Genomic DNA, 144179 nt, shown 5'->3' with positions numbered 1-144179 from the left:
CCATTTATGAACCAATAGGTGGGGAGGGGGGAAATGGACCAAAAGACAGATCACAGGACCATCATTGGAAAAGTCCACCTGTGGCTTAAGATGTTGTGGGACTACAAGAACCTGCATACCCACATGGCCTATGGGCAGATCTTAGTCCCAGGGAAGCAGAAAGTTGCCCCAGTGTGGGGGAAGGAGGCCTGCTGCAGGAGAGCTGCATGGGCAGACAGGACTGGGAGTAGGTGTACCAGGGCAGAAGATAAACAGCCAGGAAGGAGTGCAGGCATTGCCCTGACACGCTGAGATAGTACTCACTGGTTAGTGGGGGGAGTGCGGAGTAGGATCTCCATCTCCTCTTCCTCATACTCCAATCTGTCCAGCAAGCCCGTGTCCTCTGCCAGGCCCAGCACCAGACCATCAAAGGAGAGCAGCGAGGGAGGGCCTCTGGAGTCTGGGACAGCATTGGAGCACGCGTGGCTAACAGCGCTGACTTCTGTCATTAGCCCGAGAGTACCAGGAGCTGTGGCCATCCAGGAGCACAGAGGCAGTTCGGGGAGGGTAACTGGAGTGCAGGCAACAAAATACTGTGGTGACTGTCTGACGGCCCCCTATTTGTGGGGACCCCCTATTTGTGGCGAATGCTCCTGCCACCCCTCTATAATACGTGCCTGTGCCTACCAGTCAGCCACAGGTATATATGTTTTTGTGCCAATTTGCTTGCAGCAAGAGAGACGAGACAGGAGTTGGGCGGGGCTTAGTACAGTCTTGGTGTGTTCACAAAATTGCAAACAGATGCAGGCCTGCACAGATGCATATATACTCCTGTCACATCCATATCAATTACCTGCGGGATGGTGCAAATATACGCTGATGATCATGGTGGTCAGCACTTGGGAGCAGCTTCCGATTAGCTGATTGATGAGTCAATGGGTGCAGCTGATATTGATTGTGTAAATATCACATGATTTTTTTAATATTGTAATTTAGCAATTTGCAGCCGGCCGGGAGACTTCCGTACACTCTTCCGTACAGCCGATTTTTGGGAGCCTCCCGACCGTTTCGAGAAAATAGGCAAGTATGGATGTGTGTCTGAAGTGAGCCTCAGGCATATGCTACTGGCGAAGACCTGCATGCACCCTTGGCAACTTTGCATAAATATTATTATTATTATCCTTTACAAAACATTGCAAGACATGAACAAGGTTTATAAACATTGCTGCATCAGAAAAAGAAGAGGGCACTGCATGTGAAAACATAGAATCTAAAGGGGAGTGGCAGACAGACGGGTGGCACGCAGGGGACAGCGAGTGAGGCGAATAAGCACACAATTGTGTGAGTTTTGTTTGCGAACACATTTTTTTGGGCTGATTCAGAATTTGAAGCAAAGCAAAAAAAAGCAAATAACTTTGTATCTAGAACAAACCATGGTGCAATGTAAGTGGTGCAGGGTAAATACTGGCTGCTTTTGCATGTAGCCCACAAATACTGGACAGATTTTTACGCTGCATTTTAAATTTGAGTTTTGACGCATCCCTCTCAAATCTACATTTTTCTGTGCATTTTAAATCTGCTTAATTTGTAGTTCAACATGGTTTTACCAAGATACAAAGTTACATGCTCTTTTTTTTTGCTTTGCTCCCAAACAGTTATGTAAGTAAGGTGGTAAAGGCCAATACAGCATACCATTAAGAATTGAGTAGCTGATATACTGTACTACCAAGACCACCTTATCACCGCCAATAGCTGCACGCCAGTTAGATGGACCCCGGCGCACAGGCCAGCCAGTGAGTTACCAGGGGCAGCCCAGCAGCTCCAGAAGTGCTGTGTATGCCCCAGACTGCTGAGAAATTGGAGGTGTGTCAAGCAGAAATGCCCCCATGCCGCATGGCCATGCCCCTCGTGACCCATTTTGCTTTCGTTTTGTGTTCAAACTCAGCATCAGCCCCATAACTCTTGTGGAGATATGGCAGATACTATTTTGCTTTAGAGAAAATTATAGATTTAGTTTTTTGCAGTATTACATAATTGAATAAGAGATGCTGCTTTTAATTGTTTCCATTCTCTTTATGAAAAATACAATAACTACAATATACTTGGTCATTGATTCTTAGGGGTAAATTTACTAAAGTGAGAGGTTTTAGAAGTGAGTTTTAAAAATGATGTTTCCCATAGCAACCAATCAGATTCTAGCTATTATCTTCTAGAAGGTGCTAGTTAAATGTTAAGTAGAATCTGATTGGTTGCTATGGGCAACATCACTTTTAAAACTCACTTCTAAAAACTCTCACTTTAGTAAATTTACCCCTTAGAATCATTTCCTATATATTTCCTATAAAACCTGACTGGCATTGGGGGCATTTTGTAAGATGGGGCTGGGTTGCTAGTCCTGCATGACCTATCTGAAACATCCTCCTCCCTGCTTACGTACCATTTCTTCCAGTACAGTTCTGTATATAAATATATACTGTGTAAAGATTTAAAATATTTCTTTAAATTGGTTCGACAATACTCAGAACAGCCCATGTACTGTAATTGTTAAGGTGGGCTGTGCCTAGAGTAAAATGTAAGCTCTAAGGGGTAAATTTACTAAAGTGAGAGTTTTTAGAAGTGGAGATGTTGCCCATAGCAACCAATCAGATTCTAGCTATTATCTTCTAGATGGTGCTACGGTAGTCAAATGTTAAGTAGAATCTTCTAAAAACTCTCAGTTTAGTAAATGTACCCCTAAGTCTGAATGAATATGGATTTATTCCGGTAGCCATAGTAAAAAGAGATGAGAAAAAAATTTATTTCCACGAAACAAAAAATATATAAATAAATAAATAAGAAAAAGGATAATAAAAAGTCTTCCGAGAGTACTGAGACAGTATCATAATGCAACTTGAACATTTTTGGTGAAAAATCATTTTTACATAACTAAAACAAGTTAAAGCAAATATTATGTCACTTTATCTACTATGGTCTTTATTTTTTCCCCTAAGTGATAAATGCCAGGATGCTAAATTCCTATGGGAACTTGAAAATCCTTAAGGGTCTGGGAGTATCTAATGCCAAATGTAAGGAGAAACATATTGTTATTAGTGAGTCTCCTGTCTCTTGTAGGAGTTTCCTAGACTTCCTTTGTGCTGAGTGAGGAATTGAGAGAAGTTTTTGAGGGACGTGACGCTCTTGGATCTTTGAAAAGTTTTTGTTTATAAAATCATTTCAATGTGTTATGTAAGTCTCTCACTCATAACTGAATGTACTATTTCTTATTTTTATTACATATTTAACAAAATATAACTGAATGCACTATATCTTATTTTTTAGTACATATTTAACAAAACAATTAAACAACTTATTTAGAATTTAAAGAAAATCAAGATTTGAGTTACCAGTTGAATTTTTTGTTTAAAGACTAATATTTTTGTAAAAATAATTCCATTCCCTCCATCTTTCACCTGAGAGAGAGAGAGCACCTCACGTGTGTATTGGTCATATTGGAAGAGGTCCGCCATGTTGACTCAGACTGTAGAACGAGATCACTTCCAGCTGTATTATATATCCTTTTGGAAAATTTAGCTTCCATGGTCGTTGATGTGCACTTTTGAAGTGGAAGTATGAAATTTTACAAACTGGTTTAGTGTAGTTGGATATATGAATGGTAGAAACTATGGCCTAAAGGGTCACATCCAGGAAATCAATGCAATTCCAATAAAAGGTGAATCTGGAGGATAAACTAAACATTTTGATGATAAGGGAAGAAACAAAAGATTGTGCTGTGGAAAGATCCCAGTCCAAACTAATAAATATATCTATAATGTAATGGTCTTCAAATTCCCTCTTTTATAGGGTGGCATAACTGGGCATGAACCTGGTCCCCGTGGCCATTCCCATCACCTGCAGATAAGATCTGTCAGAGAAAACAAAATAAATATGGTTCAAAATAAAGTAAATGCAGTGAAGACAGAAAGCCTATTGTTGCCTCATGAGGTTATTATCTTGATGAAGATGAGCAAATATGGAACAGAGTCCAAGATGATGTGTAACGTTGGTGTATAAAGACTTTACATCCAAGGTAAGGGAGGCATAAGTATCCATACATACAATTGATTGAATCTGGTTGAGAAGATGAGTGGTGTCTAAAATATAACATCTAAATGAGGCAACACAAGCTTGAAGATAATGGTCATGATAAAAACAAAGATTGGAGGTAAGATAATTAACACAAGATATAATGGGGTGACCAAGAGATGAGGTGAGTGATTTGTAGACCATGGGGAGATGATAATAGAATTGAACGGTGGTAATGGGGGTGAATAGGTATTGCCATATTTCCATGGAATTACCTTGTCAGCCAAGGCCTTATTTAGAAAGTCTTTAAGTTCAGTAAGGAAGTTGGGGGTGGGATTGTTCAGAACACAATAGAAGGTGGAATCATTTAGTTGGTTATAAGCCTCTGTCATATAGTATTTTCTGCCCTGTTTGAATTAATTTAGAAAAATGCTAACTGGGATATTTGTGACCAAGGAGTTGGAAATCAGATTAACATGTGAATATCACAATACTAAAATGTTATCCAATCTTTTCATTCAATTGTCACCAGGCCCTAATTAGGCATTTCAACAGTGATGATATCCTAGGTTATTAGTTTGGGTGTAGTAGGTATTACCGCCGGCCCAACAGCGACAGCCTGACAAGGGTGAAGATCCCGATCATCCCTAAGGTATCGCTAACCTAATTCCCCCCCTAACCCTCCCTTAGGGGTGCCTAACCCTAACCTTCCCCCTCTAAGTGCCTAAACCTAACCCCCCCTTCCCCGCAGCCTAAACCTAAGTCCCCCGCGGGGTGCCTAACCATAGCCACCACCCGAGGGTGCTTAACCCTAACCCCCCCTTCCCCTAGCCTAAACCTAACCCTCCCCCCCGCAGCTGTCTGCGACCTGCGCCCGGCTTACCTTCGTTCGGTATGCCGGACGTCAGTCTTCCGGCGTCTGGTTAATGACAGGTGTCTAGTTTTCGACGCCTGTCATTAGTACCATACCGGGATTAGAAAGTCTGGAAGCCGGCGGTCGGCATTTAGACAGTCGACTTCCAGACTACAACCCATTAGTTTAGATAGTCTGGAACTATAGGTATCCTTTCCTAACAGGGAGATGTTTCTCTGGGGGAACATGCTCAAAATAGTTATCAAAGATAATATGAATCTTCAATGCAGTGGTGTGATATATGGTTATCGGAGATGTAGTCCATCCTATAGAGTTCTTCATACTTGCCTCTTTCCTGCTTTTGTGTTCTATTGTTGGAAAGACATCCTGTACTATTTCTTAGTCATATTCCTTCTCTATGAATTACTGTTTACAGAACCCTTTGATTATAGTGTTTTCAATTGTCTAGCAGTTATTATTTTTCAGCCTATTGGTGTGATGTCTGCTAATGGATTGAATATAGCTGTTGATGTAATTTGTTTTGTGTTTTCATGTATATAGTGTTGTCATCAATGAAAATTTATTTATTAACAGTTTCTTATATAGCGCAGCATATTCCGTTGCGCTTTACTATTGTAAACATTAATAGAACAAAACTGGGTAATAATAGACAGATATATAGGTAGGAAGGCCCTGCTCACAAGCTTAGAATATTTGCAGAGCTAGGAAAACTATACTAGTTTTTCTGTAATTATTAATGAATTTGAGATTTCTGTTTTTTTTGTGGTGAGATGAATCCCTTCAGTGAGTTTTCCTTACCCTTCCATATGATATATATGAGGCGAAATGTAATAGGGTGAGAGTTTAGAAAATGTGAGAGTTTAGCAGTAACCTCTCACATTGGTCGAGTTTTATCTTCAAAATATGAAACATCTGGATGAGAGTTTAAATCGTGAGAGTTTTTTGAGTCTAAAAACATGCAAGTTTGCATGTTCTCTGACTCCATTACATTGGCAGAGTTTAAAAAGTGTGAGAGGTTACTGCTAAACTCTCACATTTTCTAAACTCTCACCCTATTACATTTGGCCCTTAGTGTATATTTACCTTTTCAATTAGGTCAACCTATTAATAAATAGTGTGGCAATGGGGGAAGTATACTGCAGAGGAACAAGGAGTATTTAGCTGTCAAGCCATGGGAAGCCATGCATTTGGAGAATAGAAAATGTATGTCTTACCTGTTTGAGTGATCTAGCCTGCTGCAGCTGAAAGCATATGATTAGGCAAACAGAGCAGCTATGAGGAACTCCCTTAAGAAGGCAAGGTTTTGTAATGGTCCATGGTGCTGTCTGTGTTGAAAGAGTGGCTTTGTAGGTCATGATCATGGTCAATTACCTTGTATAGTTATGCAACTGGTTAACTAGCCAGTGGTCGTCATCCCATGTGGTATCCTTGAGTATTTTAACCATCCATCTTGTAGGTGGGATTTTTGAGTCATGACACAGGGTTGTAGCTATGATTGAAAATGAAGAGAGTTTATACCTGACATGACCGGTCATTTTGGAGATTTGTTGAGATCTTTTTTTATGTCGGCTAGGTAGTAAAATAGTGGAATGACTGGGTGTTCTGTGTGGATGAAATCATATTTCTGTTTAGTGAGAATATCCATTTGTAGCCCCCATTGTACGACAGTGTTAAGTGTTTAATGGAATATCTTAGTCAGGTCCTGTTTGAGTCATTGGCATGTGTTGGAATAACCAGTGTCCCCTTCGATAAAGTCAGTTTTGTTAAGCTGGCTTAATAAGTTCCTTCTTTCCCTTAAGTTATATAAGTGCATTCTGTTAGCTATTTTGAAGTGATTACTATATTTCTTCCTTTGTGTTTTTATCAATATCATCCAGGTCTTGAAGGTGTTGATGAGGTGTCCCTTTAGGTAACTAGGGAAATTCTGTGATGACTGTTTCAGATTAGAATGTTCCTCTGTGTCTTACTTTTTTAAGGTAGGATTCCTTAGGAATAACTAAGTCTACACAGACTGTTGATAGAGGCTAAATTGGGGCCCTCGTTTAGTAATGTGATGTGAATTACCAGGGACGTGCGGTGAGGTCAATGGCTGGGGAGGCCCTGGCTAGTATCAGAGCCAGATTTACCCACACATATATAGCACACTTTTCTCCCACACACAGATCTCCCTGTTGCATAGATCCCCCCTCACACATATTTCCCACTAGCATAGAAGATCCATCCCCCCTAGCCCAAAAGATTTACCCCACAAACACACACAGATCTCCCTCTAGAAGAGAAGATCCCCCACCCCTTACACAGAAGGTGCCAGTCCCTGCATAGTGATGCGGTAGCAGCTACTGGAGTCTTCAGGGAAAACCCATATCCTGTTACACAGTGATTTACAAGCCCCCACTCTGAATACTTCCTGGATGAGCCCACTTCACTTTAGACCTAATCCTTCCTGGACTGGTCACCTGATCATCAGTGGTGTCCATCAGAGCTCACCTATCAGAGGTGAGGCTGAGCTCTCCCTGTATTTCCAGGGAGTGTTGCAATTTTGGTGAGGTTTGCCTATACAAACGATCAGAATAAAACAAAGAAGATATTTATAAGTTATAAATATCTTCTTTGCATTATTCTAATAATTTTTATAGTCAAACCTGTCCTGAGAGTCCTGGTTGTGGTAATTCCACTAGTAGCACAAAAATATTTTAAGAAGAAAAATATTCACTATATAAATTAGAAACATACAGTAGATACAACATATAAATTATACTATGTACACTTTCACCCCTTTTCTGGCAAATAATGTTTATTTAACAGAAAAGGCTCTGCAGAAGGCTGGAGCACTGGTGGAATTCCCGGAGACAATGGAGGAGGTTGCCGCCAGACACCGGCCCTGAAGGGGGCACCTCTCCTCCATTGTCGCAGCTCCCGAAGCTCAAGCTCCATTATCTATCTGACAGAGTAGACGAGCACCAATCAGCTTCAGTGGCACTCCATCTTTGTGTTAACAACTGCCGCCATGAAGCTGGATGTCATCTGGGGCCTGTAGCATAACAAGATGGCATAGTAGGAGTCGGGACATGTGCCCTGAGCACCGCCAGTGTGGTGGGGGTGCTGTGGCAGAGACTTGCAGCAGGGTCATGCTGGTCCACACCATTTGCCAACTTCTGTACAGGGGTGGCAGATTGAGCGGTTGTCCTGCCATAGGTGTCGCAGGATGCCAGACCAGTGCCAGATCTGAACAGGGACCAGGGTGACATCTTTGCCATTCACCTGGAATTCTCTTCCCCAATGCATCACCCAGCTGCCAGCAGCGTCGCAGGTATGATGTGTGATGAAGTGATGCTGCCTCACAGAGGAGCTAGGAGAATAGTGGCACTTAGGTAAGATGGGTTGGGAGTAGACATTATACTGTAGTTATTGCTGTCTGGAGGGGGTATCCGGAGCACCGTCCCTTCCACTGATGGACACATTGAGGAGGGGTGGAGGGGCACATTAGAGACCATACATAAGGAATGGTCGAGTAGCACAAGAACAATGGGAGGGGGGTGACAGGAGCTCATTTTCTTAAGCACTGATGGTGAGTAAGGAGTTTATTCTAATAATTACTAATGGAGGGGTGCCAACATCTATCTTGTTTCCGGGCGATTGGGATGAAATTTTTCCACTGGGGTGGATCACTTCTACCAGTTGTGTAAAACTAGAGCGGTGTCACTTGTTTTTATCCACATAGTAAACATCTCTTAAGTATATTGAGGAGAAGGCTTTGCTTGTAGGTCACTTTTGCAAATAAATTAACAATGGGTACCAGTTACTTTGATAAATCATAAGCGAGAATGGGGATGGGATTTAACTGTTGTCTTTCTACTCTCTTTCTCTATTAGGTCCAATACCGATACTACTCTCCAAGAAAGTCTGGGGGAATCACAACTTTTTAGTGAGTCCCACAAACCCACGGAAGAGTAGTAGGCTACAACCTAATGAAATGGTTGTAACAGGGGGTGCAATGCCCCTTTTCCCAGGGAATAGCTGGACCAGTGAATAATGGTATTGTGCCATGAGAGGCGCTAGACCCTGCTCTTCACAGCAATTATCTGCATCTCCCTTCCGGGAACTTTCCCTGAGTGGAAAGTGTAAAAGTTGGCAAGTATGGTTTTACCATCCTACAAGCTGACTAGGGAGAATAGTTCCTTCCTATTGGTTACTTCCACCAGCAAATGCAAAATCAACCAATCTGGGTCCTTTATCTTTCCCTATAAGGTTATTTTGTAGTGTGTTTTCAAGAATGACTCTTTATTTATCTTAGAGTCAAGCATTGGGTAAGCATTGACCTCTGGTCAGGACAGGTCGTTATTAGATTCTGTTTGTTTCTTTGCCATTTTGTTGCAATAAAACATATTCCATTACAAGCCTGTTTATAGCATGTGATACCCATTAAGTAAGTAAATGACTGCCAATCCCGAAAAGTAAATCTGAAATTTGAAGATAACTGCATCAGACATTCACCCGTTTCCTTCTTTTAAAGAATTTCCCTTCTGTTTGTGAAAACAAAATTGCAATAAATCTTACAGACTAGATCTTTTTATGAGCAGCAGATGAAGGAGATAAAAGTACAGCAGGGTATTAGGTTTAAAAAGATTTAAAAATAACTCAAGTAATAAATTAACCTCAAATCATAGACTATTATGCAGCTATATATATACTGATTCAAAAGTAGCCTTCAAATAAAATCAAAAGCACAAAAGGAGAATGACGCAGAATGAGAACTGTTTTTAATAGAGGCTAGAACAATCACGCTGAGCAAAGTAGATTCTGAAAGTTACTTTCATGTGGGTAGACGGGTGAATACTGGCAATTTGTCAGATTAATAATGAACTTATTTATTCTTGATGCTCACATTTTATTTCTTTGGATAAGGGGTTGCTTCCTATATACATTTTTCAGTCTGTTGTAAAAAATAACTGATCTACAGTATTTGAGATCAAGATTTCAAAGGGTAGGGATCCCAAATATAAAAGACACATTACAATGGAGTTATTTATGTCCATGACCCATTCTTTAACTTGTCAAATTCTATATATCATCACATATTCTTTTATATATGCATACTGCAGAGGTACCTTTTTATGGAGGTAATAAAAATTAAAAAGGTGGGTTTGCATTTTTTATGATTCATAAATTAACCTTCTTATCAGATGATTTATACAATAATGACTTACGTTACATATCTTGTAGTTTCTTTCTTTCCAAAAGCAACGATACTGGCAAAAAAGTTTTGAATTAACAGCTAAAGTAAATGAGTAGTTCTGGTGACAAGATAATTGTATTGATGTGTAAACAGCAACATCACGAACAATTCTCAGTCTTTATTTAGAATTCTCTAACCTTCCTGGGAAAACACAAAGTACTGTTTTTTGTCAAGTGCAATTTAGAGTCGCTAAGTTATGATTATATGTACACCAGGACAACTAATTTGTACCAGCAGGGGAATACCAAAAATGATGCTTCACTTATGCAGTGATATAAGAGAGAAATACACTGATAACGGTATTACAAAATGGGCTAATGGCAGTGTATTCTGAGAGTTGTAGGGCAGATTGAGACCCAAAAGTTGAATTTTCAAGAATATATTGCAGGTCGACGTTTCAAGGCCGCAGACCCGTCATCAGGAACCCATCAGGTCAAAAACAGACATACGGGGCCGCGGCCTTGAAATGTCGACCTGCAATATATTCTTGTTCAATTGCCTCTGAGGGCCAGTTTTTATTTGGATACATTGTTTATTTGTGCACGGGGCACCAGAGGGCATTATTGATATTATTGGAGTGCCGGCAGACTTTGGATTTGTGTATATATATATATATATATATATATATACACATATATATATATACATACATACATACACACACACACACACACGGCCTCATTCAGAGGCGGTCGGAGGATGCAGGCGGTCACTCAGAAACTGGGCGGCCGCTTGCATCCTGACCGCCCGCCTCTGTTGCGGTCGTTAGAGCTGTGGGTTTACACCCACAGCTCTAACGACCGCTCCGGTGATGGTCGTGATGGTCAGAGACCATCGTGGCTTACGACGAGACCCTAGGGTAGGGTCTCCCTTGTTGTAAGCCCCGGAGAGCTTCTGGCTCTGTCTGAGCTGGAAGCTCTCCACTGACATCACTAGTGATGTCAGTGGGGCCTCCCCCAAACAGCAGGTGTTCCCATGGGAACGCCTCCGTTTGGGCTGCCACCCCCCGGCTCGCCTTCCAAACGGGTCGAGCTGTCAATTAACATCGACAGCTCGCCCCCTTTGGATCGAGACCTGCTACGACCGGCGCTGTCGGTCGTAGCGGGCCTCACGCATGCGCACGCCGTCGCGCGCATGCTCTGTGGGGGGCCATCCACCCGGTCCGAGCGCATTGGCGCTAACGACCGGGTCTGAATGACCCCCATAGTGTGTAAATATATATATATATATATATATATGTGTGTGTGTGTGTGTGTGTTTTTTTGTTCGTTTTTTCTGACCGATGCCACTAGAGTGAGTACCAATATTGTGTAGTGTTTATTCCTGCAACCTAGGAGATTTAGGAACTTCCCAGATAGCTGCAAAAGTATAGCAAGAACCATGAGTTTCATCTCCAGCACTGGAACAAGACCCTAATATAGAGGACAATTGGTTTAACTCACAGTCCCTGGTGATTTTAAGTGCTCTGAGTTGGGGTTAACCAATCTAAGATTAAGATCTATTCCTTTACTGACTATAGTGAGCTACCAATGATAGAAAAGGATCATCCAGTGATATGGAAATAAGTGGGATGTAGTCAGCATCCCAACAGTCAGGATGCCGATGGTCACAATACACACAGCGGCATCCCAAATGTCAGAATCCCGACAGATTGCGGAGGTAAATATTAGGGTCAGGGGGAGACTTAGGGTCAGGGAGAGAGGGTTAGTGTTAGGCTGCGGGACGGGAGGGTTAGGGCTAGGCTGCTGGAGGGGAGGGTTGGGGTTAGGCTGCGGGAGGGGAGGGTGAGGGTTAGGCTGCTGGAGGGGAGGGTTGGGGTTAGGCTGCGGGAGGGGAGGGTGAGGGTTAGGCTGCAGGACAGGAGGGTTAGTGTTATGGTGCATACACACGGTCAGATGTGTCAGGTGAATGACTGAACAATTTGAACGATTTTTGCCTGTATTAAAATGAATGGAATCGTCCAAATCTGACCGCAAACACTTCAGATGTCAAATATCGTTATCTGACAAGTGGGAACGCGCATCGTTCATCGATCATCTGACAAACGTCAGATATGTCAGATTTTCCTTCAGATATAAACGATTTTTAAAATAGTTATTGTACAGATCTGAAGGAAAATCTGACAGTGTGTATGCACCATTAGGCTGCGGGAGGGGAGGGGTTACGGTTATAATGCTTACAAAAATCTGTTGGGATTCTGACTGTCGGGATGCTGCTGATGGTATTCTGACCATCGGGATCCCGTACCAAAATAAGTATTTTATTAAAAATATATTATATTTACATAATACACAATAACTGGGGTATTCATTCCATCACACCCAGATCACAGCTATTACATAGACCCCTATGTGCATATTAATGTTCTTCGCATAAGAAACTGTGCAGACCAGTCTGATTTGAATACATTGACCTGGATTGTTCATCCTCACGAAATTTTCTCTTTCCAATAATTCTTAAACTTGCTAATAACCACACAGTGGGCCTTGATTATACTCCCTTTTATTTAGCTATTTCCTCTAGATATTTTTCTTTCTGTCCTTTGTTCATTTTCAGAATCCTACATTCCCCACAAATATATAATTTTTTATTTCATATAACAATAAAACAAAGGAAGAGCACAAATATTCTACTGGAATCAGTAATATTTTTTTATTTTATTTTTTAAAACAATAAATGACTTATCTTATAAAATAAGTTCTAAACCAGTAAAATATCTAGCAGCAACATTTTTCACTAATAAAATAGCATAGACAATAAAAAAGATTTTATAAAAATCATAAAAAGAATAAAACAGAATTCTCACTTTGTCTGGTGTAGAGTACCATCCTAAGATTATCAGTTCATCCTTTCTACTAAATAACTATTTCTGTTTTCTTTTATACCTCACTGTCAATGTTGTCACACCTACACCTTGTCACTGGGCTACATTTCATCACACATTAATAACATTGGCCAGAGCTCAGAAAAACATGCAGGTATTATGAGAAGACAAGTCCATTAATATTACATTTAGACAAAAAAAAATATATAATTTTGCATTTAGAATAGTTTCAATGAAATCAGTAGTACCCATACCCTACCCTACAAACATAAGCACAAGGTTGTTGACATTGACACATTTTCAGTGGGTCTGTTTACAGAGTATGTCTTATATTAATGTACAGTTTGACAAACACTGTGGGGTTTACTAAGCCTTGGAGAGAAAAAAACAAGATCTAGATAAAGTACCAACCGATCAGCTTCTGTCAATTTTCAAATAAAGTCTGTACAGGAGCTGATTGGTTGGTGCTTTCTCTAGACCCCTATGTGCATATTAATGTTCTTTGCATAAGGACCTGTGCAGAACAGTCTGATTTGAATACAATGACCTGGATTGTTCATCCTCACAATATTGACTATTTTCTCTTTCCGATAATTCTTAAACTTGCTAATGACCACACAGTGGGCCTTGGTTATGCTCCCTTTTATTTAGTTATTTCCTCTAGATATTTTTCTTTCTGCCCTTTGTTCATTTTCAGAATCCTACATTCCTCACAAATATATATTTTTTTATTTCATACCATTAATCACAGTCTAAATTTGGATACAGATAAACGTGAGATGGCTTCTTGGAACCACTTCACATTTGTTGTGTTTAGTTACGATCCTCCAGGGAGATTGCAAGGGGATTTGTTACAAGCTGTAAGGAGGAGGAATCGTGAATGTCTCTGATGATGTAGTCCCAGGGACCAGTCTCATTCAAGTTATTTTAAACAACAATCCTCTTCAACATCAACACTAGTTACAGAGCATTATAAAACGAGGTCGGGTGTTATCTCCCACACAGGTCCTGGGAGGCCCATGCACTGTGCACAGAGAAGTGGCTTTAGGTCATACTCTGATGCAATTAATGTAATGAATATACCATATTGCATGCATACAGAATATCCAATTATCACGGCTGGTTCCATACAGAACTCAAAGCAATGGCAACTTTCAACAAATTATATACATATATTAAAGTGCTTTGTTGTCTGAGGAAATAAGCTGGAATGGTTCTCCTTCACTGTGAGGAATTCTCCCAGGATGTCATATTTACATAAATGTAAATGTATAAAAGCATTTTACACTGGACTCATATCTCTGATTATCAGGAGAAATACTCTTGACTGTCCATGCTGTTAGTTTTTAGCATGCATTTGTCTGTAGTCCAACTTGTCCAAGCAATCTGTTATTATTCTAATTCTACTGTTTGTTTGCATGTCTGTGTGTTCCCAGTATTCAGGGATACAACTATCTGTCAGATCTTTTATTTAAGGATCTGAATGTGCTGACATTGTGAGAGGCAGTGACCCGTGTACTCGTGTGAAAACTGCATATGACAAGCAAAGTGTTGTGATGTGCAGTGGGAAATGGAGTTGAGCAGGAAGTCACATACTGAGACAGTGCTGGAGCAGGACTCGCCAGCCCCGCTCCCAAACATGTGACATTATTATTTTGACATCACACCGAAGGGACAGGGCTGTTGCCACAAGGAAGTAGAGCGCTGCCTTGAGTGTCCTTAGGACGCCCCAGGCGGCTCTACATGGTGCATGCCTGGAGCGTCCATAAGGTACTGAGGGCAGTGCTCTACTTCCTAGTGCTGACACCACCCCATGTTGACATGGTCACTGTCGACATGCTAAGCATATTGACATGCTGCATGGCAACAGTTCTACCACGTGGACCTGATGCATGTCGACATGATAACTGTCGACCAATCATAGAACACCTATTAAAGTCTATTTTGGGGAAAACCAGTAAGGATAGAGCAATAATCAATGCAGGAGATAATGAAGTAGAGTTTTTGCTGTGTCTTGTGTGAGCTATGTGCAAATTCTGGATATGCTTCTTAGATGTATGTAACGTTATATATGGATGTCACAAAAGAAAAACACAAAAAGGGAGGCGCTATACTAATTAAGGAACAATGTGTGATTTATGAATTGATGCTAAGGTAGATAATAATGTGTGGGAACTTTAGAGATTGCTGCTACCAATGGAGGGGCTGAACCTCCTAGAAAAGCAAAAAACAAAGAAACACAGTTGAGGAGCGCTATCTCTAAAGAACACAATGTATCACAGATGATTGATATGCAATCAATCGTCCTAAATATTTTGCTGAGCAATGGAATGTAAAAATCATCAATTTAATATAGAACTAAAAAGGAACACTTGGAAAACAATTGAAGAATGACTTATAAAGGAAAGGATTGCAACCACAGGAATAAGATATGGGTGTTTGTATAAACACTGGTAGCGTTTAATTTCGGAGCTTGACTGCGGGAGCATTCGCCATCTTCAGCTGGCGAGTGCTCAGGCAACCAGTCCCAAGTTGCGAAGATGGATCCTTTAGGATCAGCCAGTGTGATTGCTAACCTCGTTGCACACAGTAAGTACTCAAGCTGCGTATGCAATTTCTAAATATGTTTATGGAGGTTTGCAAGGTATTACTGATGTGAGATAGCGGTAGTGGGAGGCAGTGGTCGCATCTATGCTGGCAGTGCAACAGCATTGCGATAGCATTCATTAGCATATTTATCACAGCATACCTGCGTGTGCGATTACCGAGCTGCGATCGCAATAGTGATCCTTAATGAATTAGGCCCTATGTATGCCCACCAAGTCCCCCTTCAGTGGTTTGGGAGTGAGAAAAGGTGATAAAATCTCCAGCCTCCTCTGAAAGAAGCATAAAAAACAGAATGGGTAGAGCGACAATAGAGGTCAAGTCCCCCACTTTCCCCATATCAAATTATGGGCCTGATTCAGTAGTGCATGCAAGTGCACGATTATCGAGACTCTTCGCTTGTGTAGGACCCATTCTGCGAGTGTGAAGAATGGGTCCTGCTAAGACGCACTCGAGCCCTTGAGTCATACAGAGCTCCCAGATGTTTCCACATTTTTTGCCCCTAAGGTTGGTACTGCCTTATGCTTACTTGTCATGGATAAAGACAGCAAATCAATTTGCTCGCTAGAATTATTTTCATACTTGACCAAACATTTAATAATATAACAAATATCTGAAGGGCCCATTAATTAGCAAACTAACAGGTCTAGCCCCTAGATCACTGAACATGCCCAATGTTGTAGATGCAAACCTCTTTGGCATACAGATCATTCTCAGACCTAAAAAGGAGGGGGTTGGACTTCGAAAGCCGGTGGTCTGGCCCAAGAATAAAAGGGTGCTCCAAGATCACACAGAGGAGTCTTCCCCAACAGGGCACAAGTGTCCTCCATCTGGAACTCCTCCATAAAAAAATAAAAACTTGTAAGTGTTCCTCTGTACATACCTGTCTCATGCTATCTATTCCCACATGGAAACACAGACAAGTGGATTCTAAAAATAATTCCCAATAGTCTGGCTCACTGAGACCTTACTCTATCTGTCTATATTTGGCAGGTTCAGTATGTCCATAAATGAGTCAAAATGAGTTTTGATGTTCTCCCAAATTATAAACTTTTTGTGATTCATAATTAATACCCTTTCTTTCTCCCTGACGGTTCCTCCAGAGAAATGTTCAGAAATGTAGAACTCCATATCACAGATACCCAAAGTTCTTTCATGTGCTTTTGCTTTGCAGACAATCACAGAACTTATTACGACATTTTCTCTAGAACCATTACACATAGTCAGAAAGGATCAATATGATCAAAGTCCAAGAAGAGAGTGCCTGTTGAACCGCTTCACCTTGACCTCTTCCCAGACATCTTGTAGACTCCCCACCAGTAATATTAATCTCCTTAGATGCATCTCTGTGAGGTTGGGAAGCCTTCACTTATTCGGTGAGAGGCAAATGGTCATACAAGAACAGAACTCAAATATCAATATCTGAGATCTATGGGCAGCAATTATGGCCCTCAGAGCACTGGTTCCCAATTACCTTGGTTCAGATATGTCTGGACAACAGAATGATAGGCACTAATTTTCTTTCCCTATGCAGTGAAGCCCTAGACATTTCAGAATGAGCTATTCAGGAGGCTTTTTGGGGGTTTGTTGCAAGAATATCTGCTGTGTCAGGACCTTAGGATGTGCTTCTGCCAATTGGTAGTAATCTTGAGTTTTGGTCCATAATTCCAAGTAGTGCTTTTGTACAATGGCCCATCTGGGGGTGCCGTCACCATAGAAACACAGGAAGGTTTGGAAAACTTGAATGTGCTATTCCTACCCAGTGGCGGTTTTGAAGCTGGGATAGCAGCGTAGCCCAAAACTAAAAGTGGGGGAGCCACACAAACTGCAACCCAAACGTTGCCCGGCCGCCCCAACATTGCTGACTAAAAGTCAGCGGGAAGCAACCAGGGACCAGCCAGGCACAGAACACACATGCAGCAGAGCAGCAACAGATCACCCTCCCCCCAGACTCTGTTGCCAGCCAGCTTCCATTGACTAGCTAACTATCTGCCCATCCCCCAGTGATGCGGAGTCTGTGTCACTGGGGGGCGGACAGATAGTTAGCTAGCCAATGGAAGCCGGCTGGCAACGGAGTTGGAGGATGGTCACAGGTAATCTGTTGCTGCTCTGTGTGCTGTCAGGGGTGCCGAGCTAGGGGCAGCGTGCACTGATTACCCGGGCTTGCTGGAGGGGCCCTGCAGGAAATAAAGGGAGGCTGCTGCTGGCGCTGAGCACAGCAGCAGAATCCTCTGTCTGCACCAGATAGGGAGAGAGCGATTGCACCCCTACATTGACACCCTCCTGTGGAGAGTGCAACGTGGCTTTGTGACGCCGCAGATTTTTTTTTTTTAAGGAGGCATTGTCACACCTCTTTACATTAGGCCATGCCCCCTTGCCATTACCCAGGCCCGCCAGGCTCTCTACAGCTCTGTTTGCTATACCCAGCTGAATCCTCACCCCTACAGCATCCTGGACCTCAGCCTCCTCCCCTCTGTATTCACCTGGACTCTAGACTCCTCCCCCGTTGATAGCAGGAGACGTCACTGGCACCACTGATTCCAGAAAATGGAAGAATTAGTGGTGCAGATGGAGTCTGCTGCCTACTGGCTGCTGCACGCATCCACTGCCAGATCAGTCAATGCCCGTTAAGTGTGCCTATTCCATTGATGATTGTAATGCACTTAAACTCTGCTTAAACACTAGTAATGGAGGGGGCCGTAGTTCCGGACGGCTAGGTCCCTGCGCCTGCGCATAAGCACAACACCAGCTTCTAGGGACTGCACCGGCGGGCTGCCCGAAAGGCGAGGAGTGTCTTCCCACTGGAAGCATGTTCCCTGCTAATCACAGCCTGGATTGGCAGTCCCAAAGGGAGAAAACACTTTCCCCTGAGACTGCTTGTCCAGTGTGTGATTGGCATGTAGTGCTTCCAATGGGAAGCCACTGCCAGTCACAGTGTAGCCATTGCAGTCACGGACTGCAACTGGCTCACTGAGGTGGCCAGTGGTGGATTTTAGCCCTTAAGTAAAATCCACCATTGGTTCTACCTGAGAACCACCCATCTGCACAGTTTACTCAAAACTTACATTTATGCTCTTTCTATAGACAAACAACCTTCTGATTCCCAAACCGATGCTGCTGTGTGAGTAAACCATATTGCCCTACTAAGCACTTTGCAAGATGGGTAGATCAATAAGCAACCTGTGCCATGTAACCTCGTGTATCAAGGCCCTCATTCAGAGCCGTACGCTCTGAGCAGAGCGCACGCTCTGCATGAGGGCCGGGCTCCTTTTTCATGGAGCGTCCTCCTGGACGCTCGTATAGCTGTGGGTCACCACCCACAGGCTATACGAGCGTGCATTTTGATGGCCGCGATGGTCGTGACCATCGCGACCATCGAAATTGCGAGCCGGAGCCTGCGGTTGAGGTTTTCAACCGCAAGCTCCGGAGTGATTTTGGCTCTATCAGAGCCAAAATCACTCCCACTGACATCACTAGTGATGTCAGTGGGCCGGCTTCTGACGGGAGGCGTTCCCGTGGGAACGCCCCCGTCAGGGAGGCACGCCCCCGGCACGCCCACCAAAGGGGGCGTGCTGTCAATCAACATTGACAGCACGCCCCCTTTGATCGGACACAACGAGCGAAGGAAAGTCCTTCGCTCGTCGTGTCTGGCGCATGCGCACGACGGAGCTCCCTCCGTCGTGCGCATGCTCAGTGCAGACCATCGACCCACTTGCGAGCGTACAGCCGCTCGCGAGTGGGTCTGAATCAGGCCCCAAGCTCCCATTTTCTTTAGGTACCCTAAGCTTTTCAGCATCACATTATTAGCTCCGTGTCTGTTTGTCAATATCCCATCTTATTCTTATTTTAGACTTATTATTTCTGTGTTTGTTCCCAATTATAAGTAGCCTACATAATTAAGCACCTTGTAAAGGTTATTGCATTAGGAAAATGAACGGAAGGATAAAGGCCCTCATTCAGAGCCGCTCGCTAGCGGCAGTACGCTAGTTCCGAGCGATGTTCGCACATCTGCGCATGCGTACGGTTTTTAGTACGCATGCGCGAACCAGTCAGTGCGGCCGCAAATCGTTTGTACGCTATATAGCGAGTGCCTGCTTTTTTGAGTGACAGAATGAGGCGTATGTGGATGGTAACAGGGGAAGGTGCTTGAAAACGGGGGAGTGGAATTCGAACGCAGGCGTGCTTAAAGGTCCAAACGGGCGTTTTAAGGGAGTGCATAATTAATACAGCAGCGTCATTGACCACGTCACTTGGTTTTTTTTAACTCAGAACTGCTCGCAAAATAGCGGTTGAAAACACCAACCACAAGAATAGCGAGCAGTTCATACGCTGTACGATGTACTCGATTAATCTAATAAATAGCGGACATGACGTATGGTGCGTGCGGCCAGGGGGCGTTTTTATCAAATAAACGAGCGTATGTTTTGCTCGCTCGTTCAGACTTAGAGGTGTGAACAGACTGCAATTTGCGAACGGATCATTTGAATAGCCACCCCTTGTTTTTGAACGAACGACCGCAAATAGCGAAAGGCTCTGAATCAGGCCCAAAGTGCAAATCATGTTGTACAAGTCATGCTGGAAGGTTAGAAGAAGTTGTTCACATATCTAGATAGTGATTGAGAATTTGAATGGATAACGTGAGCAAAGCTATAATGGTATGTAAGGTATTAGGGCAGCATAATCTCTAAAGACATAAAGTGGAGGTAGTGACCGTGGAATGTGGGACAAAAATGGGATTCACAGCAAATGGCTAATTGAGACCACGGACTGCCCACTTCACTGGCCAAAAGAGCGGGATGTGGGAGGCCGGTCTACTCTCCCAGGAAAGTCAGAGAGCTCCCAACGTTGGAGAGTCTCCCGGAAATGTTGAGAGAGAAGACAAGTATGATTGAACCAGCGTCTAAGCCAATGAGATACACTCTGCTTACTAACACTATAGGCTCACACGGGGCAGTAACTAGGGGTGTGTGACCAATGTGGCCGTACAGAGGGCCTGATTCAGAGCCGGATGCTCTGACCAGAGCGCTCGCTCTGAATCAGGGCCCTCCTACCTAAAAATGGAGCGGCCTCCTGGCCGCTCGCATAGCTGTGGGTGACCAACCACAGCTTATGCGAGCGGCCAAAAAGATGGTCGCGATGGTCAAGACTATCGCGACCATCGGGCTTGTGACGAGACCCTGCGGTAGGGTCTCGCTGCCGCAAGCCCAGGAGTGCTTTTGGCTCTATCAGAGCCAAAAGCACTCCCACTGACATCAGTAGTGATGTCAGTGGGGCCGGACCCAGACAGTAGGCGTTCTCATGGGAACGCCTCCGTCTGGGCAGCAACGCCCCTGGCACGCCCACCAAAGGGGGCGTGCTGTCACTCACCATCGACACCACGCCCCCTTTGGTGCGAGACCCATAGCGACAGCTTGGCTGTCGCTATGCGGGTCTCGCGCATGCGCACAACGGAGCTCCCTCCTGCATATGCATTAGGGCACCATCGACCCGCTTGCGAGCGGGTCTGAATTAGGCCCAGAGTGCATGGCTCTGTGGGCAGCACCATTGTCACCCCACGCACGGCCCTTGCTTATGGTTAGCAGGGTGTCTGGAATGGCACACTGCAGACAGGACCACTTGTGCAGTGCATTCCTGCGGACGCTCCAGAAGGGCACGCTACAATCTGTGCAGCCAACCAGGCATCCTTAGGATGCCTAGTCAGCGCAGAACTTACCGGTGCTGCTGGACATGCTCATCTTACACAATGTCATGACGTCAGGGGGTGGGGGTGGCACAGGGCGTATTTGTGCCCTATTACGGCCCTGGGTTCACCTAAGCATAAACAGACAGGTAAGTAAAAGTAAATGACCAGTTATACATGTTTAATCTTCATTTGTAATTGTACAATATATATGTAACAGAACAAATGCTGTAATACTAATGCGTATGTAATATATCTCCTGCAGCTCCTGAGACACCGGGGGAGATGTACTAAGCCTTAAGGGCCTATTCATTATTACTTAAATGACCTGTCACACATGTGAAAAAGCTGGCTGCGGGGGAGGTAACACTGCTACTTCTGTAGCAGTGCTACTAATCTCTATCCCTGCACCGGAGCAATGATGGATTGCTCCAGTGTTAAGTATCTCCCGTGGCGAGGTGAACAGTTCATCATCGGGGGCCTTACTCTCCCTGATGAGGAATAGACCCCTAAGAGAGAGAAAGTGGTGAGAGATAAAGTACCAACCAATTAACTCTTAACTGTCAGTTTACAGGCTGTGTTTGAAAATGACAGTTAGGAGCTGATTGGTTGGTACTTTATCTCCCTCCAAGCTTTGATACATCTCCCCCAAAGAGCAGGGCCGGCAACAGAAATTTTGGGGACCAGCACACTGAAGTCTATGGGTCCCCTTCCCGTTCAAAACCCCACTCCCCCACCTGCCTAATGGGTACTGCTAACAAATACACATGTAATTAATTGACAGGTACCTTTAAAAAAAAATTTAAAATCTAATTTATTATATAAAACTTTTGTAATTGTTCTCACTCCTCCTTAGTGTTGGACCTGGTTAATTTGCAGGTCAGCTGTAGGCTGATCAGTTACAGTCTCACACTATACTGCGGCACACTGTGGCTGTCCGGAATTCCAAGCTCCAGACAGTACAGGTGTGAATAATGCAGGCGTAAGTCAGTAGCTCTCAGTTGGATGGCTATTGCAGTGTGGTCCGCTGCATGATCATGCTTCTGCTTCCCAAGCGAAACACTGCACCGCACGTGACATCATCACGGCGAGTCTCACAGATGCACTGCATACTATGTATCCATTCCAGAGCTTGGCATATAATATTCTGACTGCTGGTACAATGTACCATGTTTTCTGTCTGTAAAGTGACTGAGTCCTATGGGAGAAAAGCGCTATATAGATAAAATTATTACTATTGTGATACCCCTAGAGGGTACAGTTATGTTAATGTATTTACATTGTTCTTATGTTACAGTCAAATGCCAATTTTCTTTATTTAATAGTGCCATTTGTAGTTCTATGTGTACACTGGGGAAGAGGCATGTATCGTATGGTTCCATAACAGTTTACGTAAATACCCCATGTTGAACAGTCAGAGATGCAGGTTAATGTATTTGAATTGTTTTAATGAAGGGGAGATGCCAGTTTATTTGCTCATGTGTTTACACAGCCACACGTTCAATGTCCAGTCTATCTGCTTATGACCTACCCCCCATGGGGAGACAATGGGACCTGCTGGCCACTCTGGACATTAGTGGAACCGGTGGGCACGGTGGGACAACCCAGTCACTATGAAGGGGAGTTCTTCCCCCCCCTTAGACTTATATAGGGGATCAGTGAGAGAAAGCGGCGCGAGCGGTGAGCGGGAAGCTGACCCGCACGCGACTGCTAGTACATAAAAAGAGCCACCCGCGGTGACTGCTGGTTAGTCCAGGTCTGAGGTAAGCCAGTGTGAGTGTCGCCAATGCGCTTACCCACGTGAAGGAGGAGAAAGCGGGACTTACCGGAGCTTGTGAAGTGGTCCCGCAAGCTTCGTGGAGCGGTAGCGTGGCCGGAGCTGCCAATCAGCCAGGAGCCCTTGCCGGAGGAGGTCGCGTCAGTCGGGCGCCGCCTCCAGGGCTGTCCCAGCTGGTTTTGACGGACAGTCGGGGAGCGGAGAGGCGGCTGCAGAGGCGTCGCTAGGAGGGAGCGGTCTAGTGATAGAGCCGCCCTGCATCCTTCCCCCCTGCATATTGAGTGCCAGCCGGGAGGAGCGGCTGTGGAGGAGGGGACTGTACTGCAGTGACAGCCGGAGGCAGTGGAGAGCCGGACGGGGAGTGCATAATAAAAGGAGGAGCAGTGAGTACCATTTACCACCCCTAATACACCCTCAGGCAGCCAGAATACGCCCCCCATCTCAGTAAAGCACTGCATCTGTAACCGCAGGGCTGACAGGTTATAAACAGCCTAAGTCCCCACTGACTTTGAGACATTTTAGACCTCCAGGAAAGTGAGTCAAAATCAAGTCAGAGACTCTAGTCACAGGGACAGACCTCTCTTCTTCAGGATAAACAATTTTAGATATCGCAGGAGGCAGCGCTTATTACAGTGACAGTCCCCCCCCCCCTCCCTCTTGTAACAAGGACATACAGTTCACATTGCTATATAACCAGCTGAGGGAAATTGCGAAAGACAGTGCATATAATAGGAAGCCAGCATCCATACCATCAGTCCGGACACAGAGAGTGTAGCCAGGATTAAACGCTGCAATTACTCCTCAGTTACACGCAGTTGAGTTTGAAGAGAAAGTGTTAGATCACCATTACTGTCACTAAACGGCTGTTTTATTGTTCTCTCATGGAAAGGCAGACTGGATTACATGGTAGCTACCCAGGTTTCATCAAACAGAGCTTCAAAGTATAAACTGACTGTGATAGTGCAGAATTCTTCTTACAGAAAAGACCACATCACAAACTTAAGTGTCTCTTAAGGGTAGGGATAATGCACAAAATAAACAGCAGTGCATGACTTTGTAGCAAACGAGGATTACGTAATTCCCTTTCTCATTAAATTAATCACCAACCCGGGCAACATTGAACTAAAATAATTACCTTTATCTTAGTCGGGTGCACCTGAGCAAACTTATTAGTGTGGTTTAGGACCAACCATTGCACAGGAATGTGATATTGCATGCTCAGTTGTGTATAACTCATTACTCCCTTAGGTGGGTCGAGTATCCTGTGTTCCAGAATTAATAAATACAACCCGGACCAGAGTGTATTCCATTCTTGAGTGTCAATTTTATGTTGATGTAATGTTGTAAATGTTTTAAATGTAAAGTTGCTAAATTGCACTTGTCTATATCTGCATATTCTCTTTTTGAAATAAATTCAATTTGTGTGCAATACAACCGCCTTTATTTAATACTTACCTTCTGGCGGCAGCTGGACCATCCAGAAACAGAGAAGTGGTAAGAAAGCTCTACATAGCACAATTCCTCAACACATCACCGTAATTGAGTGTATTACACTATTATTATTTTCTCTCACATCTCTTGTAGTTTGGTTTGTTCCCAGCAGGTGGCAGCATCCTCGTGATCAGCAGCCTGCATTCTGTGATATCTCCAGCAGATGGTGAGTACACTGGTTAAGCGGCCCATCCACTAGGCGATGCGGGAGACGACAGCACGATTACGACGCCGTCGTCTCCCGCAGGGTGAACTGCATACACTGAACGTTCAGACGTTCAGTGTATGCAGATCAATCATCCCCGAACACGGCGGTCGTCAGGTTGACCGTCATGTTCGGACGATGATTGATGTTAAAAACGATCAGTGGGCGCACGCATCGCTGGTCGTTTTTAACCTTTTACTGCCAGATTTGCGGGCGATTACCAAGCGATTGAGCAATAACGACTGTCGTTATCGCTCCATCGCTAGTGGATGGGCAGCATAACTTGGCCCGTGTGTGTGTGTGTGTGTGTGTGTGTGTGTGTGTGTGTGTGTGTGTGTGTGTGTGTGTATATATATATATTCCCAGTTTTTTAGGCACATAGCATAATCTTGAAAACACTAAGAGGTCTATTCACTAAGCAGTGTTAGGAGACAGAGGGCCTGATTCAGAGCCGGACGCTATTTGCGGTCGTTCGTCCAGAAAATAGGGGTGGCTATTCAAATGAACCGTTCACTTTTTGCGGTCTGTTCACGCCTCTATGTCTGAACGAGCGAACAAAACTTGCGGTCGTTTTTTGAAAAAATACGCCCCCTGGCCGCTCGCATCCTACGTCATGCCCGCTATTTATTAGATTAATCGAGTACATCGACCAGCGTATGAACTGCTCGCTATTCTTGTGGTTGGTTTTTGCTACCACAATCTTGCGAGCAGTTCTGACTATAAAATAACCCAGTGACGTGGTCAATGACGCTGCTGTATTAATTATGCACATCCTTAAAACGCCCGTTTTGACCTTTAAGCACGTCTGCGTTCGGATCTCCACTCCCCGTTTTCAAGCACCTTCCCCTGTTACCACCCACATACTCCTCATTCTGTCACTCAAAATAGCAGGCATTCGCTATTTAGCGAACAAACGATTTTCGGCCGCACTGACTGGTTCGCGCATGCGTATTACGATCCGTACGCATGCGCAGTTGGGCAAACATCGCTCGGAGCGAACGAGCGGCTGCTTACGAGCGGCTCTGAATCAGGCCCAGAGTCTCCTAACACTGCTTAGTAAATAGACCCCTCAAAACCCTATAATAACCAGTGCTTGCAATGCAATATTATGTATTAATAATTGTGGCAATAATCAGTTCATCATCACAGACTTTTTCACTTTTAAGTAAAGTATCCCGGCCATATACTAAATGTAACTCGCAGAGACAGCAGCCGCAAGAACCACATTTTCTATAGACTCCTCCAGAGAATCTGATACTGCGTATGCGCACAGTGGGCCTTAGTCATAACGGATCGCAACTGCAACAGCGTACACAGATCGCATACGTGAGTTAGCATCACGATCGCTCTACGTTCACCTATGCAGATACGGAACAGAGCCATCGAAGAGGGGACATCAGCATTGGGGGGTAGTGATGGGGGAGTAGTCGGAGAAACGCAGGGGTGCAAGTCCGTTTGAATGCCATTACATGGGAGTGCATAAATTAGCCACTGCGACGGCATATGCAGCTTGTGTACGATGAGGTTAGCAATTTCTGAGGAAGGTCAGACCTGTTGCAATTGTGCATGAGGGGTCGATGTTACTTGATGTTCCCAATGAATACGTAGGATTGCAAGGTATTACGGACGTGCAAAAGCGGCAGTGGGCGTCTCTATGCTGGCTTTGGGCGTCTCTACTGTATAAAAGCTTGCGATTGCAGTCATTAGCATATTTTCACAACAGACCCCCCCCCCCCCCCCCCAGGAGATGCTGGGGATAAAAGACAAGGAAACTACAATTGACAAACAGCACCTCCTACTCTGCGGTGCCCTGTACCATGCCCCTGGTCGCACTACCCTAGTTACGGCCCTGATGCCCCTTACACATTATGCAACGCAGTAATGATCCTCACAACCCATTATGCCACATAGTAATGCCCCTTACAACTAATCATGTGACAGTAACGCCCCTGACACATTAAGTCACCTTAATACCCCTTACACATTATGTCACAGTAATGCCCCTTAAACATATGTCCCCACCACCCGAAGCCTTTCACCTTGTTGTCTCCAGGATTTGAGCAGCACGCTCGATCCGCACTGGCAGGCAATCGGCCGCATGCAGCCCTTGAGAGACACCGCAATTAGGGCCAGACTCAGAGAGTGATAGTGTGCACCCCCAGCCCCCCCTCCATTTCTGCCCCCCCATCCCATTTGTAGCAGGCGGCTGGTACCTTACACTAAAGTACTCAAACACTGCAGGCAGGGCACAGCCTGGCACAACCACTGCACCAGAAACACAAACCTCAGGGCTCAGCAGATAGCGGCTCACACTCTCCACTTTCCTCTGCGCGCTTCCCAACTCCACTCACTGTGCACGTGATTTCATACGCACGTGCGTCATGACGGGAACAGAATGTGATAGGATGCAGGTATGCGCTGGAGCCAGCACCCGGAAGCTGTCTAATCACTGACAGCTTGCCGGGACTCAGCCAGCCCAGTGCTCGGACATTTTCAGCAGAGCTTGCCGTTCGCTGGAAATTAGAAAATGCCCTCCAATGCACCTTGGAACTACTGCGCTGCCTGGCGTGTCTAGCGGTAAATCCGCTACTGCCTGTGGGTCCCGGTGTGCAGCTCCAAAAAGCCACACTTGCAAGCGCCCCCCTCGGCAGCGCCCCCAAGCCACCCTAGGGTCTGCAGGGGCCAGTTACGCCCCTGGGGTCAGACCGTAGTCCCCATTGATAATAGGGACAGCGATCTGCAGTGCTAAATAGCCTTTTGCAGGAGACCTGTGAAATCTCCTACATTACTCTATTAGTATACAGCAACAATACATAAAGGTAAGCAGAAAAAAAGCTGGACAAATAGCCCCTAAATGTCCCTGGAATGGGATGTAGTTAGGAAGCCGGCGGTCGAAATGCGGTTTACTTACCTCCGTCGGGATCTTCTGCTGCCGGCCTTCCGGCGTCGGTATTTCACCTGCCGGGCTTCGGTCCGGCGGTATGACATACCGTTTCCCCTGGAATGAATGAACTAGAATATGAAGTTGTATAAATATACAATTATTTATGAAAGCTACATACATATAAAAAATCTTTATCTATTGATGCAAATAGGGGAGAGATATATAGGGAGAGAACCCCAGACAATACTTATATATAAATAATAAGAGCAGTGATTGTATACAATAAGGAATTATAGTCACAATAGAGCTGACAGGATAGGATGTGCTGCATTCCACTATAGACACAGTATATCGCTTGTACAGTATGGAGAAAATCCAATTGCCACAAAGTCTGGCCAGTATGAAAATCTAGCTGGAGGCAATGGGCCTGATTCTGTGTTGTATGCGAACCCAATGGTTAGCGTACAACTCCGATGTGTAAAGATCTGCGCATGCACAGTTTCTATCCTGTACATGTGCAGATTTCCTTCCGCGAGCTCGCAGTGCCCACGCACGCAACAGCCTGATTGACAGACTGTGGCTGCTTGAGGGCGGCATCAGGTAGCGTCCCCAGAAAACGGGAGCATGTCGGTCGCGTTTTCTGCAAGGCGTCTATTTATACAAGATGCCTCCTGTGGTATTAGCATATTATTGCACAGTAGCTGCCCAATGTCAGCTGCTAAATGTAATCAGATTTTTATATATACGTTTTTAAACAAGTAAGAGTTACCTTATTATTGGTTTCCTACGGTGTTTTTTTCTATGTGTAGGTTACACTGCAGGATCTTGTTCATCTGCATCAATGTGTGGCTGAAGCACCTGGGCATTATTTCTGCATTACAGTCACAGGGTCTGATTAATTCATTATGGATCGCAACCGCAATAGCGATTACGCAAGCAGTCTCACTGCGAAGATATGCTAATCCATTGCGATCGCTATACCGCTGCAGCACAACATAAGGACCCCCATTGATAACACTGAGTACCATCGCAGCCTCACGCACACTTGCACAAGCCCTAACCTTACACAGGAATTGCTAACCTCATCGCACGCTATGAGACTTCAGGCTGCGTATGGCATCGCAGTGGCTAATAAATGCACGCCCCTGCAAAGGCGTTCAAACGCCCTGGCACGCCTGCGTTTTGCTGACCACCTCCCCATCACACCTGCAAACGGCACTTCCTGTCAATCACTCTGTGATGGGTCTGCGTAGTCACTGCGATCGCACTGGCTGGTTCGCGCATGCGCACTGCAATGCATGCGAAGAACGCAACAATCAGCCGATTGCGTGCGCAAATCACAGTTGCAATCGGTAATGAATTAGGCCACAGTCTTAAGGGGCCCATACATCTTCCAACTGATTGTGTGATCGGATCGGAAACAGCGATCTGCCAGTTGGAAATGCCTACCAGTGGACATCGATGTTCACTGATCCATCGGAGGATCGTTTAAATTATACATGCTAAATTTCAGATTTGTAAATTACTATCATATTTTGATCGTGATGGGTAAAACAGTGAAATCAACATTTTGGATTTCTCCGACCCCCCCAACTCAGCATCTCTAGATCGCTGGATTGTGACAATCAGTCGCTGGTGTATTGGGGCCATTAGCTACATCACTGCTTGTTATTTGCTCTCCCGCAGATGGATTAGTTGTGACATTTTCTGTACTGTATGGTAGTGGTTAAAAATTGTTTTAGGGACTAGAGATGGAGGGGTGACAGGAGCTGGCAAGGTAACACATTAAGCATGCACATAAAGATTCAGGACCTCATTCAGAGTCGGTCGAAGCGGCCGCACGGTCGTACGCCACCGATGTTCGCTATACTGCGCATGCGTACAGTTCGCAATGCGCGTGCGCAAACTAGCCGCTACGATCAGAAATTTCTCTCTCCTTGAACACAGCTAGGTCGGTAGTTTGAGTGACAGATGGAGGCGTTTGTGGGTGGTAACAGGGGAAGGTGCTTGAAAACGGGGGAGTTAAGATCCGAACCCAGGCGTGCCTAATTATGCGGACAGCGTTTTGTGGGAGTGCATACGGTTTATGGGAGTGCATAATTAACAAAGTAGCGTCATGGCACATGTGATATGGGAGGTTTTTACACTGACATGATCGTAGAGCTTAAGAGAGGGTATGGTCAACCTTAAGCTCTACGACCAGTTTCGATGGTTCCCGATGGTCTCGATTAATCCTTATATGCACAGAGATGACGTGCAATGCGTACGAGAAGGGGGCGTATTTTTTTGTCTTCTGACCGGTTCCTCCCCTTGGTCGGCCAACTACCGATCCGAACTTAGTGACGCAACTTGCGAGGGAATCATTTGCATATACGGCCCCTTTTCGCGTACGACCGTGCGGCCGCATCGACAGACTCTGAATGAGGTCCTCAATGTGGTGGAGCATGACAATGTAAAGTAGAGCAAGTCCGAAGTCTTATTTCTTATGTGCAGGTCCATTACATATGATCCTGGTTCGGATCAACAGGAAACATTCTATTGCTGCTACAAAGGGGCACATGCCCCAAGTCTGTGGCAGGCCCGGCAGAGGTGGGCGCCACCAGCCAGGGCAGTAGCAACCGGAGTGTTCACTGTGCTGCAGTGCTGGACATCCCTTTCCCACCGGGCCAATTCACAGGCCCCCATCCTGCACTGGTGGCTAGTGCACTAAATTTTGTTCAGGTATTGCGGCGCATCAGACGTGAAGACATGATGTCATGCTGCACTGCTGAGAATCAGAGAAACCGCAGTGCGAAGAAGAGCAGCATCCAGAAGAGAATAAGCTAAGAGACTGAGCTGGAGTTGGAGGGATGTAAGGGGTTGGAGCATCACAGGGGGCCTGGAGAGACACAGAGGGGCCTGAATAGACACAGGGGAGCCTGGAGTGACACAGAGAAGTCTGGAGAGACTGGGGTGACATCGGGGGGCAGAGTGACACAAGGGAGCCTGTAGAGACACAGAGGGGTGACATGTGGGGTCCTGGAGAGACACAGGGGTGCCTGGGGAGACACAGGGGGTAGAGCCTGGAGAGACATTGGTGGGGAGGCTGCAGAAACACATGGGGCCTGTAGAGACACAAGGAAGCCTGGAAACACAGAAGGGTGACATGGAGGACCTTGAGTGACAGAGGGGGCCTGGAGTGACACAGGGGAGCCTGGAGTGACACAGAGGAGCTTTGAGACATAGGGGTGACATGGGGGGCATAGAGAGACATGGGGTGACATGCGAGGGCCAGGAGAGACATAGGGGAGCCTGAAGAGACAGGGGTGACATGCGAGGGCCTGGAGAGACACAAGGCAGCCTGGAAATACGCAGAAGGGTGACATGGGGGGATTGGAGACACAAGGGGCCTGGAGAGACACAGGATGGAGGGCTTTGAGAGACACAGGGTAGCCTGAGGACACATATGGGGGGCCTGGAGAGACACAGGGGGCCTGGAGATAAAGGGGTGCCTGAAAAGACAAAGAGGGATAAAGTGGGGGGCCTTGAGTAACACAGACGAGCTCTGGAGATACATAGGGGGGCCTGGATAGACATAGGAGGGTGGGGGCCCGAAGAGACACAGGTGGTCTACAGTTATACAGGGGAGCCAGGAGAGACACAGTGGGAGATATTGCTGGAGAGGCACATAGTGTGTAAGACTGGAGAGACATAGGGGGGTGGTGAGGCTGGAAAGGCACAGAGTTGGATGAGACTGGAGAGAACAGGGGGGAGTATCCATAAGTGGCAGGATAAAAAAGGCTTTGGCACACCAATTCAAAACAAAAAAAATATATTATGGATACAAGTGGTGTCAAAATAGCAAACAGTTTAATAATATACAATTATTTGATCATGGAAATTCCACATTTGTTTTGCAGAAAAACTTCTGTTATTATGTATTATCTGGTTGAACCGCAGTTACCAGTTATATGATGATGACATTGGTCATATTTCTATGCAAACAGGCATCCTCTAGACATTGTGATCTGTTACATGAGTAGTAAATACCAGCTGAAGTCATCATCTGTCCAGCGAGACTCAAATTATTCAGAGATTCGCCATTGCAGAGAAACCACCATATAGGCAAGAAAGACTTTCAAAATGACTGGCTTGTACCTGATGAAGAGGGGCAAAAAAAGAGAGTGTACCTGGCCCAAAATTAGTGGCTTGCCAGCCTGTGGCTCTCCCCCCCCTCCGGGTCAAATTCACACTGGCTGCTGGCCAGGGTCACGAAGGGGGAGAGCGGGTACTATTTACCTGGGATTGTTGGAGGGGCCTGGCGGGGGGCTGGGTCTGCCACCGCCCCCCCACTACCTGTCAGCAGCTTGTCTCCAGTCCTGCACACGCTGCTGTGTACTAGGCTGCAGTGGGGCCAGTCTCCTCTCCTGGTGCAGGGAAGGGAAGCGATCACACTGATCACGCCCCCCTTGATCTGCCCATCTGAGGGGCCAAACAGTGCCCCCCTCCTCAGCATGCAGAGCCATATTACTTTTTTCCTAAGGGGGCATGACCTCGCCTCCTGTGGTTAGGCCACGCCCCCGAGTACTCTGGTACGGGATGGTTCTCTGCGAGTTTGTTGCTGGCTGCCATGATTAGAGTTACAGCAGCATGTCGACGGGGATCTGTCTTCTAACATCGAGGAAGAAGCTGCCAGGTCCACATATAGGTGAGAGAGGTACCTCAGTTATGTATGTATGTGTGACCCCGCCTGTATGTATGTGTGGCTCTGCCTATATGTGTGTACATATGTATGTATGGGATGCAGTCAGGAAGCCGATGGTCGAAATGCCGACTGCTGGCTTCCCGACTGTCAAATCCCGCCAAGGTACTAATGACAGACAGGGAAATATAACTTTCCACCTGTGAATACAACGATAAGACCATGGTAAACATACCCATGGAAATACAGTGCATAATACAACGTGTAGTAGTGTAGCCCAGCATAATCATAAAATGAGTATAGAACGTGCATCATATAAAATACATACATATTGCATACTGGTAAACATTCAGACACATTTTGTTTTAAAGTGCATATGTGCAAATAAAAACAGCATCATATAGATAAAGTGCAAAAATATATATAAGAAATATATATAAGAACCCTGGAGCATATAATCTATATCAAAAACTGACATATAAAACTGAAAGGAGAAAATTACCTGTGTATCATCCCCATCTAGTGGATAAAGGATGAAATAACCAATCAATCATAAAGACCAACTATGAAGACTAAACTGTCACCATATTATCATAGAGACACATTAAATAAAATTAAATAGGTCCAGAGACTCAATCAAACCACGGGGAGCCAACAAATCCAAACGATAAATCCATCTGGACTCAAGTTGCAGCAACTTCTCAGCCCTGTCACCACCATGTATAGACACTGGTACGTGGTCTATAATTTTGTATTTTAAAGTCACCATGCTGTGCTGGAATAAAGCAAAATGTCGGGCTACCGGCTGTTCACTGGTTCCAGACTGTAATGCCGTCCTTATGGCCGAACAGTGCTGTGCCATCCTGATCTTAAATTGGCACTCCGTCTTACCAACGTAATACAAGTCGCAAGGGCGGAAAATCACATAAACAAAACTTGTTCTACATGTCAGTGGCCATTTCATTTGAAATCTCCTGCCCGAGTACGGGTGTAAAATAGTGTCACCAGTGTTTAAAGTATGAGCAGGTAGTATAGCCTAGACACTTATAGCAGCCATTTTTGCAGCTTAAGAAGTTTGCAGGTCTATTTATTTAAAAGCTCGTAAGATCAGTTTTGAGAACCAGGTCCTTGATATTTCTGCCTCTTGTATAACTTGGCATCAATCTAGTTTCCTGCAGACATTTAAGATCTGAATCGGAGGTAATGATATGCCATAGACCACAGGTTTTCAAATTCGGTCCTCAGGACCCCAAACAGTGCATGTTTTCCAGGTCTCCTCACAGAATCACAAGTGAAATAATAACTTCACCTGTGGATCTTTTAAAATGGGTCAGTGAGTAATGAATACATCTGTGCACCTGTTGGATTTTTTAGGAACTCTGGCCTGTTTAGCAGCTAATAACTGTTCTCTACCAGCCAGCAGCGCCTTCTCCCTGGCCTTTGCTAAATCCACCAAGGGATACCCTCTCTCAATGAATTTTGTCATCATTGTATCCAATTGCTTAATAGTCACTGTTACTCCTACACACCCATAAGAATTGTGAGTAGGGTAAACCTCTCACTGTGGATATTGGATGAAAACTATTAAAATGTAGCAGCATTTTGCGATCTGTGGGCTTAGAGTATAGTGTAGTACCTATCATCCCATCCTTATCATTGATCAAAATATCTAAAAAGCAAAACTTGCGTAGAATCATATGTCAAAGTTAATTTAATTGGGCTCTCAGATGCATTCTGCTTAGTAACCATCTCTGTTAGAACACGAATATCCTCTTGCCAGAAAATCAACAAATTGTCAATATAATGAAAGCAAAGAATAATGGCCTTTGTAATCATCGGGTTCTCAAAGATCAAGCCTTTCTCACCTTCCACATAAAACTATTGGCAAAGGAGGGGGCTACTGCTGAGCCCATGGCACATCCAGTAACTTGTTTATAAATTTTATCGTTAAACAAAAATAAATTAGGCATCAATGTAAATTCTAATAACCTTCAGAAAAAATCCACAGCTGGTCCATGATATTGCACATTACCCATTATAAGATGTTTCACTGCCATCAACCCTGCCTCATGGGGGATGCACGTGTAAAGACTCGTGACATCTAAAGTTGCTAAAGTCGTATTTGCGGGAATCTGACCCAAAGTGTGCAATTTTCACATTAAATAAAATTAATTAGTCTCTGGGACTAATTAATTTTATTTAATGTGTCCCTATGGTAATATGGTGATAGTTTAGTCTTCATAGTTGGTCTTTATGATTGATTGGTTATTTCATCCTTTAATTACTAGATGATACACAGGTAATTTTCTCCTATCAGTTTTATATGTCAGTTATTGATATAGATTATATGCTCCAGGGTTCTTTTATATATTTCTTATTTAAATTCGTTGTACTTTATCTATGTGATGCTGATTTTATTTGCACATATGCACTTTAAAACAACTTTGAATGTTTACCAGGATGCAATATGTATGTGTTTTATATGATGCACGTTCTATGCTCATTGCCTCTTATGATTATGCTGGGCTACACTAGTGCACGTTGTATTATGCACTGTATTTCCATGGGTATGTTTACCATGGTCTTATCGTTGTATTCACAGGCTGCTATGGTCCCGGGGCCGGACTGGATGATGTCATTTCCGATGCAACTAGATTGCCGCAACTGGATGTGCCTGTGCAGGACGGACAGCGAGCAAGACCTGGGCACCCTCAGGGAAATGGGGGTAAGTTTTGATTATTGCTTCAACTATTTATTTGCCTGTTTGTATCACATTTTGTTAGATTGCTGTCCTGAGGACGTGGATACATTCCCCGACACGTTGACCACCCAATAAACACCCTAACACAAGGTTCACCTTTTGCAAGTCTCTGAGTGCCGCTTCGTTAGGTTGGAGTATATTTAGGGGTGCATACCCCCGAGGAGGGCACCGGAGAAAGGTGCTTTAATGTTTAGGGTACTGGAGTGCTGGGGCTGAGCTTGGGATATATCTATCTTTATATATATATATATTGGCAGGGGAGGGCTAGTGTGGCAAGGGGCTAGTGAAACGGCTGGGTATAGAGCCCCCTCAATAAATGTACCGTGACATCATCAGTTATTATCCATGTGGACATTATTTGGAAATAGTAACTTGCCCATGCCCGAAGCAAGCCCACGAGGGTACAAGTTTCTAAAGTAACATCGCTTTAAGGGCACCACACTTCCACATCACATCCAGGTACATTAACTGAATGGGATCTATACACAACCCTGGTGTGACAGGGCTGAAGAGAAAGGGGGCTAGTGTGACAGGGGGCTGTTGTATGATGGTGACATTCCTTAACAAACAGGCATCTTCCGGACCATGTGAATTCCTACATGAAGAGTGAGTACCGACTGAAGACGAGGTCTGCCCAGGGATGATACATTTCTTTAGAGGTTCCCTATTGCAAAGAATTTTTTTTATTGAGTACACACAAAACTGGATTTTATTAGTGGAATTACTTAGTGGGTTGGAATATATCTAGCCCTCTATGCCCCAGTTTGATGCTGCCCCTAATGTTTATTTCCTTTAATTTATCCCCAAAGGCTGGACACACCTCCTCCCTGGCACACGTTGGGGAAGGGGGAGCGCCAGAGCACGCACATGCTCCAGGCGCCCTGCCCACATGCTACATATCTGAGTGTGAGATCACTATGAAACTGGAGCAGGAAAAAACGGAATCGGTATGTAATGCTGGCAGATCAAATACCGACAGCTAACCCCCCCCTCTCCCCCCCAACCCTCCTTTAGGGGTGCCTAACCCCCCCTCCCCGCACTCTGAGCCTAATCCTCCCGGGGGGGGGGGGGCTAACCCTAACCACCCCCCACTCTAAACCTAACCCTCCCAGAGGGGGGTGCCTGACCCTAATCTTCCCCAGGGGGGGTGCCTAACCCTAAGTCCCCCCCAGGGGTCCCTAACCCCCCCATCCCCGGGCTAAGTGTTATACTTACCTGTCAGAGGACAATTGGGATCGGTCTAACGGCGTCGGGATTAAGATAGGCGTTTTCGACGCCTATCTTAAGTCCCTTGTCGGGCAGGATGAGTCAGGATTTAGACCGGCGGCATCGCGTCCGCCGGTCTATTAACTACATACCAGAAAAAACTGTGGTGTCAAATGTAGCTATTAAAACCTCCCAACTTAGATTTTGTATGAGTTAGTGAATGTATTAAAAGCCCTAATATCACTGCATAGTATTCCTTTCATATTTAAGAAACCAGAAATGTAATTGAGCACTCTAAGCACAATATCTGATTTAAAAGGTAAGTCAGTGTACAGTGATTTCCTACTACAGAAAAAAACTGGGAGCAAGTTTGGAAAGTTCCCAATCTTTATAATGACAAATACATTTCAGATAACATAACCAACATTTTAAGGCAGTCACTTGAACCAGGTCTGGCAATAGTTGGGTGCTTTGGCCAATAAAAGGTAGTTGAATAGGCCAGCAGAACTTGCTCACTTTGGTGCTCGTGCAGACATGAAAGCAAACACAATTTGTATGTTTTTCTTACTAATGATATGCACTAAAAATTGTTACACATCAAATGAGATATATCGACTAGGGATGGGCAGATCGATTCACTGCACTGAGTTGAGCCTCATGGCTCAACTCAGTGAAGTGTCTCGAGACACGACTCTTTAGATAGAGCAGCGCTGTAGCCAGCAGGGGAGCCAGCGACTCAGAGTGAGTCGCTGACAGCTCCGCCCCCCCGCAGCTCAGCACTACAGCTCAGGGTCCTCACTAACTCTCCTCCTACTGACTCAGGAGGAGAGTTAGTGAGGACCCTAACTCTCCTCACTAACTCTCCTCCTGACTCAGGAGGAGAGTTAGTGAGGAGAGTTAGGGTCCTCACTAACTCTCCTCCTGAGTCAGTGAACTCCCCGAGCCCTGGCTGTAGCTGCGCAACTCAGTGAGTCACTGACAGCTCCGCCCCCCCGCAGCCCAGCACTACACCCCAGGGTTCTCACTGACTCTCCTGAGTCAGTGAACTCCCCGAGCCCTGGCTGTAGCTGCGCAACTCAGTCAGTCACTGACAGCTCCGCCCCCCTGCAGCCCAGCACTACACCTCAGGGTTCTCACTGACTCTCCTGAGTCAGTGAACTCCCCGAGCCCTGGCTGTAGCTGCGCAACTCAGTGAGTCGCTGACAGCTCCGCCCCCCCGCAGCCCAGCTCAAGCCTCTGCACTGACGCAGGAGAGTTAGTGCACTGCCCTGAGCCCTGGCAGTAGCTGCACGACTCAGAGTGAGTCGCTGACAGCTCCGCCCCCTACACTGCTGATCTGACACAGTGGAGAAGTATAATCAGGTTGGATCAGCAGTGTAGGGGGCGGAGCTGCCATTCACTAGCTACCACTGACAGAGGGGCTAGGGAGCTGGGTGTCTCGACTCACCAAACACTGAGTGACTCGAATCATTCACTCATCTGAATGATTCGAGTCAGTGTGTTGAGACACTCACTCACTAGCCATCTCTAATATCGACGGAGACACGCTTTGCCCTTATAACCCCTTACACAAAAGACCTCCCAACATTTGGGAATTCGGAATTGGAACAGGGTGTGGGGACATGCCCGCATCATAGAACACCCCCCCCCCCCACATATTGAGACTAGTGTCAAATTGGGACTGTCTTGCCGGTATCGAGGAGGTTGTGAGGTACGCTCTTAGGGGGATGGGATAGGGGTTGGAGGGGACATATAAGTGGCCCCTAAAAAAAGAGTGTTCACACAATAGGTGTCACATGCTGACCACACACCAAACACATATGCATCTGTTTGGTGGTGGATTTCTTGCGGGTGCTTGACCCCCGGTGCAAAATATGAACTTATGATGACTGTTGACAGCCACTTCTGAATGGATGATTCCGTTTGACTTTGTCTCTAATGCTAATACTATAGTAATGTTGGTGATGTGGTCTATCCACATTATTACAGTGATACTGGCAAATAAGCAGCAATAAAACCATCTTCATTTCATCATCTAAAAGGGGAAGGCATTGGGTGCGTATTGACGTGAACTTAATAAAAACTTTAATTTTAGCTTTGTGTCCTAAAGTTTTACATGATGAATGTATCAGTTATTAATAGCACTGTCTGGAAATCGATTACATACATAAAATATATATTGTAATTTTAGCATTTAGTACTACCACTGTGAAACTACATCTCCTGGCATAAAACAGGTGCATATACTACTGTTGTCTCCAGGAGTAAAACTGGCACATATGCTGCCCTTGCTGAGCTGGACACTTTTTGCACCTCCGTCCAACTGTGCAAGCTAAGCAATTTGCGCCAGCGACTTAGATGCAAAAACTCAGCACAAGCAGAATGAATTAGAAATAATGCTTTAATTTTTTTACCAAATTAAAAGTCCTTACGTTATCTAACATGTTATTTGTACAGTGATCTGACACCGCCCAGAGACCGTGGTTATTTACTTTGCTTCTGCCTAATGTGACCATGGTGTGTGTGTTGGGTTGCACGTAGTAGGAAAGCACTGGAGCACTGTGATTAAAGTTCTAGATTTGTACACCATGGTAGAATATACTGGTGCTATATAAACAAAAATACAACCAATTTACAGTATAATACATAAAGTGAAAACAAGTGTCAAAGCTGGATAATTGGCTGAGACAAGATCAATTTAAAATTGAAGCGTGCGCGACGCCATCTTGCGAATGGCAGCTAGACTCCATTTTAGAAACAAGAATCTGCAAGACGCCATTTTGCGACCAGCGTCACTTTAAGTTACAACTCACGAGCTAAGAACAGATGGCAATGTTTTTGATAATCTAAATAGAATAGACAATGCACCAGAAACTGTGAGGGTTTTACATACAAACTGGGAATCCCTGTTGGCAATTGTAATATAATCCAGGCATTGATATACACAATTGGATTTGTCTGAATCCAAACAGGTTTTAGTTTCATACCCAGACAGGATGGTTTAGGTTCACAGCTGGAGGTCACATTTGCATTGGAGTCTGAAACTGTGAGTGAGGAATGATATGTGTGTATATATATATATATATATATATATATATATAAATATGTTAATAAGTCCATCATAGATGGAATCTCATGCATAAACACCGCACATTACGCACAATTGAGCTGCTAACATGATGCCCAGTAGCGAATGCACAATTATTAGCATCATGCGATTGCATCTTTCACCATTTCACATACACACATTATGCTTAAGATCCCGAATGAAAATACAGTTTAGTAGCTAAATGCGCACGCATCTGTCCCCAGTTAACTAGCGTCTTCATATCAAACCCCATACACTCACACATTACATATTCACTTACAAGGTTCCATTAGCTTTAAGATATAAGTTTATTCAGTTAATATAAACGCTGTGAAATAAAGATATTTGATAACTAAGGTTTTATACAGGCTAAACAAGTCGTGCTTGGTTTTGTACTGATGCGTACTCTTTTTTTCAGTATTCCGGAGTTATCGGTGGGGAGGTCGCATCATGCATTCTCGAGTTATGGATCACAGAGGCTACAAGCAACAAAATGTACATTTCATGAACAACTGTTAGGATGTTACAGGGGGCGGGAAGGGAAAGACACCCAGCTGTTAGAGGCAGGGAGAGTCTATTTGAACCAGCCTGTTAAATGCTTTGTAACAGATGCTTCTCCCCTGGGAACCAATGACATCAGCAGCAAACTTCTCTATTGTCCTGTCTATTCTGGGGGGGTATAAATATGTGTGCTCCAACACTGGGTCTTTAGTCTTCTTGCTTAATGCTGACTGAGGGGTCTCTTGCTGATGCCTATCTTCGGGTCGGGAAGCACTGCGTATGTATACTGTACTTGGGTCTGTATAATTCCTTTTGCACCTAAATTGTGTCTTGATCAATTGCGTGTAACTGTCTGAACTTTTACTTGAATAACACTTGTGCTTTGGAACCACAGATTCCAGGTCTAAGTCTTTATTTACTGTATGACTGCGTACGCAAATTAGCATCATCCTTAGAGGTTTATAGGAAGGATTTTAGAAGGTACAGGCAGGGGTATATAGAGGTTCTTTTAAATATCATCAGATGGGGGCTCATCGAGTGAAGTCACTTACCTACTCACACGGCACATACGGCTATCGATATCTCAGCAAAGGGTGGAGTGGCCACATGCAGGGTTTTCCTGCAACCGCTTTGTGCTGAAAAATCGCTATCCGTTTTCGTGTGAGCAAAGGAAGCTGACTAGAATCCAGGGACAAGAAAGGAAAAAGTTTGTTTTCCTTTGTTGATAGAACCTAGCGTTTAAAGGGGTGCCGCAGTATTGAGTATGCGGCTGAGTCGCAGTTTTGCGCACAGAAGACGCACTTTTGCGTACGCAGTTAAAAAGTCATTATACGTTTGTGTGGTAGTCGCATTATTTTTTTTATGTGGCTGGTCGCACAATAGCGTATTCGCACTTCCGGTTCTGCTGCCACATGTTTTAACAAAGCCGTTGAGGTATACCTTTTTCAATTGTTACCAATATATGGGTTAACGTTTATTTTTCTGCGCAGGAAAAAAGTGTGTAACAGTGAATATTTGTTGAACAAAGTTAAGGGTACCGTATGACCTTTAAGGGCTAGGTGCAAGGGTTAGTCTAGCCGCTCGGTAAGTAGCTTTACCGTTCTATACACAGTAGCAAGTGTACATGTTGTCTTTGTTGTAGAGAGGTGCGTGAGACTAGCCGACATATAAACTCTCATAGGTGTGGAAGTTGCCTTACTAAATCTTATCTGGGTGTGGAAGTTGCCTTTTTCAAATCTTATCCAGGTGTGAAAGTTGCCTTACTAAACCTTATCCAGGTGTGTGGGCGCCGCCGACTTAAATTGTCCACAGGTAAGTGAAAGTATCTTGATTGTCTTTCACCAGTTTAAATCTTTATTGAAAAGCGTATGAGTTATCTCAGAATGGGAGCCGCGCAAACAGTAGAGATGTTAGACAATGATGTGCTGCTAATGGAGGCGCCGATCGGATCGGCCCGTCGTATCATGCATACTAAGTACGGTACTTATGCAATAAGGTATTGTGATTTATGGTTTAATATGACGAGGAAGAGTGTTAGACCGTTTCCCAGAATTGGTAGTTTTGATAAGGATGTATTAAATAATGTCCGGGATCACATCAGTTTGATGCGCTCCCGAGAGAAAAAGGTTAAATATTTTGAATGTTTAAAAGTGTGGCAGCATGAAGGGGATGCGTGGCTTAAGAATGTGCAAACGACGCAAACTAGCGTTGTGAGCACATTGCCAGAAAATACATCCGCGATGCTGAATTGCAATACGGCGAACCACAAAATGGCGCGCCCGTGCTGCAAGGTAGCGTCGTGGAGAGTATTGCCAGCAGTTCACGCTCACCTCCCCCACCTTATGTGGATGGAGGTGCAAGTACAGTTACCAAAAATACCTGTAAAAATGTAACAAGCAACTTGTACCCTCTCTTACGCAACTATAAAGAAAATGTGGATGATGAGCCTATTGTAATGTCTGCCATTTCCCATGCTGTACAAATGATAGATGCTGCATCACCACAATCACGAGTGGTACCGCCATCTCCATCGGTAACAGCAAGGGAAGTGTTAATGCCCTCTGCACCCGTAGAGGAAGTTGTTCATACCATACGCAGCAGCAGCAGACTAAACCCCCAGCCAGGTAACCAGGTCAAAGGTAGCAGTGCTACCGGTCTGCATCCCATTCGGACAATAACTGTTCCAAATGGAAATGCAGATGCGAACGGTATAGTACCCACGAGGGAAGTAGTAATGCATTGTCCTCGGACAAGAGCATAACTAAATTCCATCATAAATGATTTCCCCGATCCCAAAAAGGAATTGGCCAAATGTCAAAGATTTTTGAGAAATTTGGGTAGTTCACATGAACCCACTAATAAAGATTGGCGTGTGGTGTTAAGGGCCTGTCTACCACGCAATACCGACGTGACAAAATTTATCACGGATTGTGTATTGGATGGTGACAATCCCTTAACAGACCAAGTAAACCAAGGTAACATTTCCCGCATTGTAACTCAATTGGGTATATATTTTCCAGTAGTAGTTAACTGGAACAAAATTTTCACCATTAAGCAGAAGGAGAGTTTAAAAACCTGGGTTCAGACCTCACAACCTGGCTGGAGGGGAGTCACAATAGATACACTCATAGAATCTGCCATAGAGCATGATAAAAATATCACAAAGAAGAGAGAGAGACCCAGAGTGAAAAACGAATGGCTGTCAGTATCCAAGCTCTGGAGGGAATGACAATAACATCACAGCCAACAGACACCTGCACCTGAACAGTTACACATCCTCACCAATCCCACACCACAGCAAACACATCCTTACCCCACATATCATACACAACCACAGGCCTCATACTACCCACAAACTTCATACCTCCCACCATACCCTTATCCTCCACATCCTTACCCATGCCCACCACCTTTCCCTCTTGCTCAACTCCCACAACAATCCTTTCATCCAACCCGTTCAAAAACATGTTTTAACTGCAACCAAGCGGGACACATAAGTACTGCAAAGTAAAGAACACCACACAGGAATATGAGTTTCCCATGGGTTCATAGGCAACCCCAGTATCTTCTCCCAGGCCTTATATGACTGTTTACAATCTTTTCAACCTGCCGATGGATCTGTTCTAGTGTAGAATGTGGACGATTTATTGTTGTATTTAGGTCATGTTTAAATGACATTAAACTGTTGTGCTTTGTCTCCCACTCACAGGACACAAGGTTGATAAGGATAAACGGCAGCCATGCCAGGCTGAGGTCGACTACTCGGAATATTATCCAACCCAGTGGCACAGGCATTATTTAGAGCAGTAGCTATTAATAACAAGATTTAATTGCAGGAACCTGTATGCAGATACTATATCCCTAGAATTATTAAAAATGATAGAGGGACTTATTTTACAGGTGACGTTTCCAAGAACATGTGTAAGGTGATGGGTAACAACACTAAGATTATCCCAGACTGTCTTTTCCTTTAGTTGCCCCCCTTTGAGATACTGTCCAAACAGGCAGCCTCATGTGAAAATATGATAATGAGGTTACTGTACAGGGTCTCACGAAGATGAATGCGAATAACAGAAATTTAAAGTGTTATTAACTAACATATTTAATGCAAACTGTCATGATGTCAAATCTGGAGAATTTGTTATGATCCAAATTTTATTAGCTGAGGTTGTTTGACTGATCAGTGGAAAGGTCCGTATCTGACGATGCCACATCCTCAAAGGGTGGCCGAGGAAGATACATGGCTCCTTTCCACTCACTATAGGGAGGTTAACCAACCAGTGGAGATACAAGGCGGAGACAAGGCCGATAACGTGGACCTGTCAATTGCGAGCTTGTGCCGGAAGGATTAAAAAGGTAACGGTGAGATATCTGAGCTAAAGAAATGTGTAGATCAGTGCTTCCAGCAATGGAGTGGTCTGCTGTGGTCATCCTAGTTCTTTTTTTTTTTCCAGAGTTTTTGTCATGATGATCTGTTTGGGTGTCTGTGATGGAGGACCGATAAAGGAAATGTGAGCTGATGGCAGAGCTGATGTGGAGTCAGGAGGAGGAGTGCAATGCCAATCAGGGGAGTGGCTGACCAATTTTAGTATTGTAATTGTTATGTTATTTGGGAAGAATACTTCTAGAAGTTATGACCCTCACACATGTTGAAATGCTTGGTATACGTAAAAAAAACATACCATCACCATATCTTCACACGCAATACGTACACAGAGACAAAAGAAACAGGATACCTGGTGATGTGAATAAAGCCGCTCAGTTAATCAGTGAGACAACTGGCTTTCAAGTTTTAGTCGCATTGGATCCCACCAGGATTGCTCGGGGTACATTAAATTTTAGATATATTCAGGAACTTGCTAAATTGATAGATAATATCACCGAGATGTACGATGACACATTCAGGTATACAGGAAGAGAATTGCAAGCGTACAAGAAAGAACTGGTGCAACACAGGCTAGTGTTGAATTATTTAACTGCTGTTACTGGAGGGTATTGCGTAACGTTAGCCACCCAATTTGGAGTAAAATGTTGCACCTATGTCACCAATGATACCAGCGACCCTAAGGAGGTGATAGACCGGAACATGGATGAAATTCTGCAGCTAAAGTGGGAATTTCGCAAGAACCATAACGCTTCAGTGGCTGAAGAAGGGGATAAGATAGGATGGGTTTCATGGCTGAACCCAGTGAAATGGTTCTCAGGTCTAGGGGAATGGGTCCAGGAAGTGATCGCCAGCATAGGCAAATTCTTAATCCTTATACTAATTGTCATCATAGTAATTGACATATGTGTCCGGTGTGTTCCTATTGTGTTGAAGTGTGGAAAATGTAAAAATAGAGTAAAACAAAAGAATGAAATTATGAAGGTGGCCAGTATGAATACCGAGGTAAATACAGAACTGCATTACAACCCTGAGCTAGGAAATACCATCATTTAATGTATTATATTTAGCCATGCATATAATGTATTATTGAAATGTTATTTATTAGAACACCTCAGATAATGTAAAGTCTCAATTCCCCTTCAAGACTGCTTTTATAAGACTGGTGCATCCCCACACTTTTCACTCTTCCAAGATCCGCGGTGTGCGTATAATAGTAGTTTTATGTCCCCATCCAGAGACACATTATTGATGGATTAAGAACCACCTTGTGCCATCCCATAATAACACTAAATAATATGTAAATGTAAGCCTAAATTAAATTCTAATAGCAGATTGTGATAGCATGTTGTTCGCTATCAAAGGGTGGACTGTCAAAGCTGGATAATTGGCTGAGACAAGATCAGTTTAAAATTGAAGCGTGCGCGACGCCATCTTGCGAATGGCAGCTAGACTCCATTTTAGAAACAAGAATCTGCAAGATGCCATTTTGCGACCAGCGTCACTTTAAATTACAACTCACGAGCTAAGAACAGATGGCAATGTTTTTGATAATCTAAATAGAATAGACAATGCACCAGAAACTGTGAGGGTTTTACATACAAATTGGGAATCCCTGTTGGCAATTGTAATATAATCTAGGCATTGATCTACACAATTGAATTTGTCTGAATCCAAACAAGTTTTAGTTTCATACCCAGACAGGATGGTTTAGGTTCACAGCTGGAGGTCACATGTGCATTGCAGTCTGAAACTGTGAGTGAGGAGTGATATGTGTGTATATATATATATATAAGTCCATCATAGATGGAATCTCATGCATAAACACCGCACATTACGCACAATTGAGCTGCTAACATGATGCCCAGTAGCGAATGCACAATTATTAGCATCATGCGATTGCATCTTTCACCATTTCACACACACATTTTGCTTAAGACCCCGAATGAAAATACCGTTTAGTAGCTAAATGCGCACGCATCTGTCCCAGTTAACTAGCGTCTTCATATCAAACCCCGTACACTCACATATTACATATTCACTTACAAGGTTCCATTAGCTTTAAGATATAAGTTTATTCAGTTAATATAAACGCTGTGAAATTAAGATATTTGTTAACTAAGGTTTTATACATGCTAAACAAGTCATGCTTGGTTTTGTACTGATGCGTACTCTTTTTTTCAGCATTCCGGAGTTATCGGTGGGGAGGTCGCATCATGCATTCTCGAGTTATGGATCACAGAGGCTACAAGCAACAAAATGTATATTTCATGAACAACTGTTAGGATGTTACAGGGGGCGGGAAGGGAAAGACACCCAGCTGTTAGAGGCAGGGAGAGTCTATTTGAACCAGCCTGTTAAATGCTTTGTAACAGATGCTTCTCCCCTGGGAACCAATGACATCAGCAGCAAACTTCTCTATTGTCCTGTCTATTCTGGGGGGGTATAAATATGTGTGCTCCAACACTGGGTCTTTAGTCTTCTTGCTTAATGCTGACTGAGGGGTTTCTTGCTGATGCCTAACATCTGGTACCGGAAGCGCTGCGTATGTATACTGTACTTGGGTCTGTATAATTTCTTTTGCGCCTAAATTGTGTCTGGATCAATTGCGTGTAACTGTCTGAACTTTTACTTGAATAACACTTGTGCTTTGGAACCACAGATTCCAGGTCTAAGTCTTTATTTACTGTATGACTGCGTACGCAAATTAGCGTCATCCTTATAGGTTTATAGGAAGGATTTTAGAGGCAGGGGTAATATAGAGGTTCTTTTTAATATCATCACAAGACACTATATTTGTAAACAATTTTATTGCTGTGTTTCCACATCTTCATACGAGAAATTTCAAGGATGTAGGAGTGGCTTACACCAGGATTTCTCAACCTATGATACACGCATCCCCAGAGGTACCATGGTGTGCACTTCTATTTGTAGATTTAAGCAAAGAATTATATCTTAAAGTGTGCATAAACAATTAAAACAAATAAGAATGAGGTTTATGTCAACAAATACATAGGCATGCTGAATAAACATTTATACATATTAGGGTGTACTAGTGAAAATAATTATACACTCTAACATATTCTAAGAATAACTATTACTTAGGGGGTACTTGGACCAAGAAGGTTGAAAAACCCTGGTTTACAAACAAGTAAACTTCACATATGTAAGACTCGCTTATTTTTACTAATTAAGGTATTGGTACTGTCTGAGTCTATCGCTTCTACAAATTAATAGCAGAGAATGATCAAGAATCTCAAATCACACTCTTTAAAATCAATCCATATTAAATACAGCAGCACATCAATAAAAATACATACACTATATAAAAGTACCAAACTCTCAAGGCAGCTTTACAAAAATCATTTGCTAAATTACCAGAGTTTAGATCAGTGCCTATCAACTCCTGAATTAGAAGGGTAGAATATACTGCTATTTCACTAGTTACCACCTAAATTACAATATAGTGTTCATTAACAACAGTTATTGGAAAACTCACTTAAGCTTATGTTTAAACCTTATGTGCAAACACAAAATAACTGTATGGCCTGCTGGGTGGTATCTTTGTGCCAAAAGTAGAAATTCAAGCAGCGGCCGCAATAGCTACCTGGGGATGTAGTTAATTTACCGTCAGAATCCCAACATCTTAATCCCGTTTTAGGGATCCAGGGGGAGATTAGGGTGCAGGAGGGGGGGTTAGGGCTAGGGTTAGGCACCACTATGGGAGGGTACTTACCGTCCCTGTTGGCATCTTCATGCTTCGGGCCTCCGGCGTCGGGATATGAACCGGCGGTATTTCATGCCGATTCCGCTACCTGTTATATTTGCTGGGAATAAAAATGGGTGGCTCATGCCGGATACATCACTCCTGCACAATGTTTAATATAGAATTCTGTGCATTGGAAGCAGTTCCCCCCTACTAACCCCTTAATAGCTTGTGGATGTCATCACCACAAGTTCTAATACAGGAGGTAAGCCTCCTTTACCTCATATTTTAGAGCATGTGCTAACATGCTTTTACATTCAGTAAGATGCCATCTACACCTAAGTTATTATCTTACATGCTGAATTTATTTTAATATCAGGAGCCACTGTGGGGTTACATTAACTGCACAGAAATGACTTGTTGTCCCTATTTTTAGTATTCTCTTCCGGTTATATCAAAATTAAAAAAGTAGTATTTATCCAAATAAGATACCAAAAGGAATTATAAAAACTCACTTTGGTAAACTCTTGAAATAAAAGAAAGTTACAGTATTTTCTGTGAAGGGGACTTATAAAGAAAATGTGAAAATGGATCTGGTTGTATGGGCCCAAACAGGTGATCCTAAAAGCTGTACGGTGCATAGACATTTAGCATTTTTTTTTTGTTCAAAGCATAAACATTAATATTATAATCCTTTATTTATATGGTGCCACAGGGGTCCACAGTGCCCTACAGTGTATATAAACAGGAACACACCTGACAGATATATCTGCAGATCGAGTGATCTGCAGATGATGGTCGTTCATACACACTGAATAATCTGCTTGTGCCCTCAGGTCCCGTTGGCCGGGACGGGGTGTGTCCCGCCCCCCTCCTCGCGGCTGCCGCTGTGCGCGTACGGAAGGTCTGCAGACCGCCCATACACACCTGCCGATGGACAGATATGTCTACAGACATATCTGTCCATCGGCTGTGCAGCACAGCCAATGCAATGTTCACCAACATATCGCGGGTACACATTGGCCGATGTATCTGCTGTCCAGCGGCCAATCAATTGATCGGCCAATGTATCTGTCAGTGTGTACCCAGCTTTACACACACAAAAAAAAGCATTGACTTACAGCACAAAATATTGCAAAACTAAGATCTACAAGATCTAGATCTTGAAATAAATCTACAAGTACACACAAACAGAAAAAAAACATTTCTCATACCATACCCAATACAAATCAGCATTTTTAAATGCTTGATGTGACCCTATACTGTGAGAATCATGTATGTACACTTACTACTGCCCTAATCCAGAAATATTCATAGCATAAAAGTAAAACATTATATAAAGATTTCTCAGCTTTTGTAAATTTAGGGGGCGACTCAATTCGGCGCGATGTTGAATAGCCCCAGGAAAGAGTTCCCAGAGCTATTCAATTGACACTGCTGTTAAATCCAACTAGAACCACTTAAATCAGAGAATGCCAGATACAGTGCCTTAAGCTAGGTGTTTAATCGTGGTAACCGCCATTCTCTGGCTAAAGTGCCGACCGTAAATGCTGTTAACGCCGTGCTAAGCCAGAAAGCAGCATCGCGGCCGGCACTTAATACGGATTTCTGCTCGCACCTCAGTAGGGTTGAGCAAAAATCCCGTAGTCGGCATTAACAAGGCGGTCAGTTGAATAGCTCTGGGTACTCCTTCCCGGGCTATTCAACATTACGCTTAATTGTATCGCCCCCTTAGTGTCAATAACTATCATTCTGTAATTATAACATTTGCTTGTGAAGTATTTGCAAATGTATTAAACTTAGCAGTCACCCATTTAGAAATACTTTGGAAGATAACACAAACTTTTAAAATCAGTTCTTTCCTAACAGTAGTGGTCTTGAAATTATAAAAAAAATTATATTATATTATATTATTATATATATATATATATATATATATATATATATATATATACATACACACACACACATATATACACGTTTACTGTATATATATTTTTTCTTTATGATTAACACCATTTTTTTTTTCCGCCTCCCATTTTGTGACTTTAGCTGCATTATGTCACACCTTTACTGGTAGAGACTTGCCCCGGAATTTGAAGTAGAGCTACAAATATAAAAAAAAAAAAACACGTGGGTCTCCTGTGAAGTCTTTTCCGTCATAATTATGTCAGATTATATATATCAGCGCATTCATCATTACACTGGGAAGTTACAACCATTTAGCAACACTACAGTCCAAAATAACAAAGTTTAAAACTTAGTGTTGGTCTAAAGCAGGGGTCAGGAACCTTTTTTCTGCCGAGGGCCATTTTGATATATAGAATATTATTTGCGGGCCTGGTGCAGGCCGTGTGATGTAACACAGGGGTGGGGCCACAATCGCCGGTGAATACAGCAATGCCCGGAGTATACTGAGGATGCTCTGGGGAGCTGTAAGGGCAGTGGTGTGACCGTCTGAAGCATCCTAAGGACGCTCCAGACGGCACTGCTGCATAGATACTGGCTGCAGGGTGCCATTCTAGTCACAGTGCTAGCCAGATGAGGGTAACAGAAAAAAGCTCAGAGGGCCATAACCAAATGATTCCGGGGGCCTTATACGGCCCTCGGGCCTGAGGTTCCCCATCCCTGGTCTAAAGAACTGAATCTACAAAGAAATTGTAAATAAAATATTGTGTTACCTAATTCCACACAAAACAATTTCTTTTTTTGCTTCTTGTTAAATAGTCTTCTAGCCAAATACAGACATATTAAAATGTTTTAAAGCTACATTACCATCCTGGGCTGATTAGCTTCACCCAACCTAAGACTTCTCTATGTAGCTGTGTACCCAGATCTCCACGGTTCATCCAACATAAATAGCTGTGTGATGCTCTGGAGGGGACAGGAGAACCAATCAGAAACCACAATCAAGGACATTGTGGCTTCTGACTGGGCCTCCCGTTCACACCTCCCTTCTGTAGCCATTCATGTATTGCCACATGCATTTGATAATAAGGTATGAGGATGCTGTAAGTGTAATAAATCAGAACAAAAGGTGTAAGAATTACCTCTTACAGAATACCACATCATCCAAAAAAAATTAAAATGGAAACTGTTGAGCATTAGCTGCATTACTGTGGGTGAAAACTACAAATCACTGTTCAACGTCTTGGTGCTTCACAAATGATAAATAATATCCAATACAAATACTGTATAATAAGTGTGCCGTGAACAGTTTAAGCAAATACTTTTTCACTGCAGAATTTCTGTCTGGTAGCACCTATCAATCAATGGATGGTGTCTGATCATGGATAAGATAAATCAGACCCCTATTGGATCCTATGCCCACTGCACATGAAGTGTAAAAATGTATAAAACCATAATCTGAATGTAGACCATTCTATTGTAATGAGATCCGTTAAAATAATTACCATCCTAGACAGTAAAGGATCCCTAGTATAAATATGTTCTAAAATAGCAGCATGTGAACAAGTTTTTGTTATGATCATTGTCCCCTTTTTTAATGATCCCAATCAATTCTTTAGTTTTAATAGTGGATTTGCAACTGTAATGACACCCACAATTGAAGACACCAGGCCACATGCACCAATGAATCCTTGATTAGTTTTGTAAACCCCTAAGCGATCGAGAGGACTGAAAAGATCACACATATTTTTTATTGTGTCTAATAAGACAGGTGGGTGGTTCCTTAGGCTCATGAAGAGTACAATGAAGAAATTCCCCAGGCTTTTCATTGGGAGGTTGTTAGAGTTTAGATTAGGTCCACTCTCGTAATCAGCATCCTTTTTCAAGTGTCTCCACTGTTCAGCCTCTTTCTCCATGCACTGTCGTATTGCATACAAATCCCTGGCTATGTGAAACAGGAGAGAGTAGAAATAACACTGGGTAGCTCGATGTCGCCATTTCTCCTTATTGATGCTAGATACTAGATCCACACTTCTCGCCCACAGGACAGTGTCACAAGTAAAATAAAGAACACGGTTTAAATTCACAGCTGTTAAGCAGTAGCATAAGACGGGATCTGAAAGCCGTGCAGCAGATTTTGCAGCCTCTATTGCATGCACCATGTTGCCTAGTCGGAACACTGGAAGACAACAAGCAAAGTTAATCATTTATCTCTCAAATGAGCCCTGTGATAAATGTTAACATAGACCATAACCAAGTCCACTGAGCAAGTTCAGATAATGCTAAGCGCATTCCACTTTAGATAAGTTGGGTGATGATCCCAATCATTATATGTAGAGTTAACTACTAATAACAGATCTAGAAACCAGAAAACTTTTTGTTGTTATTGAAAACATTAAGGAATATGATTTTACATTTTAGTGTGATGCCAATTGCCAAGTGGAACATCTATGGTGCAACATATTTCTGCTTCCAGGATCTGTCCACTCATATAGTTGAGTTTTTACAGCCAGATCAGTCATGAGTAATAAAACGTTATTGTTAATGCAGAACTCATCAATTGCAACTGCCATTTAAAGGCACTCTAAATTCAGAATACTATTTGCTTAATTGTGCCTAGTATAAGGAGATATATATATATATTTATTTATTTATGACTAATTATCCTATCTGAACAGACTGAGTAAACAAAGCTTTATTCCCTTACCCGCTTTGGAGGGGAATCAATTCAGTGATGTATGCGCTATGCTGTTCCAAGATAGCACATCGCTTGCAATTGATTTCCCTCCATTGTGCCAGTCCATATTTCCTAGAATGTAAGCTCTCATGAGCAGGGCCCTCTCACTCATCTATGTAATCTGCAGCTTATGATTAAGTCTAATAAATAAGTTTGTAAACTAGTCTGTTCCTATGTTATGTACCTAAATGTTTTGATGTATATATGCTTTTGCTTATGTATGGCACTGCAGAAATGTTGTGGCATCATATAAGATAATAATACTTGGGATAGCATATTTGCTTTCTCTCCCGGAACGGCCAGGAGGCTCCAGAAAATCGTGTGGAGCTCCCGGCTGATCGGAAAAGTGAGAAAGTCTCCAGGCCAGCTGCACACCCCCGGACCGCCCTGAATTGTGTCATCATGGCATTGTGTAGCAGGGGTGGAGCCATGATGATGCGACTGCGCAGTCACGCCCCCGCTCTGCCTCCAATTCCGCATTATGTTCCCCACCACGCCCCCCCCCGCTATATCAACCTAGCTGCCCCCTGCCTGAGAGGGCAGCCAGAATGTCAGCAAGTATGTAACATAGGGGGACCCACATTTGTATCCTTTACCTGCTCTATTACATAAGACATAACCACATCAGATTTTCCTTGCACTATTAGGCCATGAGCAAATACACTTATATTGTGAGGGGATAATCAATCTCAAAAAGACTAAAAGAAGCACTTTCTGAATGAATTACAAGATTAGGAGAAGGAGGGAGAAACAACAGGCCTGATACCGATCCGCGCGCCAATGCCATCGCAGCTGCAATCTCTCACGGATCGTAACTGTGAAAATATGCTAATGACTCACTCACAGTCTACTGCTTAGACACGCTCACCTAAAGCAACTCACATCCAACGGTCACGCACAAAACCGGAGGCATTGAACGCAGATCAGGTGGCCATCAGCCTTCTGAGTATATCTAAGATGTTGCAGACATAGCGCGTCTCCAGACACACAGAGGGCTAACCTGCTGCGAGCGAGAACGCAGCGGCTAATTTATGCATGCCCACAAAACAACGCTACCGACAAGCCTGCGTTTCTCTAGCCATCCCCCTAGTACCTCTGCCAAATGCTGACTACCTGTCACTCAGTTTGCGAGTGATTCCTCTGTGCAAGCGTAATTGCAATTCAGTCACTGCGTGTGCGCCGCGTGGCTTTAGCACATACGCAATGGCTAACAATTGCTCAATCTGCATAAACATTGGCATTTGTATACAGATCTGAATCAGGCCCAATGTCAGTCTACTGACTTGTAGGCTTGGAAAGGACATGTAATAAAGCCATTATAGAAGCTAAAGTGCTCTCACAATTATTTATAGATATGAATTTATAATTAGACAAATGCAAAATGATATGGTTGGAGTTCTGTTAAACAGTGCTCTAATAATTAGTAAAATGGGTATAAAATTAATCTACGGCAACTAGGGGAGATTATCACAGCCAGGTCTAGTACTTACATTTACGCCCAGAACTCATGTTAGATTCCACTCGTTTGAGCTTCATTACCACTTTCTCTCTGCCAGCTTTATTTTCTAAAATATAACTAAGCAACATGCATGCATACTGAGTAGCTCTGAAATGGAAAAAAATGAGCATGATGTACTTTTTATGGATAAACAATAAGGTGGATTCCTGTTTTTTTTTTTCTTTTCTTTTTTTGTTAATACGGATTTCTCCAGGTAAGAATGACACACTATGCACATACGTTTCTAAAACAGTAATTACCAAAGGCAGACGAACACTGATTCAAAGGTGTTCATATTAAACTTGTACCTGAAGAGTCGATCTCTCCCTTGACTCTGGTTTGTAAACTTCACAAATGAATCCATGATCAGTAGTAATTCTTTATTGCACTCTGTGTTACAGCTTTATTTTATTGCCTGTATTATGTGAAAATTAGACATTAAGTTTAAAGAGTCTTAATAGGGAAAAATACACTCACACGTTATATAAGAACAGTTATTAGAGCATGAGATAAGTTTAACATAGGTTGTACAATTATTATATATGCTGTGTGTAAACTATGGAAAAAAAATCTCCCCCCTTCCATACCTTATAATACCCCTTTTACACCAAAGTCCCGGGTCTGACCTGGGATTTGGAACACGTTTCCAACCTGGATCAGACCCCTTTTACCCTGCGGCGCCGACCCGGGCTATGACTCGGCTCTCCGGCGCAGGTGAGCAGCGCTCCTTACCCTCCCTCCCCCTCCTCCGAAGCGGTCCGGAGGGCGGGTGGGGTGCGCTGCTCCTTTCTGGCCAGCCTGGCAGTGGACGCTTGTAGAGGATGTCATCTCCAAGCGCCACTTAAGCCGGCCAATCGTGCGGCATGTGGCACGACCCGGGTCGCACCGTTTACACTGCAGGGTGACACGGGAATGACCCGTGCTCAACCCTGCAATCCAGCCGGGTCAGATCCCCGGGTCACTGGACCCGGGTTGATCCGTTAACACAGACTAAAATCCCAGGATGATGCGCGTTCATGTGCATCAACCCGGGATTTTTTAGTCGGTGTAAAAGGGGAATTTCTCTATCACAGTGGTTCTCAAACTCTGCCCTCTGGACCCCACAAAGGTCACGTTTTCCAGGTCACACAGAAGGTGCACAGGTGTATTCATTACTAACACATTTCAAAAGATCCACAAATGGAGTAATTATTTCACTTGTGATCCTGTATGGAGACCTGGAAAACATGCACTGTTTGGGGTCCTGAGGACCGAGTTTGAGAACTTGTGCTCTAAAATAGACACATTCAGAGAGGAGTATCTGGTCCCTTAAAGAACACAAAGCACTGAGACACAATGAGCTACATTTCACAAAAATTTACCAGGAGAGGGATCCTCAGGATCCCTTTCCAGCAATGTCCACTGCGCACACGTGATCAGTAGTCTGCACATGTGGAGGAACAAAACAGAAGTAATGTGACCACTAACGCAATTACTTCACTTCTAACACATCACAGTGACGGCTCTTTAGGAGCCCCTGTCCCTACATGTGTTTTTCGATACAATCAGGCAAATGTTAATTTCTTATTACCCGAGTAGTGGAGATAACAAATTGCACTTATCGGGTCTGAAAGCCAATAATTTATATATTCACCCCTATGTAATTAATACGACAATTCCATTTTTATTGACTTTTCTGTGACATGAATACACAAAAAAAAACACAAAATGATAAATAAAAACAAAATATAATACAATTAGCACTTGAAAAGAATATACTTTATCTTAAAAATGATCTATCGTCTGAGACAGATGCACTCTGGTTTGCTCACTTTCTTATACCACTTTTACACTTAAATTCCGGGTCAAAAACCCGGGTTTTAGCTCCTGTGTAAAAGGGGTATTAGTCTAAGGAAAAGAAACATTTTTCCTATGAGGCGCTCTGATGGACTATCACGTTAAACATTCCGGCTAGCGTGCTGATCACTGCCGCCCCCCCACTGTACGTCAGACATGTTATTTGATGTGTATAATGGGTTTTAATTTATATGAGCAGCAATATAATATTTCAACTTTGATGTATGAATTTTCCTTAAAATGTTACCAATGCAAACACAGGCATTTGTCCATAATCATAATGGCAGGAGAAGTATTCTTTAAATATAGTCAAGGAAATACAACTTTAAGATGCGGGATGCCGACGGTTTAATACTAGTGTCGGGATCCCGGCTCCAGAATCCCGACCACCAGGACCTCAAAAGGTAAGTATCAGGGGTTAGGTTTAGGGCTTAACAACAGACCCTCCAATATAACCCCTTCCATTAGGTACACAATGCTCTACTCCAGGACTTCCCTCTTAATTTATGATTGCAGACACCTGTGCTGAAACGCCCATCTCATAAATTACCAAGTTCAACATAGGTGACTGCAATCATACATTACATGGGAGCAGGAGCAGAGTGTTTTGTACCTAATGGAACGGGTCAGGTTATAGAGGGTAGATAACAATAGTGTTAACTGATAAACATGGTGCACCACCTTATATAGGTCATATTTATTTACAGTGAAACATCATATATATATATATATATATATATATATATACACATATACATATACACACACACACACATGATGAGGATTATACAAACCCGATGCTTACTGACAGTTTATACTGACCTTATAGCTCAGGGTATGATTATCCTAATCAATAACAACTGTCTAAATTCCCATTTGAAGATACTACCTGAAACACATTCATTGGTATGACTACAAGTGTATACACCCAACCACAGCCTGCAGTATACTCCTGTTCCGATATGTGTCACACATCTAAAAGTAAAGACACGAGTCTCTAAGCCTAATGCCAGTGACTCTGCAGTCTATTACATGAGCTGGGTGACATACAGTAGCCGGCGGCGGCAGAGACCCAGGAGCGGGCTGACCTGTGTGACTGCTCGGTCTCCTCCGGCAATGATTCCTCATGGGGGCAGGACCCGGGAGAGGCATGGTGCAGCCAGTGACAGCCTCATGTCAGACATGATTCCGCTAGAAACTACCGCCCCGAAACAATGGTTCCGCCCCCGGTAACATCTATTCCAGACCAGAACTAAGAGCAAATTAATACCCTCGGCCACAGATTGCCGTCCCCTCCAACAGTGCCTAATAAATGCGGTGCAGGTATTCCCTCTGCGTACTTATTAGTGCCCCCATATACAGTATCCCCTGTCCGCAGGTGTAGCATCTATAATCTTACAGAGCAGGGTGCTAGATTTTAGCTGTCCACCCTCCCCACACCATGTCCCGGTCTTATGTACAATAAGAATGCAGCAACTGTACTGTAGTGATACATACACTAGGGGGCAGCAGTGTGTCTGTGTCTCCTCCAGTGCCCGGAGTTACTATGGTGACGGGTAATAACAAGAAATACAGGGAGACTCTGATGGAGGCCGGCTGGCAGTGACCGGGGTGCAGCGGGTGAGCATATACAGATATATACGTGTGGAACAGGTACACAAGCCAAATGCACAGCAGCCCTACCACTAATCCAGTTTCTGTATAAGTTTTATCCAGGTAACACTGGAGAGCAGCAGGTCCATCTTCATCATACATGATCAGCATGATACTGTACACATTACATCACTTTGTACTGTGCCTGCTAACTCTGACAGTATCTGTATAGCTATATGTGTTATTATCACAAAAAAAAAACAGTGGGAAAATTGTGACTGTGTGCTGACATGGCACTTATTTTCCTTATGTGACATGATATATCTGTTTTAGTGCATTTGTGTGTGCTCATTATTATGGGACTGAGAGTACTTAGGGCCTGATTCAGAGCCGCTCGTAAGCGGCAGTACGCTCGTTCCGAGCGATGTTCGCCCATCTGCGCATGCGTACGGTTTTTAATACGCATGCGCGAACCAGTCAGTGCGGCCGAAAATCGTTTGTTCGCTATATAGCGAATGCCTGCTATTTTGAGTGACAGAATGAGGCGTATGTGGGTGGTAACAGGGGAAGGTGCTTGAAAACGGGGAGTGGAGATCAGAACGCAGGCGTGCTTAAAGGTCAAAGCGGGCGTTTTATAGGTGTGCATAATTAAAACAGCAGCGTCATTGACCACGTCACTTGGTTGTTTTATAGTCAGAACTGCTCGCAATATAGTGGTAGGAAAAACCAACCACAAGAATTGCGAGCAGTTCATACGCTGTTCGATGTACTCGATTAATCTATTAAATAGCGGACATGACGTATGATGCGAGCGGCCAAGGGGCGTTTTTATCAAATAAACGTCTGCATGTTTTGTTTGCTAATTCAGACATGGAGGCGGCAACAGACCGCAAGGAGCGAAACGGTTCATTTGAATAGCCACCCCCTTTTTCTGAACGAGCGAGCGCTAATTGCGTCCGGCTCTGAATCAGGCTCTTAGGCCACTTAGGGGAGGCCGGCACCAGGTTTGGATTGTGCCACTTCCAGCCTAATGCCCCTTGGAAAAAAAGCCCTTCAAAATTCCAGGGCAAAATGTTTTCTACTAACTACAGTAACAAAAAATTTAAAAACTGATAAGGTAATTCTGTCTGACCAGGAAAAGAATCCAAAGGTGGAAACAGTGTGCCTCTATATTGCCTAAATCCGGCGGACTAGGGGGAGGGAGGGTTAGGGCTAGGCACCCCCGGGGGGACTTAGGGTTAGGCAGCGGGGAAGGGGGGTTAGGGTTAGGCACTTAGAGGGGGGATTAGGGTTCGCCACTTGGGGGGGAGGTTAGGGTTAGGCACCCCTAAGGGAGGGTTAGGGGGTTAGGTTAGGTTAGGTTATACTTATCTTAGCAACGATCAGGATTTCCAGCGCTGTTGGGCTTCCGCTGCCGGGAACTCTGCTTTTGTCGGCCAGGCGCTGCCGGCGGTATTTCATACCGATTCCTTGACAAGTGCACCTACATAATTGCTGGTATGTATAATGTAATGTAATGACACGACACCTGTCAGAATCCCGGCACCGACATCCCAACCGCTGGCATCCCGAAGGTAAGTAGCAGGGTTAGGGGGAGGGTAACTCTAATAACCTCGGACTAATACCCAAACAACCTTAACCCCTGACTCTAACAAACCCCTAACCCTAATACCCTAACTCTAATACTTTAACACTAATACCCAAGCAACCCTTAACCATTATCAACCTACTTTAACCCCCGACTCTAACCTAACCGAAAAAGGGCAGACTAGATGGGCCATATGGTTCTTATCTGCCATCAAATGTTTCTATGTTAGCGTTAGGGGTTAGGATTAGGCTCTTAGGGGGGAGGGTTAGGTTTAGGGTGCAGGGAGGGGGAGGTTAGGTTTAGGCTTAAGGGGGGAGGTTAGGTTTAGGCACCAGGGAGGGAGGGTTGAGGATTAGGATACCTACCTATCGGTATCCTAACCCTGTTGAGGATGCCAGCGTCGGTATTGTGACCGCCGGGATCCCGAGTTGCGGCATCTGGTACCCAACCTGTAATAATTTCTTCTTTTTTTTTTTTAAAGGAAATATAAACTATTCAAATTCTTTGTGCCATTCAATCTAGGAACCTCCAGACACATATATGTAAACAAAAAGGTGGAGTTGGTAAATTTTCCATAGGGAAAACAATAGCAATAGATTATTTTTATCTAGTAGTTATGTGATAAGTAAATAACAGTTTTACTTATCATTATACACAGATTTTGTCTTCCCAATATTTCAGTCTAAGTGGTGGTTTTTGTGATTTATGGAGACTGAGTGACGTGGTAGTTCAAATCACTTGTCATTTATGGCCTAGGTCTATAGAATTCTTATCTCATAGTTAGCATATAACTACCAGTATGTGAATATAATTCCCAGGGTCATCTTGCTCTTGATGTATTTTTATGTGTCATGAACTTTGCACATTATACAAACATTGCTCTTTATAGTACCTCAGTGCAGAAGAATTGCTGGATAAAGTTATTTAAAAAAAATCTTTCTCATTTTCAATATATCCAATTTCAGTAAATAGAATTGTATCCAGCATGAAGATTACAAACTGTCACAGATAACGTCATCAATAGTAATTATAATTAGTACTGTACAATCGGACAATACTATAATATAGGTTTTGCTATGTACTATCCGGAATACTTGGGACCTAGGGTTTTTCAGATCAGGGCATTTTTTTCTGTGATTTGGAGCAATATACCAAGGTCATTACATTTGAAAATGAACCATGTGTTTTACCTACACTGCCTTTGGTATTGTCCTCCTCATTTAATTGTGTTTCCAGGACCTATGCAGGCACTCTAGACACCTTCCCACCTTGCGTTCCCTTTGCCCCCCTTTGGCACTGCTGCTCACCTGGTGGCTGATTCGGAGTCGGTCACACTGCTGGTGTTGGACGTAGTTGAGCTTTTTTTCTTCTATGCCTGTGTCTAAATCGAACTACACATGTGACCAGAGTCTGTGCGCACATAGTCGCAGTTGTGATTGCGACACACGGGAGATGCATGGTCTCAGAAATGTCTTGAAAATGTATTGGGCATTCCTGGACGGTGATTGGGAGGTGGCTATGTGGACGCACGGAGATGGTCCGTCTTATGGGCGTGTTATGGGAGAGTGGCTGTAGTGGTTGCTCATTCAGACACACAAGGAGAGATGTACTAAGCCCTGGAGAGTGATAAAGTGGATGGAGATAAAGTACCAACCAATCAGCTCCTAACTGTCATGTTACAGCCTGTGTTTGAAAAATAACAGGAGCTGATTGGTTGGTTTGTTATCTCTCTCCACTCTATCACTCTCCAAGGCTTAGTGCATCTCCCCCACAGTCTCTCACATTAGAGGCTGTACTCTGACAGAGAATCTTCACCGAGCATGGCGCAGTGACATGCACAACACTCACACCCAGCATATCACTGGCAGGAGGAGTAGCAGCCGTCAGCTACACAGGTAAGAAGCTGCTGCTGCTTCTCCATGCCAGGGCCAGGGCTCAATAAGGGGCATCTTGGGGAGAATAAAAACACTGATTGTTATTTGCACAATAGGCATATAGTCATTATCATCGGCGGGTATTTCACCTGCCCTGTAGCCACAATTTCCATTTTCTTGGTCTCTTTAACTCATCTCTTTCTACACTTCCAATTATATAATGGTGCAATCCTCTCCCCTTCCACTGTGACTTAGAATACCTTATTGCTCTGTCCTTGGTCTCATTCTGATTTTGATGTAAACTGATAATCTTGTATGGTTTCCAGTTCTACAACCAACTTTACTGTAAGTTGTGATATGTATATCTGTACTCTCCAGCTCCCTCCTTCTTTACAGTTTCAAACTGCTGAAGTCTTATCTGCCATTTCTACGTTGATGCACCACTACCATCTTAAGCTGAATTTCTCTAACACAGAACTGGTAATAGTTCCCCCTTCTAATGCTCCTTATGTCCCCAAACTTTCCAACAGTACTAACACACAGGCATCGCACCTCCTTTCCTGCTTGTCTTCTGTGAGTCATCTTAGACTCTGACCTCTTGTTTCAACCTCATAGACAATTATTGACCATATCCTGCTGCTTTCAGTTATGCAACATTTCTGAAATAAATGCCTTTCTGATACATGGTGCCAACGACATCTTACTTTATACACTCATTATTTCATGGTTTGACTAACGTAACGGCTCTGACCTTCCTCTCCACAGACTTTTCCAAGCTAGTAACTGCTGTCACTGGCTCCCTCTATCTCTAATGATAACATTTGAAATAACTTTTGCCATACCTTAACCTATACTATATCCATAGCATATATCATTATCTTGAACCTAAAGCCATCCACACCTTACAATGCAACCTAGACTCAAAGTACTTTCCAAAACTTTTACTTTGCTAATCCCAAAATCTGATGCTCATCAACTCTCTGGTTACAGTACTTCCTCACACAGCTCTCCTGGGCATAGCTAGTTCGCTCTTCTTCACAGCTCTATTAGGAACCCTTCCCTGGCAGTGGCCACGGCCAGGGCCGCAACTAGGGGGGGGGGCTAGAGGTGCACGTGCACCGGGTGCCAGATTGCAGGGGGTGAAAAAAGCTGACTCAAGGTGGCTTGGCGGCTGCAGACTCAGAAAACGGCCATCCAAAAATGGCCGCCGCCAAAGAGGAGACAAATGCTAGAGGTCCTTACTGGCCAGGGGGGTTTATGCTCATTGCCAGGGGGTTTATGCCAGCCGTCCGCATGGACGAGCAAGGACAAACTTCAGGTACAGGAAGGGAGTGGGCGCAAAATTGCTGCCTTGCACTGGGTGACAGTTATTCTAGTTTCGGCCCTGGCCACGGCGCATGTGTGGTCTGTAGACTATGCATGCACAGGATCCCCGGCACAGAAGCGAAGCACTTCACTACAGCATATCGCAGAGAGGGGCTCCTTCCGGAGTTCCTGTCCCTGCAGGTGATTTTGTTAAATTCAAGCGCAATGATCACATCCTGCAATGCGATCGTAGGCGCTAATATCGCGCCCAGATCGCGTTGCAAATGCGATCATTAATAAATGAGTCTCAAAATAGCTATAGAAAGACACTATTAGAGAAATCAAACAATATGTTTATGTAAATTGTAATTAGGCCCATAATAGGAGTGCATGATATGGAAAGAGAGTGCGAGGGATGCTGTTCAGGTGGAGAAATTACAGAACTAGAATTAGAAGACAAAATGGGAAACATATTTAAAAACCGGTGCACATGTAACTGCACAGAAATAATTATTTAGCCCATAGCAAATAATCATATGTTTGCTTTCATATGCTATAATGTAATAAAATCATACTTGCCGACTTTTGTTTTGGATAAGCCCGGGGAGGAGAAGCAGGTGGGTGGCGGGTCCTGATGGTCCACGCCATTAAGCCCCGCCCCCTCATGGTAAATTGTCGCAATTGGTGACCATTTAAATTGAGATGGGGCCAAATGACGTGATGATTGCAGAATCGCATCATTAAGCCCCTTGCCACGGCTGCCGACACTTCAGACTCCTGAAGGGAGGTAGGCCTACTAGGCACAATAAACTGGGGTGGTCTTAGGAATGACCTTTCCATGAAACTCAGTAGCACAGGATAAAAGTAAATTAGAATTTATTCACAAAAGAATTATAATCAACAAGGTCTCATATAAAGTCTCAAACAGCACAGAGGTTCACATATGCAATAATAAGTATAGGAGGGAATCCCCAAATATATATATAAACAGTCTTTAGCATATAAGAACTAACGTGGTAGGGAACCCCGAGTCCAGAATGAGGCTAACACCTCAGGATGACATTAAGGACCTTTGTCAGGGCAGAACCCTGTAGTAATGGAAATCCGGAGCAGAGCGGACCCTGCAGAATAGTATAGTTCCGGGACAGGGCCGTGCCCTGCGGTGCAGTGAGAGCCTTGTGGAGTAGTGGAGTAGTGAAGTCAGAGCAGGGTTAAGCCTTGTAAGACAATGAGATTCCTGGACATGGTTGAGCCCTGCCAGAGTGGCTAGAGTTCGGAGCGAGGTTGAGCCCCATGATGCAGAGAGGATTGTAGCAGGGTTGAGCCCCGTGACGCGGAGAAGATTGTAGCGGGGTTGAGCCCCAGGATGCGGAGAAGATTGTAGCAGGGTTGGGCCCTGTAGTGTGGCTAGGGTTCGGAGCGGGGTTGAGCCCCGTGATGCGGAGAAGATTGTAGCAGGGTTGAGCCCTGTGGTGTGGCTAGAGTACGGAGCTGGGTTGAGCCCCGTGTTGCGGAGATTACACTGTAACGGTGCAGTTGACAACTGTAACATGGATGAGTTCAATATCCACAGGAACAAAAAGACAACGGGTAAAGTGCAGCAAAATGATGAAAGCACAATGATGGAGCAAAAAGCAATACTTAGACAATAGGAATGCTAGGCTCTGTAGTGCAGCGGATAACTGGCATCAGAAATACAACTGGAATATAACAAAGTCCACAGCAATCCACAGGCACAGCGGGGATCTGGCAGGAGTAAAAGAAAAGACCTGAAAGCAACGTTGCACAGACACTGAGACACAGTTAGTAACAGGCTTTATACTAAAGGTCTGTGATCCATAGGAAGTTTCAGAACATCTGACCCAAATGGAATCAGGTTTGAAATAATGAGCAATCTAGGAATCCCACAACCTGACGACACCTGGGAAACAAATGATCACTTTAACACTCTATCCCCTGAATGAGAAGCATGCCAGCAAGCAGGATAGCTCCTCCAACGACCACAATGGAACTTTGGCAAAAGTAGTCTATCTTTATGTACTGAAATAGTCGCAGTCCTGACACCTCTCCTCCAACACGGGAATTCGTAATTGCCCTGAAAATTCTCCCGCATTCTGCCTACTTCACTAGGAAGTGGGCAGGAATGTGGGAGAAGTGCCTACTCTACCGGGGATGCGGGGGATTACCCAAAAAATCGGGAGCCTCCCGCAACTTCCAGGAGAGCAGGCATGTATGACTAAAATGCCAGAATTGGATTGGTTGTACAACAGTACTTTTTGTGCATAGTTATATTTGCACCAGATTTCATTATTGTCCTCTAATTAGTAGGGGGTGAAGCTGTAAAGAGGGCCCTGGTATTCCAGTGGCAAACGCAGGATTTCTAGAGGGGCGTTTCCAAATGCTTGATTTTAGAGTGAGTGTGGCCAGTCCATGAAGAGGGTAGAATTAGCACTTAACCAGCTTTAATATGCGTCATACAAAGTATATTGTGTGTCATAATCCCAGCATATAGAGGACCAGCAATCACAGTAACCCATTAGTTGCGGCAGTAGGGCCATCCTGCCTGAGCTGAATGTTTTTATTTTTTGATGTGGGCACCATTCCAGAGCATTGGAGCAAGACCAGGAGTCTGGAGGAGGAGTAGAATAACCTAGCACTGCCCTGGACATTTATGTACATATTGGGCTCTATAGCAGCACATCCCTAACAGTGCATGTTTTCCAAATCTCTTAGTTGGTGCACAGATGTATTTATTACTGGCTGACACATATTAAAAGATCCACAGGTGGGGCTAATTATTTCATTTGTGATACTGTGAAGAACATGCAGCACTAGTAAAATTCTATTACATTACTATTTCTATTGTGGTCATGGGGTGGGGAGGGGGGTTTCCAGGCAGACGGAAACCCCCCCACCTACGTTTACCTATGTATTCCATACACTTGGCGCCCTGCACCTAGTACCAAGGCCTAATAAATCTCCTATCCGCCTGCCCTAATATATTTACAGTGCCAAAATACATATCATACACTTTTTGTTAAGCTTACATTTTTACCCACTATACTAACTCTTTCCTACACTTTGTTTACTGTGATGTTTTGTTTGTTCAGAAACCAGACAGTATATACATCTAGGAAGAAGAATGCAAGCAGTAGTGTGTTATCTTGCAATCCAATTGACAGTACTTAAAGAGTATTCAGTGCCTGCCCTAAACCAAGCCTTTTTCTGGCAAAACACAATTGTTGAATTGTGAATTTGGTACTTTTATCCACTAACCCAACTCATTCTATTGGACATTTACTTATGAGCTGTATAAGGCTGCAAGGCTACTTGTATGATCTTCTAATATATATAATTTGCTTGGTCCCTTTGTCCGGAATCTCTTTGAATTTGAATATCTAAAAGACTAATTAACATATTCATTTGATTCTTTGGCAACAGATTTCAATCAGCAATAAATTACAGAATTTGGTATAAAACTGATAAAAATATCACCAAATACCAAAAATAAGCGTGGCTATGTTGATGGCTCAGAATCAGTTTCAGAGCTATCTAACAAAATGATTCTGACTTCCAAGAACAAAGATGCACTCTTCATTCATGGAGAGTCTGAGCAATATTGTAGTGTGAATACTATTGTAACAGATGACGAGGAAACAGTATTCAATTTGCCAACTGAGTTTTTCAACAAGCAAACACATTCAGGTATTCCCAAAAATAAGCTATCTCTACAAGTCGGAGCTATTGTAATGCTTATTAGACGGGCTGTCACAGCGCTGACGTCATCGGATGATGTCTTATCAGCCTCCACTATCCCGAACCCCACTGTGACCCATCATCATCCCTCACTGGTCTGTCCGCCTGGGCTGTCACAGCACTGACGTCATCGGATGATGTCTTATCAGCCTCCACTATCCCGAACCCCACTGTGACCCATCATCATCCCACACTGGTCTGTCACAGCACTGACGTCATCGGCTGACGTCCTCAGGGCCGGATTAACAATGGAGTGGGTGGAGCTTCAGCTCCAGGCCACCCCATGGAAATAGGCCCACAGGAGGACCCACAGCAGTGCAGTGCTGACAGGAAAAAAAAACTTTTTTTCCTGTCACCAACACAAGCATTCCAAAGTCCTGCTGCCATTCTACTGGCTGACAGAATCTCATTGTCATCGCCCATTCCACCCCACGCCGCTCGAAGTTCCACCTACCGTTGGGCCTGCTCTCAAACTCCGCCCACAGACTGTCCGAAACTCTGCACCCGAGCTGTTTGAAAGCCCGTCATAAGTGCCGCTAAGCCCTGCCCCTAATTGCTATAAGCCCCGCCCCTAAAGTTGTTAACACTGGAATGTCCAAAACTCTGTCCCTGGGATTTCCAAAGCCCCGCCCATTCACTCCTCACCCTTCCCTGGCAACTACAGGCGGACACTAATCATGAGAAAACTCAGGAAGGTGGGTGTAATATCTGGCAAATGCATAGCAGCATGTGCATATGTGTGTAACTGTAATAAATATTATATATATATATATATATATATACATACACACACAGTATGGTGTCTGTATATAGTACAAATATGTGAATGTGTGTATATATGTATATAAATATGTTTATATGTCTGGGTATATAAATATGTATATATATTTATGTGTGGAGTGTATATGTATGTGTATATATATATATATATATATATATATATATATATATATATATTGTGATAGGATCATTGGTAAAGTGGTCTGTGGCAGGTACATTTGTCCCAGATTCCTGTCTTATGTGTTTTAAACCCCCAGGAGAAAGTTTGCAGTGTAGCAGGCTTGAGTTTCGGCTTTTTGAAAAGCCGGTTTGGGACCTGGGGGTTGTGGGTGAGAGGAGAGGGAGGGCTCCACCCACGGCCACTCCAGGTTTTGGTTCTCTTAGCCTGGTAACAGGCTTGTTCGGGTTTCCACCTGAGAGTGGCCAATATAAGCCTAGTGTGTTTAGGGCTGATTGTCTCACCTGGGAGAGCAGACAGGGAGTTTGCTCAGAGACACTTGAAAACCTATCCGTGAGTGTTGTGCTGTGCTTTTGTTGCTGGTGAGGGCATTAGGCCCTGCCAGGTTCTGGTAGTGAGGGAACTACCTGTGAAGTTAGTGCCCCGACAGGGCTAGGATTTATGTTTATGTTTTCTTTATGTTGTTTCTGATATTGTACAATAAAGACTGGCGCCGACCAGCTTGTACTTGCATCCAGTCTGGCGTACTGTTTCCCAGCTGCTGTGTGTGAAAGGAAGGAGTCCTCTACCCAGGAGAGGGACCCCCTAACCTAACTGTGTCACAATATATATATATATATGGTGTGTGTGTGTATATATATATATATATATATATATATACCTACATAGATATATAATATATATACACACACACACAGTTGTAAATTGGGAGGCTATAGGAGCTTGAGCACATTACGGGAGTAATGTGCTCAAGTAAGAGTGCATGCATGTCTACTCTGTGTCCCTGCTGCACTGCACAGTCACAGCACAATCACACTGTGTGCAGGGTCTTGGAGCCTGTGTGCTAAAATAGGGGATATGTTTGGGGTTCCTCCATGTGTGACCACCCTATACGCTCTGCCATTAAGGTGCATACACATTGTCAGATGAACAATCTGAACGATTTGATGAACGATTTGAACTATGAACGATTTCTGACAGCATTAAAATGAATGGAATCGTCCAAATCTGACTGCAAACACATCAGATGTCAAATATCGTTATCTGACCATCGGGAACGCGCATCATTCATCACTCAGACATGTCAGATATGTCAGCTTTTCCTTCAGATATGAACGATTTTTAAAATCGTTATTGTTCAGATCTGAAGTAAAAATCTGACCGTGTGTATGCACCAATAATCCAGCACTATAGAGAGAGCAGCTCCATCAAGCTCGCCTCCTTGTGACTGACTGACTGAGCCCTGTCACCTGAGAGAGGTGAGAATGAGGTAGATATGAATTCTCATCAGGTTTTTTATCATAATAGTATGTGGGGCCTGGAGGGGATATTTATGTATTTATATGTATGTGTGTATATATGTACACATATATATATATATATATCTCCGACAGAACCCACATATTATAAATAACATATGTATATGTATTTATTTATTTATTAACAGTTTCTTTTATAGCGCAGCATATTCCGTTGCGCTTTACAATTGGAACATTAATAGAACAAAACTGGGTAATAGACAGATATATAGGTAGGAAGGCCCTGCTCGCAAGCTTACAATCTATAAGGAAATAGGCATTGATACACAAGGATAGGTGCTATATATTGCAATTTGGTCCAGCCAGACTGCAGAGTTTCTTGGTGAGCTGCATGATCCAGTCACACAGGAATGTCGGCCAAATGTCAGGAGGATGTGAAGAAAGACAATGTGTAAGGTTATGTGTGGACTGTGAGAGGGGATGTAATTAGATATGAAAGCTATGAAGGTTATGTGGGCGGTTCTGGAATCTGATAAGCTTGCCTGAAGAGGTGGGTTTTCAGGGAACGCTTGAAGGATTGGAGACTAGATGAAAGTCTTATTGTGCATGGTAAGGCATTCCATAGAGTGGGTGCTGCCCGAAGAAAGTCCTGTAACCGTGAATGGGAGCAAGTAATGCGTGTGGATGACAGACGCAGATCTTGTGCTGAGCGGAGAGGTCGGGTTGGGAGATATTTTGAGATGAGCGAAGAGATGTATGTTGGTGTGGTTTGGTTAATGGCCTTATGTGTAAGTAAAAGTATTTTGTATTGAATACGGTAGAAGACCGGCAACCAATGGAGGGACTGACAGAGCGGGGCAGCAGACAATGAACGTTTGGCAAGGAAGATAAGCCTTGCAGCTGCATTCATAATGGATTGTAATGGTGATAGCCTTTTTTTGGGAAGACCAGTAAGGAGACTATTGCAATAGTCAATGCGGGAAATAATGAGTGCATGGATCAGAGTTTTTGCAGTGTCTTGTGTGAGATATGGTCGAATTTTGGATATGTTTTTTAGATGTATGTATGTAACATGACTTTGAGATTGAGGCCCTAATTCAGAGGCGGTCAGAGGATGCAAGCGGTCGCTCAGAAACTGGGCGGCCGCTTGCATCCTGACCGGCCGCCTCTGTTTCGGTCGTTAGGCTGTGGGTTTATACCCACAGCTCTAACGACCGCTAGGGTGATGGTCGCGATGGTCATAGACCATCGGGGCTTACGACAAGACCCTAGCCGTAAGCCCCGGAGAGCTTCTGGCTCTGTCAGAGCCGGAAGCTCTCCACTGACATCACTAGTGATGTCAGTGGGGCCTCCCCCAAACGGCAGGCGTTCCCATGGGAACGCCTCCGTTTGGGCTGCCACCCCCCGGCCCGCCTTCCAAACGGGGTGAGCTGTCAATCAACATCGACAGCTCGCCCCCTTTGGAAAGAGACCCGCTACGACCGGCGCTGTCGGTCGTAGCGGGTCTCACGCATGCGCACTAAGGAGCCAGCTCCCTTGTGCGCATGCGCACTGGACAAACATCGAGGCGGCCGTGCGGTCGTAGACCGTACTGCCACCTCTGAATGAAGCCCTGAATGTGGGGAACAAAAGACAGTTCAGAGTCAAGGATGACACCTAGGCAGCGGGCTTGTGGAGCAGGATGGATTGTCGAGTTATCAACCGTGATCGAGAGATCAGGTAGCTAACTGTTCTTGGCCAGTGGAAATATAATTAATTCTGTTGTAGAAATAGTACGGTAATTTGAGAGAGTGTTGGGGTCAGAATTTTTTTTTTCAGAATGGGAGTAATCACTGCATGCTTGAACAGTGATGGAAAAATGCAAGTAGCGAGAGACAGATTGCAGATTTTAGTTAGGGTTGGAATGAGCACAGGAGACAGAGTTTTACTGAGTTGTGAGGGTATAGGATCTATAGGAGAGGTAATAGAGTAGGAGGATGAGAAGAGTGTAGCTACTTCATCTTCCTTTGTGAGGTCGAATGAAGAGAATAAGCCAGAGGGTTCAGGTAGGGAATTGAGCAGGTCACTAGCTGATGAAGAGCATACCATTTCATTTCGGATCTTATCAATCTTGTCCTTAAAATAGGAAGCAAGATCTTGTGCACTTATAGTAGCAGGTGGGTTGGGTGAGGGATGGGTAAGAAGCAGTTTAAATGTATTAAAAAGTCGCTTGGGGTTAGAGGCTTGAGCAGAGATAAGAGATTGGAAATATGTTTGTTTGGCAGCATACAGAGCAGCATGATAAGAGTTGTAGATAGTCTTATATGTGAGGAAGTCACCTGGAGTACGAGACTTTCGCCACTGACGTTCTACTTTACGTGAGAGTTTTTGTAGATGCCTTGTTAAGTTAGAATGCCACGGCTGACGTCTAAGTCTACGTGGTGTGTGATGAGTAGCTGGAGCAATTTCATCGAGGGCCTTTTCTAGAATCTGGTTTACGTGTGATGCAGCAGTCTCAGAAGAAGTGAATGCAGAAATTTGTGAGAGTTGTTGTTGTAGAGAGGTAGATAGTTGTTGAACGTTAATAGCATTAATATTTCTACGGGTTTTAGGAGGCTTTGGTGATTTCACTGACATAGAAGTTGATGTAATGGAGGAAACTGTGCAGGTGATAAGGTTGTGATCTGAGAGAGGGAAAGGAGAATTAGTGAAATCAGAAACTGAGCATAATCTGGTAAATAAAAGGTCAAGGCAGTGGCCCTCCTGATGAGTAGAGGAGTCAGTCCATTGGGAGAGGCAAAGGGAGGAGGTTATAGAGAGTAGTCTGGAGGCATGAGGTGATTGTGGACAGTCAATAGGGATATTGAAGTCACCCATAATGATGGTGGAGATGTCTGGGGATAGGAAGTGAGGGATGTGTATATGTATGTATGTGTGAAAATATATAGGGCAGGGTGTAGGAGATCTGCTCATAGTGTAGGGTGTAATAGAACTGCAAGATGTATCTGTAATTGGCAGTGACATGCCATGACTGTTTATTGTTGCTTAGGGGTCAATTTGTCATTTCCCACATTTTAAATGTGGATGGGATATGATCATTTTGCTTACATTTGACAATTACAATTTTCACGCAAATTTAGGAATAATCTCTTGCCGGGACACTGGCTCTGGCTGTGCGTGTACTGCGCATGTGCGTTCGTTGGCCTGTGCATGTGTCATCAAGGGAAGATGGAAGATCACTCTGGTATACAGTAGCCCATAGGCTACTATAGGCATCGCTTTTCAAAGCTTGGTAAATCCGTATTGGAACCTATGGGAACTGCTTTGTAATCAGAAATGGAGGGAACGCAACAGATATCGGTACACATTAGAATATTTCATGAACAACGGAATTATGTAGGTCCAGCCTTTATTAATATGCACTGCATATGTTGCTGTATTACAGGCAGAACAGAGGATGTGATGAACGACGCACAGGAGAGTGCAATAGTGCGTACACACTAGACAATGTGGACGATTTGTCGTTTCAACTCGTCTAAAATCTCATCCAATCTACTGTCTAGTGTGTACCCATCTTAACACATATCACCATCTCAGGATAGCGTAATGTGGGCCCTCAGGGTAGATAAGCAAGAATAGACCGTTCTCTTCCTGCTCTCATTCATACTACATAGCGGTTCTCTTCCTGCTCTCATTCATACTACATAGCGCCCCACCCTGGGCCCAACCTGGCTCATGCATGCACAGCTAAACAGCAGTAAGTTAACCCCGTCCTGGTCCAGTATTACCATTGCAGTTTTGTTAAAAAGGAACAGCTAAAGATGGCATTTCAATTATTAATTTGCTGCAGTGATTAGGGATGTGGGATAAACACTTATGGAAATATGGCAATAATCAGTGAACATTTTTTTTTTTTTTTTAAATTAAACTAAACTGTTCTAGCAGTCGAGGAAAGACAGACAATACAGTTCACACCCTTTTACAAAAAACAAACAAACCATTTTTCTTGCTATTTCTCTACTATAAAGTGGTTGTAGGTAGGCACTAGCTGTGCCCTCCATGAAGATAGCCACACCCATGGCACAGGTCACACCCCCTGTGTAGACCACTCCATAGTGGTCATGCCCCCACATCACTAGTTACACCACCGCAGTGATTGTTACACCCCCTGCAGTGACACACTATAGGCCCTTCATGAATTTCAGCTCCAGGCCCATGTGGACATTAATCTGGCACTGAACGTCCTATGTGACACAAGGGCTGGCGCCCTTCCTCGGCAGCTTTCCTCCCCTTCTCTCTCCTCCCCACTTCCCTTGGGGAATACATGGCTGAAAACGAGGAGGCAGATCTAGGGGCGCCGAGAGGGGGGGGAGCGGGTACAGATTACCCAGGCCCGGGCTTCCTGAGGGGCTCGGCGCCGCTCCCCCTCCCTCACAGCAGCCCAGCACACAGCGTGTGCTGAGCTGCAGTGGAGACTGCTCGTGGCTGCTGAGCAGCAGCCACAGCAGTCTCCTAAGCCTGTGGGGGGAGCGATCACACTGATCGCGCCCCCCCTGGCTTTGCGCCGGGCTATCTTTTTTTTTTTTCGGGAAGGGGGCGTGGCCACGCCTCCCGCAGTTGGGCCACGCCCCCTATTACCCGGGCCCGCCGCAGCTCTCAGCGGGCCTGGGCAGAGCCAGTTGCAGGGCTGAGACTGAGAATGAAGTTTGCAGCCATCGTGCAACTGGCATAGTAGTTACTTCTGGAAATGTGTTTCTGTATGTTAGTGTGTGTGTATTTCTAGGTTTCAGTGTATGTACCTATATTTATGCATATATGAATATATTAATATATGTGCAAATATGTACATGGGCGTCCTCTATGTAGGTGTTTTTATATGTATATGACTGTATGTTTATGAGTATATGTGTACCTATGTAATAAAGCATGTGGAGTATAAATATTCTGGTGGCATGTTTTCCACCATAAAAGGGAATATTAGACCAAATATTATATACTTAAAGAACTATTGCAATAATATTATACGTTTCTTATTTAATATACTTGCTCAATAAACTGTAAGATAATAATTTTAGTCAATTTTCATTAGGTACTTGAAAAACTTTGTCAATGATATTATACATTTTTAATTTTATTCTTACTCAGTAAACTAAGACATTAAATGTGAGTTTGTGTTTCAAACACATTTCTTATTACCCGATTCCGTTGTATTAACATATGATCTAGCGATTAGCTAGTGAAGCACTTTTCATACGTATGTTCTGGGTACAACTTGGAGAAATGTTTGCCACGGGCATACTAGTATTATAATAGTACATATAATGAGTTGGAATGTTTGTTCCTTAAATAAGAACAATAGGTATACACACATGTTCCTAGTTCTCTATGTTATTTCTCAGGTGACTGGAAATTTATGAAGGAATCAGTTATCAGAGTTAATTGGAAAAAGTTACGGCCATCTTTCGCTTCCACCTGCTGGAGCCCACAGCATGCCGCTGTATATTAGGAAAGGGCTTTTAGAAATACCTCCCGGATCTGAGAAAGACTGGGCCAATGAGGAACAGGAGGAGGATTATTTCCTGAGGGATCCAGAGCAAGCACAAGACTGTCTGCCACAGCCGTATCGGATGATTGCTAAAGTAGTAGAGCTTCTGATTGACCAGGTTCTTGAAATTATCAAGATACAGGAGAAAAATCGAGAAACAGAGAAACTGAAGGCGAAAATTAACATCTCTAAGCCAACTGCAGAATTTCAAGTAATTATTATTCACATTACATTTTTTTTTTTTAAATCTGCTTTGAAACATTAGTAATCCTGCATTACACACACAAGGGAACATTTTTATTGTAACATAATGGAAGTTGTATATCCTGATAAGAAAATAAGAAATTTAGCTAATGCCAATTAACACGTATTTATTAGGCACGTTTATGCTAATTTTGCTATTTATTGTTGTTTATACACAACTGTTTGATAGTCATTAGCTTCTGAGAGGTAAACTGATTTCGTTATATCCAACAGTCTTATTCATAAACAGCCTTGTTATTGGAGTATTTATACATACACCTGAGAAGATCTAATACATGTGTGCAAAAAATAATAAAGAATTTAGGAGCCATTCTGTTAAATCTAGGAGCTAGCAAGGGAAACATACATCCATTCTCATAAATGGAGTGGATCCCATACAGTTAGAGCGTACACACGTAGCGATTTGAACGATAACAATATTGTTACCGTTATCGTTCAAATCGGTTATTTAAATGGTCCCTGACACTCACCATCGACCAGCGATGCGTGGCCACGTATGGACGATAGCGATATCGTCCATCGGCTGTGCATGCCGGTCAACTTGTTCGATATCGAGCAGGTTACTGTAGGGACCCGGGATCGTTGATCGCTGGTTGCTATAGTTGGTGGTAAGTTGGTGGTATGCTGGATGATCGATATTGATCATCCAGCACACCAGGGAGGGTGCATGATGATCAGCCAGCGATATCGTATCGCTGGCTGATCGCTATGTGTGTACTCACTATAAGTGTTTTAGGTGTATTGGCTACTTAGATCCTGAGGTTTGTCTTGCGCTGCTGTAATGATATATTTCAGATTTTGAGCATGCACAGAAAATAGATCACTGACTATGACATACATGCAGCGGTAACTGTAAGATCTCATTGGCCTGATCCAGAGCCGCACACAAAGCCGATGTTCACATAGTCAAGTTATTTGCAACTGTGCATGAGCAAAAATGTCTGAAAACCCCTATGGCACATGCGTTACACAGTGTGTTCTCACAAATGTGTGATGGAATCAGACGGTATCAAAAAGGTGGCAGAAAAGTGATGGCTGTTCCTGGGCGCTGACTGCGAGGTGGGTAATAGTGATTACAGAAATAATCTGTACAGTGGGAGTATTACTGGAGTGTCGCGGACATGTCAGTGCACGTGGCTGCATACTCAGACGCACAGCCGCAGGCATAGGAGGCCGTGGTCAGACGGAGAAACTGTGCCTGCCATAGGGCTAGTGGTGCCTGCAATGGTGGTGTATAAGGATGCACCAATCTTTTTTTCAGCATGGATGGGCGATAAATGTGGGCGTCTCAGTCCTTGCACACATGGCCACATGGATGTACACAAGGGAAGGAGTTTTTTGCTGCATTTGCATAAACCCGTAGACTGGTGAACGCCAATTGACACTGCTTTTTCTGTCCAACTCAGAATTATGCCCTATGTGTGCCAGCTACTGTACAATGGGCCTGATTCAGCAGTGGACGGAAATTGCAAAGCCACACAAGAGGCTTTGCAGTGCCATTCTGCTAATACTGCAGGAGGCGTCTGAAGTGAAGAGACGCCTACTGTCAGCATCTTTGATCCTAGTGCTGTGACTGAGGTCGCAGCCTGGGATCGCCGCGATGTTGTGCTGCACTGGCCAGCTGAGTGAGCCTCAGCTTACGCAGGCTGGCCGGCATGCGAGGCCAGGAATCTGTGTCCATGGATGCAGATCCTGGCCTCGTCCCTCCCGGAAAACGGCGACACGCCCACATTTCCGGGAACGCCGACCCCCCCCCACCCCCCCCCAAATGCCTCTGGCTGTCAATAAGGCAGAGGCATAGGGGGGCCTGCATGCACTCTCGCAGGATCCGTTCTGCACATGCACAGATTCCCTATAATCGGGAATCTACGTGAGGATGTCTATCTGCACCCTCTATAGAATCCGGCCCAATGTTCCATAATATATTATACAGTGCACCCAATAACAAAATATTCCTGAACACTGTGTCATTGAGCATACATTTTGAACTAAACACTTCTGAAACCCGGAAGAACCATTTTTCTCGCTATTGTACATGCTATGTGCCGTTATGGGTATTAACCAGATAATTAAACACTCTTTCCTGCATTTCTAGGTGTCCAGAAGAGTTAACTGTGTGGCTGCAGGCAGGTCTGGAACATACCTATTTGTAGGGCTGTCAGAGGGACTGGCAGTGTACAGCCTAACTCACCATGACTGGATTTGTGGCTGGGAAGCAAATCACCTAGAAGTTTGTAGCCTCAGTGTGTGCCAGGTGCAGAACCAGGCCTACCTCCTCAGCACTGTGGATGACATGGGTAATGACTTCTCTTTTTAAGCTAACTGATTATATTAATGAATAGGGACATTACGTAAATCCTTTCTTTACATCATGCTGTGCATCTAGACTTTGTTTAGAGCGGTCTACTAATTATAGCAAAAAAACTGGTGTCTGTGTATATCTGTGTTCTCCTAGTCTGCTGTGCTCCTCTGCCTTCATGTGTGTGCCCTCTGTAAACGATGTACGTACAGTACTTATTAGATCCATTCTTATTATTGTACTTAGTTTATTGTTTAACTATTTATTTACATTTTAGTAATACTGTATAATATGGAAGATTGTAAACACAAAAAAAAAAATCAAACATATAATTATGAATATGTTTACAACCCCCACATGGTCAACTTCAAATACATAGCCCACCCTTCCTCCCCCCTATTTCACCAAATCCTTAAAATACAGCGCACCCTTCCTTCCACCATAAAAAAATATAAAACACAGCCCTGCCCCACATAATGAAATCACTGAAACACAGTACAGCTCCCCATCCCTGCATCATCAATCCCCAAGGAAATATATTACACCCCTCTCCTCCGATCATAGGGGTCAATCCAATTAGCTGCGAGTGGTGGGAGTTGCCGTTGCAACTGCGTTAAAACGCCGGCCCGTTCTGATCCCGAATTTGCAGAAATTTGCGAACAAATTACAAGAATCCAGGCCGCCGTAAAGTGCAGCCATTTCCGTGATGACTCACGCCGGGGAGATCATCGCGACTAATAGGATCGACCTCATCGCGGCTAATAGGATCGACCCACTGATACTTCTCCCCTTCATGATTCTACAGCTGTATTTATTGGATCCTGTGTAAAGGAAAAGATACTCATCTAAGCATCCTCCACAAACTATGAGGATGACACTTAGGGGATTTAGGGCCTGATTCAGAGCCGGACGCTCTGAATCACGGCGTTTTTTTTTTATGTGCGGCCTCCAGGCCGGTCGCTTAGCTGTGGGTGACCACCCACAGCTATTGCGAGCGGCCAGGTGATGGCCGCGATGGTCTAGACCAGGGGTCTTCAAACTTGGCCCTCCAGCTGCTGTGGAACTACACATTCCAGCATGCACTGCCACCTTTTTGATATAACAGCATGCTAAAACTATGCAGTGCATGCTGGGATGTGTAGTTCCACAGCATCTGGAGGGCCAAGTTTGAAGACCCCTGGTCTAGACCATCGCGACCATCGGCGCTTGCGACGAGACCCTTGTGGTAGGGTCTCGTTCCCGCAAGCCCCAGTGAGCTTTCGGCTCTATTAGAGCCGGAAGCTCACCCACTGACATCACTCGTGATGTCAGTGGAGCTGCCTCCAAACGGCAGGCGATCCTTCGGGAACGCCTCCGTTTGGCCAGCCACCCCCCACTGCCCGCCTCCAAAACCGGGCAAGCTACCAATCAAAATCGACAGCTGCCCCGCTTTGGTGCAAGACCCGTATCGACGGAGCTCCCATCGCTAGCCAGGTCTCGCGCATGCGCACGTCGGAGCCGGCTTCGTCGTGCGCATGTGCAGTGGCCAAACATCGACCCGCTCGCGAGCGGGTCTGAATCTGGCCCTTCGTTACTAAAGGTCGATTTTAATCTATTTAAACTAAATCAACATCAATCAACATCGATGTTGTGTTTCTGGGACTAAATAACACATTTACTAACAGACAACTTTTGATTTGTTTTATTTAAGTATTAGTAAAGGGGCCTATCCATTAGCAGATCTTTCTCTACGATGAAAGACAAAAGATTTATCCCTTGAAAATTCCTGGGGCTGCGGTGACAGATATCTGTCATGTATATGACAGATTTTTGCAAACGACGAATGATATTGCATGACATCATTCAGGGAGTGGATTTTTTTTTTATGTTTATATTAATTTTCATTAAAAATATCGTTCGTAGTTTACCGCTTATAAACTGACAGATATTTCTAATATCTGTCAGCGATAAGCGATAATTGACCAACATGTTGGAGAGAGGAAAGACACAATTTGTCGGCTGCGGGAGTGCGCATCTGTCATCGTTCAGGGCCTATCCATGACAGATAAATTGAACGACTGAACAATATATCGTTCATCGTTCAAATTTATCTGCTCATGGATAGGCCCCTTAAATGTGTGATTTAGTGCCAGAAACACAACATCGATGTTAATTGATTTTAAATTGATCCAAACCTTTAGTAAATACACCCCGTATGATCCATTTTTAAGCAGGGGTTGGGGGGTTGTCCGAGCTAAAGGCTACCCATGTGCTTTTTGAGTCTTAGGGCTGAGGGCCTGATTCAGACTCTGTTGCAAGCGCTGTGCGCTCGCAATCGGTTCGATGGTGGGCCAGTACGCATGTGCACGACGGAGCCTGCTCCGTCGTGCGCATGCGTGAGACCCGGATAGCGACGGGCACTCCGTTGCTCCGGTCTCGCACCAAAGGGGGTGAGCTGTCGATGTTGAGTGACAGCTCGCCCCCTTTGGTGGGCGGGCCGGGGGAGTGGCTGCCCAAACAGAGGCGTTCCCATGTGAACGCCTCCGTTTGGGGGCGGCCCCACTGACATCACGAGTGGTGTCAGTGGGAGAGATTTCGGCTCTGTTAGAGCACAAATCTCTTTGGGGCTTGCGGCAACAAGACCTTACCACAAGGGTCTCGTCGCAAGCCCGATGGTCGCGATGGTCTTGACCATCACGACCATCTTCCTGGCCGCTCGCTATAGCTGTGGGTGGTCATCGCTATAGCTGTGGGTGGTCACAGCTATGCGAGCGGCCAGGAGGCCGTTCTTAAATAAAAAACACCGGCCCTAATTCAGAGCGAGCGCTCTGTATCAGGCCCTGAGTTTCCTTTTACCCAGATGAAAGCAGGCTTGTGATTGGAATTTCAGTTGGAAATGAGTCACTATGCTTGCCTGCATTTCCAATAGACCTGTTAATTAGAGATAATTAGCAGAAAGCAGCAGGTCACTTCCAGAGGACATGCTTCCTGTCCTAACAACAGATCTGCTGGCTGTTTACATAATAGCAGTGCTCTCTGACGCTCTTCCTACTCTGGAGCCACAACTGGTATATAAATGGAAGCAGGGTTGGTACTAGGGTGTTAGGGGGTCATTCGGACCCGCTTGTGAGCGCAGGACACTCGCAAGCGGGTCGATGTTCCCCCACTGCGCATGCGCACGACGGAGGGAGCTCCGTCGTGCGCATGCGCGAGACCCGGCGAGCGACAGGCTCTCCATCGCTCCTGGTCTCGCACCAAAGGGGGCGTGCTGTCGATGTTGATTGACAACACGCCCCCTTTGGTGGGCGTGCCTGCCAGACGGAGGCGTTCCCATGGAAACGCCTACCGTCTGAAGCCGGCCCCACTGACTTCACTAGTGATGTCAGTGGGAGTGATTTTGGCTCTGATAAAGCCAAAATCACTCCAGGGCTTGCGGCAGCAAGACCCTACCGCAGGGTCTCCGTCGCAAGCCCGATGATCATGGACGCTCGCATATGCTGTGGGTGGTCACCCACAGCTATGCGAGCGGCCAGGAGGCCGCTTCATTTTCATGGAGGAGGGCACTGATTCAGAGCGAGCGCTCTGGTCAGAGCGTTCGGCTCTGAATCAGGCCCTTAGTGCAAACTAGGGTGTTAGTGCAAACTATAAATTTGCTCCTCCCTCATATATTTAATTAAGAGGCAGCACGTCACAAAAAGGGGCATGGTCTCACAAGACAGGGGCGTGGTCACACAATATTACCCTAATTCAAATTAAGCTACTTAGTAACACAATCTTATTCACATTACACTGCACATTGGGCCTGATTCAGCGTGCGCTGCTGAATTTCAGATTTTTGATGGTTGGGAATATGCGAGGACGCCTGACCTGTACTGCGCCTGACCCGTACTGCGCATGTGCTTTGTCAGTGATTGATAGTCTGCTGTCGTTAGTGGGCAGGGAGGGGGCGGCGACTGCCTCAGTTTCCTGAAGCGGGGGAGGGGGGGAGGGAAGAGGCCTCTCTCACCTGCATTGGCCAGCTTGCTTGACCCCATGGGTCACTTAGCCGGCCTATGTTCTCGCAGATTATCCAATGCTGTGTTGTACAACGCAGCTCGGATAAGTAATGCATGCGGGAGGTGTGATGCCTCCTGCTCCATTAACATAATTGCAAGGACTGAATTGCAAAGCTGCTTGTGTGCAACTTTGCAACTCCATCCTAAGCTGAATCAGGCCCATAGTGAACCTGATTCACATTACACCACATAGTAGTGTCCCTTATTAAGGTTATAACACACAGTAGTGCCCATTATACACAATGCCCACAGTAGTAGTTCTGCTTACATGCAATGCCCACAGTAGTAGTGCCCCTTACACATAATGCCCACAGTAGTAGTGCATCTTGCACATAATGCCCACAGTAGTAGTGGCCCTTATACAATGCCCACAGTAGTAGTGCCCCTTATACAATGCCCACAGAAGTAGTCCCTCTTATGCAATGCCAACAGTAGTAGTTCCCCTTATACAATCCCCACTATAGTACTGCCCCTTACACATAATGCCCACTATAGTAGTGACCCTTATACAATGCCCATAGTAGTAGTGCTCCTTATGAAATGCCCACAGTAGTAGTGCCCCTAATACAATGCCCACAGTAGTAGTGCCCCTTATACAATGCCCACAGAAGTAGTCCCTCTTATGCAATGCCAACAGTAGTAGTGCCCCTTATATAATGCCCACTATAGTAGTACCCCTTACACATAATGCCCACTGTAGTAGTGACCCTTACACAATGCCCATAGTAGTAGTGCCCCTTATGAAATGCCCACAGTAGTAGTGCCCCTTATGCAATGCCCAGAGTAGTAGTGCCCATTTATGCAATGCCCAGAGTCATAGTGCCTCTTATACAATGCCCATGGTAGTAGTGCCCCTTACATACACAACACAACATTGTACTTACCTGAAGCCCCACTCCTGTGCCCGTCGCCATCCAACAGCTCCTCATGCTCAGCTTCACACACTGTGGCAGCCGGAAGGCGGATCTCAGGAGTGAGCTCCAGCCTCTGACTGCAGGGAAGGAGTTGCTGGCCGCCCGTGGTATCAAAATCTCAGCGGGCTCCTGGCGAAAAGGTGCCTTCCTGGTGCACAGGGCCGGCTGACCATATCCTGCCGGCCCTGAGTGGAAGCAACATGTAAGGTTGAAATATGTTATCAAAAAGATGTTTGTGTTTCTATGTTATGGATTACTCTCTTTTCTCCAGGCATTGCTCGTCTCTTTTACTTTGCTGATGAGAGCCTCCATTTCCTAAAAGCTTTCAATGAACCGGTAGGAGTCTTTTCCTTCATATCAAAAATCTAAATGGGCTTAATGCCAGGAAAAATGATTCAGCTTATAAGTCTAATGCTTTTTTCACAGGAGGACATAAGTAAGCGGACAATTAGCATAAAGTGTAAGCTGTCTGATGGTGGGGACTATGCTGGTGTTCTTTTGGAAGGTAGATAATATATATTTTAATTTATTACATAGTAATGGTTACAATGCTGTTTAGATTGAAAAATTACTAGCAAGAATGGCCTCTCCATAATTATCCTATCTTTTCATACATGTTACATAACTAAGGGGGAGAGTTATCAAATCTTGGAGAGAGATAAAGTACCAACCAATCAGCTTCTAACTATTATTTTACAGGCTCTGCTAGAAAACAGTTAGAAACTGATTGGTTGCTATGAATATGAGTAAATTCTATTGCCTGAGAACCACATTGACAGCAAAAGAAATCATTGTGTCTTTGCGAAGAAATTATCTGATCTGAGACCCTTTAGCTACTGATCAGGTTATTTGGTGATTTATAGTGAACGATTGTGTCACAGTGTATGTCCTCACCCAGGGCTGCTGCAGAACCACTTGGAGTCCCTAGTTACGGCACTGGGTTACACTATAGTACACATGTACTTGGAGTTAAACTGATGGGGATAAAACTGAGTTTGGAGAAGTCATGTAGTTTTGATGAAAGGGCTTTTCTTTCTATTTATAGATTTAACAATACATTTTTGGGAGTGGAGTTTAATTTAGGGGGAGCAGTTTTATCTGTGGATGATTTGTGTGAAGGAGAAGCAGGGTTAAAAGTTCCCATGAAGCAAGGTGATAACATTGGGTTTATGTATGAAGCAGCGAAAAGCGTGGAGAAGTGGACCAGTGGAGAAGTTGCCCATGATCCTGTGCCACCTGTGTAACCTTCTTACTAATAGGCCACTTATACACAGGAATACTGGAGATATAGGGCAAAATTTACTAAGCAGCGGGTTCTAAACCCCGGCAGTTTGGTGGCGGTTTGATGGCGGGTTCTAAACCCCAGGGGTTTGATTGCGGTTTAGCGGCGGTTTCTAAATGACAGCCCTCTGTTACAGGTCGCGGTCACGACTTGTCTCTTTTGAGCAGTTTACCCAGCCAGGACGGGGTTACACCAGTTTCTACTGTTGCTAGGTGATCGGCACGCCTTAGGAAGTGACGTGTCATCCACTGTGATTGGTGGTTCCTCCTATTTGTACACATTGGACTTTTGCAGACTATAGCATATCTGTGAGTTCTATCGGCTTGGCTGCATGGTCAGCGTTCTGCTCCTCTTCGTGGTGCAGATTTTGTTCTTCCCGAAGTGGCTTCCGTGCTCCGGATCTCCAGCTTCCCTACAGCTTCTTAGCCGCACCTATACTACCGTGCTGCCATCGGCTCTCCAAGCCGCAGCACCGACTACCTACTCCTCTACCATCGGCTCTTGCCACACTTTCGATACATTTGCCGCACCAACAGCTTCCGTGCTGTCCCCGGCTCTCCAGCTTCTTGTATGGCTTTCAAGCTGCACCTGTACTACCGTGCTGCCATCGGCTCTCCAAGCCGCAGCACCGACTACCTACCCCCCTACCATCAGCTCTTGCCGCACCTTTGGCACCTTTGCTGCACCAACAGCTTCCGTGCTGTCCCCGGCTCTTCAGCTTCTTCTACGGCTTCCAAGCCACACCTACACCACTGTGCTGCCATCGGCTCTCCAAGCCGCAGCATTTACTGTAGACTGTCTACCAACAGCTATTGCCGCACCATCGGCGCACAAGCCGCATCATCTGCATATTGGCATATTTGCCGCACCTTCGGCACATTTGCCGCACCATTGGCTCCCAAAGCCACAGCATTACCATTCACTATCTAGCAAAGGCTATTGCCGCACCTTCGGCACACAAGCCGCACCATCGGCACATTTGACGCATCATCGGCTCCCAAAGCCACAGCACTACTATTGACTGTCTACCATCGGCACATAAGATGCACCACTGGCACATTTTCTGCACTATCGGCTCCCAAAGCCACAACATTACTTTTGGCTGTCTATAACCGGCTATTGCCGCATCATCGGCACACAAGCCGCACCATCGGCACATTTGCCGCACCATTGGCACACTTCACACCAACGGCTCCCAAGTCGCATCTCTTCAGCTGTATCATCTGCTCTTCCTGGACAAAACTCTCTCCTTTCATCTCAGGATTCCTGTTGACACTCCTGTAAGCTGCTACTACTCCGAGCAGTAAGTCCAGGCGGCCGCCTAAGTACCGGTGAGCTCTTCATCTCTAAGGGAACAACGAGCGGTTGTTAGTGGCGGAAGACCTCATAGCCTGAGTTCTAGATGGCTTACTAGGAGTGGTCACTGGAGATCGTAACACCCTGTTCTATTCTTTTCTAAAATCTGTTTTGACTGCGGTTTTGTGGTGGTTTTGCAGCGGTTTTGGCCTTAGTGAATCTGCGGATAGCAAACCCGCCACTTAGTAAATTTTGTGCATAGTATTTAAACTGCAATTACAGGCAGTGGCTGCTCTCCACCCAGCATGCTAACATTGTTATACCTACACTGTCAGGGACAGCCCTGGGAAAAAACTGCTTTATTTGATATGAACTGAGCCTGAAACTTCAAAGTTTATTCCTATATGTATTTAATGTGCATCCTACATTAATTGTCACTATTTAGGGCACTTTTTCAGATTTTGAGACCTCTTGATAATATGTATTTTATTTCATTGCACAGGTAATGGGGGATGTTGGCTGGAAGTATACAAGCTGCCCAAAGACACTTGGCTAAAGGAACTGGAGCATTCCCCGGTTACTGTAAGAGCAGCAGGCACATTACTATCAGTCTGCTTTAATACCAGGAGTATGATGAGCTATGGTGACCTAGATGCATTGACAAGAGTCATTTACAAACCATAAATGGGCAGCTCTTTTTTATGCTAGTTCACATAATTGTCCACCAAGTACATTTCCAGGTGCATTGCCCCCCGATAGGCTTTGGAAACATCTCCATAAAATCAATTTTGCCTATTTTTGCAGGTTTGTAGATACTTGGGCCCTGATTCAGAGCCGGACGCTCTGACCAGAGCGCTCGCTCTGAATCAGGGCCCACCTCCATAATTATGGAGCGTCCTCCTGGACGCTCGTATAGCTGTGGGTCACCACCCACAGCCTATACGAGCGTGCAGGTTGATGGTCGCGATGGTCTTGACCATCGCGACCATCGCCACTGCGAGCCGGAGCCTGCGGTTGAGTTTCTCAACCGCAAGGCCCGGAGTGATTTTGGCTCTATCAGAGCCAAAATCACTCCCACTGACATCACTAGTGATGTCAGTGAGCCGGCTTCTGATGGTAGGCGTTCCCTTGGGAACGCCCCCGTCTGGGAGGCACGCCCCCGGCTCGCCCTCCAAAGGGGGCGTGCTGTCAATCAACATCGACAGCACGCCCCCTTTGATCAGACACAACGAGCGAAGGAAAGTCCTTCGCTCGTCGCGTCTCGCGCATGCGCACGACGGAGCTCCCTCCGTCGTGCGCATGCTCAGTGCACACCATCGACCCACTTGCGAGCGGACAGCCGCTCGCGAGTGGGTCTGAATCAGGCCCTTAGAAAATACACCTTGTGGCAGGAGTAAAGACATCACCAACACCTCTCCACTTTAGGACCCCCAACCCCATTTACACTTTTCAGTTTTCTCTTGCTTGGTTTAGTCTCATTTATGTCTTAAAGTAATATGAGAGTGAGGGGACAGTCAGTCAGTTTTACAGACTCAGGGCCTGATTCATTACAGATCGCTATTGCGATTGCAGCTGCGATTACGCACGCAGACACACTGCGAAAATATGCTAATGTTTGCAATCGCAATTCCGACGCAGCCCAACATAAGGAAGCCCACATCCCCTTACTCACATGCATAATACTTTGCAATTCTGCGATACCATCAGTAACATCGAGTACCATCGGTGCCTCGCGCACAATTACAACAGGTCTGACCTCAGAATTTGCTAACCTCGTCGCACACAGTGAAAGCTTAAGCTGCGTATGCCATCGCAGTGGCTAATTTATGCACGCCCCTGTAACGGCGTTCAAACGCACTGACATGCCTGTGTTTCCCCGACCACCGCCATTCAACTCCCCCAAACGGTCACTTCCTGTCAATCACTCTGCGATGGGTCTGCGCAGTCACTGCAATCAAAGTGAAGTTTTCACGCACGTGTACTGCGATGTATGCGCAGTATGCAACAATCAGCCGCCTGCATGCGTAATCGCAGTTGTGATCCGTAATGAATCAGTTCCTGAATCATTCTGAATACAGTGGTTAATTGCAAAATAAAAAAAATCAACTGAAAGTGCAACAAAAGACTATGCGCTCGATTCAGACCCGCTCGCTAGATGCGTACGCTCCTTCCCAGTGTATGCAAATTCGTCACACACCCAGCAAGGCAGGCGATCGCACGGCAAGGCATAAGCACACCCACTATGTCTTGGCGTGCAATCGCTTTGTGAATGTAGACGCCCACCAGCCTGTCCTAAGACGCCCATTTGCGCACGTCATCTCCAGGAAGTGTATGCAACCATCGGTACATCGGGTACCATCTGAAGCGAACGCAGTGCTTGAGGTTGACTATACCTTACCGCAAGCACTTCAGTGTAAAAAACAAACAGGTGACGTGTACAATGATGCTCCGTCTTAATTATGCACGCCTCTGAAATGGCGTTAAGACGCTCAGGCACACCTGCATTCTCATCTCCACTCCCCCATTTCTAGCTGCCTGCCCTTGTTACCACCCACAAACAGCTTGACCTGTCACTCATTCAGCTGGGCTGTCTATGCTGGGCGAGCGTACGCTTCCCGATCGCTCTGACTAGTTCGCACACGCGAACTGCGATTTATGCACAGAATGCGAAAATCGTCCAGCTACGAGCGAACGCTTCTTAGCGTCCAGGACTGAATCCGCTTCTATGTGCCAACTTATAAAATGGGGAGCGCTTCCCTAAAGACGAACACTCCTGATGGGTGCATAGAAAATAATCATAATGTTACACTGTATTAGACTTTTATAGCTTATATAGTGCTTACAGCATGTTAATTATTTTATATTAAGCTTTCAGCACTAATCCTCTGGAGCTGGATGTCTGTAGAAGATGATAATCTGCTTTTGACACAGGAGGTGTTGGCAGTATTGAAAATCAAAACTCTCTTTTTTTAACTTTATAGATGTTAGAAATGAAATTAAACATTTATTAATACAACCTTTAAGTATTCCCATTAGGGGTGATATTACCAACACCAATATTATTGTGTTGTGCATAAGGCCATTAGTATTTCATAAATTGATTTATGGCGTGCCACAACAAATATCAACACAGTCCACACAAAGAGAAAAGACCTGAAGTGAGGACGGAAGTGATAGCATTGTGGCCTGGGGGGCACATAGTATGAAATTAGTGTATCAACTAACCTATATTTTTATGGGCATCTTGTTCTTAAAAGCTTCCTTACTCCACTCAGTTGGTTTACTTTTACTCCCCCAGAGTATTTATCATACAAGTTTTATGATGTCAATACTCTGTAACTATATTGCAGAGGCAAACTGTAATGCCTTTATCAATCTCATTACATATCAAGCCATGTATTTTACCATTATAATCTAATAACCCATCTAAAGGCAGAATAATAAATCTTGCGTATTATAGCATAAACAAAATAAAATGTTGTGAGTGTAAGAACATGTTTTTCCAGGTCACATAGAATGTTAATAAAGGATTTATCTCAAATCAGATCAGTGTAAAGGCTAATTCTGATACACTGCGTGATATAATACCCACAAAGGCACAGCAGTCATCGGATATAAAAGAGCATACAATTTAGAGATGCTTCGGTAATGTTAAATTAGGGTTGGTTACGGGATACCGGTGGTCAGGATCCCGATGCCAGCATCCCAACAGGGTTTGAATACCGACACTTGTCGGTTTATTTCCGCTGAAAAATAACATTTATTTTGTTACATCCTGTATTGCAGCCAGCTGGTACACCTGTTATAACGGAGCCAAGGGTCACACAGCCAGTGCTTCTAATGAAGATTAAGCCACCTAAAGCACTTGCAGGTAACATTATAATGATCTCTGTAAAACAAGCAGTAATCTGTCATAATATAACATAAGGTTAGCATTTTAGTACGCATGTTCTTGGATACTGTAAATCAGAGTACATTCTGGATATCTTGGTTGGATGGTGTGAGATCTGAAACAGGGACGTGGCCATCCATACTGTGGTAGCAGCAGTGATATCTGGCAATTAGCCACAACATGACCCGGATGTTGGACCTGAATGTAAGCCATTGGGTTGTTGTGGTGCATGTTGTTATATGCAGCTGGAAGGTGACTGCTCGTCCTGTAGCAGAATGTCCATGTCTCAATTACACCATATGGGGTCAGCTAAGGCTTAATGGCAGTGTGTGTAAATAGAATCGTATCGTATTTAAATTAGTATTTCTGATTGCACATAGCAAATCCCTATCCCAGTCATACCATCCTGGAAGCTACATACAAAAAGGTGTGTTTCAGTCTACAGGTTGGGTTTCCCTCAGTTCGATGGTTAGGTGAAGGGACTTCATGGCCAGTAACATCATTCATTTTCCCTTGCTCTCCATAGTGGTGCTAAGGAAACTTATACCCCTTTTCCACCAAAACTCCGGGTCTGACCCGGAGTTGGAACAGGGGACCTGATTCAGATCCGGTCGCAAGTGCTGAGCGCTCGCAACCGGGTCGATGGTGGCCCACAGCGCATGCGCACGACGAAGCCGGCTCCGTCGTGCGCATGCGTGAGACCCGGCTAGCGACGGGCAATCCCCTTTGGTGCAAGCTGTCGATGTTGAGTGACAGCTCGCCCCCTTTGGTGGGCTGGCCGGGGGGGTGGCTACCCAAACGGAAGCGTTCCCATGAGAACGCCTGCCATTTGGGGACGGCCCCACTGACATTACGAGTGATGTCAGTGGAGAGATTCCGGCTCTGTTAGAGCCGAAATCTCTCTGGGGCTTGCGGCCACGAGACCCTACCACAAGGGTCTCGTCGCAAGCCCGATGGTCGCGATGGTCTTGACCATCGCGACCATCATCATGGCCGCTCGCAATAGCTGTGGGTGGTCACCCACAGCTATGCGAGCGGCCAAGAGGCCAATCCCAAAAAAAAAAGCCCGGCCCTGATTCAGAGCGAGCGCACTGTCAGAGCGAGCGGCTTTGAATGAGGCCCAGGGTTCTTATCCGGATCAGACACAGAATTTTGCCGGCGCCGACTCGGGATATTCCCGAGTCGGCACCGCTCACACAGGAGTCGGGACTGCATAGACCCGGCTTTTCCGGCGTGTAAGTGGTCGTTTGGAGATGACGTCATCTCCAAGCGCCACTGAAGCCAGACCAATAGGCCGGCTAGCAGCGCACTCCAGGTCCTCGTGACCCGGAGTGTGCTGTTCTCACAGCAGGGTGTCACAGGCTAAGCCCATGTTAAACCCTGCTATTTACCTGGGTTGGATTGCCGGGTCACTTGACCCGGTGATCCAACCCTCTCCCCTTTTACACCAGGGAGCTGCCCGGGTTAACCCTTCAATAACCCGGGTTTTAGCTCCGGTGTAAAAGGGGTATTAGTGATGTCTGGCTTCCACAATAGATACTGTGTTGTGCACATCACGCTGGGTTTATTTTCCCCTCCTCACCTGAGCTGTAACAGGTCATTTATAATAGTGAAATACCACCTAGTATTACATTGCTTTTACAATGCAGAGGTGCATAAATGGATCCTCCTAAATGCATGGTAAAAATAAAATCCATAAAAAAAAAGAAAGAAAGATGAAATTCACGGGTATTTGTTAAATATATTGGCGCGCCACTTGAAAAAAAAAAACAAACTCCAGTCATCCGTCATTCCAAAGGATTAAGTTAGCTAGAGCAGATGGTCAGACAAATGTTGTCAATCCAACTCCTTTGAGACCCTTGCACTATGGTGTTTTGTACACATAATTAATATTTAAACAAAATGACATTCAGAATAAACTATTTACCAGTGTTTCTGGACCAATAATTTTGTTAGAGGTTGCATTAACTACCCAAATTTGCCCCCTATACTGTACTTGGGAGAACAACCTGATTTTGTGTTACATTGTTCGTTGGTGGCTTTATTTGAGTGAGAACAACTATAGGAAGAATCGTGGTAAAATATGTTTTTGCCTATTTTTCCTGGCATTCAGTATACAACAACCACAAAAGATCATCTGCACTGGTCATAAATGACCATTAGTCTGTGATAATTCAAAATAAATAACGGGTAAAGGTGGACAGGTAAAAGGCCACTGCTTCAGTAATAAAAGGGAGGCCAGCTTGGAAAGAAATTGTGTCCGTTACCGGTCCACCCCATGTACCTTGCATCGTATATTTACAGTCAATAAAACAATATATTACAGCCACTGTAATTCTAGCAATTTCTGTATTTTTTTCTAATAAGATACAGAATCCCAGTATCCATGTTAGCCCCCTAGGAAACCTTTAACTCCAAAGGTTATGCTTAGATTGTTCGGACAGATTTACAGGTCTTGATCCACTTTGGCCACACATGTAAAAAGGCAATAGAGAGCGAGCTACTCTTTTGGTGGTAGAATAAAATGGGACATACAATTGTAGTTTTATTACTTTTAGTGGTTGATAATGGTTGGCGGAAGCCCTTATACATTGCACTGTGGATCAGTGAATATGATAGCGCTATGATGTGTAGCCAATTAAAAACATGTTTCTGCACAAATATACCTGGGAGTGGACATTTTTTCAAAAATTATCTTTTATTGGATGAGAGTAAGCACAAAATTGAAAAATTAGATGTAATAGTAAAATATAATACTTTTTTAAACTTAGTCATTATTAATATTTAAAATTTATATTTCTAATAAAAATAGAATTTGCTATGCACTGGTGTACACAACATAGCAGTGATTGTAGATGATAAGGCAGATGAGGGTATCAACTCTTTGAAGAAGAGTAGCTGAATAGCCACGATCAACATATCAAGTTTATTATGTTTTCACATATACATTATGCATCACAGAGTATATACATTGAAAGAGACATTGGTTGTGAAGGTAAGCTTTCAAAAAAGTTGACTGTATTGTTTGGTGGCCGTGGCCAATCAACTGTGACATTTGTCAGTATGCTTTACTGATCAAACATCCCTTGTATTTGCCATTATGATTCTGAGGTTTTAAATTGTACCCTCTCTGGAGGAGATTTTAATCATGTTGCTTTTGTAATTTAGGAAGTTCATTCAAAACTGTGCAGGAGGCTGTGCAGGGCTGTGAAGACAGCAGTGTGTTTGGGACTGGACAGAATCATATCATCAGTTCTCATCAGTGGGATCAACAAGAGGCGATATTTATCGGCATGCTTGAAAAGTATCTGCACTTAGATCTGCCGAAGGCGCCACAAGGAGGGATGTCCAGGTAAAAGAGAGAGCCAATGCTAAAAAAGTACACTCCTGACTATTCTACCAACCTAGGGATGGACATTGGAAGCCCACCATCAAATGATGGCTGGGCTTCCGCTAATGAAACTTTTAATGCGATGGTAACTAACCATCGCATCAAAAGAATTTGATGGTAAAGAAATCATATGATCAGCGCATGTGCAAAAACCCCTTAAATAGCACCCCACGGTCGTTACTGATTTTAAACTACTGAATTCAGCTGTATTTTAACATCGGATGGCCATCGCTACCATACTATGTGATGGCGGCTACCAGGACCGGACTGGCCATCGGGCTCTTCTGGCGAATGCCAGAAGGGCCGATGGTCAAATGGGCCGGTGCGGCTGAGCGCACGCTTACCCGGCACTGCAGCACCGCCTCCTGGGCGGCGCCATGTTTGTTTACTATGTGCCGTGGCCGGCGGCTGTGTGTGAGTATCACATTGGGGCATTTGCAATCTGGGCAGGCGAGTGGGTGGCCGCACGCTATTCAGCCAGCTCCTGTGTGCTGGCAACATGCTGGGCTACCTGGTGTTATGTGCGGCCGCGTCATGACGTAGTGACGTCTTTACGCGGCTGCGTAATGATGTCATGACGCGGCCAGGTATGAGGATGCGTGGCGGGGGTGGGGCCCTTGGGCAATCTGGCTGGACGCCTCCTGTGGTTATGAAAAGCCTACTGCGGGCGGGGGCAGAATTTGAGCAAAGCCTACTTCAGAGACATCTGATGGATGGACACCCGTTGGATGCTATCTGTAGACGCCGACGCCGTACAGTACATGTAATGTACCAGTAATTTTAAAATATTAGCCAGATCTGGTCTTATATCTTAACAACACTGGAACTTGTTCATTTATATTTGCTCATTATACCTGATTGTGTTATTATTTAAATTCACTTGTTTTAGATCCTTGCTCTTATTGCTTTGTTCTCTCATGTACATTTCAGGCAGATATACCTGCACTCATATTTATATAAATTAACCCATATTTATAGTGAAAATAGATTTGCTGGCCAAGAGGGTGGTCTCTGCAGGGGTGCAATATGTTCTCATCTTCTATGGGAGAAGCTGGAAGGGTAGGGGTATCTTGTTTCTGGTTGCTGCTGGCTGGGCATACAAATATGCATTATCTTGGCAATACAAGACTGTTTAAGGAATGGGTATGTAATGCCGGCTGTCGGGATGCCTCCTGTCAAGGGGGTCGGGTAAGTATATTTACCCTTCTCCCCTAAACCTCCCTTCTTGTACCCTAACCCTCCCCGTTAGTGCCTAAACCTTAGTTTCCCCCCTTTCTTGCCTAAACCTAAATATCCCCCATTAGTACCTACCCCCCCCCCCCCCAGAGGTGCCTAAACCTAACCTCCCCCACCCCGCACCCTAATCCTAACCCTCCCCGGTGTCTAACCCTACGCCTAGTGCCTAACCCTAACTCCGCACCCTAACCCTCCCCTAACTGGCGATACCTACCTTCTTGATGCTAGCGTTGGGGATACTGCTGTTGGGATTAAGGCGCCAGTATTTAGACTGTCGGCATCCCACATGCCAGGATGCCAACTACATCCCATAGGGATCATTGTGCCTTATACCCAATGCAGGGAAATGGCAGAGATAATCCCATTTGAATTTATATATCTGATTTATTTATTTTCTTTATATAACAGCTACATAATGGGGGTAAGGTGCAATCAGGGAGATTTCTACTGCTTCAGGGAGTCTCCCTGACAATGAAGGAGAGCTGACAAGTATGGGTGTAATGTTATGAAGGGGCACTACTGTGTGGCATAATTTGAATTGGGGGTACTATTGTATGATCAGTCCCCTTCGCAATGAGACCACACTCTCCATGCGCCGCTGTCTCTCCCTACTTAAATTGTGAATGGGGACACCTATGCTCTTTATGTACACAAAGCACCAGAAGGTGGAGTTACGGCTCTGCTTTGGTGTGCACAGATGTGTCCTCCTCTGTGTTCAGCATTCCTTTTCTAAACAATTCCTACAGTGATTACCATCTAATCCTCAACAACTGCTAAGATAGGGCTTGGTCAATTGGGAAAATGCCTTCCCTTGTCTTTGTGTGACTTACACCAGTGGTTCTCAAACTTGGTCCTCAGGACCCAACACAGTTGATGTTTTCCAGGTCACCCAACAGGTGCACAGCTGTATTCATTACTCACTGACACATTTTAAAAGATCCACAGGTGGAGCTAATTATTTCACTTGTGATTCTGTGAGGAGACCTGGAAAACATGCACTGTTTGGGGTCCTGAGGACCAAGTTTGAGAACCTGTGACTTACACCAATGAAGTGCCAGCTTTACCTAACAGAACCAACCAAATGCCTGACTATGGGACATGTTTGAATCCCCTGCAGGGTGAGCTCTCCGCTCTGTATGTGTATTTTAATAGAGATTGATGTACATAGCGTTCTGCTAGGCTGTTTCAGCGGGGCACCGCGCTCTGCCCTATTTCTGAAGGGTAGAAAGCACTCTGCCCTCCAGCGTGGCGACCCGCTGAAATAGCCTGCGGGTTCTGTCCACTGCTGCCCACGGGTTGGGAAAACAGCAGAGCTGCAGTCACTGCCGCTGAATAGGCATGCGCCCAGCATCCATTCACAGTGGCCGCTGCACTTGAGGACTGCCCGGCATGTCCGTAAGTGTCGGGCACACCCCCAAGAGAGACTAGCAGGGAACGCGTCATAAAGACACGCCCCCTTTTCATTGACCATGTCCCCTTTTCATGCGCGCGCGCCTTCGGCGCATAAAAGTGCCCTAGCTCTAGGTCCGGCGCCCTGCCTGCCGCCGGACCTAGAGTGAACACTATGTACACTTGTATGTTCTAATATTAATTATATCTGTGATGGCATAAGCTAAGTGGGAGGAGTCAGGAGTAGTAAGGGGAGGAGTCTATGTCAGGAGCCAGATGCAGACGTGAGGTGGGCCTGTGTGATTTAAATGCCAGGGCCTATTTTTAGTCCCAGTCTGGCCCTGGCGGCTACCATCGGAAAGCTGCCATCGAATGATGAAAACACTACCATCAAAAGGAGTGACATACCAGGATAAAATGTATATGCTGAGAGTAAAGAAAACTGCAGTGTGATGGATATGATTGCTGTTGTTCTTATTGGAATATGTGAAGAATTATTTACTTAACTCAAGTGACTAACATGAAACATATAATAGACATCTCAGAAAATATACATAATCTAATAACTTGTGGCTAATAACTTACGTCCTGTGAACAACTGATGAAGCACGCTCTGTCTTTTGCTGCAAAGTATATCAGCATAGCTTTAATTCCTCCATACATACAATAATATTATTGTACTAACATATTATACTTTTTCAAACCTATGCACTTGTTACATTGTCCTTATTTGACTTCTTGTTTTACTCATTTAGTTGCTCTGTGATTATTCAATGGTGTGCCTAATTCTGATGAACTAATACAGAGGTTCTCAAACTTGGTACTCAGGACCCCACACAGGTCACGTTTTCTAGGTCACCCAGCAGGTGCACAGGTATATTCATTACTCACTGACATATTTTAAAAGATCCACAGGGGGAGCTAATTATTTTGCTTGCGATTCTGTGAGGAGACCTGAAAAACATGCACTGTTTGGGGTCCTGAGGACCGAGATTGAGAACCTAAACATTCCTACTGCTTACTGAATGGTGTCCCTAAATCTAATGTGCTAATACATGCCTACTGCTTACTGAATGGTGTACCTAAATCTAATGTGCTAATACATGCCTACTGCTTACTGAATTCTGTCCGTAAATCTGATGTACTAATGCATGCCTACTGTTTTCTGAATGCTGTCCGTAAATCTGATGTACTAATACATGCCTACTGCTTACTGAATGCTGTCCATAAATCTGATGCACTAATGCATGCCTACTGTTTACTGAATGCTGTCTGTAAATCTGATGTACTAATGCATGCCTACTACTTACTGAATGGTGTCCGTAAATCTGATGTACTAATGCATGCCTACTGCTTACTGAATGCTGTCCGTAAATCTGATGTACTAATGCATGCCTACTGCTTACTGAATTCTGTCCGTAAATCTGATGTACTAATACATGCCTACTGCTTACTGAATGCGTCCATAAATCTAATGCACTAATGCATGCCTACTGTTTACTGAATGCTGTCCGTAAATCTGATGTACTAATGCATGCCTACTACTTACTGAATGGTGTCCGTAAATCTGATGTACTAATGCATTCCTACTGCTTACTGAATGGTGTCCGTAAATCTGATGTACTAATGCATGCCTACTACTTACTGAATGGTGTCCATAAATCTAATGCACTAATGCATGCCTACTGTTTACTGAATGCTGTCCGTAAATCTGATGTACTAATGCATTCCTACTGCTTACTGAATGCTGTCCGTAAATCTGATGTACTAATGCATGCCTACTACTTACTGAATGGTGTCCCTAAATCTGATGTACTAATGCATGCCTACTGCTTACTGAATGGTGTCCCTAAATCTAATGTACTAATGCATGCCTACTACTTACTGAATGGTGTCCCTAAATGTGATGTACTAATGCATTCCTACTGCTTACTGAATGGTGTCCGTAAATCTGATGTACTAATACATGCCTACTGCTTACTGAATGGTGTCCGTAAATCTGATGTATTAATACATGCCTACTGCTTACTGAATGGTGTCCGTAAATCTGATGTACTAATACATGCCTACTGCTTACTGAATGGTGTCCCTAAATCTGATGTACTAATGCATGCCTACTGCTTACTGAATGGTGTCCCTAAATCTAATGTACTAATGCATGCCCACTACTTACTGAATGGTGTCCCTAAATGTGATGTACTAATGCATTCCTACTGCTTACTGAATGGTGTTCGTAAATCTGATGTACTAATACATGCCTACTGCTTACTGAATGGTGTCCGTAAATCTGATGTATTAATACATGCCTACTGCTTACTGAATGGTGTCCGTAAATCTGATGTACTAATACATGCCTACTGCTTACTGAATGGTGTCCCTAAATCTGATGTACTAATGCATGCCTACTACTTACTGAATGGTGTCCCTAAATCTGATGTACTAATGCATGCCTACTACTTACTGAATGGTGTCCCTAAATCTGATGTACTAATGCATGCCTACTGCTTACTGAATGGTGTCCCTAAATCTGATGTACTAATGCATGCCTACTACTTGTTGAATGGTGTCCCTAAATCTGATGTACTAATGCATGCCTACTACTTGTTGAATGGTATCCCTAAATCTGATGTACTAATGCATGCCTACTACTTGTTGAATGGTGTCCCTAAATCTAATGTACTAATACATGCCTACTGCTTACTGAATGGTGTCCCTAAATCTGATGTACTAATGCATGCCTACTACTTACTGAATGGTGTCCCTAAATCTGATGTACTAATGCATGCCTACTACTTACTGAATGGTGTCCCTAAATCTGATGTACTAATGCATGCCTACTGCTTACTGAATGGTGTCCGTAAATCTGATGTACTAATGCATGCCTACTACTTACTGAATGGTGTCCATAAATCTAATGCACTAATGCATGCCTACTGTTTACTGAATGCTGTCCGTAAATCTGATGTACTAATGCATTCCTACTGCTTACTGAATGCTGTCCGTAAATCTGATGTACTAATGCATGCCTACTACTTACTGAATGGTGTCCCTAAATCTGATGTACTAATGCATGCCTACTGCTTACTGAATGGTGTCCCTAAATCTAATGTACTAATGCATGCCTACTACTTACTGAATGGTGTCCCTAAATGTGATGTACTAATGCATTCCTACTGCTTACTGAATGGTGTCCGTAAATCTGATGTACTAATACATGCCTACTGCTTACTGAATGGTGTCCGTAAATCTGATGTATTAATACATGCCTACTGCTTACTGAATGGTGTCCGTAAATCTGATGTACTAATACATGCCTACTGCTTACTGAATGGTGTCCCTAAATCTGATGTACTAATGCATGCCTACTGCTTACTGAATGGTGTCCCTAAATCTAATGTACTAATGCATGCCCACTACTTACTGAATGGTGTCCCTAAATGTGATGTACTAATGCATTCCTACTGCTTACTGAATGGTGTCCGTAAATCTGATGTACTAATACATGCCTACTGCTTACTGAATGGTGTCCGTAAATCTGATGTATTAATACATGCCTACTGCTTACTGAATGGTGTCCGTAAATCTGATGTACTAATACATGCCTACTGCTTACTGAATGGTGTCCCTAAATCTGATGTACTAATGCATGCCTACTACTTACTGAATGGTGTCCCTAAATCTGATGTACTAATGCATGCCTACTACTTACTGAATGGTGTCCCTAAATCTGATGTACTAATGCATGCCTACTGCTTACTGAATGGTGTCCCTAAATCTGATGTACTAATGCATGCCTACTACTTGTTGAATGGTGTCCCTAAATCTGATGTACTAATGCATGCCTACTACTTGTTGAATGGTATCCCTAAATCTGATGTACTAATGCATGCCTACTACTTGTTGAATGGTGTCCCTAAATCTAATGTACTAATACATGCCTACTGCTTACTGAATGGTGTCCCTAAATCTGATGTACTAATGCATGCCTACTACTTACTGAATGGTGTCCCTAAATCTGATGTACTAATGCATGCCTACTACTTACTGAATGGTGTCCCTAAATCTGATGTACTAATGCATGCCTACTGCTTACTGAATGGTGTCCCTAAATCTGATGTACTAATGCATGCCTACTACTTGTTGAATGGTTTCCCTAAATCTGATGTACTAATGCATGCCTACTACTTGTTGAATGGTGTCCCTAAATCTGATGTACTAATGCATGCCTACTACTTGTTGAATGGTGTCCCTAAATCTAATGTACTAATACATGCCTACTACTTACTGAATGGTGTCCCTAAATCTGATGTACTAATGCATGCCTACTGCTTACTGAATGGTGTCCCTAAATCTAATGTACTAATGCATGCCTACTACTTACTGAATGGTGTCCCTAAATCTGATGTACTAATGCATGCCTACTGCTTACTGAATGGTGTCCCTAAATCTAATGTACTAATGCATGCCTACTGCTTACTGAATGGTGTCCCTAAATCTGATGTACTAATGCATGCCTACTACTTGTTGAATGGTGTCTCTAAATCTGATGTACTAATGCATGCCTACTACTTGTTGAATGGTGTCTCTAAATCTGATGTACTAATGCATGCCTACTACTTGTTGAATGGTGTCCCTAAATCTAATGTACTAATACATGCCTACTACTTACTGAATGGTGTCCCTAAATCTGATGTACTAATGCATGCCTACTGCTTACTGAATGGTGTCCCTAAATCTAATGTACTAATGCATGCCTACTGCTTACTGAATGGTGTCCCTAAATGTGATGTACTAATGCATTCCTACTGCTTACTGAATGGTGTCCGTAAATCTGATGTACTAATGCATGCCTACTACTTGTTGAATGGTGTCCCTAAATCTGATGTACTAATGCATGCCTACTGCTTACTGAATGGTGTCCCTAAATCTGATGTACTAATGTATGCCTACTGCTTACTGAATGGTGTCCCTAAATCTGATGTACTAATGCATGCCTACTACTTACTGAATGGTGTCCCTAAATCTGATGTACTAATGCATGCCTACTGCTTACTGAATGGTGTCCCTAAATCTAATGTACTAATGCATGCCTACTACTTACTGAATGGTTTTCCTAAATGTGATGTACTAATGCATTCCTACTGCTTACTGAATGGTGTCCGTAAATCTGATGTACTAATACATGCCTACTGCTTACTGAATGGTGTCCGTAAATCTGATGTATTAATACATGCCTACTGCTTACTGAATGGTGTCCGTAAATCTGATGTACTAATACATGCCTAATGCTTACTGAATGGTGGGCCTGATTCAGAGCCGCTCGTAAGCGGCCGCTCGTTCGTTCCGAGCGATGTTTGCCCAACTGCGCATGCGTACGGATCGTAATACGCATGCGCGAACCAGTCAGTGCGGCCGAAAATCGTTTGTTCGCTAAATAGCGAATGCCTGCTAATATGAGTGACAGGAGGAGGCGTAAGTGGGTGGTAACAGGGGAAGGTGCTTGAAAACGGGGAGTGGAGATCAGAACGCAGACGTGCTTAAAGGTCAAAACGGGCGTTTTATGGGTGTGCATAATTAATACAGCAGCGTCACTGACCACGTCACTGGGTTATTTTATAGTCAGAACTGCTCGCAAATTTGTGGTAGCAAAAACCAACCACAAAAATAGCAGCAGTTCATACGCTGGTCGATGTACTCGATTAATCTAATAAATAGCGGACATGACTTAGGATGCGAGCGGCCAGGGGGCGTAGTTATCCAAAAAACGATTGCAAGTTTTGTTCGCTCGTTCAGACCTAGAGGCATGAACAGACCGCAAAGAACGAACGGTTCATTTGAATAGCCACCCCTTTTTTTGGAACAAACGACCGCAAATAGCGACCGGCTCTGAATCAGGCCCAGTGTCCCTAAATCTGATGTACTAATACATGCCTACTACATTGTAATGAGCATGTGAATTGTAAATAACCTATTTCTGCTTTGTTTAGGCACACCATGTTTCACTTTCTCCCGCCTAATAAACTGTTATGCAGTGATACAGATGCTGTGCATGCAGGTAGGCACATCTTACATGTTACAGACAAAAATAATAAGTCAGCCCTAGAATTGTTGGATATCATTGGAATCGTTATCACATAAAAGGGAGATTGTGAAAGGATGGGGGGAGGGAATGATTTTCATCGTTCATAGATATCGTACCATGTGTACGCACCTCAAATATAATAGAAATGTTGACAAATTTAGAGATTTCCGACATTGTGAATGTAAACATTGTAAATGGTGACTGCTGACTGCGTACCCTTACTGCAGGTAATTACATCCATTTGTACAAACACATCTTCACTTTTCTGCAAGTAATTACATCTGATTATTCCAAAGCATCAGTACGTACAAGGCCTCAGAAAGGTATCATGTTTGTGTAACAGCTGAATAATAATAGGAAAGGGTGCTGCTTTTGGTCAGCATTTGTATTGCAGTGTAATAGTGGAAGCTAAAATATTATAAAAAAAAGCGATTCAATTACTTTTTGTTAACATCGATGCTATAATTTATTCAGAGTGACATCACAATAAGGCCCATTTATATTAGACTAGGAAACTCAGCTCAAGTGCTGTACACAAGCCTATGTCACAAGCATTCCCTGGACTAATATACATGGGCTCACAACGTGTCTAGATACAGGACAGGATATCTATATATACTGTATTTTCTATTTAATTAAATGGAGGGTTTACAAATAATGCAACAAGTAAGAAATACTCCCTTAACGTTACATCTGACTCTCTGTTCTTCTCGCCTCTCCATTATCTCCCTTCATAGTGAGCCATAGGTTTCCTTTATCATTTCCTATTCCAAGTCTGTGTCTGTGTTGCTGTAAAACATTGGTTTGGATATAATTCTGTGTGTCACAGAAACCGCCATTGGTTTGGTCATATTATAGCAGGAAATTCTCCTTATAGCAAATACTTTATTATCAGTTAGAGTTACATCAATGTTATTAAACAGTATATTGCACTAACTGTAAAGTATGTTTCATTGATGTGATTAAACAATATATGAAACACTATATTAAATTCAAGCAGTTCAATTTACCACATTTTGCTTTACAGGTTTTGGATGTGACATGTAAACTGTATTTGCATCCACTAGATGGTGCCACCACCTAAACCTAATCTTTAAACCAAACAAGAATATAATAGGGGGAGATACTGTATATCAAGCCTTCTAAAGAGTGGCGAGGTGGAGAAGTGAAGAAGTTTCCCATAGCAACTAATCAGCTTCTCCCTATCATTTTATAGAATGTACTTAATAAATACTAGTTAGAAGCTTATTGGTTGCTAAGGGTAACGTCACCACTTGTTCAGTTATACACTCCTTTAGAAGCTTTGATACATCTCCCCCATAGTGGTGAAAAGATGCAGCTGATCAATTACATTTTATCTGGCTAATAATGTCTGTTTCCATTTGTAGGTACACCTAATGCTATAAGTGTACACTGGAATGGATATCACAATCACCTCATGTACTTTTTGGGGAAACCTGCAAAGGATAAGGCAGGTAAAGTATTTTAGAGTTTACTTGATATGTATGAAGTAAAGTATACAGATGTGTCCTTGCTCATCTAGCCTCAATACGACGTGCAGCGCACTATGTCCAGTGTGAGTGAGCCGTCAGGTCACGTGCAACTCTGCTAGCGTCGGGCGTCCTTATTTGCCAAAAATGCATCCTAGTGGCAATGCGATGCACCAGGAGCATTGTCAGCAAAATAAGACACCCGGCGCTAGCAGAGTGTCATGGGAATAGGTTTGCCGAGAGGAGCTGTTTGGCGCAACTGCAGCAAAGACGAGTGAGGACACATCTGTGTATAAAACATCAGAGTAGGAGCTCATGTAACATAAATATGTGTTTGGCTGAATCTGACAGGGTCGTGCTTGGACTGAGTAGCTGGGTCAGACAGGACACCATTTACACAGTTGTAGAATGGCATGCACAGTCATTAAGAGTCCTTTAAGACAGTGCCATAACTACCGCTCCTGGTGCCCAGTGCAGGCCACGCCCCCTCTGTATGATGTCACACAGAGGGGGAGTGGCTTGCACATTAAAGGAGTTTGAAAAGTAGGTTTACATCAACTTCAGATGCATGAGAGCTAGCATTACTGCAGCCTATTGCTGCCATACAGTCTCTTTTGTTAAAGGAGCAAATGAGTGTGTGAGATTGCAGTCATACACTTTAAAGAATAGAGTGGGAAGGAATCACAGCTTGAAGGTTAGCTTGGGCTATTGTGCACAATGCTGTGAGAATGACAGCATCAATATATGTGGATACAGTCATTGAGTGTTACCTTGTAAGCGCAATTTACTTGTAAATGAAATGGATAGAGCCAGTCTTTTATGCGTCACTTGGGTATTTCAGTCTATCTTCCATTGATTTCTTTTTTCTTAAGGGTCTACCCTTTATAATTCATCAACATCTTCACAGTGAGCCTGGATGTATTACCTAGATCTAATCACTATTTCTCTATTGTTTTGCTTGTACACAATTCTTAAAGTGTTACAGTGATGAGGACACTGCGGTGGCAATGTTTAGGCAATTATCTTATTAAATAGATACACATTATGTGTTCATGTTCTTGCAAACTTAAACTAGATCCCAAATAACATAAGCTCCAAATACGTAAATAAATGCATCTCAAAATATATAATTGTATTAGTTATACACAAAATATAGAGGCAAATATATAGAAATGGGAAAATAAACTAAGATCATTAACGTATGGATTCCCCACAATATTGAGTATATTGAGACCTAAGGAAATTGCATTCATATAAGTTGCACAAAATTGCTAGTGCCAGGTTTACATAACAATAGTCCACAAACAAAAGGGCACAGTGTCTAATGGAATTATGTAAGAGCAATATCTAACGGAATTATATAAGTGCAGCAGACTAATTGTTGAGCAAGTGGACGGATATATTTTCTAATGTTTTTAAATAACACAAGTTTGTTAGCAAAGTTTGTTATCAATGGAGGTTTGCTGAGCATTAGTTTGCATTATATCCTTGCGTTATAATTCTAGACACAAGACTTTTTAGCCTTTACAAAACCTGCAAAGGGTATAACGGTCTTAAGAGATATTAAACCCACACTGGGGAGAAATATGAGCCCTTTAGAAGTACAGACCCAATTAAACATTCTATTTCTCTTATATGTAAATTGATAAAAGAATACAATTACACCAATTTCCTAGCTTTATCAGTTCATGGAACTAAATGTCAAAATTGATGAAAGACGAGGACGATCTCTTCAATTTCACAAATGTAAGTTCTTCCATTATTGAACTGCACTACAAGCTCTGACTAGGTGGTGTCGGAGCTCCAATGTACTTCATAAAATGTTCCCAGGTCATCTAAACATATGTTTGAGATGTGGTCTCTCACCAGGTGCGCCTTCTCATATCTGGCGGGATTGACCTAAAATTACTGCTTGCTGGCAAACCATAGCTAAGATATGCAAGATTATAGTACGAGTAGTTGATGATGTCACTACTGACTTGAGCTTCTGGCTTTTCAATTTTCTAAGTATTCCCATTTCAAAATAAAAAAAAAAACCCAATTGTTAAAATACCTCAGTAATGCTACAAACGTGATTATACCAGTGTATTGGAAAACCTGCAAGCCTCCAAGCATCAATAGATTTTAGGGAATAGATCAATATATGGAAATGGAAGACATCACACTCTCTGCGATGGATAGATATCCAGAATTCTATGAACGATAGGAGATCCTGTGGGTTTCTAATTTCACACATGAGGTGTATAATCTTTACCATACAATTGGTACAAAGACAAACAACTTGATACAAATTTAATATGAGGAAGCCCCGTTCAAAACTCTGATCTGTGTGTGTGCTCTTGTATGAGGAAACATTTTCCTCATAATGAAGTTGGAAAAAACAAAATGTTCCCCAAATTAAGTAAAAGGAAGATATACAGTCAGGTCCATAAATATTGGGACATTGACAGAATTTTCATATTTTGGCCTCTATTCACCTCCACAATGGCTTTGAAATGAAACAAACAAGATGTGATTTAACTGCAGACTTTCAGATTTAATTTGAGGGTAATTACATCCAACTCAGGTAAACGGTGTAGGAATTACAACAGTTTCTATATGTGCCTCCCACTTTTTAAGGGGCCAAAAGTAATGGGACAAACTAAACAATCCTAAATTTAACTTTTACTTTTTAATACTTTGTTGCAAATCCTTTGCAGGCAATTACAGCCTGAAGTCTGGAACGCATAGACATCACCAGACGCTGGGTTTCATCCCTGGTGATGCTCTGCCAGGCCTCTACTGCAAATGTCTTCAGTTCCTGCTTGTTCTTGGGGCATTTTCCCTTCAGTTTTGGCTTCATCAAGTGAAATGCATGCTCAATCGGATTCAGGTCAGGGGATTGACTTGGCCATTGCATAACATTCCACTTTTTAGCCTTAAAAAACTCTTTGGTTGCTTTTGCAGTATGCTTCGGGTCATTGTCCATCTGCACTGTGAAGCGCTGTCCAATGAGTTCTGAAGCATTTGACTGAATATGAGCATATAATATTGCCCGAAACACTTCAGAATTCATTCTGCTGCTTTGTCAGCAGTCACATCATCAATAAATACAAGGGAACCAGTTCCATTGGCAGCCATACATGCCCACGCCATGACACTACCACCACCATGCTTCACTGATGAGGTGGTATGTTTTGGATCATGAGCAGTTCCTTTCCTTCTCTTCTCTTCCCATCACTCTGGTACAAGTTGATCTTTGTCTCATCTGTCCATAGGATGTTGTTCCAGAACTGTAATGGCTTTTTTAGATGTTGTTTGGCAAACTCTAATCTGGTCTTCCTGTTTTTGTGGCTCACCAATGGTTTGCATCTTGTGGTGAACCCTCTATATTCACTCTTGTGAAATCTTCTCTTGATTGTTGACTTTGACACATATACATCTACCTCCTGGAGAGTGTTCTTGATTTGGCCAACTGTTGTGAAGGGGTTTTTCTTCACCAGGGAAATAATTCTTTTGTCATCCACCACAGTTGTTTTCCGTGATCTTCCGGGTCTTTTGGTGTTGCTGAGCTCTCCGGTGCGTTCTTTCTTTTTAAGAAACAGTTGATTTGGCCACACCTAATGTTTTTGCTAACTCTCTGATGGGTTTGTTTTGAGTTTTTAGCCTAATGATGGCTTGCTTCACTGATAGTGACCGCTCTTTTGATCTCATATTGAGAGTTGACAGCAACTGATTCCAAATGCAAATGTCACACCTAGAATCAACTCCAAACCCTACCTGCTTAATTGATAATGAAATAACGAGGGAATAGCCCACACCTGTCCATGAAATAGCTTTTGAGTTGATAGTCCCATTACTTTTGGCCCTTTAAAAAGTGGGAAGCACATATAGAAACCGTTGTAATTCCTACACCGTTCACCCGATTTGGATGTAATTACCCTCAAATTAAATCTGAAAGTCTGCAGTTAAAGCAGATCTTGTTTGTTTCATTTCAAAGCCATTGTGGTGGTGAATAGAGGCCAAAATATAAAAATTCTGTTAATGTCCCAATATTTATGCACCTGACTGTATGTAGACACATGCTCCCTCTCATATTAATTTCATGTATGCATTGTTGATGGACACTTATTAATCCCTTTTTTAAATTTATGATACTTATATTATTTAGCACTATGACTCTTTCTTAATTATTATTAACACGCATAGTGTAATGGATTAGCACTATCACAATATTCTTGTATTTAATAAACACTGGCTAAATATTTTTTCTTAAACCATTGTGGTGGTGAATAGAGGCCAAAATATGAAAATTCTGTCAATGTCCCAATATTTATGGACCTGACTGTAGGTGTTTTGATTTTCCAGTATTCAATTCAAAATTGTATAGAACAGAAAAGAGTAGCTGATTACTAGGATCATGAGTCCCCTTATTTAAAATTTTGTTGGTGAACAGCGAATATCAAAATATAGGCATGGAATTGGTCCTATTGGGAATATCGGTTACAGTCAGCAGTACCATATCTAGGGCTTCTGTCGCCCTTGTCAAAGTGAAGGACTTCACGAACTAAAACTTCTACTCAGCTGTGTTATGGCAACATAGCATCGCATGTGCTGCACTTCGGGGCCACAACATCATGGAGGCTCCATGATGGAGCTCACATCTAGGAGTTTGGACCAAAAGGCAAAGCTGGCACTAGGAATTTGGACATTGTGAATACTGATCAGAAGTAAAAGTGATCGGGAAAATCTTTCTGACCACTCAAAGCCATGAGCTAGCTGCTCTGACTATTCACGCTGTTCATACTGTCCCAAGAGTAGGATTTATATTATACTTTGTGGGTATTGGTATGGCAGCTTTCCACTGTATCTCTCTCCAAGATTTGATAAATCTCCGCCTTTATTAAGCAAAGTACTATTGGCTCTGCTCTACTGTAAAGCATACCAATCCAGATCCTAAATGGTAGCCATATTTTGCAAATAAATGCACTCCTAGAAAAATATGCACATTTACATACTGTACAGTATACAATGGTTGTAAATTTAAATCATATTCTTTGAATGTTCTATTATAACAGTTTATATGCTTATATTTTATAATATGACAACAATAGACCACTGTTAAATGTTTTCTTTTTGCACTAGCAACCAATCAAAAGCTTGTTTACATTATCTTAATTTCACTAGACAGAAGCTAATTTCTAATTAGTTGCTGTGGTTCAGGGCAAATTCTGCACCCACCTGTAAATGCAATATTAGTAAATGCCCCTGTTAATGCTATACATTATTGACCCGGCCCCTATATTTTCAATTCAGCCCCAATGAATACATCTATTATTTTTTATTTATTTATTCCCATCTTTTAGATATTGAGTTAAAGCCTGATATTGTCTGGCCGTGTGCAGCTCCCATCAGATTCTCAGCTGTCAGCTCTTGCGCTGCCTACTTGGCCCTTGGCCTTGAAGATGAAACACTTACAGTGTGGGACATGAAGTATTCTGGTGAGCTTTGCACTTGTTTATTTTACATTTGCACATTATTTATAAGAAAACTTTTTTACTAATACGTCAGGAAACTCTTTCTACATTCCCAGGATCCCCATTAGCTGTTGTTGCCCTACCAGAGGAAAGGTCCATAGACAACATCTATTTCTTAGGGCACAAGAGCTCTAACAGAGATTATCCGTCCGTGCCTAGAGTCCAGATCTTGGTGTTGGGGACGGATAAATCACTGTACCTTGTGACTGCAGTGGGAGGCAAGGAATCCAGCCTTGTTCTTCTCCAGGAGGGGTGAGACCTTTGCACCTAGACTGTTATTTAGCTGTTATAATATTATTATGATATTTAATTAATCAACTTTAATAGAAAACAACCAATTATATAATTGTTATTTCTGCGTGGATTAAGTTGCAATTTAGAAATAAAACCTTAATTACTGATTCTTAATTTTAAACATTTTTGTAAGAAACTATTGCCTACACTACATTGTGTTATATGGATATAAGTACATTAACATTTTCTGTGTTCATATAGTTCTATGAGTAGGGTCACATTACACAATGCTTAGCAAATAATATAGTGTACATGTCATTCTGTAGAAATACATATATACCTAACTAAAGAGTGAACTGAAATAACATGAATAACCGGCATTGGCGTGTCTTTAATGGGTGCACAAGGGCCCTTGCACCTCTCCAGAGTCTCATGTAGGCGCTGCAGCAGAGATCACCAGGAACTTAGCGTGGCACCCGTTTTCCTGGTGATCTGTTAATGCGCAGTAGAGAAGTCACTGTGGACATGGCACTGGTGCCACAGAGAGGAGAGGTTTGCATAGAGCCTACCCACGTGCCCTCTCCTCTCTTAGACCGCCCCTGATAACCGGGGATGTGCATATTGGAGATTTTGCTCAATATGTAATGGGTCACAGCCAGTGATATGTTTATCTTACATGTCTTCCTTACAGCCCTGGATCCCCAGATGAACAGATCAGTGCAGTTGTGCCAGTCAGCTCACTTCCCAATGGCGTGAGTAATACTAACACTTGTCATCTATGTGTGCTCTAAATCTCGTTTTTGTTCACCTCTCTCCTATGTCCAGGTGGGCTTCCATTATCTGTATCCATTGTGTTCTTCCATATTTACCTGCACTCCATATCTCTATCTGCTTCCACATTTCCCTGTATCCCATGTACTGGTGTTCTTTCATGTATTGTATTATCATGTACAGTCTGTGGTTGTGTAATTTTAATATTTATAAATGTTTGTTGCTTTATGACTTTTATTCGGCATCTGTAATGTATTGCAATTTATGACAAGATATTATGACATTACTATTTTTGCTAATTGTATTATAGGTGCTTTTATTCTACCGCAGTGGTATTGTCCAGCTCTTGGATGTTGTGTTGAATCAGAAAGTTTGCCAATTTGGGCTGCCAGTGTCCTATAAATTGGCATTTCCCTGGCAGCCAGTTTATGCCCTTGATTCAGAGAACATTTGTCTTTTTCTTAAAGGTGGGTAATGATATTTATCACCTTATACCTCTGACAGAGATAAATAATAAAATATACGTGATATAGAAAACCTCAACAATTTAATTCTATTTTTATGCATTAATAAATAGATGTGCATGTGTATTGATCTTGTTTCAGAGGTGTTGTAGCAATACTGTTCATATTGCTTTACAAGTATCTGCTCTCATGTGAAGCATTATGCTATTTAATGAAAACTGTGATTTAAGTCATGTTACTTTTATATTTAATAACTAAAGCTGGGTACACACTATACGATGTGCAGCCCAGTGACGGTGCAATGTAACAATACATTGCGTGTGCCATACACTTTGCAAGATCCAGTGTATGTCAGTGCGATGTGTTGTCACATGCTGTAGGGTGAGGATATAGAGACAACAGCATGAAAGCATGTATCATTCTGGATCTGCTACCATCAAACTTTTAAAACCTGGAAGGTGCAGTTCATCGCATTTGGGCTAATTTTCCCCACAAAGTATACTGCAGTTAGTAGAATCCATGCCTGGATGATTTCATGCCGTATTAAAGGCAAAAGGTGGTCTAGCAATGTACTAACCTGGTGGTCATAATGGTTTTCTATAAGTAATATCTTTTACATAGATACATCTGAAAAAAGGAATATCCTTGTTTCAGTATTCTCAGGGCACTATTATATGTTAATAACATAGTATACATTAGGGACCTGATGCTGAGTTTAATGTATGCCTGTTGGTGAAGCGTATATATTGTGTGTTTTTGCACTGCGCATGTTGCAGAGCTGTGCACACGCAAGTACAGGTGAGAGTCAGTGGCGTATCTATAATGGGTGCAGTGTGTGCGGGGCACACAGGCCCCGCACCGCACACCCTGCACCCATATTAGTGTAAACTTACCTGTCCGTGGTCCCGCGTCGGGTGTAAGCACTGCTCGGAACACCAGAAAATGGCCGCCGTGGCAGTAGACTCCGGGCACACTTTAGTGCCCAGAGTCTACTAATGCTCCGGTGGCTGGCCACCTGCATCAGTAGGCTGCCGGCCACCACGGAGAGAGGAAGGGGCCCTGCACGAGGAGTGCACACGGGCCCACTCCTCTCTTAAGACGCCCCTGGTGAGAGTCCTGCATATTTCTAATGCATCTATGCTTGCAAATAAAGAGGCATAGCTGGGCTAAACTGGGGCATCCTCATGCAGGCAAAGTTCGGTGACAGAGTGTCACCGTTACCGTGGGCTATGCAGAGTTGAACATACGTGTAATATGCATGTTTCCATGCTTATCTTTTTGCAAGCAGTATAAGGCTGGTGCAATTGTACACTGATGATATCGATGAGTAGCAAACCAGGCGCGGACCACAAGATGCAAACAATTCTGCATAAGGGGGACTGTATGCATTTTGTTGTGAATTGAAACTATAATTTCTATTGTGTTCTAAATTACACAAAGGTGGTTACTGCAGTTGGCAGTCTAATGTCTCAAGTCTGCATTAGCAAAGCATGTGTCTGTGTATCCATTTATAAATGTGTCCGTGCATTCACTTGCATGACAAGGTGGCATGATTGACTGATGGATATGCGAGATCTACAAGGAAATGATTTAGGAGAGATTCATCAAACCTTCAAAAGAGGAAAAGTGAAGGCGGCATTCATAGTAATCAATCAGATTGTAGCTATCATTTTATAGACTGTACTATATAAATGATAGCTATAAACTGATTGGTTGCTACAGGCAACACCTTCATTATCCTCTTTCAAAGGTTTATAGGTACCAGCAAACAGTAGAAAGTAAATATTAAGGAGAGAGGCTTAATGTGATAGCAGGCAGTTACAGTATATGTTATAGCAGGCAGTTACAGTATATGTTATAGCAGGCAGTTACAGTATATGTTATAGTAGGCAGTTACAGTATACAGTCAGGTGCATAAATATTGGGACATTGACAGAATTTTCATGTTTTGGCCTCTATTCACCACCACAATTGCTTTGAAATGAAACAAACAAGATGTGCTTTAACTGCAGACTTTCAGATTTAATTTGAGGGTAATTACATCCAAATCAGGTGAACGGTGTAGGAATTACAACGATTTCTATATGTGCCTCCCACTTTTTAAGGGGCCAAAAGTAATGTGATAGCAGGCAGTTACAATATATGCGACAGCAGGCAGTTACAGTATATGTTATAGCAGGCAGTTACAATATATGTGATAGCAGGCAGTTACAATATATGTGATACCAGGCAGTTACAGTATATGTTATAGAAGGCAGATATATATGATGGCTTTCTGGCACTGAACATTTCAATCCCAATTTTCTTTGTTCCAAAAATCTATGCAGACCTTCACCAAAAAATAGAGATATGATATCCTGTATATCTGATACAGTTATCGAATCATCTCTAGTGACATAATATATCCTCCTCCACTCTATTGTATTGTACTCTATTGAATAGTAACAATGGTACAGGTAGATCTTAATGAAAAATCCATATACTACTCATCGTTGGATTGTGACAAGATATCTTTACATGATTATCTGACTTTACCTTGCAGCGAACAAGGTAGTGACATCAGGAGAGATGTTGGCCACAGAAAATGGTCCTTGCACTCTCTTTGGCTTCAGTCTGGACAGTTTGCTGTCTCAAATGGAATCTGTCATGAAAGTACAGCAGTCTGCAGTTCCGTTACACAACTTACACTGGGAACAGACATGCAAGTCACTCTTTCAGACAAGGTAAGACTTTCAATCCATTAAACAGAAATACTCAAAACCTTAATATAAGCATAAATGTAAATGTTTACAGTGTGACTTCTTTTCCTTTCACAGACTGCAGACTTTTCCAGAGAGGAGAAAGCAGATGGCAGAATCATGGGCTCTGCTAAGAAAGCAAGCCTCTGACCTAACACAGAGGGATCTCCTGTGCAGGTGAAAGAAGAGGAGATAACAAGATTTTCTGTAATAAAATAAAAACATTTAAAGGACATAAACAAGGTGCAAACATTTATTTTTTTTAGCAGATGTCTGAGGTTACCATGCTACAGAGCTAAATCATAAAACATGCTGTACAGCAGTGACATACATTTCTTATTAGAAATATCTGTCACTGTGTCATACAGAACTGGGATCCCATTGTCCCAGACTCTATCCCTATATTTCAACAAGCGCTAAACACCAATAATACTGTATCTCCATTCATGGAGTTTTATTGCTCTTGATCAAAGCTGGGGAGAACTCAAAGTAATAAAAACATAAAACTCATTTTAACTACTTTATGTCCATATTTAACTTTTAATATTACTTTCTGATGTGATCAAAAAATCTCAAAGCTGATGCAACCTCATGTAGCTTCCTTCCGCAACTCACAGATCAGTCTCCGCCACAATTGTTAAGCTTTTGGATATTATGGTGTCACTAAAACCCTCTGTATTCTGTCCCACTTTGTCTGGTGACCCTTCATCCATCAGTCAAGACACAAGAAATTTTGTTATGTCCTGTCCAATTTGTACTAGCAGCAAACCCTCCAGAACGCAGATATTGGGATCTCTTATGGCACTGTCTATTCCTTTTAAATCATGGTCCTATATATCTATGAACTTTACTCTAGAGTTTCCCTTATCTAACGGGTTTAATACCATTTGGGTAATCGTTGATAGATTCAGCAACATGGCCCATTTTGTTCCTTGGTCTCCCAACTGCCAAACAACATGCCAAGCTTTTTATTAGGCATGTCTTCAGGCTTCAGGGTATTCTCACTAACATTGTCATTTACCAGGGTATCACAGTTTGAAGTTTAATTCAAGAGCTTCCTTTTTGCTCTCTTGGGAATCTCTCCTCAGCATATGGCCAAGCTGATCGTGTGAGCCAAAGTTTGGAGCAATATTTGTTATGTTTCTAGTTCCCAGAAAGATTGGTCCAAAACACTCTCTTGGGTGGAATTCACCTATATTAAGGCCACTCCTGTATCACCTGGGTCTTCTCCTTTCTTTTTTGTGTTCTTTTGAAGTTTTGCACATCCTAAACATAACTGGAAATAGGTTCATCTAGCCTTGACTCAGAGAGCATTTGTTGTTTTTTGATATACACAGGAAATTCTTCAACTTTAGGGTTGTAGACAGTCTGTCTTTCAACTCTTTCCATCAGCTTGAAGCATCCATCGGCAAAGTTGGGGCCTAAGTCTTTTGGACCATTAAAGATCATAAAGAAGCATACTTTCAATGTTTAAACTTGTATTCTATTCTTCAAAGTTTTGTTGTAGAACTCCCTCATACCCATCTTCAATTTTAGGTATTGGTCAATATGAATATGAGGATGGGAAGATCTTTGACTATATGAAGTTACAAAAATGAGTGAAGATAGGGGGAACCATTGCATAGTGCCATTACTTATAGAGAAAAAAGAAGAACAGGCATTTCCCAGGGCTGAGGCCATGAAATTACATTATAGAGTGGACACACTGGTAAGGAATTCATCTTGAAAGCAATAAGAGGCTATTGCGCTCTTCATGAAAAGCCACCCATTGCCCAAAACCTTTTTCAGCATTCAAAGTTCCATTCAATACTCCCTATCACTCACAATGCAGGTTGCTCTTCCTTCATGTCCACAGTATCTATAATCTTGTATATAATGTCATCCATTCTTCATAATTTGGATCATTCCTCCAGAAACTGCCTAATGCTCTACATCAGCGTTTTTCAACCACTGTGCCGTGGCACACTAGTGTGCCGCAAGCAGTTGTCAGGTGTGCCACTTGTCAGCAAAGTCAGAGCTGACTTTACTTGTACTGCTGGCCCGGGCAGTTCTGGGCTCTTTTGGGAGGCTCAGGCGCACCCTAGCCGTGACCTATGGAGATGCAGCGGCATGACATAGATTACGCACGCTGTGTTGCACGCCCGCCTGCACAATGCTCCCTGCTGTGCACTGTGTGCTCAGTCACTGAGTGTGACTCAGCAACCCCAGCCGATGAGGGACAGGACAGGGACGACGGTGAGCCGTCTCAGATGGTTATTTTATTGTTTTCTGTGGGGACATTTGATTTTTTTTCCGTGGAGAGCAATGTGATTGTTTTTTATTCTGTGGGGGCCATTTTGTTTTATATTTTTTTCTGTGGGGCCAATTGTGTTTGTTTTTGTTCTGTAGGGGCCATTGTATTTTATTTTTTTCTGTGGGGGGGCAATGTGTGCGTGTGTCTTTGTTTTTCTGTAGGGGCCAATGTCTTGTCTTTTTTCCTGTGCGGGGCCAATTTGTGTGTGTTTTTTTTCCCGTGGGGGACTGATGGTGTGCCTTAGCAATTTTAAAATCTTGTTCGTTGTGCCGCAGGGCTTACAAAGGTTGAAAATCACTGCTCTACATGTTTCCCACATTCCACTGTAGGCTTACCGTATAATGTATATAAATATTTTATTAGCTGGGTGATCTCATGTTGCATAAAATTGTAACAAATTTGCAAAACAATATTTTAGTCTATGACTCCTTATGTAGCTCTAGTTATCTACAAATATTAATTGATGGAAAGAATTGTGGACATCTGTGATGTTTGGTAGTGTCGCTCAATTCAGTAGAATGCGGCAATGGGCAGCGAGCAGAGTAATCTTGAAATAAATACATTTTCCTTGCTGATAAAGTAACTCTCGGCAAGTCCGTGCTTACCAAAGACTCTGGAGGCATAATCTGCCCTGGGAACTCATTTAAAATAAAAGTTTATACAGACTGACCTGAAGATTCTGGAATCACTGCTGCCGCCGGGACCAAGTAAGTAACCACTGGGCCACTAGGGGTGTTAGGTCAGCATTCTTTCATGTCGATATGTCATCCGTGTAGACATGATGAATGTTGCCATGGTCACTATCAACATGCAAAGCATGTAGACATTTTGACTAGGTCGACATTCTCATGTCAACTTAACATACCAGACCCAGGGGTTCCACCTTAGAGTTTTTATAATATGTTTCAGCAAAAGAGAATAAAAGCAAATGTTGAGACTTTTTTTAAAAGGTACACGTTACCTATCCGTACAGTACCTGCTGTAACTAAAATGTCACTTTTATTTTACCGGTTAAGTGTTCTAAAATGTGCCTCTTTGCTAACTGACATAACAGTCTCTTATATTCCAGCTCCTTTTAATTCAGTGTTAGTTTCCCCTTTGTGTTAAAATAGCTGTGTCACATTATTATCAAAGGGTACACTACACTGTATGAATAGTATTCTGTGACGGAGAGAAATTCAATTCTACACTTCAATATAGAAGATAGCAATACTGATCCTAAACAGCCAGAGGCTCTAAAGTGTATGGTAACAAATGAAAACACAATTGGTTCATATAATATTTAATAGACAATGAAACTGAGGGGTATAGTTACTAAAGTGAGAGTTTTTAGAAGTGGAGATGTTGCCCATAGCAACCAATCAGATTCTAGCTATAATCTTCTAGAAGGTGTTAGATAAATGTTAATTAGAATCTGATTGGTTGCTATGGGCAACATCTCCACTTCTAAAATCTCTCACATTAGCAAATATACCCCTTGAGAGCAGAGCCGGCCCTAGGCATAGGCAACATAGGCAAATGCCTAGGGGCATCTGAAATGCCTAGGGGCATTCCATGCCTAAGGCTGGCGGGGGAGGTTTGGGGCATCTGGATGGTGGCTCTGGCTACCCTGCGGCGGACAGCAACTAAAATGGTCCGGGGGAGCTAGCGGCGGTACAGCCGGTGCTTGGCACCAGCGCACACCGCTATGAAAGGGCTCGCAGCCTGCAGCACTAGACCGGTACTAATAATGAGTCAGACCGACTCATTATAGTACGCTGACAGCCGCGGGCTGTAATGAAGAGGGAGAAGGAGGCGGTCCGGCCGCTCCACTCACCTCTGTTCATCTCTCCTCCGGCACCGCCTTCTTGTGTGCAGCCTCTCCTCCTGCAGTTGCCACCGGGTATTTGTTTTTTTTTTAACCGTCCCTGGCGCGACTAAAGAAAACCTAACAGTGAAGGGAGACTCTGCCAGCCCAGCACAGCCAAACCAGCCCCGAGACCTGTCAGCCTGCCTGTCCTGCATTGCCTGCTCCTCGGTAAGTATCTCTAGTCCCAACAGTACCATAACTGCAATGCCCTGTGGGCAGGGAGATGGGGGGGGGGTTTGAATATTTTTGTCTGTGGGGCAGTGATTTTTTTCCTTCGTGGGGGCAATGTATATATTTTTTTTCCTGTGTGAGGGCAGTGTATATGAATTTTTCTATGTGGGGGCAATGTATATGATTTTTTTCCTGTGGAGGCAATGTATATGATTTTTTTCCTGTGGGGGCAATGTATATGAATTTTTCTGTGTGGGGGCAATGTATATGATTTTTTTCCTGTGTGGGGGCAATGTATATGATTTTTTTTCCTGTGGTGCAATGTATATGATTTTTCCTTGTTTGGTGCAGTGTGTTTTTTACTGTGGGGGCAATGTATTTGCCAGCCACCAAGCACAGGAAGGACTAGGAGCCTAGAAACAACTGCAGGGGCGGACGCACGGCAGCTGCATTCTCGTATGTGCTTCGGCAATCAGCTTCACAGGTAGCCTGGCAGCTCTGTTTTTGACTTATGCTGGGTACACACTAGACTATGGACCTCATTCAGAGTCGGTCGAAGCGGCCGCACGGTCGTACGGGAAAAGGGGCCGGATATGCAAATGATTCCCTCGCAAGTTGTGTCCCTAAGTTCGGATCGGTAGCTGGCCGACCAAGGAGAGGAAGCGGCCGGAATTCCAAAAAAGTACACCCCCTTCTCGTACGCATTACACGTCATCTCCGGGCATATAAGGATTAATTGAGACCATCGGGAACCATCGGAACTGGTCGTAGAGCTTAAGGTTGACCATACTCTCTCTTAAGCTCTACGATCATGTCAGTGTAAAAACCTCCCATGTCACATGTGCCATGACGCTACTTTGTTAATTATGCACTCCCATAAACCGTATGCACTCCCATAAAACGCCATTCGCATAATTAGGCACGCCTGCGTTCGGATCTCCACTCCCCCGTTTTCAAGCACCTTCCCCTGTTACCACCCACAAACGCCTCAATCTGTCACTCAAACTACCGACCTGGCTGTGTTCAAGGAGAGAGAAATTTCTGATCGTAGCAGCTAGTTTGTGCATGCGCATTGCGAACTTTACGCATGCGCAGTATAGCGAACATCGGTGGCGTACGACCGTGCGGCCGCTTCGACCGACTCTGAATGAGGTCCTATATGTCACTGACGATGTGTGCTCCCGCTCGTTGTCAGCAACTCGCCCATCAGACCTGCATCCATGTCCGACAGGCGATATCGCCAGCAGGGGCCATGCTGCCAACTGCAGCATGGCTCCCGCTGTTGCTGCCAGCATCGACAAGAGTGTATCGACTTGCCAATGATGGCACCTCACTGGGTTCCGCCGCATGCGACATCAGTGCTGGGTACACATCGCTAAGTGTGTACCCAGTGCAAGTCAGCTCAGCATCAGTGAGGGGTGTTGAGCTGACTGCTTTGAGAGGTGCTGTGTGCTGGCCAGTGTGAGGGGTGATGGGTTCTGCTGCTGTGATCTGTGCTGCTGGGTGAGGGGTGCTGTGCTGGCTGAGGATTGCTGATGGGCGAATGTAATGCTGGCTGCTGCTGTGATCTGCGCTGCTGGGAGAGGGGTGCTGGGTCAGAGACGGACCTCGTGGCCATGCTAGGGGGCACCAGCCTAAATTTTGCCTAGGGCACCAAATTGGTTAGGGCCGGCTCTGCTTGCGAGTTGAATTTATTAGAAATAACCGTAACTAACTCAACAGTTACCTGTTGGATGAATATTGATCAATGCTGCCCTGAAACATTAATGTAAATACCTCAACCGCCACAAGAGGGGAAACTAACTTACTCCCACTGCTGTAAGACTGTGACATTTCTGTGTATATACTGTAAATGTCACAATTTTGTTTATGCACGCCTATGTCATCAGCATTTTAATGCTTATGGATCAGGGAATGCAACATGTTGTTGAGCAGTAGTTATATATGGTGCAAAAGAAGAAAAAAAAACAAAATAGAACATATTTTGCACCAAAGAAAATGTTACAAATGTGACTAACCGTACAGAAAAGATAGGACATATATTTCATTACCTCAGTACAATAGGTTTATCTGTGCATGTGTGCTGAGAAGAGAAGGATGACTTATGTTTTAATGCACAAATACAGTAAAATAACAATAATAGCTGTAGCCTCTCATACTGTTTCAGAAATGAGAAAATATTGATCTTTTAAATACCCCATGACTTTTGTTCAATGAGAACTGTCAGTGATAGGTCAAGTTTACCTGTCAGGGCTTACGTTTGTACACGCTGGGGTACATTTGGTTTGGCATTTATTTAAACAAGATAGATGTACTGAATACACACTGCAGCACTCATCCTACTAACAGGCCATCTTTGTGTACCATGTGGATTTATCGTGTAATGACCTCTAGCTGCTGCTACAGGAAGGCAATGTGCACTGTCTCTGGTCCCTCAGCACAAAAGAAATCTGAAACTATAAATTGCCCTTGTATGGTTTTTGTTAACAATACAGGAAACTGGGCACATTATGGGGCTGATTTAGAGTTGCTGCGCCTTTAGCCGGTCGCACATCTGCGACTTTATGCAATGCCGTTACAAAGGCCTTCCCTGGTGTACAGCCGTGGGTCCATATATGCAAAGACTGAGACGCCCACTAAAAATACCTATTGGTGCGTCTTTAGACTCTACCTTCGTTGCGCCATCAAAACGTGCACCAGTAGGTGCAGATTCTACATTTGAGTATGGCCTCCTATGTGAGCGATTAAGCTTCTGTGGGCCTCATTCAGCAGTGTATGCAATTGCGATCACAGCTGCAATTTCGTACAGAACGGAGCTGCAAAAATTTGCTAATGGTTGCCAAAGCACAGCCTGCATAGGGACGCACACTCTCATATCTGTCCAGCCTCGCCTTTAGACCGATAGTGGCTAATTTATGCATGCCCGTGAAATGGCATTCGACCAGACAGGCATGCCTGCGTTTCTAAGACCACTCTCCCGTCACCACCCCCAAACACTGACAGCCTGTCACTCTCTCTGTGATGGATTCCTTTGTGCGTCCGTAATCGCAGTGCGGATTGTACTCATGCGCAGTGGCAAACAATCACACCACTGTGTCGGTAATCGCTATTGTGTACGCTGCTGAATCAGGCCCTGTGTACGCAAACACCTGTGACACGCCGGCGACACTCCCATAAGATGGACCATCTCCGTGCATATGAGGTATGCTTATCGCTGCATATCATGGCGATGGACTTACAATTACTAAGATCAACAGACTGGCTAATAGGAGCAAGGACTAGCTGGTAAGTAAAACTGAATACCATACAAATTGCCATGACTGATTCAAAATATATTCTGTGAATAGTTAAGGTTATAGATAAGGGATAAAGCAATCCCTAATGTAAATTATTTGCATTATACAGTAAGACAGTGAGGAATGAGTGACCATATAAAGTATAAGGTCGTAGGACAATTACACTTGCTGTTTACGCAGATATTTTTTACAGGAGTTTATACATATGCTAATATCACTTATGTGCGAATGGCAGCACAGTGGTTTTATATATATATGTGTGTGTGTGTGTATATATATATATATATATATATATATATTCTATATATATATTACACAGTACCAGTCAAAAGTTTGGACACACCTTCTCATTCAATGATTTTTGTTTATTTAAACTATTTTCAACATAGTAGATTAATACTGAAGACATCAAAACTATGAAAGAACACATGGAATTATGTTGTAAACAAAAAGGTGTTAAACAAACCAAACTGTTTTATATTTTAGATTCCTCAAAGTAGCCCCCTTTTGCTTGAATGACAGCTTTGCACACTCTTGGCATTTTCTCAATCAGCTTCATGAGGTAGTCTCCTGGAATGGTTTTGAATTTACGTGTGTGCCTTCTTAATGTGTTTGAGACCATCAGTTGTGTTGTGCAGAGGTAGGGTTACTACACAGTGGACACCACTATTTGACTATTGTTGTAATCCATATTATGGCACCAACCACTCAACTCCGTAAAGAGAAATGACAGTACATCATTACTTTAAGATATGAAGGTCAGTTGATACGGAAAATTTCAAGAACTTTGAGTGCATCCTCGAGTGCAGTTTCAAAAACCATCAAATGCTATGATGAAACTGGCTCTCTGAGGACCGCCCCAGGAAAGGAAGACCAAGAGTTACCTCTGCTGCAGAGGATAAATTCATTAGAGTTACCAGCCTCAGAAACTGCTACTTAACAGCACATAAAGTCTTCAGAGAGTTCAAGTAGCAGACAAATCTCAACATCAACTGTTTAGACTGCGTGAATCAGGCCTTCATGGTCGTATTGCTGCGAAGAAGCCACTACTGAGGATGAACAACAAGAAGAAGAGAATTGTTTGGGCCAGGAAACACAAGGAATGGACATTAGCCCATTGGAAATCTGTACTTTGGTCTGATGAGTCCAAATTTGAGATTTTTGGTTTCAACCGCTGTGTCTTTGTGAGACGCAGAGAAGGTGAGTGGATGGTTTCTGCATGTGTGGTTCCCACTCTGAAGCATGGAGGAGGAGGTGTGATGGTGTGGGGGTGCTTTGCTAGTGACACTGTTGGTGATTTATTCAAAATTCAAGGCACACTTAACCAGCATGGCTACCACAGCATTCTGCAGCGCCATGCCATCCCATCTGGTTTGCGCTTACTGGGACCATCATTTGTTTTACAAGACAGTGACCCCAAACACACCTCCAGGCTATGTAAGGGCTACTTGACCAAGAAGGAAAGTGATGGAGTGCTGCGTCAGATGACCTGGCCTTTACAATCACCCAACCTAAACCCAATTGAGCTGGTTTAGGATGAGTTGGACCGCAGAGTGAAGGAAAAGCAGCCAACAAGTGCTCAGCACCTCTGGGAACTCCTTCAGGACTGTTGGAAAACCATTCCAGGAGACTACCTCATGAAGCTGATTGAAAGAATGCCAAGAGTGTGCAAAGCTGTCATCCAAGCAAAAGGCTACTTTGGGGAATCTAAAATATAAAACATATTTTGATTTAACACTTTTTTGTTTACAACATAATTCCATATGTGTTTACATTCATAGTTTTGATGTCTTCAGTATTAATCTACTATGTTGAAAATAGTTTAAATAAACAAAAAACATGTCCAATCTTTTGCCTGGTACTGTGTATGTGTGTATATGTGTATGTATATATATATATATATATATATATATATATATATATATATATTATGCACCTTCACTCTGTATTTTTAAGCTTTTTCTTGTTTCTTCAGCACAGTTAGGGACTTTCACTGTACACCATTCCATCAGATAATAATAAACTTTAATTGACTGCTGTTATTAATTGATTGCGTTATAGGACTTGCATCTTTAGTGATATTGGGCCTGATTCATTATAGAACGCAACTGCAAATGCAATAGCGATTACACACGCAGTTCAACTGCGATAGTATGCTAATTCAGCACTACATGAGGATGCCCACTATACCTTACACATATCCGCAATGTTTAGCAAGACTGTGAAAACATCGGTACAATCTTGTACCATCAGAGCCTTACGCACGCTTGCGCAAGCTCTGACCTTACTCAGAAATTGCTAACTTCATTGCACGTTATCAGGCTTCAGGCTGTATAAGGCATCGCACTGGATAATTTATGCATGCCCGTGCAACGGCGTTCAAAAACACTGGTACGCCTGCGTTTCCCTGGCCGCCACCCCCACTCACCACCCACAAATGGCACTTCCTGTCAATCTCTCTGCGATGGGTCTGTGTAGTCACTGCGATCTCAATGGCTAGTTCGCGCACATGCAATGCGATGCATGTGCAGTATACAACAATCAGCCAATTCCGTGTGCATTAGCAACTGCAAACCTTGCAAAATCAGGCCCATTGTTCCTAATTAAGCAAGAATTCGCTTAAAAAGAAAAAAAGTTTACCAAAGTGAAATAAGTGCTATAGGGCTCTATTCAGCAATTACATTTTTACTTAATGTGGAAACGATCGCTTCTTCTCTTTTGAAGTATTTCCACTATTCTGCAATGGGTTAATGGAGAAGATAACACAATTATCTTCTACATTACTACCCATCTCGCAGATTATCACACTATAGAGAGCAAACCATTGCTCTCTACAGTGCTCTAGTGTTTTTTTGCTAGTCAGCAAGCATAAAAATGTACTTTGTATTGCGCCATCTCAGAATGGCATTATATGAAGAAAATATTTAACGATCACGAAAACTTCTGGGACAGAAGGAAATTTTCCCATCAGTCCCGACAGGATCTTGAAACTCCACCTTTCCTACAGTGTGGACAGCGGCTAGCGTATGTCCAGCTCTGGCCTCCAAAATGTGTCTGCATTGATTAAAACTTAATGTCTATATATATTTATGTGGTTTGTTATATATCAATATAAAACCACATAAACATAGTTGTGCCTATTTGCCAGAAAATTCAATGACACATCTCTGACGTAATTCTCATCCACCATGACGAAACGTACGAAGATCTTCCACTCGCTGTGACCAAACAAAGAAGACTATGGCAGTCCAACCGCAGGTTCAGACACATCTATGTATGAGCTTCACAATAACCAGCATAGCGTCGCCATGTCTGCCTATGGGACAGAAAATTAGAGGCAGTCTCATTACTTTTCAATCAGCCATCGTTTATGTATCTATACGTCTATATTTATATATATATATATATATATATATATATATATATATTATATATATAGTGACCCTCTTTGAGTACTGTTCAGTTCCAATGTACTGTTAATTTCCAGGCTACTGATATCAATTTTTGTACAGTTTGAGTCTCTCGAAATATGGAATTTTTGGAGCATGTCTGAGATAGTGAAACCTTTGCTTTCTGATAATTCAATGCACACAATCTTTGTTTAATGCGCAAGATTATTAAAAATATTGTATAAAATTATCTTCAGGCTGTGTGTATATGACACATAAATGAATTTCGTGTATCTGCACAAACTTTGATGCAGAAAATTATTTAAAATATAAAAAAATATAAATTTACCTTCTGGCTATGTGTATAAGGTGTATAAGAAATGAACATAAATGCATTCTGTGTGTAGGCGTGGGTCCCATGATATCTGATTATGGTATGCAAATATTCCAAAATACGGAAATCTGATATCCAAAATACACAAGCATTTTGGATATGAGACTCAATCTGTATAAGAAAAAATCCAAATGTGTCTTATAAATATTACATGAAACTTTATTATTCTTAATACAGACTGGTCAACTAAATATGCATTGCAATATATTTTGGAATTAACAATCCCTATTTGTAATACAACTTGAAGTAACTACAATAATATTAACATATCTCAGATGATGCAGAGAGTCAAGTTGTGGTAAGCAGAAAACATCCCTAATTGTGAAAATAAGATGTTCTCATTCTAATTCTCATACTCAGTCTAATTGTTTGCTAATGCAAACTGTTGTTTGAATACATTACAATTATTAATACATCATGTGTCCTCACCAAATACATCAGAGCTCATTTCCACAGTCTTGTTATTTGCTTGCTGTTTTATGCTCTGTCAGGGTGATTTACAAATCACAAGAGTGTAAATACTGATTTGTGACTCCATGCATTCATGTGACCTCTGCACAATCGTACCCAGTTCTATGGAGAACACAGTGTGTTTACTTAAAGTTTGGAACACTCTTGAATTTCAGTGAGTCTTCCCTGGTGACTAGACCGCCCTCACACTTTACACCCATTTCTCATATGAAGTAAGTTGGGCAGCATAGCATCATCGTGGCCTCGCCCCCCACTGATGCCATGAATCGCTGCATTGCATAGGCAAATCCCGTCACCACGCCTACTTGCTTGTCATTCAGTACTCCCCATTGGGACCTCCAGGAATAGAAGTCCATAAGGTAGGCCAGTGTGAGCTAGGCAGATCAGAGGCATTCATTACTAAATGTGCTTTTTTGTTTTAAACTGTAGTGGAAGAAATTTATTTAATTTTGATGTGTGGGATTTTGTAAATAAAATAAAGGGGTGTATAGAACACTTTTACAGGAGTATTGCCCTGCTTATATAGGCACGCTTTAAACTCTGGGTGGGCTCATAGTGTTTTGCTTCCTGCAAAAGGATCTCAATTGGAGATAGGGACATGTACCTCTACTTATAATAATAAGATGTACTATAAATTATAACTTTGTAGTGAAGCGCATCTCTAGGCTATTGAGTAAATAAAGAGCTTCAAACACACTGTAGAACTAGGGCCAGGATCTCCTCACACTCATCATTCATTTACAACATAAGTGAGGCAAAACCAAATAGGATTTTAGGTAGAAAACAAATGTTTACATAAATTACAGGGGGGGGGGGGTACTATTATATTAGTTTGAATCTAAAATTGATGTTATTGATTTGCATTTGTAGGTTTGTCCATATGCCCACATATGAAGTCTCTGGGCCAAGTGTAATAGGGTGAGAGCTTGGAAAATGTGAGCGTTTAGTAGTAAACTATTTAAACTCGCCCAATGTAATAGAGTCCTAGAACATGCAATCTCGTATGTTATTCAGACTCAGAAAACTCTCACGATTTAAACTCATCCCAGATGTTTTCCCATTTTGATAATACAATTCGACCAATGTGATAGTGTGAGAGGTTAGTACTAATCTCTCTCCCTAGTACATTTCGCCCCCTGATTCATTTTCATTTTAGTGGGGTGTTTCCAAAGACCAGTAATTGGGCATGCACCTTAAAACAGGCTAGTGGCAGTGGTAGGTGCACTTACACACAGGGGTGGATTGTGCCATTAGGCACAATATTATTATTCACACCCCGTCACGTCACTGCCCCCTTCATGTCAGGGCTGGTCCCGATGCTTCCGGATTGCCAAAGTAGCCCCAACCCCCCCCCCCAGCACTACCACCACCACAGTATCACCTCTCGCACCACAATATGCTACCCATTGACCCCTGCCAGCTGCAAAATAAAAAAAAAACATACATCATAATGAGTCTCATGCGTGGGAGTCTGCTGTGCCGCCACCAGCAAATGGCACCCCTAGGTACGTGCCTAGTGGGAAAGCCACCACTGCTGAAGGTTTGCTTTGCTGTTTGTAAATTATCCATTTTGTTTTTTAATGTTCCTTTATGCACAGTGCTAATGTGCAGTAACACAGGTTTTATTCATCTAACTTCCTCTAGACTAAGGCCCTGATTCAGAGCCACTCGCAAGCGGCAGTACGCTCGTTCCGAGCGATGTTCGCACATCTGCGCATGCGTACGGTTTTTAGTACGCATGCGCGAACCAGTCAGTGCGGCCGAAAATCGTTTGTACGCAATATAGCGAGTGCCTGCTATTTTGAGTGACAGAATAAGGCGTATGTGGGTGGTAACAGGGGAAGGTGCTTGAAAACGGGGAGTGGAGATCAGAACGCAGGCGTGCTTAAAGGTCAAAACTGGCGTTTTATGGGTGTGCATAATTAATATAGCAGCGTCAATGACCACGTCATTTGTTTTTTTTTTAACTCAGAACTGCTCGCAAAATAGCGGTTGGAAAAACCAACCACAAGAATAGCCAGCAGTTCATATCCTGTTCGATGTACTCGATTAATCTAATAAATAGCGGACATGACGTAGGATGCGAGCGGCCAGGGGGCGTATTTTTCCAAAGAATGGACGCAAGTTTTGCTCGCTCGTTCAGACATAGAGGCGTGAACAGACCGCAAACAGCGAACGGTTCATTTGAATAGCCACCCCTTGTTTTAGAACGAACGACCGCAAATAGCGAGTGGCTCTGAATGAGGGCCTAAGTTATGAATGGAGTATTACTGTAGTTGCACATCCCCAACGTATTTGTGCTCAGCTACCTGTTAATTTACAACTTGGTGTCATAAATATCTAATATTATGTCTAATGTGTTATCTTTGTCAGACCTACTTTGCGAGCTGTATGACATCAAGTTGTTTTCTGGGGATTTCAAACCTTTTTAAGAAGTTCTTCCCTTTTTCATCCTGATATGACAAGATAAGCTGTTCCCCAGAGCTCTTCAAATATGCTATCGTCTTGACCTAGTGAGATCTAAAATAAACCTAATGTTTACTGTTATTCTCATGAAACAGGAACTTGCAATGGAAATACTTTCATTTCACCGTCGTAAGATATGTGTGTACCCAGTTTTAATAGTAATTGCTGATTTTGTTTGCAATCAGCTGATAGAGCTTTGAAGAAGATGTAATGGAGCATACACACGGTCAGATTTTTCTTCAGATCTGAACGATAACTATTTAAAAAATCATTCAATCGTTCATATCTGAAGGAAAATCTGACATATCTGACATGTCTGAACGATGAACGATGCGCGTTCCCGATGGTCAGATAACGATATCTGACATCTGATGTGTTTGCAGTCAGATTTGGACAATTCCATTCATTTTAATGCAGTCAAGTCTAGAGACGAGGGGGCCCGTGTGCCGTCAGGCGGCCGGTTGCGCACTGAGCGGTGCGCTACCAGTGCCGCACTTATAGACTTAGGGCACTAGCGTGTGCCCAAAGTCTAGCGCATACACAGGTCACCGGGAAAATGGCTGCGGTGGCCATTTTCCCTGTACTGCGCATGCGCAAATGACGGGAAAGTGGCTCTGGTGGCCATTTTCCAGTAGTCTTTACAGGCGCAGACACCGGAGCCGATGTGGGACTCTGGAGAGGTAAGTTTTATAGGTGTGCGGTGCGGGGCCCCCCCTGGACCCAGGGGCCCGTGTACCCCACACACCCCGCACCCATTACAAATATGCCCCTGCAGCTAAGATATTTTTCTATTCATCAAGTCATTTCAATTGTGAAATGATACTGAAACTCACTAGCCTTGATTTAGAGGTTAATATAGTACAGGTCTGTGAGTTGTCAATTGCTGATTGAGGAGATTTTTTTTTCGATGGAAGGTCAGCTAATTCTCCCTGGTATTAGCAAATGGGGTTTCAAAGAAAAGGTATTATTGTATGATGTTTTATGGATGTGCTTTACGTGGAGCATTGTGATTAGTTTAGATGGCCCAGACAGAATATATTTCCTTAAACCCGACATTATCTGAGATGTGTTATGTTTCAAGAGGATTTGAAAAAATAATTAGCAAATGTAAAGGCAACACTGAAAGTGATGCACAGATGCCAGGTGTATAGACAGACAACATATCACAGGGGCCTATTCATCCCCTGCATTCTTTCCCAGATACAGTAGGTATAATGTCCTATTTCTGCATACCGCAGCAATATAAAATTATTTCCCAGGGCAAGGTACCAGTATTTTCTTGCAGGGACACGAGAGCCTGCCTCTACTAAGAGAAAAAATAAAGTCATATCTGGTGCTACAGTATCTCTATACTTCTACTGGTTGAGGCCTTGCTTGCTAATTGCTGCTACGCGGTCTCAAATTCCTCTCCATTAATAATTACGTTTATGTATCCTATAGGCTAGAATGGCTAACGCTATCTAAAGATAGCGTTAGCCATTGGAAGCCAAGCTCTGAAAACCTAAGCTTTTTGGAGCTTGGTAAATTTGCCTATTTCAACAATCTTGACTGCTTTTGTGATAGAAAATAAAGCATACACTCAATACATTTGCGGTATGCATTATTAATATGAAAGCCTCAGAAAACAGTTGCTTTTAGATGCTTTTTTTCATAAACACATTATTAAATAATAAATATGCCCCATGTTATAGAAATAGGACTGAAATTAGGGTTGCCATTTAAAGTAAGATACAGTTGAAATACATGACAAATGCATGCTGCGTTATTGTGTATCAGAGTCTTAGCCCTAGTTACCAGGTCCACCAGTGTCATGTCAACGCCATCTCATTGCCCCTCCTGGTCGCTCCTGGTGTTTCAGAGACCCAGACTGGCACATCTCCATGTGTGCTTGGCAAATCCTTCCTGGTAGTATCATGTGACTATCAGCCTACCAGATTCCTGCTGACACGCTCACATGATCTGACCAATAGGAGCTGGGAGCGTCCTATTTAAACCTCCTCTGTGGGCAAATTCATTGCCAGAACAACCCTTTTCTCTCTCAGATCATTATCCTGGTTCCTGGCTGCAGTGGCTTTCAGCTCCTGTCCAATTCGTATTACCTGCAACTATCAGGTGTATTCTGTTCCTGTTACCTGCAGTTATTAAGTGCACTCTGCTAGTGCTTTAGTCTTCACTGCTCTACATTGTGGTGCACTCTGCAGCTGACCACCATCAGCATCCAGCAGTCACAAGTGCATTCTGTTATTAACTCCTGTATCCTGTATTCATAGCATGTGCTGTATCGTATCAGTTTTCATTTGCCTGCATTGTCAGTATTATCTGCATCTGCTTCAGTCCACATTCCACCAACAGCATTTACACCTATATCAGCTGGCATGCTGCCCGCACCTGCAAGGCCGTAACTAGCTATGGGCTACTGGTGCCAACGCACAGAGGCTATGTGGGCGGCACCGTCGCTGTTCAATAGCCGTTGCTCCTGGCTAACACGGTGCCCGGAACGGGAACCCTACACACTTAGGCATTGATTCAGACCTGGTCGCTAAGCTACTCTCGCTAGCTGCCAAAAGGGGCCGGTTATGCAAATCCCGGGATCGCACTATCTGGCTTAAGGACGCCCTCTATGTCTTAGAGGGTGAAGGTAGTGAGTGTACGCAGGAGTGTAGAGCCGCCCACCTTTCTCTCTTAGCACCTGTCATCTCCAGGAAGTGTGTGATTAATTGGTAACATCGAGACCCATCGGAGAAGCACGCAGCACTTGAGGTAGCCCCTACCCCACCGCAAACACTGCAATCAGTTGAGGCAAAAAAACTGCCAAGTGACATGTTCAATGACGCTACTTTGCTAATTATGCACACCTATTAAACTCCGATTTGACGCTCAGACACGCCTGCGTTTGCACATCCACTCCCCAGTTCACAAGCACCTTCCCCTGTCACCACCCACAAATGGAGCTATCTGTCACTCAAAGTAGCATCCAGTCTGTGTACTACGAGCGCACGATTCCCGGCTGCAAAGACTGGTTCGCGCATGCGTACTTTTACGCATGCGCAGATATGCGATAATCGTCCCTAGCGAGCGAGCCTGAATCATGCCCTTAAGTTTAATTTTCACCTGCTTTTGTAAAAATTTTCACCTGCAATTGTAAAAATTAAGCATTCGGGCCTTTCATCAATAAGGTAAAGCAGGAGATATCACAGATATCACCTTCTTACCTTCCTCTTGCGGAATGGCCCGCTGTCCCCATACACTAGTATGGGGACAGAATTCATCAAGCTCCAAAAATACAATATTTTCGGAGCTTGACTGTGGGAGCATTCGCCATCTTCAGATGGCGAATGCTCCCACTTGTGGATCGCAACCTGCTCCTTCCCTATGGGAAGGAGGTCTGAGTTGCGAAGAGGGATCTTTTTGGATCCCTCGGCCCCTGTCCAGCTCCTTTTGCCGAACGTCGGGACACTTGTGCGCATGCGTATGCGTCAAACTCGCATGCATCTGTGTAAACTCTCACCCTATTACATTTGGCCTAATATCTGTTCTTGATATCTACCCTGGGTATCACAATATCCATATCTGATCATTTGCTATATTCCATACATACCATTGTAGCTGTGGTCCCTGTGCGTAAAGACTCAAGCAAGGCCTCAGACTATGAATATGCCCCTACCAACAAAGTTAACTCCTGGGGGTAAATTTAATAAAAGTCAATTTTAATCAATTTTAAATTGATCTAAAACAATCCAAATCGATGTTGTGTATCAGCTTTCAGGAGCTAAAAAGGCGATTTTAGATATTGAATTTGAAATATTAGTAAATGTGCGATTTAGCCCCTGAAACACAACATTGATTCAGATTGATTTAAAACTGATTAAAATCGACCTTTAGTAAATTAACCCCCAAGGAACCCGATCCGAGACTACAAAACCCTAGTGCCGTCACAAAATTCATTGGTATTCACTTAGGTACAAGCTGCTGGAAGGTATTTGATCCCAACAAAATGATTGTAGATTTTTCTCTCTTTCTACTTCTTCTTTGTCCCTTTATAGTTTGGCTGCTCCCTCACTGGACCATCCTTCTATCACCTCCTTCATTCATAGCTATATACATTCCTGCAGCCTACCTCGTTTATTACCTGCCAACAGGTGCTATCGAATTTGGAGACCTCAACCAAAGATGATCTCAAAGATTCCTCTGCCCCATTCCAGATGACTTCACGGCACAATCTCATAAGATAAATATCAATACGCTTGCTCCCACTTTAACCTGCATGTTTAACTCTTTCATTCCAGACCTCTACCTGTGGGTTTTTGGCTTTTGAACCTCTACCTGTCCCAAGATCATTGTTACTAGAAGCCTGAAAAACTATCTGCCACTATGTACAAGCTATCATTTGATCTCTAATTAATATAAATTTTAAATTGTTTGCCAGAGATATTTTAGCTCTCTCTGGTACCCAGTTTGCCATAGTCCCTGTCAATGGCTTCTTGACCTCGCCTGTTCAGATTTATAATGTAATGCATCATAGATCCTCTTGCAACATTTCAAGGATTGAAGGTCCTGTGAACGGTAAATGCCTATGATGTATTTTGTTAACACGTCCTTGTCCAATGGCCTCTGTGCCAAACCTCTTTGCTGAAATATAACCCTTATAGCACCCTTTCATGCTATTAAATCAACTTGGACAAAACGGAGGTCTTAGCCTTGAGTTTGTCCAGCAATGTAAAGAAAAAAAACATTGATATCATTTCATCTTTAGAATGTGATCCCAACTGGAATACTTTGGACTGTCGCTCACAGAAGATTGTGGTAAACCCCTTATCATCAATTTATTCGCAATATATACATTTTCCATATTGAATACGATCCTAATGTCCTGGATTGAACATGTCTCAACAATAAAGATGACTGCCTCTGCCTCTGCCTCTCCACATACAGCCATCACTGGCACCACATCATCTGACTCCCAGCCGCTGCTGCTATTCGCACTCCTCTGCTCCCGTAGAGTCTGCAGTGGGCTCTCGAGGAGGGATAGCTGACTAACAGTCAGCTGCTATTGACAGCTCTTATATCCTTATCTCCAAATCGGACTCTCTTTCCCCTGACAGGAACCAAACCACTCCCAACCAGGGGCAGAACTATGGGAGACAATCTAGGCACCTGCCGCCGGGCGCAAGCACTAAAGGGGCACCTCCTCCATAGTCCACAACATTTACCCCACTTATGGCTGTAACTATGTACACGGAGTATACCGTCACTGCCGCCCAATACATGGCACCTCTTCTCGGCACCTGAGAAGCTACCATAACCATATACTAGTGGAGGGCTCCTTGTCAGGTCATCAGATGCCGCTTCCGTCTCTATCTATAGCTTGTCTCCACTCATTGATGTCCCCACTCATTGATGTCGCTGCTCCTCAGCAGCTTCTCATGCCAGTGTGACTCTGGCGCCCCCCCTCACCCACAACTCCCCATCCCACTCCTCCCTGGTGGAACCTCTAGCAGCAGACCTGTGCGGCAGGTCGGAGCATAAGCATGGCTGCAGATCTTCCAGGAGCTGGATGTCAACAAGGATGCACCAGACGGAGCTGCGGGTAAGAGGGCATGGGGGGTGGGGGCCTGAGGCACCAGCAACTGAGGCTGGGGGCAGGTTATTGGTGGAGCAGTTGACAGTAGACTTGGCATTTTGTGATTTGTAGTTCCACCACAGTAGCTGTCTTACAGAATCTTGACTCAAACTCAGGGCCTGATTCAGACCCGCTCACAGCACTCGGCGCATGCCGGAGCCGGTTCCGGCAAGCACATCCGCGAGACCTGGCCAGCGACGGGCGCTCCGTTGCTATGGGTCTCACATCAAAACTGGGCGGCGGTCGATTTTGATTGACAGCTCGCCGCATTTTGGAGGCGGGCAGGGAGGGTGGCTACACAAACGGAGGTGTTTCCGAATGAATGCCTGCCGTTTGTGGGAGGCACCACTGACATCACCAGTGATGTAAGTGGTGAGCTTCCGGCTCTATTTAGAGCCGGAAGCTCACTGGGGCTTGCGGGAATGAGACTCTACCACAAGGGTCTCGTCGCAAGCCCCGATGGTCGCGACCATCACCTGCCCGCTCGCAGGGATCGCTGTTTGGGACTGTCAATTTTCCTGTTTATTATCATTCTCACTTGTAGCTTCCTCTTCTTTTATCCCCAGCATCTCCTGTCCTCCCCTATCTCTTCCCTGACCCTTCCCCATGAGTCCATTTTTCTGGTGCACTTATGTTCCTATTTGAAAAATTGGGGGGGGGCAATGCTCTCTCTGGCACAGGGCACCAAAAAGTCTAGTTACGGCTCTGCTATTCATCAACACTAAAAGTTATGCTCCACAAACAAGAGTATGTTCAACTGTGCAACAGTCCCTTGGTGTGTAACCAGCAATTACACCAGCAGTTCATAGAGGTGGATTGAGGAACAAATTAGGTCACTCCATTGACCCACTTGCATTTACTTGTAGTGAGCAATAGTAAATAGAGCAGGCAGTATCCAACAGGTGCTGACACTCTTGACTGCACAGGTGGTTATGAAGTTACTGAAACTAACAGGTCCCTTACCCATCATACCCATTTACATGTTTTTACTGACATTAAAATATACTAGTAAAATTATGAATATAAAACAAATAAATAACTGTCTTTAAAGACCAAACTTGTGTGTGGTCTTCCATAAAAGAACACAATATGTCCTTGTTTGAATGTCAGTTAATTACATTAACATAAACTATATGGAAAATGATTTGTGTTGTGAAGTTGTATGAACATATCTTTTTCATGGGTGCCAGTGCATGTATCATAAGCAGAATCATTAAGATAATTGCCGGCTATTTCTAAGTGAGCACTCTGTTCTATCACTGGATGACCTCGAGATGTCCTTGCATGGTGGAGCACAAAAGCTTAGTTTACATAGAAACACAGGCTTAACACTTCAGGACACTTTGTACCCTCATTTGCCTCTACTTTCCAGTAATATTTTCCAGATTTAAGTATGCATATTAATCTGCAACAGCACTGAGGTGCCTTGCATTATTTATCAGACTTTTAAAGTTTTTTTTTATTTTATGTGTAAATATTAGCCATATGTTGGCTCAGAGTCATTATGAAAATTAATTCAAATTGTAATGGAGCAATTTTTTTTTAACAGAACCTCTTATAGGGCCTGATTCCGAGGTTGACACTGCACTTGTGTCTGTTGAGCGATTATATGTGAATGCCAGTTTCAGCGCTCCCCTGGTGTGCCAGCTGAGAGCTTTGAGGATGGGGCGGGGGGGACGACGACACAGAGAGGACACAGCACCAGGAAAGAATGCAGGGATGGGAGACAGCAGTAGGGGAGGGAGAGAGGGCACGGGGGAGACAAAGTGGACACCGGGGGAAAGGATGGGGTTTACACACAGCAGCGGGGCTGTGGTAGGGACACCTGCCATGAACACTGTAGGTGTAGTGGGAAAATTATAACTTTTCCGAAAAGTTGACTCTGCAAAAAGAGTAGCTTTTCGGAAATTATATTTTTGTTAGTGAGCCATGATGAATGCCTCCGAACAGTGTTTAATCTCACAGCGAGTTTAAAACATAATTATAATGATAATTATGTGATGATGAATAGACCCCACTGACTGCTAAACTTTCACCAAGTTAGAACTTGTGATGGTCTCAAATCTGATCTGGCTCAGACCAGAAGATGAATGGAAAACAGCATTCAGCACCTTATAGTCCCACCACTTGTCATGCTCTTTGGACTTTACAACGTTCCTGCTACTATTCCACACTTTATTAATATTGTGTTAAAAGATTTACTGGACCAGTTTGTATTGGTGTACTTGGATGACTTACTGGTCTACATAAAGTCTCTTCCAAACACTGAAAACATGTCCAAATTGTCTTAGCTTTGCCTTGACTATTTTTGCTAATCTAGAAAACTGCTCTTTCAAGCAAACATCATTGGAATGCAAGGCATACCGGTGTCTTATGCTATAGGCTTATAGGTGTCCTATGCTATAGGCTTACAGGTGTATTTTGCTGAAGGTTTATAGTTGTCTTTTGCTAAAGGTTAACAGGTGTCTTTTGCTAAAGGCTTCCAGGTGTCTTTTGCTAAAACCAAAGCCATTAATAGCTGACTTATTCCTGATAATGTAAAGGTGGTAAAATGATTTATTGGCTTTGTCCATTATTACCGCTGCTTTATCCAAATCTTTTCTAAAACTGCCATTATCGCTTTAACCCACAAGACTCATAAATTCAAGTAATCTACATATTTTCAACCTAACTGATCCAAATCCTACACCAATTGCCAAACTTATTGACACCCAAACAGCTACTAATAAGATTTTTTTTTTTTTTTTTGCACAAACCAGCGGGATACTATAAATAGTTCTTTACAATTAAAAAAATGTGATTGTTGGACACCAGTTGCTATTCCATGCTGTGAATACGTATTTAATGTGTCTTTACTTACATTCTCCAAAAAGCTCCACTACCTGTTTGAGGTTTAGAAAGTCTTAAGAGTATATTGTGGAGGATATAATGGAGCCCCATAAAGTCCACGTCAATTTCTAATACCTTGTCAAGTAAAAGGACAATTTTTTTTCACCCCTATCACCAAGGCAAACCATGGGCACCTCTATTGTGGTTTCTCTTCAACACCTCTGAATAAATTGAGCCTCCCTGGGCAGACAGTGTTTTCAGTTGGTATTCACTATTCATCAGTGGCGTAAATTCATCCCAGATGCCCGGAGGCAAATTATAATTTGGTGCCCCCCCCCCCCGTCACAGCTGCTGACACTGTTTTGTTGCAATTCGCATGCAGACATGGTATAGATTGACGAAGGCAGCAGCTGGTGGTCTGACATGGAGCTCTCCACTAGTGAATGGTGGCTTCTCAGGTCATGGGAAGGGGTGCCATTTATTGGGCAGCCATGACGGTACACTCCGGGTACATAGTTACAGCCCTAAGTGGGGTGAATATGTTGTGGACAATGGATGAGATGCCCCTTCAGAGCTAGAGCCCAGCGGCAGGCGCCTCCATTGTGTCCCATAGTTCTGCCCCTGCTATTCATCCTGAATATCACATTGCCAGAAAGATGCTTGGTTGTGTAGAAATATAACCAATGTCATCGTCATACAACAGAGGTCCAACCAGATAATACATAGTAACAGAAGTTTTGGGGCAGAGCAAAATGTGAACTTCCCTGATCAATCAACTTTATACTATTAAATCATTTTTGCTAATTTGGCACCATTTAGTGCAGGGGAGCTGCCCGGTCGGCTCCTTTTCTCTATGGCACATGCCAGGTACATTGTGCATATGCAATGCATCTGGCATTGTCCATGACCGGCGCATATGCAGAAGCACTGGCTACTAGGAACTGCATCGGCTGAAGCCCCTGGAGGCCAGATGTGGAAGCGCTCTCTCTTCTAATTGCGGTCTAGACTGGCAGTCCCACTGACTTCCTTTCTGACTGTGATTAGCAGATAGTGCTTTTAATAGGGAGCCACTGTCATGGAACACTTACTGGTGTTTTTGGATTTTACTGTGGGGTAGTCCGCCACTGGTAATATGTTCTTTTTTAAGAATTGGTGTCCTATTGAAGAGTATTTATATATTTATTACCAGTTATTTATATAGTGCGCACACATTCCGCAGCGCTTTACAGAGAATATCTTACCATTCACATCTGTCCCCAATGGAGCTTACAATCTATGGACCTCATTCAGACCCGCTTGCAAGAGCTATGCACTCGCAAACGGGTCGATGGTGAGGGCCTGCGCATGTGCAGCGCTCGCACTGCGCATGCGCAAGCCGCGGAGCGAGTGACAAATACACTCGCTCCAGGGCTCGCTACAAAAGGGGCGGCTGTCGATGTTGATCGACAGCTCGCCCTGTTTTGTAGGCGGGGTGGGGGGGTGGCCGGACAAACGGAGGCGTTTCTGAAGGAACGCCTGCTGTTTGTAGGCAGCTCTACGGACATCACCAGTGATGTCAGTAGGGAGCTTCCTGCTCTGTTAGAGCAGGAAGTTACCTGGGGCTTGCGGTAGACGAGACCCTACCACAAGGGTCTCGTCACAAGCCCTGATGGTTGCGATGGTCTTGACCATCGCGACCATCACCTAGTCACTCGCTAAAGCTGTGGGTGGTAACCCACTGCTTAGCGAGCAGCCAGGAGGCCGCCTTTCAAAAGAAAAGCAACCGCCCTCATTCAGAGCGAGCGCTCGTTTTTTACGAGCGGCTCTGAATGAGGTCCTATATTCCATACAACATGCTCAAACACATACACTCTATGGTCAATTTTTGTGGGGACAAGGAAAATATAAGCAGCGCTATAGTGGTGTAAATTAATCACAGATACATATAAGTAAAATACCTTATTTATTAAAACATATTCTATTAATCAACCTATAATCATAAGCATCCTGTACAAAAACTTATTTGTAAACATACAGTATACATAAGAATTACATCAACCAGTGTGTATAACAATCTGTGTGCAAATATATAAAAAATCTATTCATAGTTAGCTCAATGATTGTTAAGTTCAGTCCAGAGCAATGTAAGAAAAAAAGCCAGAAAGCAGTCTTTGTTAGTAAATATGTAAGCAAAATGATTCATAGAGCTGGCTTGCGACCTGCCGTGTGCTCTGTGCTCCAATACAGTCACTCACCTCCGGTATCCAACCAATGTGGTGTATTAAAGGGGCAAACAGAGCTGGTTTGCGGCCTGCCAGATGATGCGCCTATGCGATTGTATCCCCTGATTCCTCCGGCATACACTCTTGTTGGTCTCCAGGTATGTATAATAATGAGGGGGCCAGAAGAGCTGGCTTGCGACCTGCCAAATGTGGCTCCAATGCGACTAGGATCCCCCTAGTTTCATTAATACTGGATCTCTATTGAGCAGAATGTGGCTCATTAAGTGCCCGCTGGCACCCGTAGTCTCCCTATAAAAAAAAAGTGTATTAAAATAAAGACAGAACATGCACACCGAGTAGTGTATGCATGTATTAATTAACCACTCTCTCACACATGCCTCATTTTCCAATTTAATACTCACAAAGTCCTGGAATCAGGTTGTATGTGTTCCATGTAGCATCTAGAATCTTGGAAAAAAAAAAAAAAACTGATGAACTCTCTCTATGTAGTGTCCTGTAACTAATGACAGGGTAATTCGCAGTCAGTCTACATAGAAATAAATGGGGCTGTGCTGTTTGGCTGAGAGCAACCGGTCTACATGCTTTGCTTGTCAGTTATTTAATGCAACATTGATGGGATTTAGCGCTACCATGATAGGATTCAGCACAAGTTCTCTAGCAGAGGGGTGGTAATGGGTGTGCAGTTAGTCTGTGCATAGTTCTCTAGCAGAGGGGTGGTAATTGGTGTGCAGTTACTTCATGCATAGTTCTCTAGTAGAGGGGTGGTAATGGGTGTGCAGTTAGTCTGTGCATAGTTCTCTAGCAGAGGGGTGGTAATGGGAGTGCAGTTACTCCATGCATAGTTCTCTAGCAGAGGGGTGGTAATGGGTGTGCAGTTAGTCTGTGTATAGTTCTCTAGCAGAGGGGTGGTAATGGGTGTGCAGTTAGTCTGTGCATAGTTCTCTAGCAGAGGGGTGGTAATGGGTGTGCAGTTAGTCTGTGCATAGTTCTCTAGCAGAGGGGTGGTAATGGGTGTGCAGTTAGTCTGTGCATAGTTCTCTAGCAGAGGGGTGGTAATGGGTGTGCAGTTACTCCATGCATAGTTCTCTAGCAGAGGGGTGGTAATGGGTGTGCAGTTAGTCTGTGCATAGTTCTCTAGCAGAGGGGTGGTAATGGGTGTGCAGTTACTCCATGCATAGTTCTCTAGCAGAGGGGTGGTAATTGGTGTGCAGTTACTCCATGCATAGTTCTCTAGCAGAGGGTTGATAATGGGTGTGAAGTTAGTTTGTACGCAGTTCTCTAGCCTGGGAGTAAGAATGATTTTTATTATGTGACATTTAGGGAAATATGACTGTGTGACATGACAGGATCACTGTGCATGTGCAGTGTACTTCTCTCGATGTGAAACTAGCTTGTACATTTTTCTATTACTCACCATCGTTTATTATTTTATCTGTCAACATTATGACTGACGCCATTTTTATGTCGACCGTATGGTTATCTATATTTTAACTGTCAACATTTTGGGAAAGATTTCTTGACTGCACAACCTGACTATATATATGATGGGAGGTGCTACCTGATGAGACTAATTGCAGGCACAGAAACAGACAAATCTCAGGTGCACAACTCCAAATTATTAATAATATATATAAATGCAATAAAATTTTGCAATCAATAGAGGTTTTTAGCATAATCATGGCCAAGGTTATGGGCCTACCCACTATATCCAGGTAACCTCTTTCAGGTACCTAACATACTACGGTTCAAATCCAGAGCGCAGGTCTCCCCAAAACTGGCCCAGCCAAGCCGCCCCAGGGCACCACCATAGTAAGAAAAGTGCAGTGTAAAGAGATAGTTAGGAGCAGCTGCAGCTTCATATAAAGAATGAAAATAAAAAAGTGAAGTACATATATATTAAACACACACAGTGAAGGGTTAAAATGTGTTATAAAGGAAAATGTGTTATAATACGGTGCCCTGAGACAGATTAACCAACGCAATCCAGGGGGACCCACACCCCAAAAATGAACCAAAGTTGCACTACAGTATATAAGTTGTAGGACTTATCTAAAATTGTGCCTAATACAGTGTGCATATAGATTACCATACTCCATGCTTTTAAACCAATAAGGAAGGGTGCTAGTCCAGAATGAGGGCGTCTCTTTTCCCTCAGAAGTGCAATAAAGCACATTAAATGGAGCATATGGGAAAGATTTCTTGACTGCACAACCTGGCTATATATATGATGGGAGGTGCTACCTGATGAGACTAATTGCAGGCACAGAAACAGAGAAATCTCAGGTGCACAACTCCAAATTATCAATACTATATATAAATGCAATAAAATTTTGCAATCAATAGAGGTTTTTAGCATAATCATGGCCAAGGTTATGGGCCTACCCACCATATTCAGGTAACCTCTTTCGGGTAGGTCCCTAACATACTAGGGTTCAAATCCAGAGTGCAGGACCCCCCAAAACTGGCCCAGCCAAGTCGCCCCAACAATCCGAAGTATCAAGGGCCTGATGTGACTTTTTTTCTAGAGTTACTAAATTTAACATTGACACACACTTATTTTCTGTTTGACCGGGACATCTATATCCAATTGCAAGGTTGTGCGATGGGTTCATGCGTCGCAGCTACCTATGCTAACGCATTTATGTTTGATGTAGAAAGGGATTTATTTTTCAGTCAGACTCAGTTTTCAGCATATATACATTTTTTTACCAGGTACATAGATGATGTCTTTATGTTATGGTCAGGGACAAAAAATCAGTTCTTGGAAATGATGGAGATAGTGAATTCGCAAGATGCGAACATTAAATTCACTTTCTCCATCAGTGACACCTCAATTAATTTTCTGGATGTACTAATCAAAGTAGATAACGGTGAGTTTGCAACCTCAATTTATCATAAACCTACTGAACGCAATAATCTGTTGCATTATCAAAGTCATCACCCCATGCCACTAAAACAGGGGTTACCTTACTCCCAATATTTGCAAATTCATAGAATCTGCAGCAATTTGGAAGATGAATTATCACAAATGAGAATCATGACAGAAATTTTTGAAAAGAGGATATTCATTACAATTGCTTATTACAGCTCAAAATAAATCTTTGTCAGTCCCTAGAGAACAAAATACTCCTACAAAAAAACATCTAGATAACTCAATTATTTGAGTTAACAAATTCTCTACGGCTAGTAGAATGATTATGGGCACAGCAAATAAAATTTGGCCTTTAATTAATACTGACCGTGAGCTACCTCTTCTTCACAACTCTAAATTAATCCCCTGTTATAAGCGAGGACAGAACTTGAGGGACCGTTTGGTCCATACAGATATTTCAAAACATCAAAAGATTGTAGCAACACATTTTCTTTCAAAAAAACCTGGAAACTTTAAATGCTTAGGATGTATCACATGTAGCTGCTTGGAAACGGGTGATAACTTTGTCCATCCTCATTCTGGACAAAAATATAAAATTCAACATGTTTTTTCTTGTTATAGCAAGTATGTAGTGTATTACATCCGGTGTCCTTGCGGCCTCCTTTATGTAGGCAAAACAATACGACAATTCAAGGAACGGATGGCCCTCCACCGCAGGCATTGGAGGGAAAAGATAATGATCAACCTGTGGCCCGGCATTTTCGGGACCACAAACACACGCTCGCTACTATACAGTGTAAAATGATCGATTTTATCCCAGAAGATCCTAGAGGAGGAGATCGGGCACAAGCTTTATTGAAAGCTGAAGCCCGGTGGATATACAGGTTGAATACTGTGCACCCATCTGGTCTTAATGAGCATCTTCCCCTTACATGTTTTTTGTAAATTACTATTATAGGCTAATTTATACCTGATAACTATATTCATAATGTACTGATCTTAGAGAAGTTGGATATGTATATTAGCCCCCTATATGCTCACATTGAGCAGTGTTTATACAGCTTGTGGATTTAACCTGTGCTATGTTTTGTTATATGTGTCATCATGGTGACGGTGTTTGTTTACATCACTACAGCAACGGATCCCGGTTGCCGGCATCACTTTCGCTACGATGTGCGTGTTTGCTGACGTCAGTTCCAGGTCCAGTCAGCACAGACGCGGTGTATATTACTGCATTTAAGGTAAGATTTTTTTGTACATTTCTTGTTCCTGACGAAGGTTTAATTACCGAAACGTTGAAAGCAATTGGGCTGTTGTCCTCATTTCTTTGAAAAACCGTGAGTGCCGCCGTGCTATTGTTCTTGTATACCATTCTAATCCTCTGGGAGGGCATCCGGTGAGTAAAAAAAACTTCTGAGTATTGGAGTGCCAAACTGTCACAGACTATATACCCCTTATGTAGATATATGGTATCCAGTCGCATGGTCGAAATTTACCATGTCGATATTCATAATGTCAATACCTCAATGTTGACATTAGAATGTCCACATGGTTCAACATATCCATAGGCACCAGGTTGACATCCTCAGAATGACGACATTTTCACAATGTTGACATCTGAAATCAGAGTGGTAAGGAGAGCGGTGCGGCTCGCACAGAGCGGGATGCCCATAGCAACCAATCAGCTTTGAAGTAGCATTTATCAAGTACAGTCTATACAATAATAGGTAGGAGCTGATTGGATGCTATGATCAACTTCTCCACTGGTCCTCTTCTCTAAGCTTTTCACTGCTTGATACATAAACCCCTTTATCTGTTAATTACTTGTATTGATTAATTATTGCATTATAAAGCACTGTTGTACATGATGACTTTATATTTATTTTGATAATTAGATTTTATACGAGCTACTCTAAATCTAAACAAGACTAACTATGAGATCTAATTTCCCCTCCTGTTTTTTTTTAATCTAAGACCTTCATCTGTAAGCATCTGCAATGTATTCTGCTAAGGATATAGCATAAACTGAATAAAGAATAAAGTGATTGTGAAATGAAGGTAGTGTTTTTCCTTTGTATCTGGACATGATGACCAGCATGACGCACATGATATTGTCTATGACTATAGATAGCTCTGAAAACCAAAGGGATACATCTCAAGGTCTGCAAAGCAAAATTGCTTATTAATAAACCCTTACATTTTACACAGTGTAATTCCCCTTGCAATTCAATGCAATATTTCCATCAGTCCGGATGTACCTGTGTATGTAATATAGCAGCACATGCTGTGATATGTAAGATTGCAAAGTTAGGGGTCTATTTACTAAGCAGTGCTAGGAGATAGAGTGAATGGTGATAAGGTACCAGACAATCAGCTCCTAACTGCCATGTCACAGGCTGTGTTTCAAAAAATGGCAGTTAGGAGCTGATTGGCTGGTACCTTATCACCGTTGACTTTATGTCATAACACAGCTTTAGTAAATAGACCCCTTAGTCTTTTATGAACTTTTCATCACTTAATAAGTTTGATTTGACATACTGTTATTAAGTATAGAGTGAAATACGTAGTAGTTTGTATTTACATTTGTGTGTGGTGTTAGGAGCACCTGGGGTTAAACAACTTGACCAGCTGGGAAGATGTACATATTCTGACACATCATCAAGTACATAGATCTGTAGTTTATTAAACATGGGTTATTATGTAATTCAGTGGGTTATTATCTAAATTAAAATTACTGCTAATTGCTGTTCTCTCAAGTCCTGCAGCTGAAAAACTTTAAAGTTTATTTTATTGCAAAGTATTAGCTCTCTGGAGATCTGCAAAACAATGTCTCCTGCGAATGATAAGATCTCAAGTGCCTCACATCATAATACAGGAGAATGATCTCAAAACCGGATGCAATTTTTCCATGTGTCATTTAAAATGGAATTCGCTCCTTATAATACTGTAATTGCTTACAAGAGCTCTTTTCATTTCTTGCACAGCTGGATTTTCTCAACCAAGCAATATGGAATATTTTTTAAAGTAAAAATGTTGAAGCAGAGTTAGGAGCAAAGTAAAAAAGGAGCAACTTTGCACCTGGACATACAATACCATGTTGCAATGCAAGGGGTGCAAATACATTTTTATTATTTTGTACATGCAGGGTAAATACTCGCAGCTTTTGCCTGCAGCCCACAAATACTGGGCAGCTTTATTTATTTTAATTTAGAGTTCAACTAGGACTTGCCGCCCACAAGTCTAAGGGGTTTATTTACTAATCATTGGGTTCTAAAACCTGGCACTACCGATCGTGTTTATGTCCAAAATGTAAAACGGCAATGCTTTTACTAGCCGTGTTTTACTAGTAACAGCATTGTCCTTATCGGTCATAAATAATGCACTCACACAGGAATACAACGTCAGAAAACTAGTACTCTCAAGTGTTGTAACCCTGGTTAAAGGTTAAAGACCATACTATATTAATAAATATATATATATATATATATATATATCATACTACACCGGTTGATTCAGCACTGCTGGCTCAGAATAATCACAGAATCATCAACATGATAGACGTTGGGGCCACCACAGGGGCCCAGTAGTAAGGGCCCCTGTAGTACCCCCAGTTGTAATGCCCCCAGTAGTAATGCTCCCTGCAGTGCCCCAAGTAGTAATGCTTCCTGCAGTGCCCCCAGTAGTAATGCTCCCTGCAGTGCCCCCAGTAGTAATGCCCCTTGAAGTGCCCCCAGTAGTAAGGGCCCCTGTAGTAGTGCTCTCTATAGTTCCCCCATATGATGCTCCTTGAAGTGCCACCAGTATTAAGGGCCCCTGTAGTAGTGCTCCAAATAGTGCCCCTGTAGTGCCCCCAATAGTATGCCCCCTCTAGTGCCCTCATTTGATGCCCCCAGTAGTGCCCCCTGTAGTAAGCCCCCACCCCCCGCGCACACACACTTACACAAAAATAAAAAAAAATAAAAAATACTTACCTTAAACCCCGCTCCAGAGCCTGTAGCCATCCGTCCCCGGCGCCTGCTCCTAGGAACTATGGGAGTGATGTCATGACGTCGCTCCCATAGTGCACTGCAGGACCTGGAAGCCGGAGCTCAGCAGTGAGCTCTGTCTTCCGGCTGCCACTGGCGACGGGGGTGGAGCGGGCGCCCAGCAAATGGAGGGTGCAGGGGGTGCGATCGCTGGGCCGCTGGGTCCCATAGCAACTGCACCTCCTGCTACCTGCGTAGGCGGACTGAAAAGCACCCTCTAGTGGCCAGTGCCCCTAGGTAGCTGCCTAAGCTTGCATAGTGGAAGCGCCGGCCCTGGATGCACATGCACTGGAAAAGAAGGGGTGGAGTGATATGGCTGGGAGTGGTTAGGTTCCTGTCAGGGAAAGAAGGGCAGGGACATAGGGCCTCATTCAGAGGTGGTCGGAGGATGCAAGCGGTCGCTCAGAAACTTGGCGGCCGCTTGCATCCTGACCGGCCGCCTCTGTTTCGGTCGTTAGGCTGTGGGTTTACACCCACACTCTAACGACCGCTAGGGTGATGGTCGCGATGGTCAGAGACCATCGCGACCATCGGGGCTTATGACGAGACCCTAGGGTAGGGTCTCACTTGTCGTAAGCCCCGAAGAGCTTCTGGCTCTGTCAGAGCTGGAAGCTCTCCACTGACATCACTAGTGATATCAGTGGGGCCTCCCCCAAACGGTAGGCATTTCCATGGGAATGCCACCGTTTGGGCTGCCACCCCCCCTGCCCGCCTTCCAAACGGGGTGAGCTGTCAATCAACATCGACAGCTCGCCCTCTTTGGAAAGAGACCCGCTACGACTGGCGCTGTCGGTCGTAGCGGGTCTCACGCATACGCACGAAGGAGCCGGCTCCCTCGTGCGCATGCGCACTTGACAAACATAGAGGCGGCCGTGCGGTCGTAGACCGTACGGCCGCCTCTGAATGAAGGCCATAGAGAAGTATTAAAGGTGCTGACAGCAGACTGACAGTTAAGCTGGGTGCACACGGTATGATGTGTACCCAGTTATGTGATCCACGATCCGATGGCCAACATATCGGGCGGTCCCACACACGGAGCGATCCGGTGCCTAACTGCCCAATATGTCGGCCCTCTCCACCCACCCCATAGACCTGCATTGGATCATTCATCGCTTCTCCAGGTCTCTTGTGAATGCAGAAAGATCTGGAGGACCCGACGAGAGCACGCAGTGGATAATATCTTATCCACATGGAACGATATAGCTGCGATATCGTTCCATTCCATTGGATCAGACCTATATCACTTTGTGTGTGGGGGCCTTTAGTCTGCTGGTCACTTTGAGTGCTCACCCCCCTGTGTCCTGTGCAGCTGCTGAGTTCTGGATGGGCTGCCAGACGCAGTGGGGTGGAGCCGGAGAGTGAGCTTGTCACAGCAGGAGCTGTTGAGCTGCATGGGAGCCGAGGTACCCACCCAGCCAGAGAGGTGGCAGTGGTGATCAGGGTCCTGGCAGCAGAAGCTGTAGCGGAGTACCTGGGTGACAGCCAACGGACCCTAAGCTACTTTGTGCCGCTGGTCTATCCTGAAGAGCAGAGCGGAGGCAACGGTGAATCTGTAACTTAATATATTTTCATCTGATAGATATAGGGACAGATTTATATAAATATATTTTGCTACCAGAGGGAATATTAGCATTGCAGCTTAATTCTACTAAAAAATATTTCACTGCACTTAAATCAAATCAGGGAGACAACTGTCTTCAGCCCACATTGAC

At 43.6% G+C, this 144179-nt stretch overlaps 2 protein-coding genes across 8 annotated transcripts; one reads left to right on the top strand and one right to left on the bottom strand.

The window, feature by feature from the left end:
* Positions 1-49408: 49408 nt before the first annotated feature.
* PEX11A (peroxisomal biogenesis factor 11 alpha) lies at positions 49409-56884 on the bottom strand. 3 transcript variants are annotated; one of them, XM_088472952.1, is made up of 4 exons: positions 56510-56884; positions 53894-54000; positions 53578-53663; positions 49409-51529 (listed from the first exon to the last, which is right to left on the bottom strand). In XM_088472952.1, exons 2-4 carry the CDS (start codon positions 53947-53949, stop codon positions 50958-50960), a joined length of 714 nt encoding a protein of 237 aa, XP_088329078.1. In that variant the 5' UTR covers positions 53950-54000; positions 56510-56884; the 3' UTR covers positions 49409-50957. The 3 variants fall into 3 exon arrangements, with proteins under 3 accessions (XP_088329078.1, XP_088329076.1, XP_088329077.1); XM_088472950.1 differs by having other exon boundaries at positions 53578-53693; positions 56510-56882; XM_088472951.1 differs by lacking the exon at positions 56510-56884 and adding an exon at positions 56244-56382 and having other exon boundaries at positions 53578-53693.
* WDR93 (WD repeat domain 93) lies at positions 56310-139598 on the top strand. Of its 5 annotated transcripts, XR_015878440.1 has the most exons (17): positions 56638-57041; positions 73133-73489; positions 75638-75839; positions 81061-81125; positions 81216-81294; positions 83870-83949; positions 87154-87238; positions 90428-90611; positions 99263-99330; positions 100746-100832; positions 106193-106327; positions 106420-106615; positions 107289-107349; positions 107679-107835; positions 110375-110555; positions 110649-110813; positions 139578-139598. XR_015878440.1 is itself a non-coding variant. In XM_088473029.1 (16 exons), the coding sequence occupies exons 2-16, from the start codon at positions 73223-73225 to the stop codon at positions 110749-110751; spliced, it is 1950 nt and encodes a 649-aa protein (XP_088329155.1). In that variant the 5' UTR covers positions 56310-56327; positions 73133-73222; the 3' UTR covers positions 110752-111040. The 5 variants fall into 5 exon arrangements, 4 of the variants coding, with proteins under 4 accessions (XP_088329155.1, XP_088329156.1, XP_088329157.1 ...); XM_088473029.1 differs by lacking the exons at positions 56638-57041; positions 139578-139598 and adding an exon at positions 56310-56327 and having other exon boundaries at positions 110649-111040; XM_088473030.1 differs by lacking the exon at positions 139578-139598 and having other exon boundaries at positions 110649-111040.
* The last annotated feature ends 4581 nt before the right edge of the window (positions 139599-144179 follow it).

Source organism: Taudactylus pleione, unplaced genomic scaffold (assembly GCF_031769625.1).
Source record: "Taudactylus pleione unplaced genomic scaffold, aTauple2 ptg000129l, whole genome shotgun sequence".
Lineage (NCBI taxonomy): Eukaryota > Metazoa > Chordata > Amphibia > Anura > Myobatrachidae > Taudactylus > Taudactylus pleione.
Note: the sequence above shows the minus strand (reverse complement) of the source record. Positions and strands in the feature narration are given on the sequence as shown.

Bases quoted from the DNA above. Each gene is read 5' to 3' on its own strand.
- PEX11A (XM_088472950.1), bottom strand. From the start codon at position 53,949: ATGGATTCATTTGTGAAGTTTACAAACCAGAGTCAAGGGAGAGATCGA. The intron at 53,694-53,893 runs GTACAAGTTTAA...TTTCCATTTCAG, and splicing joins GGGAGAGATCGACTCTTCAG to AGCTACTCAGTATGCATGCA. The intron at 51,530-53,577 runs GTAAGTACTAGA...GTTGTCTTCCAG, and splicing joins CATGAGTTCTGGGCGTAAAT to TGTTCCGACTAGGCAACATG.
- WDR93 (XM_088473029.1), top strand. From the start codon at position 73,223: ATGCCGCTGTATATTAGGAAAGGGCTTTTAGAAATACCTCCCGGATCT. The intron at 81,126-81,215 runs GTAGGAGTCTTT...CTTTTTTCACAG, and splicing joins TAAAAGCTTTCAATGAACCG to GAGGACATAAGTAAGCGGAC. The intron at 106,616-107,288 runs GTGAGACCTTTG...TCTTCCTTACAG, and splicing joins CTTGTTCTTCTCCAGGAGGG to CCCTGGATCCCCAGATGAAC.